Below are 144,179 nucleotides of genomic sequence, written 5' to 3'. Positions count from 1 at the left end.
CACAGGAAAAAAAACAAGGTGCTTGGTGACAGCCAGCATGGCTTCACTAAGGGGAAATCCTGCCTGACCAATTTGGTGGCCTTCTATGATGGGGCTATGGAACTGATGGACAGGGGTAGAGCAGTTGAGATCATCTACCTGGACTTCTGCAAAGCATTCGACACTGTCCCACATGACATCCTTGTCTCTGAGTTGTGGTCAATGGCTCAATGTCCAGCTGGAGACCAGTAACGAGTGGTGTCCCTCAGGGATCGGTGTTGGGACCGGTCTTGTTCAACATCTTTGTCGCTGACATGGACAGTGGGATTGAGTGCGCCCTCAGCAAGTTTGCCGATGACACCAAGCTGTGTGGTTCAGTTGATACACTGGAGGGAAGGAATGCCATCAATGCCATCTAGAGGGACCTTGACATGCTTGTGATGTGGGCTAATGCCAACCTTTTGAAGTTTAACCATGCCAAGTGCAAGGCCCTGCACCTGGGTCAGAGCAATCCCAGGCACAGCTACAGGCTGGGCAGAGAAGAGATTCAGAGCAGCCCTGCAGAGAACAACTTGGGGGTGTTGGTGGATGAAAAATTGAACATGAGCCAGCTTCAGTGTGCGCTTGCGGCCCAGAGAGAAAACCATATCCTGGCTGCATCAAAAGGAGCGTGACCAGCAGGTCGAAGGAGGTGATCCTGCCCCTCTACTCTGCTCTCGTGAGACCTCACCTGGAGTATTGTGTGCAGTTCTGCTGTCCTCAACATGAAAAGGACATGGAACTGTTGGAACAAGTCCAGAGAAAGGCCACGAGGATGATCAGGGGACTGGAGCACCTCCCATATGAAGACAGGCTGAGGAAATTGGGGCTGTTCAGCCTGGAGAAGAGAAGGCTGCATGGAGACCTCATAGCAGCCTTCCAGTATCTGAAGGGGGCCTACAGGGATGCTGAGGGACTCTTCATTAGGGACTGTAGTGATAGGACAAGGGGTAACGGGTTCAAACTTAACCAGGGGAAGTTTAGATTGGATGTAAGGAGGAAATTATTTCCTGTTAGGTTGGTGAGGCACTGGAATGGGTTGCCCAGGGAGGCTGTGAATGCTTCATCCCTGTCAGTGTTCTAGACCATGTTGGATGAGGCCTTGGGTGATATGGTTTACTGTGAGGTGTCCCTGCCCATGGCAGGGGTGTTGGAACTTGATGATCTTAAGGTCCTTTCCAGTCCTAACTATTCTATGATTCTACGACCTCTATCCTCTGTTTATTTAAGTATTACTTGAATAATTTAACAATATTCTGTATTGGCTGTCCTGCTCTCCATCTGGTTCCAGGACTCCTGGTCCTCCATGCATGCCCAGTAACTTAACTCAGTATCAGCATTCTTTATGCATAGCTTTTTACACTTTCAAGTCCATCTTTAAAATCACTGTTGGTTCAGTTCATGCTGTGTACCTATATTTGCCATATTTTGCATTGTCCTGTCAGCATTGCCTTCCCTTGCACATATTTCTAAACCTTTCAGAGTACATTCTGCTTTTGCTTCTATTATCTCACTGTTTATCAGTCACAATCTGACTCTCCCCTTTGATTCAAATGCACAGCAACAGTAACAAGTTGATAAACAGCTACTCATGTTTTGTGGGCCATCTTAGCTTCACACTAATCTGTATGCTTGTTTAAAAAGAAAATCATGAACTTTCTTCCAAAAATTTTTCATTGTGCTTACCTGGTTTCCTTGTGGTCTGGGATCACACCTCAAGTTGTCCTCACTGTAGATCTAAGATGCAGGCTGTTCTGTTGCTTCCAGGTTCTTCAGTTGGATCTATAATAGATGACAACACATTTGCAAAGTTCAGGCATGAAACAGAGCACAATTTTCCCAGCTTTGTGATCACTGTTTAGTTAAACTTCACCCACCTAGCCATGCCTTATTCTCCCAGTGAAGAGCTGGATCATTCTTTTACAACACAGTCCAAAGGTAATTTACCTTTTCTACTTTTTCGCTATTACTGTTGAGAGCATCAGTCAAGGCACTCTTGCTCATCACAATAACAGTGCAACAGCATCACAAAAAATATTGTCCCTTTCACACAAAATACCAATACCCGGTCTGAACATTTCACTGAGCTGCTATTTCTACACAGATTTTTAAGGGTCAACTTAAGCTGCATATGCAATAAAAAAAGATCTAGCATTAAGTCAACACAACTGAACAAAGATACTTTTTTTTTCTTTTTTCCTTAGCGGGTGCATGCTTCAATCTGAAATAATCTTGGTTTTTCATGTCAAAAAGACAACACAAGTATGAGGAGCAAATACTGTAGCTAAGTCTGAACAAATATTTTTTGCAGATTAGTACTGTTTCTTTTTTTCCTTTCCTAATCATTTCTGTTTTCCCATCATTAATTTTCTATCAAAAATTAACTGATATATTTAACATTACTGTTTTTAACATTTACTGACATTTATCTTAATATTCCATCCCACAGACTGAATAATCTGTTATTGGTCAGGTAAAAGAAGACTCTGATTCAGGATAGTACCCCATTTGATTGGTAGATGATAATTCCTACATTAATAACCCATAATCAGAGTCTGCTGAAAATACTGATAAGAGAAAACCTGAAGTCTAGGAAGATTTTTCAAAACCATTTTATTAAACAACCAAAGCTGTTAAGTGGCAACTTCTAACAATAATCAGACAATTAAGAAGTTCTGCTTCTGCAAACATACATGGCATTCAGCTTTGACAGCCATTTCCTGCAAATAATTACTCCAGAAAGACACCTTGATACCATGATGAACTGTCAGCTTTTTGACAGTTTGATCTAATATCTTAATATAACATGCGTTAATGCCAATACCACATGATGAATGGAAAACTAAACCAAAATGGAAAATGAGAAAGAGGGAGAGAGATTGAAAAGATAAGTTATTTTCTTATTTAGACATATGTCCTGGGTTCAGCAGTAGCAGTCATGTTTTTTCCTTTGTGGTAGCTGGTGCAGTGCTGTGTTTTGACTTCCAGCCTGAGAACAGTGTTGGTGAAGCCGATGTTTTCAGTTGTTGCTAAGTGATGTTTACCCTGACCAAGGACTTTGTGAGGCTCATGCTCTGCCAGGGAGGAGGGGAAGCTGTGAGGGAGCAGAGATGAGGCGCCTGACCCGGGCTAGCCAGGGAGGTATTCCATACCACAGCACGTCATGCCCGGGGTGGGGGATAACTGGGAGTTACCCGAAAGGACACGGGCTTCTGGGTGGAACTCATTTTCTTGGCTGGTGGTATCGTATTCTCTTCCCTTGTTATTTTCCCTTATCATTGTTGTGGTTGATAGTAGTGGTGGTGATTTGTTGCTGGACTGTTCTTGTCTCAACCCGTAGGAGTTGCACTCTCTCGATCCTCCTCCCTGTTCCTCCGGGAGCAGGGAAGGGGAGAGCCCCGGTGCGGGGGGGGGACACGGACCTCGATTGTTGTCAGCTCGGCACCACTCACTGGGAGTGAGTGAACAAGTTACCTGCCTGGGTTTAAACCACGACAACATATCATATTAAAAAGCACTACCAGAATGCTGCTTCCTAAACTTAGATGAATTCTGTGCAGGCAGGCAGGTATGAAGCATTCCATTAAGTATCCAGCAAGTCCTTCTCTATACATAGCTTAAAGTATCTTGCAAAAACTGCATGTTGACAGCATTGTCCAATGCAAGAAAACAAAAAGGCTCCTATGAGTATTTTAAATGTTTAAGTATCACCCTGAACAGAGTAGATTCTCTGCTGCATTTCTGTGCTCGTAACATCTGGGACTTTTTTCCAGTCATGAATATTCATTGCTATCATGCCATTGCCTTGAACCCTGGAGATCTCCTGTGTTCTTCCCATGTTGTTTCTAGTGACTCTTGAACTCTTTACCTAACCACGTTTTAATTAGACCTAGAGAGAAAAAACGCCATCACTTATTTCTGACATTGCCTAGGTACATATTGCAACCTGATAAAATGAGCAAGACTAATCTCACATAACTATACTTCATAGAATCATAGAATGGTTTGGGTTGGAAGGGACCTTAAAAATCATCTAGTTCCATGCCCCCTGCTATGGACAGAGACACCTTGCACTAGACCAGGTTGCTGAAAGCCTTGTCCAACCTGACTTTGGATACTGCCAGAGATGGGGCAGCCACCACTTCTCTAAGTAACCTATGGTAGGGCCAAACCACCCTGGCAGTAAAGAATGACTTAATATCTAATCTAAATCTACCCTCTTTCATTTTAAAGCTACTTCCCCTTGTCCTTCTCCAGCTTTCTTGTAGGCCCCCTTTAGATACTGGAAGGCCTCTATCAGGTCTCCACACAGCCTTCTTTTCTCCAGGCTGAACAACCTGTTCACTGAGAACCTCTCTCAGCCTGTCTTTACAGGAGAGGTTCTCCAGCCCCCTGATCATCTTCTTGTCCCTTCTCTGGACATGCTCCAGCAGGTCTAAATCCTTCTTATGTTGGAGGCCACAGAGCCAAACACAGTACTTCACGAGAGTAGAATAGAGGGGAAGAATCACTTTCTTCAACCTGCTCACATTTCTTTGGATGCAGCCCAGGATATCGTTGGCTTTCTGGGCTGCAAATACACACTGCCAGGTAAGGTTGAGCTTCTCATTGAGTAAAACCCGCAAGGAGTCATCAGGACTGCTTTCAATCTAGTCTGAGCTAACTTTCAGGTTCCTTTTGCAATCAGTAGAAATAAGTGGATGTATCTAAGAAAATTCACTGGATGTCTCTTCTAGACATCAGACAGGTCTTTTGGATGTCTGCCTTAAAGCAAGATAAATTGGATCCTACCAGCACCCATTTTTTTTTTTCATTAACCATAAAGAGTATGTACCCAACAAGTTTAGAAGCCAATATCTAAATGTCTACATTTATGTAAAGATTTCCATAACCCCTATGCTTGCGTGGAGAATACTCCAGAATATATAATTAGGGGTAACAATATTAACCTCAGTGATCTGTTAGCTTGAGTTAATCACTATCATAAAATGGGGAGAAAGACTCCTATGACTGCCTTCTACAGACCTCTCTCACCTTTTTCTGAAGTGTATGTCACTGATCAGTGCTAGGAACAAGATACTGGCCAGTGTCAAACTTCGGTCTGATCCAGTCTGACAATTCCTGCGTTAAATCCAAACAATTATAACTAAAAAAGAATAAACAGTTTCCCCTAGGATCCTTTCCAAGGAGAAAGATAGATAAATAAGTCTCAGAAAAGCTGATTCAGTCTCATTGAATCTCATTTTGAATTTATCACTTATTCCAACATTACCACTATGGAAATTTCTGCAAGAGCTGAAAGTGTTTAATTCATTAGCACATAGTTTTGCATTCACCTCCCATGGCCAGGTTTGCACTGAGTATGCAGAAATCAAATGCTCGCAGACTGCCAATTAGAAGGATTTATTGCATGGCTTTCAGGAAGAATGTAGACGTAGCTATTCTCAGGGAAATATTCACAAAGTGGGTGGTAACAGTCTGCAGAGGCTATCTGCTTGATAGTACACAATAGCTGATTAAGAATCTTTTTACTGGTGTTTTGGGCAAAAAAAATCTGTGATTACCTATCTTGCTTCCCTTACCTTTCTTGCTTCCAATATCACTAACAGCAAGATACCACTGTGTGGGTAGAGAGAGATCTTCACAGAATCACAGAACCATTATTGTTGGAAGGGACCTCTGGAGGTCATCCAGTCCAACTCCCCTGGCAAGGCAGGGCCAACTAGAGCAGGTTAAATAGGAAAGCATCCAGGCAGGTTTTGAATGTCCCCAGAGAGGAAAACTCCACAATCCCCCCTGGGCAACCTGTTCCAGTACTCTGCCACCCTATGTGTAGAAGTTCTTTCTCATGTTGAGGTGAAACTTCTTGTGTTTTAGCTTATGGCTGCTGCTCCTCATCCTGTCACTGAGAACCACTGAAAAGAGTCTGGCACCATCTTCCTGGCACGTGCCTTTGAGATATTTATATGCATTAATGAGATCTCCTCTCAGTCTCCTTTTCTCTAGACTAAACCGGCCCAGCTCCCGCAATCTTTCCTCATCAAAGATGCTCCAGACCCTGATCATTCTTGTGGCCCTCTACTGGAAATTTTCCTTTTGGCCTAAGACAGTACTTAGTTCCAGTTAAGTATATTCATTTGGAAAACTGTTCCCTCTCATGAAGAGGAATTAATTTTTTAACATTTCTTTTCAACTGATTTTGAGCAAACCAATTTTTTTTTTTTTAAACAGAACAAAGATACAAAAAAAAAATCTCTACAAATATCAAGAGCTCAGCTTTGTGCTTACTTGCAACTACATACAGAATCACATCCCTGCTCAAAGCAGGTGAGAGGGCAAACAGTTCTCTCAGTGTATGTACTCTCTCTTATTTTTTATAAGTTCTATCCTGTGCATAAGAAATCTTAACAAAAATTTTATAGAATTCAGTCTGTTGTAACAAAAACTATTCAAGCCAGCAGCAACAGTTTACAGCTGATTGCTTTTTTCAGTGAGCTTTCACTATTTCTTTTTTTTTAACTTGATTTATCGTACAACAGATTCAAAGATTCAGCCAAATATATTTTTTCAGGTGGGAGCAACCAAAAGAAGAGAGAGAGACAGAGGTGAGATGAAACCTAAGGAAGGTATGAACCAGATAAAGAAATAGGTACACAGACAGAAAAATGAAAAACCATTGGGATAAGCAAATAAAAGTAACAGGTGCAAGGGCAAGCAGTTGAAGAACACAGACTCCTTCAGAAAGGGCTGCTCATCATGACATATTTTATATGGATTGTACATTGGATAAGCTGTAATAACAATTATCCTGTCCCTGTTTTCAGTGGTGCTGAAATCTGAAGACACATTTCTCTCTTCTTCCAGATATACAGTAAAAATCTGAAATTATAGCTCTTTAAAATGCATCAGGAAGAAAAAAAAAAAAGAAAAAAAAAAAGCCTTGTCATTTATTGCTTTCATTTTCAGCACATCTCTAGCAGATTTGAAAATGTCATAAGCAGCATCTCATTATTTCAGACCTACAAATGGTGGTCATGTCAACTTACAATATTGTTTCTGAAATTTAGTAACACTGCACAGAAGCTGCAAACTAAGGGAGTTTACAACAGAAATATTAGAAATTTTAATTAAAAACTTGCCCCATCGTAAGCCACTGAGCATCACAAAATGTTTAAAAATACAAATGATTGTCATAAAAAAACATTCACATGAATTATATACCCAATCCCTTCAAATCTTTCTGTCCCTGCAGTTTTTTTCTATTTTTTTATTGCTATTTTATCATACTGCCTATAATTGTCTACTGAAAAAGAAACTGGAAATAAAAGCACTGTAATTCACATTGACCCATAATAGCTAAATCTCATGGCTTGAAGTAAAAATGATAAACAAGTAACAATGATGAAACAGAAACATTGGTCACAGGGAAGCTGTTTTTTTCCTGAACTTTTGTGGTTTAAATCCACTCACCTGTTACCCTCAAGTTCTTCTGTATACTGCAATTTCCTCTTCCCACCTCTGTCATTAAGCAACCCCTGACAATGCCCTGGATTCCAGTAACATCTCTGGAGTCCATCCCCTCAGTATCTTTGGGTCTTCCCCATACCCTTAGCTGAGAAGTAAACCCAGTTTGCTGTAGCTTGTCTTTAGATTTTGTGTTTTGACTGGTGCACTGGCCACTCTCACTGATCAAACTAGGCAAGACTCATCAAGAGTTGATTTTTCTGTACCCTTCTCTTTGTAAAGATATCCCTTGTCTTCCTAGCACCTGATTTTCACAAAACTTGTAGGAAGCTACTGTTTTTTAGACTTCTGTTTATTTTATTGAAATTGGATAATAGATTTTGAAGTTATTAAAGGGTCCAGGGAACAGTCAGCCTTATAGTTTAGTCATAAAAAGCTTCTTTCTCTAAGAAGCTAAGCTTCCCCATTTCCTTCACATTCAGAAACACATGAAATGAAATATATAAAATTAATCCACCACATTTAGCTTATGAAATTCCTAAAAAGAGAAAAGAAAGATGTTACATTAAAAGAGTTAAGTTCCAACTCTCCCAGCTTGAATCAGTAACCTCTAGCACAGTTACAGCTATGGTATCATTTTTGAACAGGGAGAGACCTCCCTGTACATAGAGGAGTAACAGAGAATGATAGAGCATACAGGCAGTCAGAGTTCTTCATGTCAGCATTATGAATGTTGAGGAAGAAGTCAGAGTTTCTGCAAGTTAGTTGCACATGAAAGTAAAATATCAAGTTAAACTGGAAAGAATGGAAACCCTGTCTATCACCACATACAGACAGCATGGATGTTCATGGATGGTCCATCCATGTATTAGCAGCTTGCACATTTATCTGTGATTTCTGGCATCACCTACAGTTCTCATTTCCAGCCTATTGCTATTGATGAGGTTGCTGTACCTTCGTGTTTAATCCTATGCAGTTGGGGAAGGAGCCCAGGTTGATTTCTACCCTGTCTTTAATCTTACAGTACACCCTCAGATAAATTATTGAGTTACAATCTTATGGACAAACAGTCCTCCCCATTCTTTTCATGGCAGTATGACTAATAAGAGGAGGACGCTCAGGATACAGCTAATGAGTCAAGAGAGGAAGATAAAGTGCTAACCAGAAAAGGAAAACAGAATGAGAGGAAACCTGTACTATAAAATGAAACATAACTGATCTCAACAAGAATGTCTGAAGAAGTGAGAGAGAAAAGGCATTAACAATCTAAGAGGTAGACAGTCCCCTTTTTCTGCTTTTCAGTTTTGTCATTGCTTTTTTGTTTTTTTATTTTTTCCTCCTTTCAGCTTTTTTAGTTTACCTACTATATTAAAACCGCTTGCTTCCAGGCTGTTGTTCAGATGTAGGGACATAACAATGAAGAGGCCAAATAGACTTTGATTCATAGATGCTTAAAGCTGCAAGAGTTTGTTCACACTATTTATTTTGATGTCTTGTATAACAGAATCACTTGTTTCATGCAGCAATTCCAGCAGTGGAGGAAAAAGAAAAATCCTGTGCATGAATAAAGTGTTCTGAGTTTCCTTATTTACCACACACCCAGATACAAACTCAAATCAGTTATCCAGAATATTTAAAATATTTCAACCATCCAGAAAGGAAAAATAAAAAAATAATATAGAAAGAATTAAAATCAGTGAAGAATTACCAGAAAATGATGCCAGTTGCCCTTCATGCTTTAGATGCCTTCAGCCCAGAGTTAGGGGAGGGATGTTTCAGTGAAAATTACTTTATTACCTACAGATATGAATGTTTGTCACACTCCTGTCTTCAAGGAGCTCTGCCTTTTCGCTGTGAATATTAATTCAAACAACATAACACCAGATGATCTCAAAACTAGGAAAGGTTGCCCTACTCTTATTTCTGAAACTTCTTTCTTTTTCTTCTCAGAAGTCCAGCTCCCACATGGACACCTGCCCATGCAAATCTAGGATATTTTTTGCTTGGTTTCATTAGTGACTGAAAAATTATCTTCTGGAAAAAAAAAAAAGAACCTCTGAAAAAAATAATTGAAGTGAATCTCTAAGTATACATTAAACAAACATAGGCACTGGGTGTCTCTTAGGCATGTTGATAATGAAAACAATGGTAGTTACAACAGAACCATAGTCTCCACTGAAGACAGACATGACATTGTCACTCACACCCAAATCTTCTTCCAAGTGTTTGTCATAATACGTTAGCAAAATATGAGTGGGAGCATAAACATAGAGGCACACAGATGAAAGAATTTGCTTAGAAGAACATGGGAGACCAGGGAAGAATTTGGCATCTAGTCTAAGTGTCAGAACACTTCAGCCATTAGAAACCATCACTGCCATAGTCTGTCATGTTCTACCTCATCCATGAGATTCCCATAGGACTCCGGTCCTCCTGGGAAGAGTTTAAGTTAAGTTTAGACATCTTTTTACATCTGGAAAGGAAGGTAGGTCAATTCCAAAAGTACAAATCCTTATGGGAGATGACTAGGTAATGCTCCCCACATCACAGCTCAATTTGGCCTGAGGGCCTGATTTACAAAGGAAATTTATTTTTTATCTCCTTCCTTCCCTTCAAGTAAACTATTTTTACGTGGCTTGTCTTACACAGAAGAGGAGGGGATGTTTTCTGTGAACTCTGCTGCTTAAGCTGAGTTCATAAAAATCAAAGAAGAAATACAGATGAATGGCAGAAACAGTGAAAATGCTGCTGCAAGGAAGAGAAACAGGATAAGAAGGAGAAATGCTTGGGAGAAGCATTTAAAAGCTGTAAAATAAAGCTATTAGTTTTGCAGCAATGGAAACATCTGAAATGCGAAAGCAATTTTTATTTGGTCTCAAAGCTCCAGCATGATCAAACAAATATGCCTCCAGAAGAAAAAAAAGATCACAACCTTTTCATGTTGTTAAGATCCTCTTCTCCTTTTTTCCCACCTCACTGCAGAATTAGATATGAGGAGCTCACAATATTAAATTTTCTCGCAAGTGTTTAAATGGCAGCCCCAAAAGAGGCTGCCTCTTAGTTTCAAACTGAGGGACCAGTTTCTCACACTTACCTAGCACTCCTGCATGCCTCAACCCTCTCCCAACCTTTTTCAACATACTGCTTTGTTCTTGCATCTGAAGGTCTTCCCCTTCCTCACTGCTTTCCTTTCCCTCCTTTTCAACGTCCATTATTGCTTTTGCTACAGGAACAAAACCAAGCCACTGCTGCAATGGGAAAGGTCATCATTCTAAAAGCAGGCAGCTGAAAATAGTTTAAAGTATAATAGATTCAAATTGCACCTGGTTACATGCATCATTCTATCTTATTAGAAGACATAACTTTTTTCTGTCTGTATTGTTACCACAAACCATTGCTAAAACTAAAAGCAAACTTCTGGCATGGTGAAACCAAAACAAATAGTGAAGCCTCTTTATCAGATTTTCACCAATTATCTATCACAGCAAAATGATGTTCCTAGCACCTGCCTGTAGCTGTTATTTAGAAGACAGCAAAAGGGGATGGGGGGGAAGTATCTTAGTAATTTTACAGTGCTTTGCATAGGGAAAAGAAAACTTCTTTTACTCATTTGGTGATCAGCTAATGCCCTGAGGCATGAACACAGACTAACCCAGTCTAGCAGGTAAAGATAAAAATTTTATGGATAACCATAAAGTTAGCTGGTGCTTTTAAAAAGTCCAGCTACAGTGTTTGATTCTGACCTCTTGCATGATCTAAGTGCTTTGTGAGGAAATACTTCATTTCATTTGCTTAAAATTTACCCGTGATTAGCTTCATGTGACCTCACATCCTTTAATTATGAAAGAGTGTAAAAAGCCCAGGATTGGTTGGAGTTTTTTTATATACCCTTTAAATCTCCAGTGTTTCAATTAAAGCTATGCTAGACTATTTGTAACACTAGGAAATCCTAAATTTTGCAGAATGTCAGGATGCAGTTTATTTGCCATACATCAACATGATGTTTTCCAAAATCCTAACTTGTTTATATGATGAGAATTAGGGCCATACTTCAATATCATGTGAATTCTTACTTTGGAAACATTATTTGATTTTGACTCACATTGACTTCAACAAGAGTCTGGTCTTACTTTATATGATACAATAACGTAAGAGCCTACAAAAAAAAAATCTCCTCTGGGAGAAGCACTTAACTGAATGAGACATTGGAAACTGGAAAATCAGAGCGGACCCTACATCTCCTGAATTCTTTGTGTAATAAATACACTGCAGTTTCTTGCTGATCCCAACACCCAATCTCAGGTATATCTCCCTTAGAAAACACCTGCTAGAGTCTTGATAAATCTTAGTCCTGCTAAAATTATACAAAATTTAACCGCCCTTTTTGAGTCTGAGATTCACGTTCTGCGTAGGAAAAAACTAAGCAAGAGGGTATTACCTTCAAAGCAAAGATTTTGGACCTTATGTAGGATTGTTATGTTCCTTGTATTACAAGAATTTGGCTAGCCCCTTTTACCAGTCAAAATTTCACTCTAGCATTAGACGCATTTAAATCAAACTAGCAGCATATCAATCTACAAAAGACTGTCTGGAGAGAAAAAAAAAAGAAAAAAAAACAAAAACAGAAACAAAAAAACAAACCCCAAAACCAAAACCCAACAGCAACAACAACCCTCCCCCCCAAAAAAAAAAACAACACCAAACTCAATCAAAAAAAAAAACAATAAACCACACACACAAAAAATACCACGTACAACTTTACTGTTATAGACGTATCAAAACCAAACAGAAAATGTACTCATAAGTAAAATTTAATGCCAGCAGTACTAGCATAGAACTCTATCATTTTCATTTGTCATTCTACTATTGCCTATTCTGTTCTCGCTATCTGTCCTTATGATTGTATTTTAGGTTGCAGCACTGTCGTTTCAGATCAGGCAAGAGATGCGTGACTTAAGAAAAAAATCTTCACCAATAATATCTTCTTGATAGTTTCTTGAAGTGCCTCAAATAATAATTTTCAGTATTTTGAAAAAGAATTATATAAGGAGTTGGGAAAAAATAAGATAAAGAACACTGAGGCAAGGAAAACAATATATCAAATTATGTGGTCATTTCACCAGGGTGGTGACAAGTAGAATACACATGTACCAAGATTTACCTGATTTCATATTGCTATCGCAACCAAGCTAGATTCACTGTGGAGCCTACCACCTTGTTCTCTTCACTGTTTACAGCACTTAACTATGTTTTCTGAAGATTTCTCAGATGGAACGTGCTCATGCTTTCCACCTACTTTCTGTGATATGCAATTAAAGTGCAGCTGAGTGGAAAGAGCCCAAGACAATTCCATGGTGCAATAGAACAAGAGGAAAACATCAGTTTTCATGTTGTACAAAATGTGCAAAATGGGTTGCTACTCAATGACACATCAAAAGGTTTTTACAGAAATATACTTGTCAGAATAAAAATGTGCTGTTGACGTAAGGCTTTCTGAGTCCATGGAAAGAAATTGGCTGTAATATGCAAAAGCATTTAGAGAAGAGATTCAGAGCAGCCCTGCGGAGAAGGAATTGGGGGTCTTGGTTGATGAGAAAATGAACATGAGCCGGCAGTGTGCGCTTGCAGCCCAGAAAGCCAACCGTATCCTGGGCTGCATCAAAAGGAATGTGACCAGCAGGTCGAAGGAGGTGATCCTGCCCCTCTACTCTGCTCTTGTGAGACCCCACCTGGAGTATTGTGTGCAGTTCTGGTGTCCTCAACATAAAAAGGACATGGAAATGTTGGAACAAGTCCAGAGAAGGGCCATGAGCATGATCAGGGGACTGGAGCACCTCCTGTATGAAGACAGGCGGAGAAAGTTGGGGCTGTTCAGCCTGGAGAAGAGAAGGCTGCATGGAGAGCTCATAGCAGCCTTCCACTATCTGAAGGGGGCCTATAGGGATGTTGGGGAGGGACTCTTCACTAGAGACTGTAGTGACAGGACAAGGGGTAATGGGTTAAAACTTAAACAGGGGAAGTTTAGGTTGGATATGAGAGGGAAATTCTTCCTGTTAGGGTGGTGAGGCACTGGAATGGGTTGCCCAGGGAGCTTGTGAATGCTCCATGCCTGTCAGTGTTCAAGGTCAGGTTGGACGAGGCCTTGGGTGATACGATTTAGCGTTAGGTGTCCCTGCCCGTGTCAGGGGGGTTGGAACTAGATGATTCTAAGATCCTTTCCAACCCTAACGATTCTATGATTCTATGATAGTAGGCATTTTACTCATTGTAGAATTTGAGGATGTTGCCTTTCAATCAAGAGTTCTTCAATATTAGCTAGAATTTCTTCTGTCTAAGCTATATGTATCAGATCTGATCACATCATCTGGATAGATCTATATAAATTTGGACAAGAAAAGGAGCTGTGCTAATAGCATATCATGTTTAATTCCAAACAGTCTTGAACCCTTAAAGATACGTTTGTGTCTTCTGTTGGGGTTTTTTTCATTTGGTTTTGGTTTTGCTTAAGAAAACCTCTGACAATTAAAATTTTTACTATTTGACAGTCTCTGGAAACATGTTTTAGATGTTTTTCAGTAGTATACAGTGAAGAGCAAGCTTTAAAACTTGGTTATACACCAACAGACAGCATGAAGTTGGATGTGTTTGGGGACAACATTTTGTAAACAAAATTACCAGGTCACCCTAAATATCACCCTAATTATTATAAGCTATTAGGCAAATATCTTTCTAACTCAATAACATCAAATCTATTAGTTCAGAGGCACCCGCAGTTCTTCTAGTGCATTTATTTTAATGTAGGTTTAAGTATTGCTATTAAACTGCTTGGATTGCGGATGGAAAGCAAAAAGTCTATTGAACCTCCTCTATTGTAGTGACCTACCATGTCCATGGGGCAGGGCTTTGCAGGACACTCTGCAAACAGAAACAGCCCTGGTGGGAACTGGTGGCCTTTAGGGGTTGTAGGTAAAAATCAGCTTTTCACCTCCTCTCAGTTTAAACACCAATCTGCTTAATCTGGAGGATTCCTTATATATTTCTGAAAACAGCCTGCCTTCCTTTTTTAAAGTTTTCTGTTTGTCATGACCTACAGAATTAGATCCAAGCCAAGCTTGTGTATTTGTGTCACTCCAAGTATCCACACATGTGGAGTAATGAAAGTAAGGAAAAGAGCAACGTCTTAAGCTGAGAAGGAAATAGCAGCAATTTTTTTAACTCCTGTAAATATCCTACAGTCCTATGATTTTTAAGGCCTGTTAAATAATTTTGGGCATATTTCTCAAGGACCAACCCAGAAAGGAGACATGTTTTAACAAAATCTATTAGTAAACAATAATTCATGCTATCTATCATATTGTACCATTCATTCATGCATCATCTAACAAGATGACATTTAATACAAAATAAGAGTGATGAAGGTCACAGAAATTTACACAATTTATTATTGGTGTCAAGCCAGATTAGTTTAGCCAGTACTTGACTAAAATTTGCCTAGGATGACTCTGAGTAGAAGGTCATTATCCAGTGAATATTTTCTTCTCATGCTCACTCATGTTACACTCTGAGAACTGAACTGACTGTAGGGAGTTCTCTGAATCTCACTCAAAAAGGGTTATTCAGGTCTCATGTCCGAGTTCTGCCTCTGCTTTCACTTACTCTTTCAGATCCCTACAGTTACTATCCTCAACAGATTATAACGAGATGCAGGAGCAGTTCTATGCTGTTGCAAAGTCCTGACAAAAAGCATCCTTTGGAGATGAAGATTTCTGGGGGTAAAATAATACGATATGCACAAGCAATGCCTTTTTTAAGAGTACATTTGAATGGTGATCTGAATAATAAACTGCAGAAATTAATGGCCCCTTTGAATACACACACAAAAAAAGATTCTACGTAATTTTTAAATCATTTGATAGTTCTGGGATGTGCTCTCAAAGAAGCCAAATCATTATACTGCTTTGGTCAAGACAAACATGAAGTTGTAACAAATCCCAGTCTTTGTTAAAATCCGACCCAGAGCAATCACAAACACAGGTCTAAATATAGTAATTTTTCAATACTTTTCAGAAATCCTGTTACAGTATATTTGTTCTATGATTCTTGCGATGATTATTTGGGGCTTGTTTAAATTCTTTTTCAAAACACATCATTTTTACCCCTGTGAATGGTTCAGACACCTCTTTCATTCATTTTTAATGAAGTTATCAGAGTTACATCAGGGTTAATTAAACCCAAGAGCCACGAAACTACAGTATGGTTCGAACAGGATGTTTCATAAGCCTTGGATAGGAGAATGAATAATATTCAAAACTGACAAGCACACACACACACAGAGTATCACAGTATGTTAGAGATTGGAAGGGACCTCGAAAGATCATCTAGTCCAATCCCCCTGCCGGAGCAGGAACACCTAGATAATGTTACACAGGAATGCGTCCAGGCGGGTTTTGAATGTCTCCAGGGAAGGAGACTCCACAACCTCCCTGGGCAGCCTGTTCCAGTGTTCCGTCACCCTCACTGAGAAGAAGTTTCTTCTCAAGTTTAAGTGGAACCTCTTGTGTTCCAGTTTGCACCCATTACCCCTTGTCCTATCATTGTTTGCCACTGAGTAGAGCCTGGCTCCATCCTCGTGACACTCCCCCTTTATATATTTATAGACACTGATAAGGTCACCCCTCAGTCTCCTCTTCTCCAAACTATAGAGACCCAGCTCCCTCAGTCTTTCCTCATAAGGGAGATGCTCCACTCCCTTAATCATCTTCGTTGCCCTGCGCTGGACTCTCTCCAGCAGCTCCCTGTCCTTGAACTGAGGGGCCCAGAACTGGACACAATATCCAGATGCGGTCTCACCAGGGCAGAGTAGAGGGGAAGGAGGACCTCTCTCGACCTACTAACCACCGCCCTTCTAATACACCCCAGGATGCCATTGGCCTTTTTAGCCACAAGGGCACAGTGTTGGCTCATGGTCATCCTGTCGTCCACTAGGACCCCCAGGTCCCTCTCCCCTACACTGCTCTCTAACAGGTCGTTCCCCAACCTATACTGGAACCTGGGGTTGTTCCTGCCCAGATGCAGGACTCTACACTTTCCCTTGTTATATTTCATCAAGTTACTCCCTCTCATTCTCATAGCATTCCTGCACACATTGGTTATTCTAGCAGCCTGACTCCCATTATATGACAAAATTTGTCCTGAAGACTTAAGATCAGTTCCTCCCTCATTTGGAATCACATAAACATCATTTATATTATCTAGTGTTTACTTCAGGGTTAAGCCATATGTCTGGGTAACAAACAAGTCCAAACTGAGTTTCCATGGATTTGTCATGAATTAAGCTGCAAGAAATGTCTTTGAAAAAGGAAAAAAACAAAACAAAAAAAAAAACTCACAAAAAAGCAACCCTTTAGTCTGAGCAATTTTAAGTCCTAATGCGATGCTCCTGCCTGTGAAAGTTGATGTTGTGAGAGCCCAGGAAATAAGGGAAATATAACCCCCATTTTCAAGAAGGGGAAAATGGATAACCTGGGGAATTACAGACCGGTCAGTCTCATCTCCGTGCCTGGCAAAATCTTGGAGCAGATTCTCCTGGATGGCATGCTAAGGCACATGAAAAACAAAGAGTTGCTTGGTGACAGCCAGCATGGCTTCACTAAGGGGAAATCCTGCCTGGCCAGTTTGGTGGCCTTCTATGATGGGGCTACAGAACTGATGGACAGGGGTAGAGCAGTTGACGTCATCTACTTGGACTTGTGCAAAGCATTTGATACTGTCCCACACGACACCCTTGTCTCTAAACTGGAGAGACATCAATTTGATAGATGGACCACTCGGTGGTGTCGTGGTTTAAACCATAGCCAGACAGCTTGTTCACTCACTCCTAGTGAGCGGTGCCAGGCTGGAGGCAATAGAGCCCCCCCCCACCCCAGGGGCTCTCCCTTTCCCTGCTCCCGGAGGGATGGGGAGGAGAATCGAAGGAGTGCAACTCCCATAGGTTGAGACAAGAACAGTCCAGCAACCAATGTACAACACAAATCACCACCGCTACCAACAACGACAACAATGAGAAGAGAAAATAACAAGGGAAGAGAATACAGTACCACCCGCCGGGAAACGAGTCTGACCCAGAAGACCCTGTGTCCTTCTGGGTAACTCCCAGTTACCTCCTCCGGACATGACATGCTGTGGTATGAAATACCTCTTTGGCTAGCTTGGGACAGGAGTCCAGTCTCTACTTCCTCCGGGGTTTCCCCTCCTTCCTGGCAGAGCATGAGCCTCACAAAGTAGTTGGTCAGGGTAAACATTACTTAGCAACAGCTGAAAACTTCGGTATTATCAGCACTGTTCCCAGGCTGAAAGTCAAAACACAGCGCTGCACCAGCTACCAAGAAGGACAAAAATTGACTGCTACTGCTGAACCCAGGACAAGTGGATAAAGAACTGGCTGGATGGCTGCACTCCTGCACTCCTTGTGATCAACAGTTCAATGTCCAGCTGGAGACCAGTAATGAATGGTGTCCCTCAGGGATTGGTGTTGGGACCGGTCTTGTTCAACATCTTTGTCGCTGACATGGACAGTGAGATTGAGTGTGCCCTCAGCAAGTTTGCCGATGACACCAAGCTGTGTGGTTTGGTTGATATGCTGGAGGGAAGGAATGCCATCCAGAGGGACCTTGACACGTTTGTGAGGTGGAACAATGCCAACCTCATGAAGTTTAACCATGCCAAGTGCAAGGTCCTAGACCTGGGTCAGAGCAATCCCAGGCACAGCTACAGGTTGGGCAGAGAAGAGATTCAGAGCAGCCCTGCGCAGAAGGACGTGGGGGTCTTGGTTGATGAGAAAATGAACATGAGCTGGCAGTGTATGCTTGCAGCCCAGAAAGCCAACCATACCCTGGGCTGCATCAAAAGGAATGTGACCAGCAGGTCAAAGGAGGTGATCCTGCCTCTCTACTCCGCTCTTGTGAGACCTCACCTGGAGTATTGTGTGCAGTTCTGCTGTCCTCAACATAAAAAGGACATGGAACTGCTGGAACAAGTCCAGAGAAGGGCCACGAGGATGATCAGAGGACTGGAGCACCTCCCATCCGAAGACAGGCTGAGGAAGTTGGGGCCACTCAGCCTGGGGAAGAGAAGGCTGCGTGGAGACCTCATAGCAGCCTTCCAGTATCTGAAAGGAGATTATAGGGATGCTGGGGATGGACTCTTCATTAGGAACTGTAGTGACAGGACAAGGGGGAATGGGTTAAAATTTAAACAGGGGAAGTTTACATTGGATATAAGGAAGAAGTTCTTTACTGTAAAGGTGGTGAGGTACTGGAATGGGTTGCCCAGGGTGGTTGTGAATGCTCCATCCCTGTCAGTGTTCAAGGCCAGGTTGGACAGAGCCTTGGTTGACCTAGTACAGTGGGTGGTGTCCCGGCCCATGTCAGGGGGGTTGGAACTAGATGATCTTAAGGCCCTTTCCAGCCCTAACTATTCTATAGTTCTATGATTCTATTTCTGCAGAAAAGGAAAGTCATCCATCACTGCAGCTAAATCTGGGAAGGACTTTTCCACTTTAGTCTTCTAACTGAAGTTGTTCAGACAGATAGCAAACAGGTTTTTAACTTAGAATCATAGAATAGAATCATAGAATAGCTACAGTTGGAAAAGACCTTAAGATCGTCTTGTTCCAACCCCCTGCCATGGGCAGGGACACTTCAAGGTCCCATCCAATTCAAACTATTCTATGATTTTGTATTCTGGCATATCTCTGGCTCCACAGGGAAGCCACAAAGCTGTTGGGGAAGTGCAGTGTGAGTCGGTGCAGCAGGGAAAGGGGAGAAAGGCTAATGATCCAGAAGCCATTTGCCCCCATAGCTCAGACAAGCTGCCACAGCCTCAGAGACAGACTTCTCTAGTTTGCTCCTGAGCAGCATCCCATGGCTTCAGCACCCTCTCATGCCCTGCTCATGGTTGTCATAACCTCATAGATGACTAATAGCAAGTCCTTATTTTACCCAGCCATTTATGATAGGACTTTATCAAGACTTCAAAACACCTTAACAACTGCTATTTTTGCTACAGAGAAGGGTTTTGTAATTATTTACTTTTGCTAATGAACCAGGGATCATTATTAACCTGGGCCATTTTTTTACCCTGAGCTGTAGAGGATCCAGGGTACAGTCTCAATCTGAATTACAAGCTTGCTGACAAGGAAATCCTGACCTGCTGTTCCTGTGCCCTGCCTCTTACTCACGTCTGGGAGGAATGTCTCAGTCGTCTCTCGAGGAAGAGAGCGGTGCACAACAGAAACAGGTCAGTAGTGATGGGTTTCATATATGGGTAAAGTCAGGTGCAGAATCCCTTTCCTTAGTGCACCAGAATCATACACAACACTTCTTTTCATACAGTTCTTTTGTATGCAAGAACACTTATTTCGCAATGGAGAGAAACATTGTTTCTGAATATGAAGATTTATGAGTTATGAGCAAGAAGGAGGATATGAATCAGAGCTGCATGCAAACCTGGGCTCCCTGTTCTCTTCAAGAATGAATTACCAGGCTGGTTATTCCTGACCTCCTAAATCTCAGCAGAAATCACACCTTATCAGGGAAATCATCAAGAACAATGGGAAGATTTGGAAGCTTTACCTTCCTTAAAACAAGACAAGAAAGACAAAGTGTTAATAAACAAAAAAATCAGTTTTCAAATGCAGTTGGCTTTCCTCACTCTATTAAAAATGAATGAAGTTCATTTTCAAGGATAAGAGCAATTCTTTGAGCCATATACCTGTAACTGTACTTGAATTTATGTTTACAGTACCTTTGGAGAGTTTCATTACCTTTTATAATATTCTAGCTGCCATTCAAATCTCAAAAAAAGTAACTAATAATGTCAAATCAATTGTGTAGAAGTATGTTTACTTATAAAAATCTATTGAGCCAGGGTAACCTATCTTTTTTTGTTTCTTCACCTCCACATTCCAGTTGTTCAGAAACTTTTTTAATCCTCAGGCTCCCAGGCAGTTTATATCTAGCAATCAACTTACAGACTTCATTTGATCAAACAGACTGATGTGAATGATAAATATTTTAGATTGCTGAAACATCCAATCCTGACAGATTTGAGATCCTCTGAATAGTTTCAGGAGTATCTCTTGGGACTCTAGTGCTTTTTATAGCTTCTTAGGTATGAAAAAGTCATATTCAAAGCACACTGGAGGACAATACAGAGCTCATAGGTGAATTTTACCAGCCCTGTTGACTACAGTTGTAGATTTTCATATTTAAATGCAGCAATACATCTTTAATTACAATCACCTCTAGTGATAAAGAAGCTACAGTGTACATTCCAAGGAACGTTTACATAACTGCTCACCTACCACGAGAATAAAATAGTGTTTCACTTTACGTAAGTGCAGACATTTTCAAATACATTGTATCTTGGTATTGTTATCATGAATTTCTAACTAGAGGGACTTCTGCGTTCCCTTGTGCCTTTTTCACCATTGCAGAAGTCAGGCTGCTTGAAACATTCATCCAGATGCATTGTGAAAACACTTTTGAGCCTGAAAACTGGTAAACGGGGGAAAGTGCAACGCCATTAACTTCAAAGCAGCAAGTCTTTAAAGCCCACCAAGCGAAGAGAAACTAAGTTTTTTTGGTCAAGAACTGTAGACATGTTGGCAAGACACCCCAGAAATATCCCCAGAATTGTTCCTCTAACGATTAGTTTCTATACCAATGAACAGCCAGGCAAAACAGAAATTTGGTTAAAATGTTTGGGGCTTTTGTTTCCTTGCTTATTTTAATCAGTGTTTCAAGTAGTTTCATTTTAGCCTCTTAGAAACACAGTGTATTTTTAATCCTTCCCTGACTACCCCATGGGTCTACAGAACTCATGCACATGCACATAAACCTCCACTCTGAACTGGATCACAGTGAGGTTTTCTCACAGTATCACCGTGTTTTCAATAGAAGGCTAAAAATATAAGAGAAAAGCAGCTTGCTCCTGATGAGTTTGCTGTGCTGGGTCAGCAGCGCTTGTGCACTTTTCTCACAGCATACACTGGTTCCGCCCTCCTTCAGGACCAGAAATGCAAGCTGCCTGCATGATGGATATGAAGGCAACAGACTTCACTACAGACAGCTTAAGGCTGTAGGCTATAACCAGCAAACCCAGAATTCTGGCTTTGTGATGCATAATTCCCCTTTCCAAAACAAAACAATAAACCACAAACAAGACTGAAATAGGATGGCCCACCTACAGTGCTCCTTCTGGCATAACAATCCTTGCTGACACAGCAATGCCAGAGCACACCTAAACTTCCAGCACCTGGAAGACCATGAGCTGGCTCCGTCTTTACCTCCCTGACAGTTCTCTCATGTTACCCAAAGCAGCTCCACTCAGATCTTCACCACTCAACACCACAGTGTGTTGATGTCTCAACACAGGGTGTTGAGACATCTTGAATACAATTCCCAACAGCAAAGCCGAATGCTGTACCCGAGCAAGACAGCTTGATGTCAGCTCACAGCTGACAAAGTTATCATATTTGTCCAAGTGATAATGCAATCATGCACCTGGTATGAAAGAATTATCTACATAATTATCTTGGGCAAATCATACTTCATTTGTTTGTGATTATTAGAGCTGCCGGGACATTTCATGTATAATGACATGGAAAATGTTAAAATGGGGTAAAAATCATCTTTTACATGATGGACAATAAAAAGCTTGTTTTGCCCATGGAAATCAGATCTATATACTGCAAAATAAAAGGTCAACCCCTAATTTTCTTTCAAAACAAAAAAAAAACAACAAACCAACAAACAAAAAAAAAACAAGAAAAAGACCACTCCAAAAAGTAATGAACTGGAAGGTTTTAGTCATTTCTGACCAGCCTTAAGAATTACTTGTTTTGCAAGCTATTGTCTCTAAATTGGAGAGACATCAATTTGATGGATGGAACACTCGGTGGATAAAGAACTGGCTGGATGGCCGCGCGCAAAGAGTTTTGGTCAATGGCTCAATGTCCGGCTGGAGACCAGTTATGAGTGGTGTCCCTCAGGGATCAGCGTTGGGACCGGTCTTGTTTAACATCTTCATCCCTGACATGGACAGTGGGATTGAGTGCGCCCTCAGCAAGTTTGCCAATGACACCAAGCAGTGTGGTTGATACGCTGGAGGGAAGGAATGCCATCCAGAGGGACCTTGACACACTTGTGAGGTGGGCTGATGCTAACCTTTCGAAGTTTAACCATGCCAAGTGCAAGGTCCTACACCTGGGTCGGAGCAATCCCAGCCACAGCTACAGGTTGAGCAGAGAAGAGATTCAGAGCAGCCTGCAGAGAACAACTTGGGGGTGTTGGTTGATGAAAAACTTAACATGAGCCAGCTTCAGTGTGCGCTTGCAGCCCAGAAAGAAAACCATATCCTGGCTGCATCAAAAGGAGCATGACCAGCAGGTAGAAGGAGGTAATCCTGCCCCTCTACTCTGCTCTTGTGAGACCTCACCTGGAGTATTGTGTGCAGTTCTGGTGTCCTCAACATAAAAAGGACATGGAAATGTTGGAACAAGTCCAGAGGAGGGCCACGAGAATGATCAGGGGACTGGAGCACCTCCTGTATGAAGACAGGCTGAGGAAGTTGGGGCTGTTCAGCCTGGAGAAGAGAAGGCTGCATGGAGACCTCATAGCAGCCTTCCACTATCTGAAGGGGGCCTATAGGGATGCTGGGGAGAGACTCTTCATTAGGGACTGTAGGGGTAACAGGTTAAAACTTAACCAGAGGAAGTATAGATTGGATATAAGAAGGAAATTCTTTCCTGTTAGGGTGGTGAGGCACTGGAATCGGTTGCCCAGGGAGCTTGTGAATGCTCCATCCCTGGCAGTGTTCAAGACCATGTTGGACGAGGCCTCGGGTGATGTGGTTTAGTGTGAGGTGTCCCTGCCCGTGTCAGGGGGGTTGGAACTGGATGATCTTAAGGTCCTTTCCAACCCTTATTATTCTATGATTCTATGATTTCAGGTTCTAGACAGAAACATGCTACTTAAGACCCATTTTGTATCTAGTGATTATTTTTGTGAACCATATAATCCTGAACTCATTTTGAAACCTGAGCTTCTAATCTGGTATCATTTGAATTAGTAGCTCATTGGAAGGTGCATCATGAAAAAAAAGAAAAAAAAAAAACACCCCAAAAAGCCCTACAGATTACCTGAAACACAATAAACACATTCACAAATTTAAATCAATAGATTACACTACTTGTTTTTTTTCAGTGACATGTACAAGATGCTTATATCAAGTGCCAAAAAGATTGTCTCACCTGATTAAATTTAAATGAGAAGATTTTCCTGTCTGCAGAAAAAATGAAAACTAAATATAATTTATTTTTCATACTAAGGAGACTACCAGTATCTATAGCCCACCAAATTTATATACTTTGAAGTTTCCTGGAGCTCCCAGTGTAGATTAGCTTCTCCTCATACTGAAAGTCAGGAACAAGTCACTTGCATCCAAAGAAAAAACATTCATAGCCATTAAGATCATTAGATGTAGCTGAACATGTTTTCTTCTAATTACATCCAGGGATCAATAGTAGCAATGCAGTCTCTGATTTGGTATCAAAAAAAGACAAACCCTCAGAAGTGTTTGCACTTTAAGAACAGAAGAGAAAATATTGTTGTTTAAGATGAAATTAAACTGTGTTGATTTAAACTTCCCTCTCAGCACTATTTCAATTTTCTTATTTGATATCATACCAGGGGTTCTTCTGTGGAATGCCAATTCATCTGGAAATTAGAAACAAATGAAAAATGACAAGAAAAATTACACTTCCAGCGAATTCTTCATAGGAAAAAGATCTGGACAGATCTGTTGACTTCTGAACTGAAATCTACCCCAAAAAGAATGTGATATTCAATAGGCAGGCAGCTCTTTCATAGGGAGGAGGATTTTGTTGGTTTGCATTGCAAGATGAAGTTTAATCAATAATACCCTTTAAACGGTACTTTTATGTTAGCATAATCACAAATGACTTTCATGGTTTCCCACTTCATTGTGATATAACACTGGCACTAATTAATACAATTAGTAGTAATTGCCACAGACTAAGCAAGAACTGAATAGGCAAGAGGAGTTACTAACATGGGCCTACTGGAACTACCCAAGATGGAGTGGAGGAGTGAATCACAGTCAAGGAAGAAAATTTTCTTTTGTTGTTTGTTAGGCTGCACATCCCCATTTTACCTATGCAGAAAGCTTGGTATCTATAATCCCAACATTTTTTATTAAACAAAACCAAAAACACCATAAACAAAAAAAACACCAACAATTAAACACTAAACAAACAAACAAACAAACAAAAAAAGAACAACCCACAACCAACCCCTAAATCGTTACAAAAATCTATCCTTTTCCTATAGCCTGGTTGCTCAGAAACGCAGAAAAATACCCGTTTCCTTTAAATAATCTAATGAGAATTTGGTTTGAAGGTTTCAAAGCATTTGAAGTCACAGTGCCAATTCTTGAGATACTAAATAATGCAGTGTAAAAGGAGATTCACCCACACAGCTAAGTAAAAGAAGGAAAGACATTTTGAGCTGAGGGAGGCAATTAAGGCAAGACTGCAAGGAAACCCTCAGGATGATTATTGAATTTTTTCTGCCAAGTCGCTCTCTGACTTTTCAATGACTAAAGGCATTAGAGGAATAGATGTTTACAGCTGTGCATTCTGCCTGCCATTGCCACCCTCCCAGGGAGCAGCAAGCAGGCATGGACTAAGGCTAAGCAGAGCACTCTTTGGAGAAAGGTGTCTGGCTGCAGCTGAGGTGCCAGACACACCTCTATTCTTTGCCATTTCTAAGGCAAGTATGAACATCACAGGGTATGCAGCAACATATTTCAAGAGTGGCTGGCTGGCTACTGTGTGAAATGCCTTCTCTCATAGTGCTGGCACAATGCTGAGGCACTGGCAAGCACAAGATTTTATAGGCAAGAGAAAGAGAAATGACTGGTTTGAAAAGGCCAACATCTGCAATCTTCTTAATCCAATTTTTTTTTCCCTTTCTTTTCCCAAGTCATAATATTGAGAGCCTTAGACTGGTGAGCAGTTTTCAGCATTCATGTAGTCAGAAATTACAAGGTGACCTTGCATCCCCCCCAGTATGCTTTACTCATCTGACTGCATTCTTGGTACATCTCCCACGGACTACCTATGTAAAAGCAATCCTCACATGCTGAGATATCTTACAGCTTTCTATTAATGATACCCACTGGAAATGCCAACATACCAGAAAGTGTGACAATCATCTCTGAATCAGTTTTTATTTTGAGTGCAAGAGCACATTTCTATAGCACTGCCTAAAACATTAATTAAAAAAAGACATACAATGATAAGACTACAGCTCTATTCTCTGGGAGTCAGAATAAATCCATTGCCTCCTGGATTTTCACATACACAGAAGAGAGCAGGACTTTGGTTTAAGATCACTATTTCTGACAGAATCATTGTTCATATAGAGGTGGGCCGAGGTACTACTGGGCCGTAGGACCCAATTTTTATCCTGATTAGCTTGAATCATGAGTATGAATCCATGTCCCAGAGGCACAGAGACCAGAGCTCAGGTTACATTTCCATGTCAGAGCAGCAAAAGGAGAACACTCAGTTTGCAAGCCAGTGTACCAAAGCTCAAAAAGTCATCATACACCCAGTCAAGGAAAGCCTACTCAGTCTGCTTACGTTGTTTGTTTGTCAACATGAATACGGATCGGGAGAAATTCCTCAAGCTGTAGAGCTCAAACTACCCTCTTGTTCCAAGGTAACAATTTACATTAATGATACATTACACAAAGGAAGTGGGGAAGCAGAAGGTGCTGGAAGTGGCCACATTTTTTCTCTTATGGACAGCACATCATTCCCAAGCAATTCTACAGCTTTGATTAGAATATCAGTTTCTGAAACACACAAGAGCATACTGTGAAACCTATATTATCTGATACTTTACTAAGAAAGGCAGTTTTTGCTTCTGAGAAATAAACAGCTCAAGTCCAGCTTTACTTCACCTAGCTCTTTGAGCCATGGAAAAAAAAACAACCAGCCCTTCATTTCCTTTGTAGTGGTGGATTTCAGTCTGTGCTTTATAAAGTAAGAGTTGCTTGCAATACATCTGAAACAAATCAAGAGAAAAACAAAGCAGAAAACTGTAGAACACAAATGAAGATGTGTTTACATAGTTCTGGAAGAAGAGGATTCCAGCTTAGTTTATTCTCTTGTATTTAAACAAGATTCTTGTAAAAGTGGCTTTCTACCAGCATAAGAGCATTCCTATGTCTGAGCCACTAACTAAAGCACTGTCAATACAATATTAATTTAAAACCTGAAGCAAAACCACAGCCTGACCACCCACAGAAGAGATGCCAAAATCCCACAGGGTTTTTTTAACTGCTCCTGTTCCCAATGTCACCCTTGTGATTTAAGATTGTTTTCATCATTTCTAACATATTTTCTAACTTCTACTCTGGCTCAGGGTTGATATTTAATAACTTGAAGAACAAACACAGGTAGGCTGTCAAGCTGCCTCTCAACAGCTTCTGCTGACAAAGGGGAAACTGAAGATAGGCTGGAGCTGACTTTGCAAAGCTTGGCTTCTTTACAACTGTTTCCCTTTTCAATTTGAAAGATGGGCTTGAGTTTCCTCTAGGGAGTGACCATTTGGGGACAACTTCAGAACTCTGGGCAGCCCCAAGCACTGGGCTCCTACCTGCAGACAATGGCTCTGTTTTGTTCACTGCTCTGCTTTTTTCTCCTTCTATTCATTGATCACTATCTTTTTGATGATATCATTGCAGACACCTAAAAAGAATTTTGTTCCCTATCTATTATGTGCAGAAGACGCAAAAAACTCTTCTTTCTGCTTCCACACAACTTCACAAAAGTTAAAGGCTACTCCCAAATTTGTTGCTCTTTTTTCATACCTTTTTGAGGTTTCACACTGCATCACTGAAGCTGCTACCGACTTCACTAGAATCATGTTCCAGGACTTTTTCTCCAAAGTGTCACGATTTCACATATTGAGGCATTTGTTTACAGGTATTTTTTCATAATCTGTACTTATGTCTTATATATTTCCATGCTGAGGCAGAACTAATATTACCTTCCCATCTAGTAATTTCCAGATCCATCTAGATCCCTATTTTTGCTAGCAAGGAAAAAATTAAACACGATCTTTCTTTAAAATCACACACCTCTAGAAGCAAAGCATGATCCAAGTCACAAACAGTGAAGGGAAGAGAGGGATATTTTTTCACATCTTTTCTTACTTCCCAAGCATTTCTGCAAAGTTGAAAGCATTGCTTCCATCCCAAGGTGGTGTTTGGACATGCCAACATAGCTATGCCTTGTTCAGATTTCTCAGCAATGCTATTGTTTGATTTCAAAACCAGAACAAGATCAAAGATGAACTATGAGACACTTAGGGACACTTATGAGAAGGTCAAGTAATTAATTAGGAAAATACTAAACTCCAGATTGAAGCACTTCGGCAAAACTTGGGTAATTTAAGAAAGAATTTTCTCCATTCATCTGGAATCTGTGTTTTATTTTCACGTAGAAGAGCAAAACTAAATTTTAAGTCTTTGCTCAACTGTATTAGTCCCATCCATAAACTCTGTAGACAAGTCTATGAGTGACTAAGAGAACTGAGTATAAATTCTCATAGATCTAAACCCACCATTGATCTAGTATTCCCTCCAAAGTGAATAAGAGTCTTAATGACTGCTGGTATATTCCAGTGATGCACAGCCAACACAGGCAATGTTTTTTGAGTTAGTACCAGGTGGATCTCCTGGTACCCAAGATAAGATTCCTGACTAAGCAGTAATGTCTTTAATTGAGTCTGGTACTCAACATGCCACTGGAGAGTTCATGTCATGGTAACACACCTTCCCAGTATGCTTAATTCTATGTTTAAGTACTGGAAATAATGTACATTAAGGCAGAACCCAAATATTTAGCCAATCTCTGTCTTCAAAACTGCATTAAGGCTTAGGACTGCTACACTTCAAATAGTTACAACCAGGGACATGAGAAGAAAAAAGAAACCAAACAAAAAAATCTGTCTGTAGTCAATTGTACCAACAGAATTCAGTAGCAAATAAAAACAGTAAGCTGAGTAGAAAATTGGTTAGAAATTGGAAATCAAGTTGTAACAGGTAATGGTTTATGAAGGAGGCAAACAGGGGAGAAATAATGCTTCTTGTTCTCTATCTCTATCAATTACAAAAATGAAGGAATAAGAAACTGCAATTCACAAGTTTGCCTAAACATTAATATAAGAAGAGATATCAGGTTCCAACTGCTGTCCCAGCAGCACTTTGTCACATAAGCCCAGCAAATAGAATTTAATACAGATAAGTGGACTTTGCATAATGGAAGTTAAATATTAATTGTAACCACAAAGTAAAGAGCAAATATTGCAGGCAACAGATATTAAAAGAATTAATGAACTGTAATAAATTGTTTCTTTCCAGCTGCACAGTAAGAGCAAGAAAATGGGAGAGTAAGGTGCTTGGCTGACCACAAATCCTAAATTAAGCTACACAAAAAAACAAAATAATAAACAAAATAATCTATACTTACTCTACTAGACTCAGTTTTGGCTCATTATTTATAGGAAAATATTTAGGAAAAAAAAAGAGTGTATTAAAAAGAGCTCAGAAAAAAAGAAGAGCATGTTAATCCTAGTCACTGTCAAATAAGAATTATCATGACATTGTGTTTCCTCCCTGTGTTTCAAAATTAAATGTTTAATAGTGATTAGCAAAAAATATATATTATCAGCTTTATTATTTCCCTCACAGGTGCTTATTTATGAGGGTTCCCTTAGGCTGGACTAAAGCATATTCATTCCTCATATTTCTTCTAAGTAAACATGTTTGTGGCAATTATTGATGGGAAGAATTACGTGACAGCAATGCAGAGCAGGGATCATAAACATTAAGACTCTCCAAGCTATATACAGGCACAAATACAAGTGATGGTGTTGCTGACACCATCATTTGTAAGCATACAAATTTGGTGCTCCTATCGTGTTGTGGGACATTAGGGTCAGGCATATGAAACAGAGAATTGTGTAGCTCATTTAGAATCCCCATACTTTCCCTTTAATGCAGTGTTAAAAGGCTTCTAGCAGAGCCTGGAATACAATATTAATGTGGCAAGCCATTCTCTTCCTAATCGTGCACTGTTATTTTTAATAGGGATAGGACTAAACCCTAGGAAACTTTTCACATTGAGCTATTTCTTTCCTCTCTATCTACCTGTCTATGAATTGTTTTTCTGTTTCTGGATTATTCCTATCTTATTCTCCCTCATTTTTCAAATAGCTCTTCAGACTGGTTTTGAAAAACAATCATTTAAAGAAAGAAAAAAAAAAATCAAATTTCATTGATCAAAAGATGTTACTTCATTAAGTCTACATGGATGTTTGGATTGAAATACAAAATTTGGAAAAGTCCACCATCCCAGTTTACTTTGCTAAAGCTCTAATTTAAAATAAAAAGTATTGCTTGAACAAAAATAAGAGATGTAAGGTACAGTTCTTATGATACTAATTTATGTTCCTATGTTTAGATAGGTAAAAAATTCCTTCCCCACCAGATTCCCAAACTTTCATTTTTTGTTTTAGAGACAGGGACATATCTCTCTAAATCCATGAATGCTACTTATGGATGAGACCCAATTTCAAGATTCAGAAATAAATCAAAATTAGTTTTCCAGATCTCCCACAGATACCCTGAAGAATGGCCTTTTCAAAAAAGCAAAGTGGAGAAAGAATCCCCTCAACAGCTTTGATGAACAGAAACATCACTTTTTTTTCACTGCATCATGTAAACATGTTTCTAAAGTTCTGAAGGATTTTACCTTCAAAAAAGTGAGTGCTTTTCTAGTCAGTTGTCCACTTAACTCTGAAGTAAGGAGCCTGTTAACGTTTTAAGTACCAGCATGGTCATGCTGAACCTCTACCATAATACCACTGCAGGAACCTGGTATAGATGCACGCCTATCAAAAACTTAATAAATATGCAAGACAGCAGAAAATCTAGCAGCATAACATGCTGTATTTTCTATCTCTTTTCATTATGGTTGGATGTTTCATTCTCTCTTCATGGTTTAAGGAGCCATGTTTACAAATATTTTCAAATTTTACAACATTAATACTAATTTGTAATTATAAATAATAATTTATAATGGCAATAAACATTTCTAGAGGTAGTTCCAACCATACAAAAATGAAAAAAATCTGTTTTTCTAGAATATCCTAAAGCATCCCTCTTTGCCAAAAATAGGTACAGATAGAAGGGTACATTATAGCCAAGCAAACTGAAGTTGCAGTTCTCTGAGGGGTCGAGGACTGTTTCTCTCCTTATTTCTGTGCTGTTTGGATATGGTCTTACCATTTGTCTCAAGAGGTGTTAATTCAAGAGCAGAGTTTAAGAAAGAAAATTTGCACACATTGGATCCGAGTACAGTTTTGAGTTGTTCCATGTCTTCTGCTGCAGACACACTACTGGAAGATGAGCCAAGATGCTTGTATCCATTTTAAAAGAAATAAAAATAGCCTTTGAAAAACAAAAAAAAAGCAATAAAATCTGCTGACCAGTTAAAAAATCAATGCCTGTACTTCCTCACAAAACTGGCATAACGGATGGTCCTGTACAGAATTTAGAATGTATGCTTTGTATTTTTGCTAATGAATGACTGAACCAGTAATAGCAACTCTGATAGACAGCAGTGAAAGAGTCCTATTCAACTGCAGATTGTATTTGTAGCCAACACACTGCAGTTTTCATGATATACTATGCCTGGGGTTGCAGTACATCATCTGAACAAAACGAGTATGATTAAAACTCAGAGTCACAGAATGACCCTATGGATCACCCTTCAAATATAAATGTATATTAAAAAATCCATTTCTTTGTATTAGTTGAGCTTCTAGATTTTATCAATAGGTCACTGCCACTGGGCCAGATTGCAGCTGATTTAAATCAGAATAGCCACTGAAGTTCCAAAGACTATCAGAAGACTGTTAGTATCAGTCATAGTGAACTAAAACCAGTAGTCTCTAGTAACGTTCTAGCTGGTCACCAAATTTTCATCCTAATGGGAAGGAAAGAGGATCAGGTGTAATGGAGCATGAAAAAAAGTTGATTAAGCACAGACTATAGAAAACCATTGACCAGGAACATTGGACTACATGACATGGGGGGTTGGATTACATGACCTTTGAAGGTCCCTTCCAAACCAAACCAATCTATGATTAAAATCTAATTAGGAAACATGCTTCCAAAAATTTATTTCACTTTAACAGTCTAAAATATAGGCATCTACTTAAACTAAGCATCTGGATATCCTTTTCTGTCAGAGACTGGTAACAGATCAACAAATCAGCTTCTGAGTGAACCAGTTGCTCTCCAAAGACTATAGGCAATCTTATGCATTTATTTGGGTCAGATGCCTAACTTTCAGTTGTCTAAGCTTTGTCTGATTTTTGCAAGTAATGGACTTGATTACATTTCACTACCACTTCCATACTATACATTGCAATTAAAAACAAAAAACACATAAACAGCACATACTGGATACAGTGCAAATAATTTACTGTACATTGAGAATATTTAGTTTACGGACAGAAATCTGAGAAGGCATCATTCCTAGTATATTATTTAGAATTGAAAAGAAGAAGAAACTGTACATTGCAATAGTAGCACAAATACTTTAAAAAGAAAACAAGCATTTAAATCATCTGTAAAAATATGCGGCGAAGATAGAGCAACCTTCTCATATTAACAAATAACATGGCAAAAATTCTAACACCCAGGAGCCTGAGCTACAGATAACTGATCCTATTTGTATCACTTAAAGCAATTAAATATTTTGGGAATGAGACTGTAAAACAAATTTATCCAAGATATAATTGAACAGGCAGATGGGTCACAGCGTAAGTTCTTGCACAAACAAGATTTTGTGTTCAGAAAAGGAGCAAGACTCCCATGCTATCTTTTGCAAACTCATTCTGATCTCTGTAAACATTTCCTTTACCCAGAACTTTTCTCTACATAAATAATAATTACCCTTTGTTTTTGTAGGAAGGTTCATTCCAATGATTTTCTGTCTATCAAAGATGCAGCAGGTCACAGTTTCTGCTTAGATTCTTTTACTACTGCAGGGAAACAGCAAGGACAACACCAGTGACAAAGTTTATACTCTGATACCAGCACACCTGTGCATGTGTGGTTAAAGAGACATTCTGGAAAGCTATGAGAGAAAACCTTGTCTGAATACAGCAAGCAAAATTTAGTTTATATGCATACTATATACAGAGCGAGTGAGAAGCCATAAAGGAATCTGGCTAAACAGGCAAGACACGTCAGACCCAAATGAATGTTCACAAAACTGTTACTATCTCCTTCTTCCACACGGACTGCCTGAATATAAAGGTTGTGTGGTGCAAGTGCAACCTAACGAAATCTTGTATTGATAAAAAAGCTTGATTTAATAACTATGGCCCATGCCTTCAGAGTCTTCACTTATCTATAAGAATTCCCCCTCACTTATGTCATGATGAATTATAATCAAATGACAATTTTCCTAAACATTTCCTATGCTTTAAGCTCATGTTTTTTTAGGTCCCACATGAATGAAGTAGACATAAAAATTAATTCTGGTTCAGAGATTGGCAAATGTACCCATTTATATAAAATTTGCTCACATGGCTAGATTTGTTTTTGCAAAGGCCTCTCACAGGACATGATTAATCCAGCCCGTCCCTGGCAAACTTCATTACACTCTAACAAACACTGCAAAGCACCCTATCAAAACTCAGAGACAACACCGAGCTGTCGTAGTTTTGGCTCTGTTTTCAGGCTGAGGAGATAAGGGATCAGAAAGCTTCTTAAATCTAAAAATATCGCTCAGTCAAACACTTTTCCCAATTAAAACGAATAAATAAATAAATCCAACACACCCCTAAAGAGATAGTCAGTAAATAGTATGATCTACAAGCAGCAAGCCTTCAAGGTATTCCTCTCTGAAGTACTAGAAATATTCGTATTCTATTAATACCCTAACTCAAGACAAGTAAAGTAAGTTTTATTACCAATTATGTCTGTTCATCTTCTTTTTCTTCTCCCACGTGTCGAAAACACAAACTCAAACAAAAAAAAAAAAAAAAAATCCCTACCTCCTGTGAGGGGAGGAAGAAACAAAACATATTTGTGTAGTCTGGGTTTAATTCTTTTCTTTCAGCAGTCAGCAAGGGCTGACCATGGCCTGAAGGTCAATTTCTCCATCTTTCAAGTGAGAATCAGGCATCAGAGTATCCCATCTGGACAATATTTTGTTCCCCTTCATTAGATGGTTGAATTCACTGTATCTTCTCATATGAGCTTCAACTTCAGATTTGAACAGCTAATGGTGAATGCTCCAACAGGCAATGCCAAAAGTCACCCAGAAAGGATCTCCCAGGATTCAAGAAGTAAGAACTATAGTCAGTGAAAGACACTCTCTCCAGTACTGCAAAATATAAGTGAATTAGAAACATAAAGCTTCCATAATGTTTTCTTTATGGACAGAAATGGTCTAAACTGATTTTCTCTAAAAAACAACCAGACTTTGATAGGAGGTGCAGATTTTAGGACAAGAGAATTCCTGAACAACATGGTCTATAACTCTTACTACATTTCCTTCACTGTCTTCAGTAAAACTCAATCTCCACTTTTATACAGACACTGAAATCTAAATTTAGGACCTCCAGCAGAAAAATCTGCTATGCAGAGGTCTGGCCACTTACATTTAATAGCCCAGGACTTATTATGTATTCACAAAATTGCCTAGTGTTGTCTTTTGGATTTGGACTTTATACAATAAAATAGTTACTATTAAAGTTAAACAAAAAGCAGAAGGATGGATCATCTTTTTGGCAAGGCTTATTTTTTTTTTTTTTTGGCAAGCTTTAGGTAAAATTCATATTTTATCTTAGCTCTAGATGCTCAGCTATCAAAACCCACAAAATTGAATGTGAGCTGAAAGACTAATATCCATTCTCAATGTTGATCTCAATATTTTTAAGCCATTATTATTCTTAATAATAAAATCAAGTTTTGGCATTCCCTAATTACATAAGCAATCATTTACTCTCATCAGCAGCCATTTTGCATCCACTAAACATTGTTTTACCACCAAAATAACTCTACTGCCTTAAGAGGAGCTAATCTACCTAGGCAACACTGTACTATTTATTTAGTAGAACTCCTCTGAGGCACGTAAATCAAAGGTCTTCATTTCAAGATGCTCAGACACTAGGAAATAGAGCACCAAATGCTTTGTAGCCTTGTTCTGTTGTGTTCATGGTAGGTCATCAAAAGTGTGTTATAAGCAGAGCACACAGAACAAGACTTTTGTGAAGATGAGCCCATAGGAACAAAGCTTGGCCCTCTAAACTCAAGTTCCCCTGGAAACAGCTAGAACTTCTGGGTGCCTGAACAGAATTCAAGCACATGGGATTCAGCAGCAAAGGTCTGCCTCAGACGCAGCTGACTATTAACTAGCACACTGCAGCCATAATTTTGGATTCCCTTTTCCTAATTACCCGTGTCTACTGAAGATGACAACACCTGGACCCCTTTGTAAGCCCTCAACTGTCTTAAATTTTAAAGGCAGCTAATTTTCAGAGACAGTCTATCATTCAATAATTAAATGGTATTTCACTCCTTACTGCAAAGACTAAAATTTAATATAATAATCTAAGATAAAGGGCATCATTTGGATTTTATTTGTGTGTATTTATGTCAACAAACCTAGGCGTCTTCATCAAATAGTCTTCCAAGTATTAACTTTGAGAATCTCAGTTGCAAATAGTACCAGGAACTGACTTCAGCCACTTCCTGCCCTAGTGAAATTTCTTGGTTTCCTGAATTATGTAAAGTCACTGTAAATGATGAATTCCAAACATGCCTCCTGGGCAAGGAGAGAAAACAGCAAAAAGATAAACAACTGTAGTTATGCAAATCTTCCCTCGTTTACCTTTTGCCAAGGTTAACAATGATGTAGCTGCACCAAATTTTATACTATGAAGTATAAAAATGGAAATGCCTGTGGTAAGCAACCATGATGAAAGGAGAAAAAAAAAAAAAGCTTTACAACCTTGTTCTTATGTGCGTAAAAGCCTTTAAGACGTTTGTCTTAAAGATATAAATGTCTTTAAGACATTTGATTTCTTTTCCAAAAAGAGCCTATGCAATCATAATCTCAAGTTTTCAAACTTAGTTGTAAGCAACTGCAATACCTGGCTTCTCCAGTTTTCTTCTATCCAAAGCAGCCATTTAAAAGCTCATTTCTGACCTTCATTATTTTTACTAACTCCTGTCAGGTTTTCATGGATAACCAGTTTCACAGGATACACAATCCACTTACCTGGCACACACTAGCAGTGTGTCTTGGTTACAAACTCCATCTCACATGCTTTGAGTTAGTTACCAGAATGCCTGCTCTGAAATACACAAATAAAAAAATGGCAGCTTCTCTTCAATGCTTAATTCTTGCAGTCTGCTTAAAAAAAAGCACCTTACAGGATACATTGACATTTAGTAAGGAGCAAATCTGGTATAAACAGGCGAGACTGCTCCCCTTCCTGACTTTGCTACTCTCTAAGATACCATCATCCAGAAAAGAATGTGAGACAATCTCCACAGTTTTTCTGACATTTTTTTATGCTGCAGCTAATTCAAGAAATTAATTCTCAATTCTGCTGTTTCTCCCCTGCCCACCCACCATCTAGTTCCTAAGTATTTTGCTATGAGATCACTAACCAGGAGCTTTGTAGATATTAATTCCCACCAAAATCACGAATCTACTTCCACAATATGTGGTGGTCCCCAAACTTATTAAGTGTACTGTCTTCCTTTACAAAGAAATTTATGAGTTGGGTTGGTTTGGAGTTTTGTCCCCCTCTTGGGAAAAGAGGCTTCTTCTTTCAGGGCTCCCACATCCTTAGGAAGTTTCAGGCCAAACACATACTTACATGTGTTAGATGAGACAAGGAGGAAAGTAAGAAGAGACAGGCTTTGGCTAGCAAGAACACAAGAAAACCCATTATATTAATAAACTAATTAATACACTCGCATCATAGGACAGATGAGAAAGTCACACTCCAAACATTGCGATACTACTTTGCCCTTAGTCTGTTCATGCAGAGAGCAATGGTTCAGTAGCTTCCAAGTGCTCACATACACAGTAAATCTTATTTCAGAGCAAAAGCACTTACAGCATTATGGAGCTGCTGCCACCAACTGAGAAAAATAATTTATTGAGAAGAATGAAGCAAGCAACACCCCCAGCACACATCAGCAAGACCTCACTTCCTTACATAAGCAGCACCTCCTCCCTCTTGCCCTCCCTATTCCCTTAGTACAGGGACTTAAACAGAGAAAAAGCTGCACCTTTAAAATGGATTTTTAATACTTTCCCATCACCAATAGTATCAAAATCTGAACACTAGCTGGTATAAATCAGTGGTACTGTCATGGCTTTGAAACTCCCCTGAATTATAGTGGTAGAAGATCCAGCAACACATGGTATATTTTCAACTCTTGATATGATCAAGCAAAGAAGGAAAACTTTATTTTCATACTACACCTGAGAACAAGCATGTAAGTAAGCAATCTGCTTAAATTAAAGCTACACACTGCATGTAATATTGTTTACTGATTCAAAGATTAACAAAGTTATATTAAATTTGAGCTCTGCAGATAGGAAAACACATTAAAGTGAGCTCTTTTGTTCCACTGGTGTTCTCTAAGGTACTTTTGAGACAATAAATCAGGTTTGGATTCACACAGAACATTTAGCAGACTTATGCATGATGCAATGAAACAGAAGTAAGATATAATTAAGCAGTGACATGACAGCTAACAAATGTGTTTCTGGGCAGTTACTGCATGCCTCATGTGGCATTATGAGGCATCAAAGCCAAAAGCTCAGAGTACATTAACTACCAGAAAGGGGCCATAATTCTCTCCAACTATGCAACCTTCCACATTTCCTTGCTATTTTGAAATGAAATTTGTAAATTAAAAGAAAGAAATAGAGAAACTAAAAAAAAAAAAAAGGAGTGACAATCAAACCTGTGTATTGTGAATAGTACAGTGAAAAATCAAAGTAGCCTATCAAAAGGTTTCCCAAATTTCACATCTGTCCAAGAATAAACAATATGGTAAACACCAAGGCCACACAATGAGTTTTTATATCCAATGTTAGCTTTCCTTTTATTCAGAGTCTAGTAGAAATGTTAGATTGTAAATAGCAGAGCACAGTACCATAACCTATGGTGGAGTTATTAAAAAAAATAATTAAATATTTATTTTTTTTTAAATCAGCAGTACAGCACTCAGCAGGTCATTCAGAAGGAGTTCTTCAACTAAATTTTCTCATCTGCGAAGGCAGATTAACACTTGAATCATAACTGTGCTGGAAAAAATGCACAATGATGCTGTAGCTCTTTAAAATTTCATTCCTTGGCAGTGTGTAGGTGTGGCACTAGTCACTTATATTCAATACCACCAGCTACTTACATTCAACAGCAACTGTTAATGATTTAGCACCTACCTGCAGTTTGTCCCCCCTAGCCAGTAAACAGGGCTGCAAAGGTCTATAGGCCCCATCATGCTGATTAGCAGTGATTAACAGTGATTAGCCTGTATGATCCAGGATTTATACACAGCACAGGCTGTGCTGGTAATCAATCTCTATATTTGGTATTTAGATCTGAGCTGCTGGGGAAAATGTCCCTGCTTTGCTGGTTGTCAAAAGCAGGCAGCATGCCAAGGAGTGCATGTATAAAAACATTTTCATTCCCAGCACCAGAGCTTGCTGCATCTTCAGTGAGCTACACCCGACAGTACCTCAACATACCCAAGGGTAGAGCTAAATAGGGCAGCGTAAGTCAGCAAAGCAAGTCCTACAAAGGACCTTTTCAGAGCCTGTTCTCTGAGGAATACAGTGTGTAAAGCCATGGGGGGAAAAAGTCCTTACATCATGAATCAGCCTGTCACACAGTGTACTGAGGGCAGTGTTCACACATCTCAGCTATAAGCAATTACATTGGCCAAGCGGGATCACCCCTTCATCTCTCCAGATATGCTCTGGAGTCAATGGAGAAAGGTTACCTACTGCTTTCCTTCCACAGAGATCAGCCTTGTAAATTCACTGCACGAAGTCTTGGCATCCCAAAACACTCCTAACTCCCACACCTCACCCCTTACTGATGTTTTCTCTAAATACTATTTCAAGTAACCTTCAGCTCTTTCAGGGCAGTGCATGAGTGGTGAAGGAACTTTGACTAAGAAATTGATTCCAACCCACACACAAGCCTAGGTGTCTGCTGAGGAACAAGGCTGAGATTTTCCTTACTGGCTTACAAAACCAAACAAACTAATCATGAGAGGCATACGCAGAAGTAGTTTTACTTTTGTTAAACTGACCTCAAAGACTGCCACTACTACCCCCATTAGAAACCAGCAAACCGTTCATTTCATATTGTAACATTTTTAACTTAAGACATTGATTGCTTTGATGCCTTTTTTTTTTTAGAATTCTCTCAGAATATTCTAATATGTCTTTGTATTTGAAAGTTTATGATTCATTAATTAGCAAGAGACAATTTAAGTGTTACTTTTTATATAAATATATTTTTAAACTTTAATTTACAGAAAATTGTAGATTTCAGGCATTTTCAACCCCCAGTTTTTCTCTCCACAGAATCATTCACTCCTCTCCTGTAATGTATTATTCACTGATTGTTTCCACTAAAACAAAAAACAAACCACAACAAAAATCACACACACACAGAAAACCCCCACCACAACTAAAAAGAACGCAACAAAGCAAAACAACAAAGCCCAAAGAAAACAAAAAACAAACAAGAAAACCAAACCTCCATGAAAATCACACACCTTCCCGAAAGCACCCAGCAAAAAACCAAACCCCAAAAAACAAAAAAACAATTAAAATAAAACCAACCAAACAAAAAACCCAAACCACCACACAAAAATGGCCAGATCACCCTGGCTCTGATATTTTAACCCCGTAAAATTTGGTAGAAATTGGGCAAGAAGTTCACAGGTAATTAGGCAGAACTTACAAACTTGCACACACACACAAGCTTAACTTCATTTTCCCCATTACACTGGCTAACAATACTAATAACAATAATAAAGAAAAACAGCCTATACAAAGTTCCTGAATTCTATCAGGCACTGGAATTTTGCTTTCCTACTTCCAGCCAAAAAACTCTTATCACTAGACTACAACATCATGTAAATCATCATATACAACCTCTTCTCTGAAGAGAAGCTGAGAGAGTTGGGCTTGTTCAGCCTGGAAAAGAGAAGGATCAGGGAAGACCTGATAGCAGACTTCCAGTACCTAGAGGGGTCGTACAAAAAAGCTGAAGAGGGACCTTTTCTGAGGTCATGTAGTGATAGAACAATGTGGAAAGGCTTTAAATTGAAAAAAAAAAAAAAACGCAGATTTAGATTAGATATTAGGAAGAAATTCCTTCCTGTGAGGGTGGTGAGGAGCTGCCACATGTTGCCCAGAGAAGCTGTGGATGCCCCATTTCTGGCAGTGTTCAAGGCCAGGTTGGGCAGGGCTTTGAAGCAACCTGGTCTACTGGAAGGTGTCCCTGCCTATGGCAGGGGAGTTGGAACTGGATGACCTTTAAGGTCCCTTCCAGAACAAACAGTTCTGTGATTCTATGATCATAAAAAATTTTCTTCATTTGATGACTTTTACCTGACATGCTATTTAGTAGTTCTCTCCCTGCTTTGTCAGTATTTTTTTTTTTTTTTTTTTTCTGGTATTACACAAGTTTTGGAAGATACCGTCAAGTAGGAGGGAGAAGACTGAAGGAACTAGAAAAGGAGGACAAAAAAGAAAAATAGGTTTTGTCAAACTCCATTGGCTCCAAGCCCCAGAGTGTGTAGGTCCTGGCCACATCAAGCATGACAGAAATCCAGGGCCTGTTCAACAGGTACTTATTCCAGGAAGAAATACAGTATATCCATTCAGGATCTGTATCCTTCTTCAGCTTAGCAAAGCGGTTGCTGAAAGGCCATAGGGAGCTATTCATCTTGAATACTTATATAAGATACATGCATACCAAGGGAACTAATATATGTCTTTTTTATATAAAAGGATTTAGATTTATGAGGAAGCAGCCTGACTGTATGGAAAAGCACACAGCAATACACCACCACAAGCCTGGTAAAGGAGAATATCACACTATGGTAAACACTGGCAAATGAAAGACCTCATCACCCTGTTTTTCTAGGATTAGCCTTTCAGCATAAGGCCAAGGAACATGCCTGTTTAAATGCCTGATGGGTCTCCAGGGATTAGGATTCCAGGAGTCTTTACTTGTAATCTTTCTGCTGCAGTTCAGAAAAATAAATCAATCTGCTGGATTGTCTTAATAAAAAAGGAAAATGAATTAAAAAGCACATGCCATTTTAACTAAGCTCATAATTTCTATCACTAGGTGTAAGAAAGAGACATGATCAGCCAACTAGAAATAATCCAGCTGTCTGGAGCCAAGTGACAAAATGCTCACCCCATTTCTTTATCTAACTACTAAATAATAGAGGAAAAAAAAATTAAAAAAAAGTGCCTCTAGTTCTGAAGAGTTTTACTGAATCCTACAATCCTACTGAAGCCACAGTGGTTGATTTTGGCCTGTAACTGAAGCAAAGATAATCGTTGCCAACAGGGTGGGAGTGCAGGACAGGGAATGATAAAAATAAACTACACTGAAATTTTAAAACTTATATGCCCCTCATTCATATCATATTTCAATCTGTCTCACAACCCTATCACCAGTCCTGCTGAATTCACAACTGCTCAGCCTGTCACTTCTAGCTTGATCGTCAAAGCAGTCAGTTCAGTCCCATGCATTCACTATCTGCATTTTTCCCCAATGCATTGAAGTCCCCAACTTTTCCCTAATGCTCACCTCATTGTCCAAATAATTACTCAACAAGAAATATTCAGGAACCAAAAACATCCAACAATTGTGACAGAGTTAGAGTCCTGCAGGTGCAGAGGATTGTGCCTTTGTTGGTCATTTTCCAAAATACTTCATACTTTCCCACAGTGTTTTGCAAGTACCTACATCAGGTGGAAGCACACTCTCTTTGAAAAAAATGCAATTATTGACTGCCATAACTTCTTCCTGATACTTTTTTATGACTAACAGGCACTCTTACCCCTCTAGTTATCAATTAGAACTGATAGACAGGGGTAGAGCAGTTGACATCATCTACCTGGACTTATGCAAAGAGTTTGACACTGTCCCACATGACATCCTTGTCTCTAAATTGGAGAGACATCAATTTGATAGATGGAACACTTGGTGGATGAAGAACTGGCTGGATGGCCACATGCAGCTGTGGTCAATGGCTCTATGTCCGGCTGGAGACCAGTAACGAGTGATGTCCCTCAGGGATCGGTGTTGGGACCGGTCTTGTTTAACATCTTTGTTGCTGACATGGACAGTGGGATTGAGTGTGCCCTCAGCAAGTTTGCCGATGACACCAAGCTGTGTGGTTCGGTTGATACGCTGGTGGGAAGGAATGCCATCCAGAGGGACCTCAGCCCACTTGTGAGATGGGCTGATGCCAACCTCATGAAGTTCAACCTAGCCAAGTGCAAGGTCCTACACCTGGGTCAGAGCAATCCCAGGCACAGCTACAGGTTGGGCAGAGAAGAGATTCAGAGCAGCCCTACAGAGAAGGACTTGGGGGTGCTGGTTGATGAGAAAATGAACATGAGCTGGCAGTGTGCGCTTGCAGCCCAGAAAGCCAACCGTATCCTGGGCTGCATCAAAAGGAATGTGACCAGCAGGTCAAAGGAGGTGATCCTGCCCCTCTACTCTGCTCTTGTGAGACCTCACCTGGAGTATTGTGTGCAGTTCTGGTGTCCTCAACATAAAAAGGACATGGAACTGTTGGAACAAGTCCAGAGGAGGGCCATAAGGATGATCGGGGACTGGATCATCTCCCGTATGAAGATAGGCTGAGAAAGTTGGGGCTGTTCAGCCTGGAGAAGAGAAGGCTGCGTGGAGACATCATAGCAGCCTTCTGGTATCTGAAGGGGGCCTATAGGGATGCTGGGGAGGGACTCTTCATTAGGGACTGTAGTGATAGCACAAGGGGTAACGGGTTAAAACTTAAACAGGGGAAGTTTAGATTGGATATAAGGAAGAAGTTCTTTCCTGTAAAGGTGGTGAGGCACTGGAATGGGTTGCCCAGGGAAGTTGTGAATGCTCCATCCCTGGCAGTGCTCAAGGCCAGGTTGGACAGAGCCTTGGGTGACATGGTTTAGAGTGAGTTGTACCTGCTCATGTCAGGGGGGTTGGAACTAGATGATCTTAAGGTCCTTTCCAACCCTAACTATTCTATGATTCTATTAGCACCTCCAGTCAAAAAGAGGGGAAAACTGCTCACCAGCTGTATCCGGACTTTGGTCAGGGCTTTAACGCAGTTTCCTTAACATTATAAAGTGTCATATGGGGTGAATATCCTACTGTATCTAAAGTTAAAGTTAACTGCTATTCATTATGATTCTGGGAATCCAAGCAGTATGACTATACCTCAATGCCGGAATGACATTTTGCAATATCATGCTGTTTCAACACTCTTTTACATCCAGAAAGAAATTTCCTTACAAATGAAATGCTTAATATCACTTCATACAAAAAAAGAATTTGCACATTTTAATCCACTGTGTCTTCTGCTTGTATTTTTTAGTTTAAAATAAAAATATTTTTACATTAAGACTAATCTTTTTTCTGTGAGATTTTAGAAATGCCATAAGTAAAAAGAATGAACAAACCGCACAAATATTTTGAGTTGAAACTTCACTGAAATCCATAATAATTGCCATAAATTGATCTCCCACCAGTACATTTAATGTATTCCTTGTAACTCACATCAAAGTACTCTTACGTACAAACATAAACAAACACATAGTACTACTGTCTGTATCAGGAAGACTATTTTAGTGGAGGAGTAAAACTTTGGAGAAACAGCTTCCAGTGCTTTCAACGTCTGCTATTCAAGCACCACATACATTCCCTCTCCAGTTACAGAAACTCCAGATGAAAAATACTTTTGTAAAGAAAAAAAAAATGAAAAAAAAGAAAAGGAAAGTTTTAATAACTTTCATTGGTTGATATATTTCCTCCAAAGTGTTCTACAGAGGACATCTGTGACATTTTATAGTTGGGAAATCAGATTCACAGATGTAACAACTCTAACTCATAAAAGTTAATGAGCAAAAAGCATATGTAATTCAGACCTTTTGTTCCTCTTCTTTTACCTTTCTTTCACTTTAAATGAGGAAGCCCTCCCTTCTGCTAGGTCTGTTAGATGTGTCAGTGTACTCACAGAAATATTAGTCATCTTTTTACAGTATATTAGCACTTAGTCAAAGAGCAAAAGTAAAAGTGGTATGTTGAAAGCAGCTTTACAAGGAACCTAAACGTCTGTGGACCCTCTGTGGAAGGAGGCTTTTTTATAAGAGCAAGTAGTGATATGACAGGAGGGAATGGCTTTAAACTGAAATAGTGTAGATTTATATTAGATACTAGAAAGACAATCTTTATTACCAGGGTGGTGAGGCACTGGCACAGGTTGCTCAGAGAATTTACAGATACCCCATACCCCTAAGTGTTCAAGGACAAGCTGGATGAGGCTTTGAACAATCGGGTCTAGTGTAACATCTCTACAGACCAAAGGACTGGAATCAGTGAGCATGATATAACCCAAACAAATATTTTTCAGAGTGAAAACAGAGGAAAAGGGGACAGCAGTGCTGTCTGACATTATCTCACTCCATAAAGCAGCACAGAGACTCAACCAGCTGCAGCTCTGTTTAGATCAGGGCTCAATATGGCCTTGCCATTTTGGCTTCTCAGATTTGCTGGAGGTTTTAAGCTCTTCAGACCAAACTAGTTGCTTGATAGTGATAAAGCGCCACGATGACTCATTTGCACTAATGGCTAATTACTTAATGTAAAAAAGAATTGATAAAAATTTTAAGAAAAAAGAAAGACTTTTGCCGTTATTTCTTGAAGCAATTTAGAATCAGAGGGTTTTCAGACATCTCTGTTTTCTCCCAGTAAACCAGAGAAAATTCTCTCCATAAATATCAGGTCTTTGTATGTTGATCAGTGACTAAAAATTCCCCTCTCCCTCCACAACTGTCCCATTGTGCTTATTAGCCTTATCACAAGTGTACAACCAGAAGTGAAGTACCAAAAACAAGGACTGATTTGATAACCCTCCCCTCCAAAGACACACATTGTTGTCCGATCACCTGTTTCTGAAATAAATGCTCTTTTGACTTGCAGCTTTGCTCTCCCAAATCTATTTAAAACACTGTTAATTACGTTATTAGAATGTTATGGTTATCCTAATAATTAGATATTCTTTCCTGCTATCCAAAGTGTTTTTGCAGGATCTGTTCAACTAATGTAGGAGGTGATGAACATTTCAGAGCAACATGTTCCTATTTTTCACGAAGCTGACTATATGACAGCGAGGAGATTCCTACAGAGAAAAACAAAATAAAAAGGATAGAAGGATAGAACATAAATGGATAGTGTTTACATTTTAGGCTTCTATCAGCAACAATAGAAGGGTTATAAATGAAGAACGAGATGCTACCAGTTACCATAAAGACTTCTCCAAAATCATTTGTCATCTCTGACCCAGGCTATTGCAGTTAAATATTACCTCTTAGGTTCAGATAACGCTGTTGAATTCAGCATGTCATTGGACCTTAGTAATAAAAATTTTGGTTCCTTTGATAAACCAAACCAACCACAGAAACAAACCGCACCACACACCCCCCCCCCAAAAAAAAAAAAAAAACCAAAAAAAAAATTAAAAAAAAAAAACCAAAAAAAAAAAACAAACAAAAAATAACAAAAAAATAAATAAACACACCAAGACAAACAAATAAAATACCTACTTTTCCACACAAAATACATAAGAAAGAATCCAAGGAAATACATCCAGGTTCTCATAGGTTTTCAGACTGTGTAGTTTCAAGCATCCTTTTGTCCATATAGTTAACTGAACAGCAGATAAGACTTATGTCTCTTGTTCTTGCACTGAGGAACTAACGGGGAGATATGGCACAGGCACACCCAGATTCATGATGCACCGGAGAGACGAAGTACGAGAAACGTTGACTCTTTCCTTCATTCTTAGTATGATAAAGTAAAGCAAAGTAAAAACTCAGCTGTTCCTAGCTTTGGAAATTATTTTGCAAACTTAAAACATTGCATTTGTGGTTTGAGGCCAAGAATGATTTGTATGTTCTTAACAGTACATGCTAATCTATGCAGGTTCACTAGTCTAGGTGTCTCAGTTTAAGTGAAGGCCAGAGCATTCTTCAAAGAGAGTTGCTGTATCTACCTTCTGCAGAAAATTAGCTCATAGGACTAAACATTGGCAAAAGCCTAAAACAATACTTGTCCATAGATGAAATTTATTAAGTGTGAAAGAATTATAGGTGACAACAAAGCAAGGATCAACAGTGCAGTGTGGATTTCTTTCAGATGAATATATATGGAAGTTACATGAGAGAGCTGAAAAAACACTGCAGGAAATGTGAAGAATAGTAGCAATGAAACACTGTAAAGAAGATGTTTACTCCAGGGCATCACGGTTGCTGAAATGATCAAAACAAACAGGTGGAGTCAGATTCTTCTCATGTTTTTCTCAGTTATTATCATATCCCACAGTAAAGCTCCTTCACCCTCAAGAATTAAAAAAAACAAACCTCACAAATAGAAAGAACCAACCCAAACACTGGAAGAAATGGAAAATTTAGAGTAGTTTTATTTTTATTTCTTGATCAATACTGTGATGGTGATGTCCTCTACCAGAGGATGATATCTCTATATAAGTAGAGAAAAATATTTTTCCTTCAAGTTACCCCAGTACAGCATTAATAAACATTTAGAAACATCAAACACAAGTATAAGAGTATAACACAGTGAAGAGAATTCTTCATCCAATTTTTGCCAGGTTTTTAAAGAGTTTGGGAAATAAAATTACAAAAGTCATCTAACCTCAGTCTCAGGACTGTGGATCACTTCTGTCAGTGGGTCAAGATGTTTGCATGCATACTTTACAACGCATCTGTCCATTCTCTACCCTGCTGTGCTGTGTACTTGCAGCTCAGAATGGGTCTTTCTAATTCTAGCCAACTAGAATTCAGGGGTGGTAGCAACGTGAGGAACTACTGTTTTAAGAACATAGAAATTTGTAGAAAATTCCCCCCCTCACACCCTTTCCTTGCACCCCAGCCATTGCTCAGAGACCGGAGGGGCCAAGTGCGACTGGGCTGAAATCCTCATTAAAACCAACTCAAGGGTCATGTTCTGTAAGTAATTCCATGATTATGGATTCATGAATAAAACGGTTTATTAAGGGAACAGAAATACAGATTCGGGATTGCCCTCAATAGATTCACCTACTCCACTAGCACTCACGTCCAAAAGTATTTAACTGATAATTGAGCTCACGCAGAAAAATAACCAATTGGTAATTCATTAAGCTTGGAGCCACCCGGCTATCTCCCAACGCAGTTGGAGGAGCAAATCTCACCCAAAAGGCATCCTTGGCTTTGGTGGGGACAGAAGAGCGAGCCCATCCACTGACCTGCAAGGCGGATTGTGTTGTCATCCTCTGCCATGGATGAGTTCACATGCCACATGTATCCTTTGGAGACAAGGGGCAGTGAGGCTGCTGTCAAATTATTGGTTGTTGTCACCATAGCTGGTGGGGACCAGCACCTGTCACACCGTGGTGAACTTGCTAGATGTAAAAGAGGGATAACGAGAGTTTGGATCACCTTCAGTCAGGCTGCTCAAGGGCTGTGGGTCTTGCGCAAAGGCGGAACAGAACCAGGAAACATACACATCGCTCCCTCTTCCACCAGGATGAGGAAGCTTTAAGGGCCATCAGGCCTCCACCTGGCAGCCTAATCACCCCCATCAGCAGCCCACTGTCGTAGCCCATTGTCCCCATTAGCAGCCTATCAGGGTGTTGAACTGTCTGGTTAATATCAAATCAGACAGGCTTGCTCATTCAACGGGTCTATAAAGGAAAGAGAAAAGGTTAAGCCAGAAGCCTATCAACTCTCGTGCTGATTCATGTCATGCCTTGGGTACCTTCCTAATGGCATGTTTTCCCAAATATGGAGTAACCATTTTTCTTTGCAAAGTTAGATTCAGTGAATGATTAAAATGCTGTCCTTGCATAATTACATTAGTGTTAGCTACCTGATCAGTCTACAAACGTGATGAGAAGTGTTAACAGTAAAACAACTAAATAAATCAAGCTGACATGTTTTCCTGCTTCTGTACTGATTTCAAAGTGATGCTGTCACACATCAAAGTTAAAAAACAAAATCCAAACAAAAAACAATAGTCCTACATCAGTCAAATATTGTAACACAAACTGGAATGAGTCATAGGGTTGAAAGCTAACATCAATCATGAGGACTTTCATTCTGGCCATACAAAAAAAAAAAAAAAAGAAAAAAAAAAAAAGCAACCATATTATTTCTCTCAAAATACAACTGTTATATTTTATTTCCTGGCTTTTAAAATTGTTTTAAATCCCAATCATTATTATTCAAGGCCAGGTTGGACAGAGCCTTGGGTGGCACAGTTTAGTGGGAGGTGTCCCTGCCCATGGCAGGGGGATTGGAACTGGATGATCTTAAGCTCCATTCCAACCCTAACTATTCTATGATTCTATGATTATTTACTGAGAGATTATATATATATGCCGAACAAAATATGTGTTGGTTGATTACTTTCAAAAATAATAAAAATATAATAATATTAATTAAATTAACTATTATATCAATCAATATTTATATAAGCAGTGTGTGTATGTATATATATATAGTGTATATATAGATAAAAGCATCTCCACAACTGAAATCTGGATGTATGGATGTATGGATGTTCTTTTGTCTTTAGAAAATTTTAGAATTTAACTGGCCTACAAAATACTTCTGCCTACTTCTAGTCAGTCTTATGACATAACAGCTATTGCACAACAATAAATAAGATGCAAAATGAGTATTAAGAGTCTATGGTCATAGTCTGTAGGAAACTCAAGAGTTTGAAGAGGTTTGAGCAGATTTTTTTGCCTGAGGATCTATCACACTGTTCTGGACCGATTTGTAAAGTTTTACCTCAAAATTAGCCTATTGTCATAACAGCTTCATTGAATTAATACATTAAACCATCATCCAGTCATATTATTTACTAAATTGAGAATAAAAGAAAACAAATATTCATTCAATGAAGAAATGTTCTGTAAGATGAGTAATAGCCAAGTTTACCACAGATAGCCATTAAATCTAATAATCTGCTAATAATGCCAATTTTGTAAACTGTGGGATATAACCTGAAACACAAGTGAAAAAGAAGCATGATAATTCAGAGAGATGAGCATTTGTTCACAACATTGTGTTACAACTGCACAACAAAGACAACAGAGGGCAACAGTGCTAGGAGGGCTTAAATGACAGAAACAATAAGCATGAAGCTTTCCAGAAATATGAACACATTTGTCATGGAAAAGGGCTGGGGAGATTATTAAACAGAAGGGTGAAAAAAGCCACTTACAGAAAGCACTGGTGTTTACATCAGGCTGAACACAATGCGGGGAAACAAATCAGCCAAAGGAGCAGTAGGGATTAAGTTAGCAGTTAGTTTAATAGCTGTATCAGTGGGACTTGACCAAACATGAATTGAAAGTCATCAATAAAGAGACAGATTTTGGCAGATTTAACTCTGCTGGTTAAATAGTAATCAGATGTGAAAGCAACTCACTGCACTCAGTGACACTACATGTGTATTACATACATATACATATATATGTGTGTATATATATATGACAAATGTTAAGGGACTTTAAGCTGCGTGCAGCTGGAATTCCTTCACTTGCTGGCAGTATCCCAGCAAAGCAGACACAACAGGGTAATGCAAAGAGAATTAAGACCTCTGCTCTCCAGTTTTCACATACCTGCCTCTCCCATCCCTGAAGAGAAAACAGAGTTCTGCTGGTCAGCTAGAGCTGGCTTCAGACCCCTGCAATACTGAGTCACTGACAGTGTTGGCTGGGTACTCTGCTTGGTCCTTGCTCTTCACCCATGTTTAGTTAGTCTTTGGAGGTTCCTGGTTTATTCCCAGAGTAGGAGATAAATTAAGGTGTAATTTTCTGTGTGTGTGTATGCATGTAGAGGAAACATTTTTTAATTTGAAGCCTCAGAAATATGTTTTTAGTGTGAGTGTAGATGTACAGGCATTGTAACTACATGCTTTCATCCCTCAGTAATTGCACTGTATTTTGGCCCCCTTTTCACTGTAAATCCTTTTTAGTTTATCCTGTGTAATCCCACTTGTGGAGTTTTACCCACAGCTGCCAGCAGTGAGCTCCCTAAGGTATAGAGTCCCCTGCATCAGCATTCATCTCTGGTCTTAGGTGCAGTGTAATCATGGCAGGGTGATTCATGGGCCTAAAAGGATAAGCTTTGATGTGTTAATGATACATTATGCATGCGAGTGAGTCCAGAAAAATACACCATGCAAAATTCCAGTTAAATATCCAGAAACAGGCTGGCAGAAACTGGCCAGAGTATATGCACTTTCATTTGTGTGATGAGTAGACCTAGCCCCTTCTCAAAATTTTTGCATCCCAATTTCATTTTTTATCCTAACAACTTTTTATTATTTTCTTTTTTTAGTCATAACAAAATTGTTCCCTCTCTGCCTTTCAAGAAAATGTGTTTTCATAGTTCTTTGGGCAACAATTATTTTTTTTCTTTAAGAACATCAGCAATGAAAAAAAAAAAGACAATGCTACAAATCATCCTAGACTTATAGGCTCATCTCATGGAATCACTGCACTGAAAACATTAAAGGTCATCACAGAATTAATATGGATGGATTAAAATAGGTAATAGCAATGTACAAACGGATAGAGATACTGTAGAGTTGGGCAGGGAGACAGAGGAAAAAATTAAGCTTTTAATTATTTTTCCATTTGAGGAAAAAGGAAGTGCTGGTCATGATGTGTAACAATGTTATTTTTAGAAAGGAGAGAAAGTTGGTTTGGTTTAATAGTTTGAACTGCTTATATATGAAATTATTTTATGAGTATATATAGTGTGTAGACCTTTTAGCCTGGTTTAAGGAATTGGTGTGCATATAATTGCATGTGTTTGGGGGTGGATAGGGGCAGGGACACAGTGCCAGCATTTCCTCATCTCTTCTTTGGGATCTGTTGTACAGTTTTCCACAAGTATGGCAAAAATTAAAGATCTCACGATAACACCTTTCTGAAAGGGCTGTGAAAATGGCCAGGGCAACACAGATGCTCTTGGTGGCCTTGCAGAGAGAAATGCCACCATGCCAGTTCAGCCTTCATCAAGCATCAAGGAGTTCACACTGAAGCCGAGCTTCGAGATTCAGCCTTCTTTGGCTGATCCTATTCCTGGTGCCAGTTGCTACAGCCAAGACTCTTCTTGTGAAATAAATCAATTGGACTAAATCATCATCAGACAAGTGGACTAGTAAGCATTAGTTCATGTAATTTCACCTCAAAATTGCATCTGACACTTCTCATTCATAGGGAGATTAATGAGTGATGAAGAGCTGATTGCATTTTTATCCACTTCTGCTTTTCTTTTCATACTAATATTATGAAGTGAATGTAAGATTTCGTATTAATCACATTTTGCTAAAAAGGTATGACACATCATTGACTTCTAAAATAAAACCAAGACTCCTTTAATCCAAGTACTTCTTTTTAAGTACCACATTATCTGGGAATATTCTTCAAATGTCTTATTTGCAGAGTACATATTAATTCCTAAAACTCCTTAAATTATCCACATTTCTTTCTCTGTAACTATAGAGCAGGCTTGCAATGTAACTTCTACTGTGATGAAATGCCCCAGCCCAGATGAGGGTCCTGCTGAATCGTAGTGAGAATTAATCTCTGCCACATCATGCACTACAGACAGGTAGAGAAAATTGGGCTCATCAGCTGTGATCCTATAATGAGAGTGGCCAAACAGGGAAGAGAGTCAGTGTCCATATGACAAGACAGTCCCGCAGCTGGACCTTATTGCCCATGATAAATTCTAGTTTCACAGCTGCTGATGTTGAAGAGACCAGCAGGCAGAACATAGTGGAAAAAGCCTGTTTGGGCATCTAGGAAAGGCACATCAGGGTACCAGCCTCAGGAAAAGGTTGAAGAATGTTTCTTTTTGTATGGAAAACAAGTTCCATGATAAGAAGGATTTGTCTGTTATCAACATGTACATTGTTGAGATTTGTACCTGTTTGCTAAAATGCAAATATCCTGCATTACAACATCTTTGCCAGCTTTTCAGCCTCAGACTTCCAGACCATGTCGTAGACAAAGCAATAATAAAAAAAATTCTTTTGGCAGAGCTGCCTGATTAGAGAACACCTCTGTGGGTTTTGTTATTTTTTGTTATTTTTTGTTTGTTTTTTTGTTTTTTTGTTTTGTTTTTTTTTAATCCCTTGCTCCAGGTCTCTTAGGAGGGATAACTTTAAATTTAGTACCGGATACCCCTGAGTGTAGACATACATTGTGTGTATTAGAAGTAGCCATCCCAGGCTCTCCCTTAGCTGAATGATATATTGTGGAGTTCAGTGCATAATTTGAACAACTCACATATTACCTTTTTTTTAAAATCCATTTTCTTACTGGTTCCCAGAATGCCATTTGCTTTACAAGTTGTTTGCTTTGGTTTGTTAATTGTTTTTTTCCTTGATAGTGAGACACCAGCCTATATTTGTGTGACTTCTTGGTTGGATTATTGACATTTTTCTTTGCTTGTCTAGTTTTAATTATGTAACCAAGCCACATTCAACCTTTCACTCATTCCAAATTTGCCTGTTGCCATGTTTCCCACATTTTGCATGCATTGTATGGAATTCTATTAAACACTCCATTGATTTTAAAATCCTTACTTTATCATTTTAAAGTTTATGTGCTCTTGCTTGCTGGAATTCAGCAGAATTATAAGACCATGAATTTATTTTTTTTTATTTAATTTTCCTTGTCTTCATTTCAATCTAGAGTCTTTTATGTCAAGTCTAAATCCCTAAGATTTTTATACTAACCTTCAGAGATCATCAAAACCTGATGAGGAAATTGAATTCAGATTAAGGTGAAATTAATTTTTGAATACATATTCTCATATGTATACAAGCTTGTAGGAATGGAAGCTGTCCCAATAAAATCAAAGGAGATGGTTGAGTTCTCTACCAAAATAGATGTCCAAATACCTACAGCACACCACAGTGGAAATTTAAGTGCTACTGAGCCAGACCTAAATAGTTATAAATCATGTTTATTATCTTGGAACTGACAGCCAGGTTCTTTTGCAGTATTTCTACAAAGCAGCAGACTTCATGCATGTACAAGTATAGAAAATCATATGCTTTGTGTCTCACAACATGCCCAGTCCCTCTGCATGATGCCTCAGGCATCAAACATGCAGAAAAGGTGAGTTACCAGTACAGGCGCTAAGGGCCCCTGCTCCGAAGAGCTCTTCAAGGCAGCATACTCCACAGTCACAGCTTTAAATGGTGGTGTTTGGGTTTCAGCTACATTTTTATGCATGTTACATGACCTGCCAATTTTCCATTTCTTTTCCCTTCTCACTACGTGAGGGCAATGCTTAGGGTTCCACAGGTTGGTAGAGAAGAAATTTGGACCTTATTCTGAGAGCATTCACATGTACTCTCTGTTGGTTGGGATAGTGCTCCAGGTGTTCCAGGATAAATTGCATTAGTGATGTGTCCAAAGAAGCTTAAAAACAAGAGGGTGATGAGGAGAACACATGATTATTTTTCTGTTGCTTGCTAGTGTCAATAACTGATGTCATACTGAAGTTATTCATGTGACATAAGAAGTAAAATTAATTTCAAGATTTCAAGATAAGCAAGAAAGCATGTACAAACTGGAAATGAGTAACAAAAGAGAATAATTTGTCCTATAGAAAAAAATATTCTAAATTTATCACAGATAAAAAGAAATACAAAAAAAAACCCAGTTTTCTCAGGAATCAGAGTGTGAAGGTAATAACAGGACAAGTTAAGATAACAAAGATATTCAGAGTTTCCATTTTATAAATAAAGACTATGGACATTTGCTTAAAATTGATATCAGATGCACACAGATGAGAGGTAAAACATTACAAAGGTCATGAATAGCATATTCAGAAGCGTATGAAATGTGCATGTGGAAGCAGGAGGAGCAGAATGAAAACTCTAAGGAGCAATTCTGTAAACTCTCAGGTCCAAGATGAAAGAGATTTCAGTAAGATTCAAACATCCAAAACTTCCCAAATTAGCAGCATCATGGAAAGAAGAGATCAAAGAGATGCTACTTTTCCAAGGTTAAACGTATCACATAATACTGTACCATTGCCATGAGGAAAGATGAACAATCTCATAATAAATCAGGAAATTATTAAGACAATATAAGGCTTCTATTAATGCCATGGCTTGGGAGCCTCAGCCAGCTCAGGGCTGTGTTGAATAGGCAGACATGTAAGCACACAGTTCTGAAGTGTTCTGTGTCAAAATGCAAAATGTAGAAAGTGCTAGAACTCAGGCTAATGAAGAGAATTGGTCATTTCGGCACAAAATGTATATGAACAGTCCGTTATCAAACAGCCATCACATACCATCATTTACCTATCACAGCTGGATGACTAAAAAAGTGTTTTCTCTTGCTAAAAAGTAAGAAAAAAGCTCAACAAAACCAAAAAAGGTAAGGAAAGGACAAAAGGGGAATAAAAGAAATTTTAGTCTAATTTCATTGGAATTTTACTCTAATAAAACCCCCAAAAGCCTCATTTTGTTTCTAGATCTCTTTAAAAAAAAAACCCACAACAACAACAAAAAAAAAAAACACCACAAAACTCTCCCCCCAAAACCTAAACCAAACAAAAAAAAACAAAAATGTCTTCATTAAAAAAAGACACCAAATTAATTTCAGCATTTCAAAGCAAAGTAAAATAGGAAGTCGCATTTGGAAAACATTTAAAAGAAATTTTTCAGCTGCTAATCGTCAGGCTTGTTTTCAGATCAAAATATTTTTGTTAAACATGGCATAAATTAATCAGTTATTGTTCTAAAATATGCATTAAAAGAAAGTTTTGGAAAATAGAATATTAGACCCCCAAATTCTGCCCATGACATGGGACAGCCTGATGACTACATTCAGGCCTATATACAAACACTGACTTCCAGCAGTCTACTGGGCAACCTAATATCAAACAAATTATATTTTTCATGCATTGTAGAGGTAGAGAAGGAAGTGATACATTCAGACTGAGACATAGATCACCAAGGTTCAAGTTATTGGCAGAGTGATGAAGCTGCATACTTTCAAGCTATAGGCAACATATGTTTTCTAAATTCTGGCATTAACTTGATGGCTATACATTCTGTAAACCATGGATGAAATCTTTTTTAAGAGGTAGTGATTAGAATGGTGGGCTCATAAGTTAATTTTATTTTACTAAATGGTATTCTGAAAAAAATAATTTTCTGTTTAAGAACCTTGCCACTTCCAACAGAATCCTAAGTTAAAAAGCTTGCCTTCTTTGTTACTAAGAAGCAAAGTACTTTCAATTTACAAAGATTGGAATGAAAACTCAAAAAATGGAACACAAAATCAAAAAGTACATGATTGTCTCAGGGAAATAAGCATTTTTCATTCAACTCTTGAAAGCATCCAATATTAAAGGAACTATGAAATTAACATACTGTTACATGTCACATCAATGACTGAAAAATTCAGTAAAAGGCCTTGTTCATACAGATTGCATTTGAAAGGCAAAAAAGCCACTGCAAAACTTATTTCTGGTGTTACCATGAACTGTTTTCTAATATGTGACTGGACTAGTAGTACCCAGATAAGGATTAGGCCACCTGGGTGTTTTTTCTCTTCCAGGTTCCCTTCTCTTCTTTATTTTTAATAGGCATTTTAATTCTATTCCAGATAATAAAGTAGTATTTAAAAAAAACAGATACATGTTTGTGTGTATTTCTCCAAAACACAGTTTCAAGAGACCCTGAGGACCACTGCCATTAATAAATATTCTCTGAGTTCCCAACAGACCTGCCTGTCAAACCACGACATTCTGCAGTTATAAACTAAAAGTAGCCTTAAGGATATTATTCCATAAAGTCTGGACACCAAGGAAGGGGAAGCAGAGCTGGATAGGTTACTGCTCACCTCAGTCGGTGTCTTACTTGACAGAAAGCCAGTAAATCCTACAGGACCATGCAAAAACCTTCTAGTGGTAAAAAAAAAGTAGAGTAATGTCTTATATAATCGCAAGAGGCCTACCACCCTCACCCCAGCTCAACTACCAGCACTCCATACACAATCATCCGTAGAACAGAAATCAGAGACACTGACTTTATTATGTATACTAGGATTTCCCTATAGAAAAGCCCACAAAGACATTCTTGCCATCTTGTCCCAGAACTATTGCAGAATAGTTTAAGATTCCTGTTCAACAAAGCACAAGATATCTTCTTGCAGTGAGTAAGGTGGCTAAGAGACTTCTAAGCTTTTCTAGTTAAGGCACAAGACTATCAGCTGTTGAGAGGAGGATGGGTGAGCACCACTGCATGAAGATTTGGGGTAGGGGGGTTACTTGGGTTGTTGGAAAGGCTATGTATCCATTACATGTCTTATCATTAGCTTATGTCTCTTCTGCCCTTGCTGGTGAAAATATGGGATGGGCATGTTCCTTCCTCAAAACTTCAAAATTTCATAAGCTGTTAATAGGCTCAGCAAAAGATCTTGGTACCCAAATCTGCATTCAGTAAAACCCTCATGCTCATGGCTACACAAAGTTCCAAAAGCCATAAGATAGATTTATTAGGGACAGCTTAATTATCTAATTACTACACCCACTAATTGTATATCTTCAGTAGTCAGGAACAATGGAATTTTTTTTCCTGCTCCTCCCTCCCCGATATCTCCAGCACTGCCAAAACCTATGGCATGCATTCAAAAGCTTATTTATTTATGCATATGGCTTGCAAATCTCAAGGCTAGATGCATAAATTTTTAAGAGTTGACATGCTCTTCAGGTGAAAAAAGTTCTCCCTCTGAATTATTCTATTCACTCTGCAGCTATCCACTGCTACTTCTTGTTTATCTGCTCATTACTGTGACTGAAAATGAGTTTGTCAGAAGAAATTTCATTTAAAGAATGAGAACACAGAGAGGTTATCTCAGTAACTCAGCAAGTACAAAAACTTTTTTTTTAAACCCAGAGATAAACCTTTTACTCCTAGTATTCTTTTGAAAAGGAACATTTTTCAAATTTTTGTGGAAAAAAAAACAACACCAAAATCCAGAATTATTTTTATATAAACACTCTGGAAGCTGTTTTGCCTTGCCATAAATGGGCTTTGCCTTCTGTGTAAAGAAAAATATATTGTCAGAATAATCATTTCTGAAGAGTCTCAGTATTTTATAATTTTAACCTGTTCTAACCCCAAAGTGTGGGTCAAATAATCTGTTACTTGGAAGAATGTCTAAGTCCCATCACCAATTCTGATAAATCAAAACCTTTGTAAATCTCCATTTCTCCTGTGGTGGGGAAAGTAGAATGGGACAGCAGATCATGCTCTGAATAAATTTTGCTTCCCAAAGTAACGCCTTAAGAGTTTTTAACAATTTGTGATTTCATTTTTCCTCTTTCCATACCAAAATTGCCCTAGCAAAGCCATCTAGCATAGATTGCTGGCAGTGAGTCTCACCAGCCACCTGCAGTCCTGGCCCTCCCTTTAGGAAAGTGATTACGCACTAAAATGAATGCAAGCAGATAGAGATGTAAGGATCTGCTCCTGTGAGCAGAAGGGAGAGGTGCCCTCATCTTATGCTAGAAGTTTTATCTAAAGCAACAAAAGACCCTTATTAGCTGAAATCCAGGATTTTGATAAAGTTGTTTTCCCTAGGACATGCTGAGGAATAAGGGCTGCACCCTGTGCTTCCATGGAGCTCTGCCTGTCTGCCCCAACAAACAGCTGTAACTTGTTGCTTCTGGTCTTCTAAATTCAGAACCAACAGTAACTGTTGAAACAAGGCAAAAGGGAAGAAGTGTTTTCATACAGCACCAGGATAAACTAAGCCCTAAATTATGCTGAATTGCTCCCAGAAACAAATGGCTGTGCATTTAATCTGTTAATATCTCCCAGCTCCATTAAGGAGTCAAATCCATCACCTTTTTCCTCAGCTGAAATTTGGAAGAGGTCTTCAGACAGACAGGATCCAAAAAATGACCTGTCATTGATTTGCTGACCCACAAGTTAGGAAAGGAGACACTCTATTTGCTCTTGGCTTGTGTTATATTTCTGTTATATTCATATTATGGCAGCACTAGCCCCCTGTCTAGATTAGGTTGTCCCTTTGTTAAAACCAGGATGTCCCCTGGTAAGATGCTGTGCAAATATACTGGTTCTTTCCACTCCAGCTATTTTACAGTAATCCCTGGATACCTGAATTTATTCCAGTAACTCTGGTTTGACATGCAGATTTTGTTACCCTATTGTTAACTGGCCTATGTGTGTCAGCAGCATATGTCTGCTGACACTAGCCTCAGGCTACCAGTTCTGGCAAATGATAGTGTTCCTAACTGGTTTAATAACCTTTCCTAGAGATCTAAGCCAGCTATACCCACTTGCATCACTAGAGAGACGGTATGGATGGATACCATGGAAAAATATATGTGATGCAACTCAAAATTCTGCAGTAACTTTTGTGTGTGAAGCTGTTAAAGACAAGACCTGTTCTTGGGACAGATAAACCCGTATTTGTCAACTAGAGAGATTCTCACCTTTAAACCAGCGGTCTAAGAAATGATACTGGCTAAGATGGACTCATGTCTAATACTGGCTGGTAATTTCTGCTTTCCTAAGTTTACAAGTCCAGAAAAGAGTAACTCCAGCTCTGGACTGGAGTGGAGTGGATGGTGGACCTGACTGTGTCAGCCTGAGTTGGATTTAAGTGCATGAAGTCTGGGGGATTTTTGGTCTTTGTGTTTGTCTTTTGTACATTTCTGATGCTAATTTCATGCCTGAGCAGACAAACCAATAGATGTTTTTGTTGCAAGGTAAGAGAAGTCAATAAATAGATAACAATTTAAGAGGAAAATAGGCTTTAAATGATACTTCCTTTTCCTCTGGCTTCATTATCCTACTCTTCCCCATCGGCTCCCAGATCATGATGTGACTGCAATGCTGCTCATCTCACAAATAGAATGTAAAATCCTCTAGGTTAAGACCCTCTTTCCCGTCATTTCATAAAAAGCATCAACCAGACCAGCAGCACTACATAAATACTATAAAATAATGATGATAATGGATTATAGTAATGATTAAAAAATTATATCCCCTCTAGACATGAGATCAGGAGATATTCACAGCGTCCCATTTTGTCTCAGAAGGGATGAGAAGAAGATGTAGCCATACAGAAAAGCCAGGCAGGGAACCATGATTGAAGAAAAAGCAGCAGCAACAACAAAAAGAAAAACACAGGAGTTCAAGGAATCCCTGGAGTACTCCAGCTTTTGAAGCTCCTTCCATGCATTCACAGCAAGGAGCCTGTGACAGCTGCTGCCGTGTGTTTGATACCCTCCCGGCTCCAGTTCTGTCATTTACCAAGCTATCCTGTCATCAGCCGGCACAGAAATAGAGCGCATGTTACCCCAGGTCCCATCTTCATTCCTCAGAAAGTCAAAGCCTATCCATAGATCAGAGCTGTTTCAAATGCAAGTATGAAGAAGCAGACACACTGTCGAAGTAGTATTCTGTGTTTTTACCATTGCTTTGCTGATGCTGTAAGAATTAGACAAACATTTCCAGACGAAAAATATTTTTAGTTAAAGCAATGAAGAAAGAAACCAAAACTTAAAGTGCAGATTCTACAACTTGGTCATATTAAGTGAATTATTTTATTTTTACTTAGTTGATCAGATTTTAAAAAGGAAAAAAATCTGTAGAAGTGAAAAATCACACTATAAGATTTTGTAGATGTCTTTATGCCTAAGTCTAGTATTGCTGGACTTAGTGGCTGCTAACAGACCCAGAATTATATTTACACTCTAAGTAGTCTTCTCACATCTCACTGCCCCTCTACTCTGCTCTTATGAGACCTCACCTGGAGTATTGTGTGCAGTTCTGGTGTCCTCAACATAAAAAGGACATGGAACTGTTGGAACAAGTCCAGAGAAGGGCCACAAGGATGATCAGGGGACTGGAGCACCTCCCGTATGAAGACAGGCTGAGAAAGTTGGGGCTGTTCAGCCTGGAGAAGAGAAGGCTGCGTGGAGACCTCATAGCAGCCTTCCAGTATCTGAAGGGGGGCTATAGGGATGCTGGGGAGGGACTCTTCATTAGAGACTGTAGTGATAGGACAAGGGGTAACGAGTTAAAACTTAAACAGGGGAAGTTTAGATTGGATATAAGGAAGAAGTTCTTTCCTGTAAGGGTGGTGAGGCACTGGAATAGGTTGCCCAGGGAGGTTGTGAATGCTCCATCCCTGGTGGTGTTCAAGGCCAGGTTGGACAGAGTCTTGGGTGATATGGTTTAGTGTGAGGTGTCCCTGCCCATGTCAGGGGAGTGGGAACTAGACGACCTTAAGGTCCTTTCCATCCCTAACTGTTCTATGATTCTATGATTCTATTTCATGCAGGGATGTGGTTAAAGTTTTCTGACTTACTGGCAATAGCCAGTCCAGATGTACTCCTCTCCCACTGAGCTTTAAAGCTCAGTGATGCCAGCAGGAAGTGGGAGAGATTGTTGGAATGTTTTCTCATTGTTTGTTTTAGATTCATTTTTTTTGTTTGTGTGTTGTGTTTTTTTCTTCACCACCTCCCATCCCCCCACCCCCCACCCCAGGAATTGTCTTATAAGTCAAAAACACCTCCTGGAAGGCAGATGTAAGTTCAAGTATTCTGGAGACAGACAGAACAGTGCATCCTTTTTTCCGTCCGTCAGTGAAATTTTGATCTACAAGCTTCTAACACTGGTACTCTCTTGTACCAGTGCTTTATTGGTGCAGAAATGCACATCATAATTGAGATTTCATTTTTATTACTTTCATATCAAGCTATTTCACATTTAGCAGAAAAATTCTCCAGAAATTCTTAATTTAAGAGAATAATTTCATTTCTAGTCCTGTTAGAATACCGAAGTCAGAGATTCAGGAATTGCAAACAAACCGCAGCCTTATTCCCACTAGAACTTCTGAAAAATATCCCCTGTAAAACCAAGACATTTTCATTGCATTAAAAATGTTAACAAAGCTCTAGCATTTTAAGCCTTTTGTTTGTAGATTGTTAAGAAATATGCTTACATATATAAGCAGACAGTAGTATAAATCAAGTAAGTATAACTTTAACTTAACTGGGAACTTATACTTAACAGTATTTCATTGAGCACACAGGAAAGAACAATTTCCAGGTAAAACAAATAATTTTTTAAAATATTTTTCTGTGTACATCCAAGGAATCATCAGATTAAAAGAAAACAACAGCAGAGTGTCTACGGGGTTTATGTCCCCATAAAAAATATGTTTCAGAGAGTCTTCTGTTATGACTAAAGCAGTTGTTATTAAACAATTGCAGTTTGATATTATGCTTTCAAGAGGAGTATTTATATACAAAGCTAGTGGGCTGCAGAATTCTTCTTGGCTTTACTGAAGTGTGCATGCATAATATATAGTTGCTGGAAGTGAAATAGAACTGCTAAACTAAACAGGTGGGAAAGAGCTGGAAAGAGAGAAGAGGGAGAAAAAGACTAAAGTGTCTTTAAATGTCATCGAAGCTATATCATCCCTCCCAGCCACAACTTTTTTTTTCTAATTTCTTTTTTATTCTTTGGTATGTTTTTTACAAACGTATTAACTCTTACAAGCTCTTGAAGAGCTTCCCTAGCATGTGTTTTTGCATCAGACCATGCTGCACTAAACCTATAGACCTACCAGTCTTGTCCTGCTCTGTACTGCTCTGTTTTTCACCCCTCACCTTCTCTGGGAAGGAAACACCAGTGGACTGGGTACCAAGGGAGCTCATAGAGGATTAGAACCTTGAGAAGGGCAGATTCTCCCCAGGAAAAGAGGAACAGTTGGTATCATTATTGGGACCATCACAGCCACGGAGAATCATTAACAGACATTTTAAAAATATATTTTACCCAGTCTCTTGAGTCTAGGGCACTCACTAGAAATAGGCAGATATAAACATGAGACTGCTGAGAAACAATAAGATATAGACTATTCTGGAATGGACTTTTTCTATTAAAATTGTTCTCCTTTATAAAAACACATGATACAATTTTAATCGGGGGAATTGGGTGGGGGTGGGGGGGATGGAAATGAGTTTTCCCCTTCTAAGATGAGCGATTTTATTGCTTCAAGATATTCATTAGCCATCATCTTCCTTCATGAACTCCAAGGGAGAATGAGATGAATTTTCCCTCCTAACTGCCTTTGGCTGGAAAAGTTTGGTCACTAAAGGAACTTTTAGACTTATTTTAAGCTCTAACCTTTTATGGCTTATTAGATTTTCAGGTACCAGGCATTTACAGACCTCTACTTTTTCTTTTTCTTTTTATTGGGGGGGGGGGGGGGGGGATGCTGTAAAGCAAGTTAAAATCAAGGTAAGAAGAGTAGCACAATATTAGAAGGGTAGAAAATCACAGAAACTTATTCTGAAGCTGGAAAAGAAGGTATGACTGTGGGATTCAGACACCTTGATTTGCTTAACTGATCAGAAGAGTGAAAGGTGATTTGGTTGAAATATTTAAGTATCTTCACAGAGAGGAAGTATGGGGTATAAGGAACACTTTAATCTTTTGGTGAAAGGCATGACCAGAGCCTGGAAACTGAAACCAGATAAGCAATAGTGAGAAATTTGCTACATGCATGCTCGACAATGAGATTGACGAAGAAACTCCTGAGAAAAAGTACAGAGCCTTCATCACTTCTTCAAAGCCACGATGTGATGTCTTTCCTAACCAAATCTTAACTTTGTGCTCTGAAATTGTCTGTTACAAGGAGAACTGGGTGGAATTTAATGCCCTGTGATATAGGAGCCCAGACATATACATCTTAGTACCTTCTAGCCCAGACAAATCTGGGACTCATTTCAAAGAGGAGTAAACTAAGTACTGGAAAATACAATTTCATCCTGCATTATCAATCCTGTAGGTTGGGATAGATGACATTGTGAAGATCAGTTCCACTGCTCAAGGCCTTGGCATTGCAAGAACATGGCTGAAAACACAGCAATTTTACATGTATAGATCACTTTCCATTTCCTGGAATAATCAACCAAAATGACATTTTTTGATTTTTTTTAAACTATTCATACTGATAACTATACATATATAACTATATAACTGTCTATATACATAAATAGTGATAATATAAGAGAGTAGCCTCTCATGTTTTTAGACATAAAACTACATAAAAAATTGGATGGTAAGATTTGCAAGCAATATAAGACACTACTGATTTCCACACACACACAAAAAAAATAATCAGAACTGCTGCACTTCTTCTGAATGACGGTCATATGGCCACCTACATGGTGGAAGGCAGAAACTGTTGAACAACACACATTGAATAAAATTATAAAACAGTTCATGAAAAAATAAATATTACATGTTCAGCTTAAAATGGAGTGGGAATATAGCTAGAGAGAGTGGAGGCACAAATTGGATCAATCTGTTATTAAGAAAGAAGTTGAGAATTTTCAGACTTTTTTTTTTCCTACAGAATAACAGAGATGAAGAAGAATCTAAATTATTTAGATGCCTCCAGGCTACATATGGGGAGAACTATTTTAAAAAGCATGGGTTTGTGCTCTGGGATTTTGTTGAAAGGACAAAATAAAACCCAGTTCTCTGGCTGATAGCTCATTAGCTGCAGTCCAGGATCTGGGCCATTATCTGTGACCTGATGATTTATTAGGGTGCACTATGAAAATGCTGGAGACCTGCCAAGGGTTTACAATATAATGTGGAGCTACCTGCTGTACCCACATCGCTCCCTCTGGGTTCCATCTACCCAAAACCTAATATCGAGCTTTGTATAAAAAATGCTGGGGCTGCAGGGAAAATGACGAGGAGGAGGGCAGCATTCCAGGGGGCCAAATTAATTTCCCTAGGGATCCCTGCTTGTAAAATCCCATAAACAAAATGTCACTTTTCATTCACTAAGCCACTTTGATCGCTAACAGCAAACACATGCCTTACTTTGGCATAAACCTCTGCACCATCAAATTAAATAATGTTGGGTTGTTGGTTTTGGGTTTTGTTTTTCTAACAATCTGTCTCGCACGTTCCTTGGCTGCCTTTAAAAGTCACTTGTAAAGTTTCACACTTGCATTCTGAGAACAGCAAAGCTGGAAAGCTCTGTGTCTCAAAGGATCAATAAGCCTTGAGTTGTTTGGTTCAAATGGGGTGAGACAAGTCCAGCAACTGACAACTACCATCTCATACTGATTGCAGAAAACGAAAAAGAAGGTCTCCTGATGATTCCCAGTTGTTGAGTGGGAGCCTCACATGAAGGCCTGATAAAATTACACATTGGTTACACTTGAAGATATCAGGGATTCAGTAAAAGAAATTGCAGATGAAATACCACAAGGTCATTACTAGTGTAAGAATGAAACTGGATCCTAATGTGCTATAACATCAGAGTGTTCCTTAGTGTCAGCACCCAGCTATTTTCAGAAGTGTATACTAATGCCAGCTGAAATATATCAGGGAGTCAGGCTGACAAAGCCCAAATCTGTACTGAAAACCAGGCCTATAGAGAAAAAAGCACCAAATAGGCAACCTGCCAGGGTGAGTTCCTACCGCAGACAACTGGTCAGGCAAAATAATTCACAAAAAAAATATGTTAAGAATTGTTAGCATGCAAGGCACTGTTGGAAATCAAAAGTGTCTGGGTAAAGAGAACAATTTTTGAAGAGTTTTCCCAAAGTAAAAGAAAAAAAAGTCCTAATAATTTCAGAAGAATACTAAAAATAAAGTGTGTATATTTAGGGAAAAATTAAGATTCCACATCCTTCTGCGGATGTTACAGGAACCATATTCCTGAGACCTCCAGGCCCTAACCATCTCAGAATGGTTTTCTCCAAGAAAGGCCAAAATATCCTGAGCTCCACTGGATTCCTTCCAGGAATCAGCAGTTTCATGTGGAGCAGAAATAAGACTTTTAAACATTTCTAGGAATAATTCTTACATGATCAGAACTAAAATATACCTTCAGACCAACATGGGAAACCCTCACCTCTCCATCAGCCCAAACTGTGTCTCCTTCCCTGCTTCCCTTGAAAAGCAGTGAGTGGGTAAGTCTGCTCTGCACAGTCCCTACCTGAACAGTTGTGGGTCATTGCTGATTTCAGTTCAAATAAAGCACACACCCACTCTACCACATTAACTACACGGTGATCCAATTACCAGTGCTGTCTGCCACACAAATCCATTCATATTATAAAAGCCATTGGCTGATACAAATCTGCAGTGTTCAAAGACACATATACATTTCATGAAGTTTTAGTAGCATTTTCTTCTTTTGTTCTCAACTAAAAAAAAACAAATGTGGTAATAGAAGTTGAACAGAGGTAGGTGTTGGTATTATTATGTGAACACAAATTACATAGAGTGCTGATTCCAATATCTAGCACTAATTACTTCCACTACCTTATCTAGAAATAATTAGTGAACACCCTCCTGAGAGCAGTAGTCAAGATTTTTCTCTTTTGTACAAAAAAATTACTCAGGCTTTACACCAGTGTAACTAAGCAAAGGATTGCCATCATTGCCTACAATTTTATAACTCCTCTAGCCTGCTGACTGAGCATAGGTTTTCAATGTGAGATATCTGGAACTGATTTCCCTGGGAATTACAGAGCATAAAACCTGTAGACAGATACACACTTAGCAATAAGCCCAAGATTACAAGTTTGTACTGATAACAGAGAAGTAATAAAAAGAAGGAAACACTTAGGTCAAACTTCAAGCATATGGAATGAGCGTGCATGTGAAGGGGAAACTCAATTATTTAGTGAAATAGCATTTTCAAAATAGCAAGCTTTTGCTTTTCATGCCCGGATGCTTTTTCCTGCTACTTGTTTCTTTGGTTCATTGTCATCCCCCACCTCCCACCAGAGCAGCAGATAGATGTAGTCAATAAAGGCTTCTGGATCAGCTTAGCAAGCCAGGAAACCTAGGTCCTACCCCTGCTGCAGCTGTCTGCCTCTGCAGTGCTGAACACAAGGAGGCGATTTTGCCAGCCTTTTTCAGTTCTACCTCAGAAAAGTGCACTTAACAAGAAAATACACTTAGATCCATCAAACACCAGCAACATATCCCAATCTGAAAGGGAGATCTGTCAAAACTCTGCCACTTCTGACTCTTGAGACCCTTATCTTTGTACATGTCAAATGCCCCTGATGCTTTTTGTGGCCTTTTGTATTATTGCCAGGAATTGCCAGAGTATTTAGCATGAAAAGCTGCAAAGCTAACCCTATATCTAAACAAAGTTTAGGTTAACTATCTGCAAAGTTAATCTTATATCTAAAACATAAGCTGCCATCTTTGCTTCTCATTCAGCTAACCGGTCTTTGGGAACCACTACAGTCTCTCTTCTCATGTTACAATTTGCTGTTCTGGTCTGGGGTGGAAGAAAAAGGAGATGGTGGTACCTCTCCAGTGATTACATTGGTGCCTAGTGCTGCTGGGCAGAGACGGTGAGCCCCAGACTAACCCATCTTTCACCTGTGTGAGTCTGAACCCATGCATACATGCTTTAACTACTAGGCTAAAATATATTTCAGTTGAGAGTTCTCTTGCCCATGCTTATCAAAGTAATGTTGCTTTGCTTGGAACTACGGAGATGTTAATGAGTAGAAAGAGGGTTCTTTTTTTGCATTAATAAAATGATACCTTAACACTGAATTCCACTTTACTGCTTTGGAAAGGCTGCACCAGCAACTTACTAGTCTCAACAGTGAGCTTTGAAAACTGGGCAAACTTTTTGGATTTCTATTCATGCTGTGTAACAACCTTCTCTCAATCATGACATTTGCATATGAACATACAAAATGTATTCTATATCCTTCCACACCACATATCACAAATCCAAAAAGTTTCTTCTAGTGAGTCATAGATCTACCTGTCTCAGAACATCCTTCTCCAAGGCATATCAAGATCTGACATCTCTCCCTTTTTCAGTAAAAGGTAGCTTGCAAACACTAACCAGGCCACTTTGCTGTGCCTGGATTCAACCCCCTAAATGATTAATTATTCTTAGGTAACTTTACCACTAAACTCTGTCTTATCTCTCATTACAGCAAGGAGAGAAAATTAGGAAACATAAAAGTTATGTGGTCTCCAACATCCACATTGCTTCAGTCTTAGCAAAGGAAATGTAACAGCTCATGAGAGCATCCTGGCCTCTTCCCCTCCTAATTTTCCACTCCCCTCCAAACTATTAATCACAATTTCACATCACCCTTAAAGGACATGGTGACAGGAGAGGTCCAATAACTTCTCTAGCTAGAAAGTAAGAAACTAAATGATGCAAAAAGGTACATGGAATGGGCTCTTTTTTGGCCAGCCTTCTGCAGCTGGACAAATACCAGGGAACAAAATACAACAATCCTGGGGATGGGAAAGAAGATGGCAAACATAGGCACTCTGCTATTTCAGGGATGTATGTGTTACACCAAGATATATTTTTGAAGTATGAGGGAGCAAACTGCAGTTTGTTCAACACTGTCAATAATTCTAGGTCTAAAATGCTCCATGGAAATAAGGCCAGCTGGGAGTTTTTTAACAAAAATGTGTTACATTTTCACTGCTATTTGTAGAAATGGGTTATTCAGGCAGATTTCTCAATCCAAAATTTGTAAATTTCTTCCTCCACTCTTACAACTCTTCTTGACATTTCAAAATGAAGAGGGGAAAACTTTTTGTCTCCACTATGTTTTCAAATGCAGGAGCCAAAAGACAAACACAAAAGGGTAGAAACTGGATGTTTTAGAGAGGTTGGAACAAGCATTTTGTATGTTTGTTTCTAACTGAACATTTTAAAAATCTTAAGTCATGACAAGAAAATTATTTGAGGACTTAAAGATTTTGAGATGGAAAAGCAATTTCCCCTCCTCGCTCCTGCGAGTCCAGTGTTCAGAATACAGCAGCTATTTTGTACTTTTCTATCGCATTCCTCCCACACCCAAACTCAAATAAATAGAATCAACTTCAAATCTTTCCAAGACATCCATGTTTTACTACATATCTTATATAAAAAGTATCTGGGAAGACAGTGTATTGACTTCACTTATCAAGTCAAAATGAAGAATATCACAAATGCCTTTTGCTGAAGTTCTCTGGGTATTGTTGTAGACTCAGCTTTCAATTGCAGTACACAACCTCACAGACTCTAGAAGCATTATACCACTGACAGTCTAGACCTGTTTTTCTTCCCAGTCCCATCACATTTTTTGATGTTGAATCCTCCCTTATCCCCCCCCAACAAGGGAAGAAAGGCACAAAATATCCAAACATTTAAACCACAAAGTAAAAATTCAGGACCTTATCCCAGCAGGCATCAGGATGTAAGATTTATTGTCAAACTGAAAGGATTTTTCAGGCCTAAAAAGATCCAGCTAAACTCAAAAGAGAAAAAATTTTAACTGGCCTTTTTCCTGCCTGACTTAATTTCTCAGCAAGCTTCACCTGCACTTTGAGGACTAAGCCAGAGCAATTAGCTTTTAGACCTATCTTTTATAGCTAATTGCCCTTAAGGCAACTGCAAGGATTCCCCGGTGTCAGCTTTCTGTGGTGTTTGTGCAACTCCCAGACGAGAGCAAGAAAAGACACTAAAATAGAAAAATCCTTCAGCAGATATATGCATAAAATGGAAGCTTAAAAAGCCAACAAGGCACGATGATCATTAATTTTCTATGTATATCACATTTAGTCACAGAATTATACAACTGGATAATATTACAAGCAGAAAAAGCTTCTTAAATAAAAGGATTAGAAAAAACTTCGAATTTCTTCAACCTCACAATAACTCCTAATTGGTACTTGAAATCCTTTAGCCACCAATTAAATTATATTTTTAAAGCCCTTGAGAATGCATTTTTATTTTTTTTTGTTGTTTTTTTTTTTCCTCTCTTGTCATTCATCTAAGAAGCCTATGTGTTTTGTTTGGGGATTTTTTTTTGTCTGAAACAGAGGTTACCAGCCTTTGCAGGAAACACTTTTCTGCTGCTTGGAAGGTGAAAGTTCCCTTTCAAATCACTGCAGGTGAACTCACCTATTTATGCCAGAAGGAAATATGGCCACAAATCTGGTTATCAGCTAACATTTCAATCTGATGATTTGATTTTGAGTTCCCTCCCAGTAGTGTCCCACTGGAGAGTGATGCTGGAGATTTCATATCACCCCAAAGGAGGACTAGCTGAACACTGTAAACCCACACTATGCTGCTTCTGTCACTCAGTAACCTCTAACAAATGTAAGGACATGTCCTTGTCAAGCTTTCACCAAGAACAAAACTTGCATTTCCTATTTTGAGGCACTATAAAATTCTGTTGAGCTAAGAGAAGTTGACTAAAACATCATTTGTTTTTAGAAGCTAAGTTGCTCTGGACAAGTCCAGTATTTCTACGAGAGATGACTTGGAAAACCCTGTTACTGTAGCAAGAGTCACAGGTGTCAGAATTGTGAACACCTCAAAATTTAGGGCTTTGCACCATTATACAATCACCTGCCCTGGAGTTTTCCTCACTGATCTGATTACCACAGCAGACCTCTCTCATTCTGTTATCATCTTGGGAGCAAGACTTTGCAGCTCAATAAAGCCATTCAGTTAAAGCCTAGATCCTATCTGACTTAGAGTGAGATGTCTTTGTAGAGTCAGTCATTACGTTTGTCAATAGCTTCCACAGTTACATGCAGAGATGGCCACACAGCACCTCTGTGCATGACATGAAATCTCCTATTTCCATCGAGGAAAACTTAAGGAAGGGAAAAGTTTCAGCATTTGTGATGGAGTTAAGGTAGGTGTTTGTGCTCAGTAACTAACAAATTTACTCATTTCAGACTAATTAGCAATTTTTGAGCAGCCCTGGTAAGCAGGTGGCATACTGAAATGCATTGTTTTGCTTTGGTGTTCATATTTCACAGTACACTGTTTGTGCCTTTGTATTTATTTTTTTGCTCCCTTGTTTTATTTTATAAGTGTTCAGAGTACTGCACAGTATTATGGTACACTATCATTTTTCAAGCCATTAAATGCTAAGTTCATTTTCTTGTGTGAATTATGCTTTGCTCTTTTAGTTTTGTAATGAAAAATAAGTACAGGTTATGCAAGCAATAACCCCTGTGTAAGCAGCAGCTATCTTTTTAAACGGTTTATTATGCCACAGTCTGGTACTCCATTAAATATAGATTACAGACTGTTGAATAAATGAATATCAACTAAGCAGCCCCATCCTTCTGTACATATCAATGCAAATAATGAATCGTGGCATCTCATGAAAATGTATAACCTAGAAGAGTGGGTCAAGAAGTAATTACACATTTGTCTTATCTCATGCTTCTTGCTCTCAAAACAGCAAAATACACTTGCGATAGTTAGGGGACACTGAGAAAGCTCTTGTGACCTGTTTTTCCTGGAAGGTGGAAAAGCATTCTTTCTCAAAGTTTTATGTAGATGTGTTTAGGTTTCCAGCTGTATTTCTAATAATAGAAATAATTTCATAATTGTGTCTAGTTGAAAAATGTGGGTTCATATCTCAGCTCTTCCACAGACTGACCCTGTTACAAATAAAAGAGTAACCCACAGGCTTAGTTTTGGAAATGTAACTAATTATCAAATTAAATAATTTTGAGGTTTACAATACTCCATAGTGTACAAAATCTCAGTGTACTTGTTTATGCACTTATAGACATAGAAAATAAACCTCTTAGAAATGACCATCAAATCTGGATAGGAACCATGACTATGATACCTTTTAGAAACGGCCAAGATTAAAACCAATACTGATTATAGATAACTGAAATCTGGAGGCTGGAATTCAAATTATGTTGCTCAAAGCTGAAGTAGACTAACCTGTTTCATATGGAACAGATTTAGACCTGGAATGAACTAATCATTAGGCTATTAAAATAATACCACTAATATGAGCTGTATAACAGGAAAAGGTATCTGTAGCTGCGCAGGAGGAGTTATCTGCTGATCCCAGTTTGAATAAGTGGACTCAGAGAAGTAACTGTATCAGTGAAGGGAAAAATAAGCCAAACAACTAAGTTGCTTAAATATCCTGTGCCCATATATTCCAAGGCAAGTTTTCAGCTGCTGACAACTGTCAAAGTTCCCCTGATTTCAGTAATGACATCCCAATTCACCCGTCTTGTTAGTAATAATTAAATCTGCTTGATAAATGAATTTCTTATTAATGTTAAAAATCTATAAGTAGTCATACTCTTCCAGGAATTTCTAACTTTTCTGCCAGAAACCTGGGAAAAAGAGTTCAGCTTTTTAGTATGGGTAGTGAAAGAAACTTGATTTTTTGGCTTGCAAGTACTTTCTTAATATTTTGTTAAAGGAAAAGGCACCAAATTTTTATTAAAAATACACTATTCATGAAAATAAGCTGGATAATTATTGTGTACATGCTTCCTACCCTCCTCCTCCCAGCTAACTATGGCAGTTAATGCTTGGAGCAATGCAAGGCTTTAACAAGTAACGCCTGTGCAGTACAGGTCATATTGTGACCCAGTTAAACCAGCATTGAGCACTTTCCAGATGCTGACTTCTGGAGTATGACTATGCAGGTAGGGAAAAGGGGAGAACAATGCTTGCTGTTAGATGAGATTTACATTTTTATGTTTCTTTGTAGCACCTGGACACCTATCCTGGTGAATAGTTGGAAAAAACTCCAATTATTTCTTTTTTTTTTGCCTGTCAAATCAGAAGTTCCACAAATTGCTCAAAATTGAACACAAAAGCGAAGAATAAAAAAGCAGACTAGGAGAAAATAAAGGATAGGAGCAATTCTATTATCTACTTTTCAACTACTCCTTGTTACACATGGTGAACATACTCTTTTTTAGCCCATACTGATTCATTGTTCTGTGCTGTTCTTAGATACAGTATTTTATCAAGTCACAAATATGGACTGCTAAAACCTCATGAGTTTCATGACAACTTAAGGTTCCAAAACTGAAGCAAAGTTCCTATTTATTAAGAGAACACAAAAGAAGATGACTTTAAATGTCCTCAAAATTAGCTCCAAGGTATAGTTTTTAACAGTTAGATTGTTTGGTTTTGTGGTTTTTTTGTTTGTTTGTCTGGTTTGGTTTGTTTTGTTTTTGTGGGGTTTTGGTTTGAGTTTTCATGTGTGTGTGTGTGTGTGTGTGTGAGAGTGTCTTTCTTGTAGGATCTAAAAATTCACTTCAGATTTGGGGAAATACCAGCACTTCTTTTTGAAAGGCAGAGAAACTGAAGCGCAGAGAAACTGAAGCACAAAGAAGAAGAAAAGACTGAGGTCACTCAGCAACTCCATCATTTGTTTTTTACTATACATTTTTTTCCATGATAAAGCACAATTTTTCAAAACACTGAACACATAGCCATGCACAATCAAGGAGCAAAAATCAGCATCCACGCATCCCATATAAAATCCTAGCAATGCTGTTTCCAGGCGACTTTCTACTGACTACATGTATGTCCAATTAAAGACCATACACTGGTAAATATTACTATTCCAAATTTCTGAGTATAAAAACGGTATCAGAGTGAAGATAAATTGTTCAGGTAGGAAAATAAAGCAAAACTAGACCAGAAAGAAAAAGTATCAATCTAATATTCATGCTTTCTCCATCTTCCCAGTAAACACACATATAGTATATATATAAACCTATATATAGTTGCATTTTCACATATGCTCATATATGCTTATTTTCTAACAAAGCAAAAAGCCACTTCACATTCTTCAGAAACCTTAAAGCTTATTATTTTTAAGTGTTTGAATGTACTGTTTATATTATGTGCTTGCAATTACACTTTCTTGGACCTTCAGTGGTGTTTTGTGTTCAAAGTTACACAGAGCAAAACGTCCACAAAGTGAATTACATACTTGGGTATGTACAGACAGTTAAGTTCCATTTTAAAATTAGGCTATTGAAAATAATTCCAACAAGCTCCACAAAGTACTGCTGCTGTCTGCTTTCCAGATACGCCTGTACTTGAGGCAGTTGCACCTAAGCTGCCCTAGCTGCTGGTTCAGACCTTCTGTTCCTGCTCCACCCTTAATGCCTCATTCAGCCCTCTCAAAAACAATTTTATCTATGTTAAGATCTAAATCTTAAGATTTGAGTTGAGTCGGAAGAGTGTCAGCAGTCTCTCACCCCTCAAGTCTGCAACACAGATTTCAATTGCCCAAAATTCTTCCAGTTTGGCATCTGTTCATAAGAAGAAATATCTGCGCTTCCCTAAGCTCATCATCATGGTGTGGATCACATGTGTAAGACTCATCACCATTTGAGCATGTAAATACTGTGTGACCTGTCTGCTCCAAAGAAGCCCTTTGATAAAAAGAATGAGTGGTAGTGGTCAATACGGTCTTGTCAGTCTGCTCCAATTGCCTTTGGAAATCAATGGGAGGGAAGTCTACATTGTAAATCTGAGCTGTAGCTATTGTGTGTTTGGCTAGACATGATGTCCCTCTGAAGGCCAACCACTTCAGTACTTACAAATTAGGCTGATCATAACATATGCAATATAACAAGTATTTCCCATCTATTTTTTAGTTCCGTATTCCAGAACATATTTCAGATGTTCTATATTTACATGACTGTAGCTCCCAAAGGCACAAATCATCCTTAAGGCTCTATCATGCTCAGAGTAATTCAAACACTCAGAGGGCCTTTTCCCACACACTGTATGAGCCTAGAATACAAGCACTGTGCACAGGCTGGAAAAATATGGTTACGGGCACTTACATAAAGGTTGATATACTGATACTTCATGTTTTATATAAATGATAGAAAAATAAATGTAACTGCCAATAAATTTCATCTGCTATTCATTAAGCTCTCATTTGTTTCACAATTTTATAGCACAGGGCACACTGGAGGAGAGATTTGCATTGAAAAAAATCTCATAGTAGCCTCCTGCGTCAGCTGAGAAAGCTCTCTGATGTGATATGCCAGACAGTACATTACAGGTCAGTAAAATAAGGGCACATAATGCAACATATAAGATTCACTCTGTTCAGCTAGGACTGCTCACCAAGTCCTAATTTCTATCTCTCTTCTACAGTGTTAGAATATTCTTAGGCAATCATTTCTGTACACATGGTTCCACTAATAATACATACCCCACTCCATTTGCAGTCTTTCATTCATATGCCTGAATGATCACAAATTATTTGATAAATATACTCTCAGGTTGCAAAAATGAAAATACTGCTTTCTTTTAATAAAAGTTCGTGATGTGAGAATTGTAATGAAGTTACATCATATGATTTGATAACTCAGGACTAACTAAGCTGTGGCAGCTACCATGCGCATATATATGTCTCGTCTAGAAATAATTTCATTCACCTTAATTTACCCTCACTGAAATCTGAAAGATATTTGCTTAAATTTTATTTGCCACATGTAACACTTCCAAGAACAGCTATTGCCCCTCAGTTGCTGGGCTGGCTACTCACTACAACCTGATGTTGCTCCCCAGCTACCATCCAGATTCAGAAAATCACCTACTCCTTTTTGAAACAGACTGCAGACTGTGTCAATTAAGGAAGAGGGATAAACAATGCCATGACCTGACAGATGGCAGCAGAGGAGTAAGGCAGGAACACCAGTCCTTCAGCTCTGACAACAGGACAATTTCTCTCAACTCCCATAGTCTCCTTTTCACAGCTGCAAGTCCAGACGCAGGCAGGACTCTTACTGACTGAGTCTACTTGAACACACATGGATACCAAAATTGCTGCCCATTCCTGTTCCAGGGTTCCTTTGAATATAATATGTCAGAGTTCAAGTGACTATGAGCCCAAAGTATGAAATTCTTTCTACTACACAGTTGGTAAAAACAGAAACAAATTCTCCCAAGAAACTTCCATAAAGATAGGCCAAAGCTGCTGAAATTTTGTTTGGCACTGGCGGATGGGAGGAAAAAAAAATCCAGTTATAAATTGAATAGTATTTAAACCAATGGACCCAGAAATTATTTTGTTTGCATGAAAGGGAAAGCTGGGATCTTTGAAGAAATTTGGTCTTTGTTCTGAGTATTACATGATTAATCAGAGATAACACATATTTGAAAATGCTTCTTCATTGATTTGCATTTCCCAAGAGTATATTTTTTTAACTAGGTTCTGTGAACAAAGTTTAACCTGGTAAAAAAGACATAAACCCCCTTATATACAAAATTTTCTTTCTTTCTACAGGGGTCCCTTTTTGCACAGTTTGTTCTGGAGGGCTTTTTGGCAGGAGAGAGAGAGTATTTAAAGATGAAAGGTATTTTTCTATTTTACCTGTGATTCATAAATGTCTTATTGCCATGCTTGTTTAAAATGTACAAACAAGACAATTTTTTATTTTTTTTTTAATCTATAATATGTAATTCTCTGCTGAGTTTTCTTCTTATTGTACTGGAGGGTTTCTGTAATCTTCCCAAATTTCTAAGATTCTATTTAGATCCTATAGCATAAACAAAATTCTGCTGCTATTCCAGGAACTGCAGTCAATAGGAATTTTTGTATCTGAGGTGTCAACAACTTAATAAATATGTTTGTTTGTTTACAATTCATGATTTCTGAGTATTCCTGTAACTAATCTTTTTAAATATTAGATCATTTTAAAATATTCTAATGAATGTTTGCTAAGAACTCTGATTCATTGTGTGTCTAGCAATGTTATTTTCTTAGTGCATGACAGCTCAGTGCTTTAATATTTCATAAATAATTAATCTATTTAAAAGAAAAATATAATTACACATGAACTATTTACATAATTTTAAACTAATTATGACACAACTATTAAACGATTTCTACATTATCATAGCCCCCCCAATATAATTCTAGTGTTCAGATAATATTTTAGTATCATAAAATAAATTTCTCAAATAAAATTTAAATTACTGTAGAAGATGCTATGAGGCTGAACACGGTGAATTTGTAATCAAAAGGGAAGGTTAAATCATTTAAACCAATATTTAATGCCAAGCATGTGTTGATTGTAAAGGCAATGTTCCTGGCTATCTAGAGACTCTTGGCCTGAGTTTTAAAGATCTTGAAAGTAGAAATAAGAAACTGTGAGCACTTCAGTTTCACCATGTACTATGCTAACATTAGGAGATCATAGGCTAACTATTGAGATTTTCTAGGGTCTGCTGAGACCCTTCATTAGGAAGTTTTAAATCAGGACAATACCACTGAACAACAGACAGGATGTCTTATGCTGGATATCTTATAGATGACTATTTAAAATTGATCAAAAATAGTTCATTTCATTTGAAAAGCCTAGTTTTTGAGAGAAAGGAATCTCTAAGACTGCTAAAAATATGCCAGAAAGAACATTCACAGTCAGCAAACTGAAATAGCTCTTAAAGGTGGCGTTTTGGATTGTTAAAAAAGTTCCATCTAGTCAAGCAAGCAGTTATGGCTAATAAGTATTTTATTGCAGGTACTTAGAATTGCCTGGAGAGTCCTACAATTGCCAACACCTTTTTTCTTTTTCCTTTTTTCTTTTTTTTTTTTTTTTTCCTTTTCCTAGGCCTTTCAGCCACTTTCCCCCCACTATCTCTCCCACTTCCTAGTTTTCACTGGACAACACATAAGAACATGTGAAAGCCTCAGAGCTCTTTAATAAGTCCATAATTTCCCCTATTTGTCTCCTATCCAGGACAGCCTTCAGGCACTCCCAAAATCTTTTCTGTTAACTAAGAGCCACTTCCGAGGTCTCTAGCAGTGAGCTACCGAGAAATGTCGCCCCCAGTTGACTGTCGCAGCAATCACCACCTGCAGTTGCAGTTTCTCTCTCCGGGTTGGTCCTTCCTGATCCGTGGGGACATAAAGGCATAGTGCTAGTCTTCAGGCTCCGACTGCCATTTCCCAAAGTAACAACTTGATGGATCAATAAAACTGGTCTACACTGCACTGCCAATAGCTGCAGCTCATATTTTTCACACACACAAAGTTTTACAGGTCAATACATTGGTTTTATCTGAAAGGGCAATAAATTGGTTTGTTGCTGTCACACAATCAACCTTACTTGATGACTTTTCTTTTTGTTGTGCCTTAGATTTAGCCTCTCACAACAAGGTAGCAAGTGGCCTTCCTTTCCCAGAGACCTTGCCTAAAAACAGGTAAATAGCAAGTGATTTTTCAACACTTGCTGCACAGCTTTTCCTGGGGGGAAAAAAAAAAAAACCAAACAACCCTGTCCTTCCTTGGTTTTGAAGCAGAGGAAACGGTAATACATGGTTCTCTCTTCCAAGAGATGTCTACTCAGAACTCTTCCAGAAACGCCTTTCAAGAATTAGCAAAAGAGAAAAAATCCTGGCCAGATCATAACCTGACAATGTAACTGGTCTGAAGGATTCACCCTCTTATCTGACATTGTTCCTGTGTCCCTCCTTGACACCGACCTTTTTGGATACCTTCCAGCATCTTTAGCTGCATGCTATGCACAATTCCTGATTTAACACCCAAGATTCAATTAAGAAAAGGGAATCTGCTGCAATCACCTCGACAAAATTCCCCTGACTCTGTTTGGGATTGTGTGGCTCCTACTACTCCCTTTGCAGCCTCAAAAGCCATGACTTCCTTCTCTCTCCATTCTGCCATCTGAATCATTTTCATCAAGAATATTAAAACATTTCTTCACAAACAAGATACCCTCAGTCCCACAAGTACATAGCAAAAAATGGTTTCTTCACAGGATAATCATCACAGGAGGAAAGTGGAGGAGTTGCTCCCAGGTGACTTGAACGACCATAGTGGAATAATAGTATCAAACAATATATTTCTTAGATAAATTACACCCCTGCTTCTCCCATCCTCATTCTTCTCATTCACTGTGGGGAGAAAGTCTATGGGTGACATTTACTGTACTCTGACATGAGTAGCAGATGGGACTTCTTTCACGTAACCTCTGCCACTCTTATATCCATATCCAACTACCATTTGCATATGGTGGCACAAAGACATTCTATTGCACTGAGAAGACCAGGAAGCTTGTAGGTTTCTGTCTTCATTGATTTGGGTTTTGTTTTACCACCAGCCCCAGAAAAAAAAAAACAAAAAAAACACCTGCATACCTGCCTTGTGCATTCAGCTATCTCCCCAGTTAGTCACAACCCCACCAGTCAATTCCAGTTTGATAGAGGGAAGAAAACACAAATTACAGCTCCACTCACACCCACCCTAGTCTGACCCCTTGTCCTCTTCCACCAACTAAAAGAGGACATTGAACTGCTGTGGATCCCTGGAGACCAATCTCTGGCTACACACAAGAGGAGGAAGTCCAAAATGGAAATTGTCACAGCCCTGTCACTTCCCTTATCTGCTCCTGAGCCTTGGAAAAGCACAACCACCACACAGCTGGAGATGTAGAGCAACAAGCCCTCCTAATAGGAACAGGGAATTTTACTTACAAGCCACAATTGTCCCCTCCCCACTACCGTCTCCTACCAGGGCCTGCAGCAAACTGAACTGCTGCATTCAAATCAGGCCTTTGACCATTTGCTTACTTTTTGGCAAAAGCTGCGGAATCAATGGAAAATTCAGCAGTGTCTGTGTTAAACCAGACAGAAAGCATATCTGTACCCTACAGAGTCTGCAGTTTAAGTTCATTTTAATTCTTAAAGCTCTTGCTATCTCCTTACATAAGTGTCATTTCTTGTACGAAGGCAGAGACCAATATTAAAATCCTCAGCTGAAATAATCCTCATAGTTCTGCAGCTTAAGATAAAACTGACAGCTTCTATCAGGTTTTATCCTTTAGGACATAAACTTAGGGTCAAGAAGGCATTCCTTCCCATATGATAACATTGAAAATTCAGTTCCCATGAGAGTTTTTTCTTTGCCCTGATCAATCCTAGTATTGTAGGGCTAGACATGGTACAACAGATCTGTATAAAAATATTTCTGGCCTTGATTCAACTAAAGCAAATAGAAACTTTTCTTGGCCTCCTCCCCTACATTAGTATAGACTCATCCTCCATCCTGGACACCATTCCTAAAAAACAGATGAATGAAAATTCTTCTCTGATACAATCTACTGTAGCTGCTTTCTGCACAGAGCATCAAGTCATCCAACAAAGTCCCACAGGGTGCAGAAGGAACAAACAGGAGCTCTACTGCATTTAACTTTGTTTTCAAGTTGAAATGCACCTATGTGCAAAGGCCATAATTAACATATATTAATAACTTTTTAAAATATTTGATTTACCCAGAGTGAAGAAATTCTGCTTCCTTTCTGTGAGCTGAAAGAATACACTCTCTTCCTGTATAAATATATGATATGTAGATAGGAATCTTGTGCCTTTGAACAGAAATAGACAGTGCTAATTGTAGCAAAATGCTTTAGACTAAAACTAAAATGTTCTGCTGTTTTGGTAAAACAATTCATTTTTTACATACATAAATGTGGTTTAACTTTTTTTTCTGCCTTAGCTATTTTTATATGTTAAAACATTTGAAATAAAAATAGGCTGAAGAAACCCTCCCACAAAGGCAAAATTATAATAACTATTTTGGAGATTGTCAAAGCAAAAAACCAGTGGGTCATGCAATTCTTGTCAAACCTGACCCAGGAATGGAACGACAGATTCCCTGCAGGCATGTATCAGCAGGGTTCAGCTGGCTTCAGCAGAGCTGGTTTTATTTATATCAATTAAAAAAAGGGTCTGAAATTTTTTGAAGGGATAATAATGTCTGCAAAGACTTTTTTCTTTTTTTTTGTTAATCTCATTTTTGTGAGAGAACCTAATTATTACACTCTGCCAGGTGTAGCAAGGTAGGCAGATGTGACCCCAAATTTTAGATGCATAAAAGCTGCATTCAATTATTAAGTATGATTTATGCTCCCCTTATCAGTAGCTCCATCAAGTTATATATTTATACATAAATTTAAAAAGTGGTAGTAGACTCTGAGCCTTTAAGTATACACTTGTGAAGTTTCCATTTTAGTTTCAATACGAAACACAAGAAACACTTTTTCATTCCCTTGCAACTCTGAGAAACTTCTCTTACTGCGTCTTAATTTGAACTTTTTAAAGTTTAAAAATTAATTAGATACAATCAAGAAAATAATTTAATTATGCTGAAAATAATGGATGAACATTTGTCACAGCTGTCAACAGGGAAAGCTTTTTTTTTCTTAAATATCCATGACTTTGCATATGGGAAGTTGCAAAAGTGAGACAAAACTGAGTGGGTGCGGAAGTAGAGGTAGGAAGGATTGAATAACCTTTCTTAGCTTTGAATAGGAGGGTGATACTTAAAAAATGAAGTCTACAGTGGCCAAAACTGAAGAGGAATAGAAAGATTATCTATAACAGAAGGATATTTTCCTACCTAAATACTGAACTACCGGACTTTGGTCAAAAGAAAAAAGGGGGGGGGGCTGTTGGAGGTGAAGTATCACTGGAGACTGCCGTACAATCCAAGATTCAATGAATAGACCATGTCTGAAATGAAGTTACAACACAGATGGCTTGTAGCTACATGATACACTCTGAGTAAAAGTATCTCTACCAGCAGAGTAAATCCCAGATGCCAAAACAATAGCACTAGAATGCCAAAATGATATCATCAGAAAAATATGGGAGCTTTGAAGGCTTCCAAGCAGAATGTTCCCAGTACATTTGGAAGTCTGGAGTCTTTACTGGAATAGAGAAAAATGAAAGTGGTATTTTCCACCCATCTTCCTCAGCTGTGTCTGTAATACATCCAAACCTCTTATTTTTTTCCACACGGTGTGGAGAAGATATTTAATTTTCCAAAACCAGAATACAGACAAAAAGAAACTAACCTTACTTGGAGGCTAAAATTGTTAACTATTTAAAGGTATTAAGGAGTAAGCATCTATTTATTCGAATGAGGGCTTAGCTTCCAAGTACTTCTGAAAATCTAGCCTAAGTGACTACTAGCCTTGAGTCATACAGAGACCGTACTAGGACAGAAAATTAAGCTGGGATTCAGTCATCTGTTTTGTTTTCAGAGCATTTCCCACCTACCCTATCCATATAAGCTTTTAGCCTCCTGAAGCTTCAACATCAAACAATGACTAGAAGAAACATTTTTTCGAAAAAGGATTAGTAATACCAAATTTTCATGCAAATACCCAGATTCATAATTCTCCACTGATGAAGTAAAGAAATTGCTAGAAATTGCTGTAATGCATCAAGGGTTTGGTTTTGCGTGGGTTTTTTGGTTTTTGGTTTGTTTTGGCTTGTTTTTTTTTGGAGTGGGGGTGGTTTTATTTTGTAGAGGAAAAGAGGTGAATTTGGGTCTGAAATAAGTAAGGAGTATTAAGAAGGTTGGTATGACCCACTCCCATTTTTTAAGCTGTCATGTTGTGCTACCAAGTGTGGGATCATGTCAGCTTGTGTCAGTCAAACTGTGTTACAGTGCATAAAGCAACATGATAGATTGCCAGCCAGCTGTCCTTAATGCGTGACCAGCTGAAAGCCGACAAACTGAAACATTACAGGAAGCTTTAAAGGACAGCCACAGTGATTAGTGTGAAGACTTGAGGCAGTTAAATAGCTGTTTACTAATGAGGGATGGAGTATGACAAACTCTTACCCTGGTTGCTTGGCAGAGGCAGGGAAAATAGATAGTTCCCAGGTTGGGTTAGCAAAGGGTGTCCAGACCTCAGCTCAGGGGCTGAGAAGAGTACAAGGAGCTGAGGAATATATGGTTTTCCAGCAGGACCCTGGGCAAAACAGGGACAGTTGCAGTAATCACGGAAGCGGTAGAAAAGGCAACTTTGCAGTTGTTCATCCCATTAATGGCAAAATTACAGGGTGCCTAAATGGAGAACAAAGTATCTACTTCTTAAACATAGATTTAATTAGACATCTTTCTCAGAAGGAGGAAGCACCGGAGAGAAGTCAGCGCTTTAAAAAAATCCTCTGAATACAGTCTGGAGATCTACTCTTTAGCTAGCCTGAAAATAATAAATTATGCTCTGTTTACTTGTTTAATCAGCCAGCATTACCAAATCCAGGCTTTTCATTAAGACCCTTTCAAAAATTCACTTTTCTTAAAACTTCATCTCCTGGAATGCTGTGACAAGTCTGTAAACTTCTGGTCTTTCATTTGAATGATTCACTCACAGAGGAATATAGACGACTGCTTGGACACCTTTGTCCTTTCATATTTTAAGATGGTTTAAATATTTTTAATGTATGTATCCTTGCTGTCTTCAAAAGTCTTTGTGAGTCTAGATGTTAGGGGGTTAAAGAAAAGACTGAAGTTTTAACTAAAGAGGAAAGATTTCAGAATGAAAAGACAACTTAAGCATCAGTCTCTCTTTTGAAAAGTGGGTCTGATTTACAGTTTTCAAAAACTCATGTTGAATGTGCTTATTATATAACTGTTGTATGGTTTAAAAAATTTTAAAGAGAGAGGGAAGTTTGGGGGAGAAATAGGGCAAGATAAGGGTGGCATTATGTGGAAAAGTTTTTCTGGAATATTTCCACGTATTTTAATGGAACTGCTTACACAGTACAGTGATGATTGAGTGTGCTACAGTAAAGTAGCTGTCCCCTGACAGGCTGTCATCAGTTTAGCATTTCTTTAAAATAAAGGACCACATTTATGCAGAGCATCATATGAACAGCTACAGAATGAGAATACAGATGGCTTTGATGGAACAGGTGGATCTGACCACTCTATACATTTTCTAGCTGGCTGCTCAGACAAGATCCATCTCTAGTGCAGAGACTCTGGATGTTAGTGTCACATGCCCTTAAAAGGACTTCTGTCTGGCTACGACCAAAGGAAGCCAAAAGAGTTAAGTTATTCAATATCTGTCAGTAAGAACGTGCTCAGATAATATATCTGAGGTGCTTGTCATCCAAACAGATCAGTAACTCAGTAAAAGACATAAGAAGGAAAATATTGCACAGAGAAGTGCCCAGATCTAAAAAAAAAAAAAAAAAAAGTGAGAAAAAATAGCACATAAAATAGATCTTTGTTATCCTTGTTTTCATCAGTGCTGCCTTCTAAATCTATTACCACCCCTGGCATTTGCTTCATGGAGGTATACACAAGAAAAGTAATGAACTCATGCATGATACCAGTAAAATAAATTCAAGCCACTACTCTTAATTATGTTCTGAAAGACCATGAGGTTTCTCTAAATATTACCAATATTAGCCACTTGTATTAACTAAACTTCTTTAGATGGCTTTTGGCGTCTTCCAGCTCTCCAGGTCTAATGAATACTTTTTCATGTCTTCCATATTCTTCTCTGCAATGTGAGAGTCCTTGACTACTTTCATCCAGAAACTGCTACTGCTTTTCCATCTTGCTGCTCTGCACAGTCTCTCTCTATACAATGGCTGGATTGTTGTATCCTCTCAGAGATGAAATGACAAGTGCTACATCTACACCGGCCAGTGGTGCAGTCCTGTAGTAGCAGGAGTCAAGAGCAATTGAGGAACTAGAATGCATATTATACATATGTGGGAAGAGGTGGGAGTTACTGCAGAAGAGTTCTGTGGCCTAACACCCATTAGCAGCTTGATGATAAATGGCTTAGTGTCGTCCAATAGAAAGTAATTTTCTGTGCTCTGAGACTATCCTGCAAGATAAAGCAGAGTCAGTGGGGATGATCAGGAAGATCAGAAGTGTACTGCTGATAGGAAATAAAATGCTTATGTAGATACAGCCTCAGTTTTCAAATAATGGTCACAAGGTAGAATTATACAGTATTGTAACTGTATTTTCTGCTTTCAGTTCCCAACTTAACAAGCTGATGTTTTCAGAAAAATTAACAATTTCAGGACCTCCTTTCTGAATTGTAAAAGGACATTTATACCTCATTAATGTGTGTGTAGTTAGAGTATTTCACTTTGAGTGCGTAGGCTTTTGCATTTATTTCCGCAGAATATTACACTACTTCTTGTTGTTGCCCAGTCACTATGTGAGATATATCTGCAGTCTTCTTTGATACCTCTTCATTAAAGTGTATCATCATGAATAAATTTGTGCCACTTTTGCTCTATATTTATTAAATTATTTACTACATAATCTAAGAAAATTACAAACATGGGGTTCATTATGGATTATTTTGGCAACCCATGAGACCATCTGTTCAGTGTGAAAACATATTTTTGTGCCCCCACCCTTCCTTATATTTAAAACAGTTATTAAGGCATGACAAAATTTTTATTCCTTTTTATTCCGTATTCATTTATTTGATTTCACAACGGATTAGTTTCATTAAAACCCTATATACTCTTTATATGTATTACTCATTCATTTGCTCTCTTTGAGCAATAAGTTTTGAACTGTTCAAGGAAGAAGATTCCTTCACAAAAATTGCTTTGACTCTTTCCCAGTAAATAATGTTAATCCACATCTCTAATTATTTTATTATTTGCTGTATGTTTTACCACTTAACACGGAAAAAAAGTTCCATTTGTTGATTGGTAATTTTTCTGGAGCATTTTTAAAATTTAGACACCACTTTGCATTCCCACTTACAGTTAGACCACTTTAGTGAGAGCTTACAAACCATAGTTAAGTTCAGAAATCTCACAAGTGAAAAGAACCTTATATTTGCAGTTGTTAATGTTCAACTATTGCAAGACCTCTCCAGATGACAAATCAGTTTTTTAAAAAAGTCGTCCAACTTCTTTTTCCTTTAAATAATGACTCGTTTAAATAATGACTCTTGATAAAATTCAACAAGGGCAAGTGTAGAGTCTTGCATCTGGGGAAGAACAATCTCATGTACCAGTACAGGTTGGGGGCTGACCTGCTGGACAGTAGTGAAGGGGAAAGGGACCTGGGGGTCCTGGTGGATAGGAGGATGACCATGAGCCAGCAATGTGCCCTTGTGGCCAAGAAGGCCAATGGCATCCTAGGGTGCATAGAAAGGGTGTGGTTAGTAGGTCAAGAGAGGTTCTCCTCCCCCTCTGCTCTGCCTTGGTGAGGCCACATCTGGAATATTGTGTCCAGTTCTGGGCCTCTCAGTTCAAGAAGGACAGGGACCTGCTGGAGAGAGTCCAGCGCAGAGCTACAAAGATGATTAAGGGAATGGAACATCTCCCTTATGAGGAGAGGCTGAGGGAGCTGGGACTCTTTAGCTTGGAGAAGAGGAGACTGAGGGGTGACCTCATCAATGTTTATAAATATGTAAAGGGTGAGTGTCAGGATGAAGGAGCTAGGTTTTTTTTCAGTGATGTCCAGTGATAGGACAAGGGGCAATGGGTGTAAACTGGAGCATAGGAGGTTCCATGTGAACATCAGGAAAAATGTCTTTACTGTGAGAGTGACAGAGCACTGGAACAGGTTGCCCAGGGGCGTTGTGGAGTCTCCTACGTTGGAGATATTCAAGGCCCGCCTGGACAAGTTCCTGTGTGATGTACTCTAGGTTACCCTACTTTTGCAGGGGGGTTGGACTAGATGATCTTTTGAGGTCCCTTCCAACCCTTGAGATTCTGTGATTCTGTGATTCTGTTTTGCAGCTATTTTGCATGGTAAACAGCAATGCAACAAATTCTCTTAGCTGCTCAGCTGTAGCCTCATCCTTTCCGATACTTCATTTAACCTTTGAAAATTTTATGGATTTCCCTAAGCTGTGGTAAATGCTTCTGCTTCTTGTGCATTTGGAGAGTTTTTACATCATTTATATGATTTTAAGATTACACAGCTCTTGAAGTTCTTAAACCTTTTTTGTCAATCTCTTATTAATTTTATCTTTAACTCGGTGGAGTTGGTGCTCTTTTAAGGCTGAATGTCTGCAGGTGAAATGAATGAAGATGCCCTGGTCAAATTTTGGAACCAGAATTAATGTTTATCACATAGGAAGCAATTGAGTCACACTTACACAGCATCCTATCCTTAATTCCACTAAAGTTAATTTACAAAACTATAAGAATCTGTTCAAAATATCTCCGTTAGAACATACTCCCCATCATAGCGTAGAATAATTACTTGAATATGCTTTAGGGTTGGAATGCTATGCTGACAAAAACTGAGATATGATTAGTTAGCTCAATTTTAGTGGGGTTTCTGCTATCACTTCTCTTACACTTCCCTTCTGTTCAAAGGTACTGAAGATATGACAAGGCTTAGGTAAGAACTACGGAACCTGGGACACTGAAAATGATCTAAGAACATGCAGCATACAGCAGCATGCATGAACACCACCATTCTTCCAGTAACAAATTCTTTTTGATGAAGATGTATCAGAAAGTATTTCATCCAGACTCTAAAATTTATGAAATCCATTCAAACAAGTTAATCTTAAAAAAAAATAAGTTCAATTAAAATTCGTTTGCATTTGAAATAGCCTCATTCAGCTCCAAACTGAGATGAATCACAGAGGTCTTCTGCATTTTAGAAGGAAGAACATATCTGTGAAAATATCCACCTCAAGAAAGGTGAAAAAAACATTGCATCCTATTATCATTACATCATATGAAGTCAACAGAAATACATGAAGGTGAAATCAGACGTAAACAAAGAAAGAGTCAACACCATTACCTGGAACGCATTCTGAAGAACTTTAAAAAACATTGTCATGCTTGTCTTCTTCTCGTCCTTGAGGATCCCATATAGCCATTGAGAATTAATTATGGATACCTACACTTCACATGTGTTAATTTAACTGTATAACATTCACCCATCTAGGAGCAATTTTATTTAGTCTATGTTTCTCTAGTGTGGATTTTTGGTTGGTTTTCTACAGTTTATTTTGAACTCCTCTTCTAGTAGTGTGACACACATAGCCTTGTCCTGACACACACCTCTGTGCATCACTGGATTTATCATCCCTATTTCTCTGTTCAGGACTGCACAGTGCGTACCAAACCCAACATTATAACATTATAAAGAGGTCACACAGGGGTGACAAAGGTCATAGTGGGGTTAAGCATCAGTATAAAAGCAAACAATACAAGGTGTGCTTTTTATTTCTAGAATAAGTTCCTCATGCAGTGTGCATTATAGCTGGTTATCATCTTCTACCCTGAGTCTTAGGATGCAATGTGCACTTCTGAATCACTTTACTTGTACACTGATCATGCATGCAAGACCCAGCCATTATGTGCTTTAAGTGTTCAGGTCCTCTTGTAATTTTTAAAATGTTGTCATTTCCAAATCTGTATGTTTGCCTTTTAAAGACCAAAAACCCCTTGCATGACTCTTATTAGACCCTTAATTATCTACAGACATTTCACTTCTTCATTTACTATCTTGCCACATTTTGGGCACAGTCACCAGCTTTGCATTATTCCAGCTGCATGGCTACCATAATTAGATTTCATATTTTCCAGGCATTCCTGGGATTGCCAACACACTGCTATGCAGAATAGCTGGCCAAGTCATTCTTTGCTGGTCTTATTCATCCTAATGCTTTCATAGAATATTTCTGGCTTATTGTCTGTTCTATTTGAACTGTAAGCTCTTAAATCCTAGACTTACTAATCTGTAGAAACATTGCCCAGTACATTAAGATTATTAACATCACTGACTACAATATACATTATTAAGCTTAATAATACATACCCAAGACTGTATGACATTTAAAGCAAGATCAGATAGCCCTAGAATATCTATATTATGAAAATTGTCCTCTTATGACTGTCCAATAGAAGATAATAAAGTCCATTAAAGGTGCATATTTCTTTGCTTCTTTTGACACACTGTCATATCACCATTGGCCTACCCTAAATAAAGCTGATGGAAATTTTTCCACTCAGTTCATTTGCCTAATGATGGTGACTGATTTGATCACAGGAACAGACAAAACCCTATTATTTTTTTACCTGGTATTCTGAGCTGTAATATTCACAGAGCAGAGACAGACTTAAATCACTGATACATTATATATATATATGTACATACATACATGCACTCATATATACACACACTAACATGGACAAAGGTGTTCTTTGTTCACAATTGATGCTCTCCCAGTGCCCAAACCAAATTTCAGAAAATAAGAAAAATGCTTTTCAGATACAGAAGTGTTCAAACTTTCATGTTGCTGCTCTGGTATGAAGCAGAGGAAGACTCCAAGAAATCTTCAATAACTAGAAGATACAGCTTCTGCTACAAAACTGAAAAAAAACATAGTGAGGGATTTTCCTATTTCTGTGGAATCATTAACTTTCCAGATAATTTGAAACTTTTTCTCTGAGCCCTACAGTCCTTGATAACTGACTTCATGGCTGAATTATCAAGCATCTCTATAAATCTGCTCACCAATCATATAAGGGGGCAATCCATCTGAGATTTTAGTAGCTTTTCATCTAAGAGGCAGCAGACATATAAAGATATGTGAGACATGAACTGATGAAGTGGGTATTTCTTTGTCATCACTTGTCAGTATTTTCCATTCTTTGCATTGTCCCTTAATGCTACTTGTAGAACAACAAATTATAACCTATTACCATTGGCCCCATCTCTCCTCTTCCACCTGTGCAGAGAGTTCTGCAAGTCACACCAAATGCCTCAAGAATTTTACACCATCCCAGATGCTTATGTTTAAGACATAAGTTTTCTTGGAAACAGTCATCACTCCATCAATAGGATTCTAAGACTGTCTAAAACAGTCTTCTCTCAAATTGTTTAACAGCACGATAAATTACTCAAAATCTCCTATCAGTTTGTAGGATGCTGTCCATAAAGTCTTTCAAAGGTTGAATTTTCCCAGGGCTGCTGGCAGAGCAGTATCTCCTTATTATAAGCTCCACATGGAGGGTAATGGAATACCAGAGAGCAAGCTACCACTTCTTAATCAGTTCTGATTAAAGGGTCAGTGAAGTTCTGATTCCTCATGACCCTTTAAGCAAAAAAACCCATAGCCTTAATCACAGTTGGAGGCCAGCCAAGGTCTCTTATCTGATACGCTTCAAGACACAGGGTTTTAATCACAGAATAGCAGTGATGCTTCATTTTAAAAGAAGATAGAGTCAGAAGGAGAAAAAAAAGCAACCTTTATAACACTGCTAATTGACCTTAATCTAATGTGATGTGCAATACTCTCAGCATGCAACTGTGGCAGGGACACAGCATAAGTGTAAAAAAAAAAAACCTTCTTAAAACTACATTAAATTTAAAATAGAAGATTAGATTATTCCTAATGTCCTCAAACAAACCCCTGCATGTCGAAATTCATCTTGAGATTTCCACTTGCATTAGGAGCCTGCTACACAACAACTGTACTGTACCTCGAATACATCTGAGAAAAGCTAGTTAATCAAGATCACATCTTAAGTATTAGTAGAAAATCTCTTCCAGTCGCAAAAGGCTAGTGTGTTCTATCAGATTGACAAAAATATACTTTTGGTGTGTCTGATGTCTCCTGTTACTTTGTGAACTATACTATTTTTTCATTTTCTGGTGATTTTTTTAGCAACTACTTCTCATTCTAGGAACAGCCCAAACAAATTGCATTTTGACATGGACAAAGAACTGAAATAGCAGAAAGTCCAAGATCTAAGTCTTGTGCAATAATACTAATGCAGTTTAATGGACAGCACTTTGAAGGGAGCAATCAGGAATTTTGGATTCTATTCATAGTATCATAGAATGGTTTGGACCTTAAAGATCATCTAGTTCCAACTCCCTACCATGACAGGGACACCTTTTACTCTCATGAAGTCCTTTATGTCCATATCAGTCTGAATTCCCTCTCACCTTATATCTTCTGTGCCTATTTCAGCTGTAGTTTCTTCTGGCAAAGTTTTGGGATTTGTAACATGTACAAAAAATACTCCACCTGGTCAATCTCTGATTAAGTCTTCTAATTAGTTTTGCAAAAAGCAACCAGATGGGAAACAAATTATTAGCCTGCTTGTAAGTTTATGAGCCTGATGAATATATACTGTGATTTTCATTCTATAAGTAATGCTATACATCACTATTATGTCCAGGTCCAGTAGCTTTTATGTACTATTAAATATATATATGAATATGTATTTACGTTCTTTCCATTTGCGACCATTTTGATACTTCTGCCTGCAGCTTTTCATGATCAGATGTACCTAACTAACCAAATAGTTCTGTATTTCAGTAATGCTCTTAACATTTAACTCAAAGATCTTTATTGTTGTTTAGTTTTAGACATCATAACTGAACTTAGTGACTCTGCAAAGCCTTTTTAATGCTCTTACAATGATCAATAAAGCTTTTATTCTTACTACCATGTTTTTATTCATAGCAAAATACTTAACTTTTACTTGTACAGATATAAAAAGGGGATAAAAGCACTTGGCTGATTTTCGGAACTGCTGAGCAGCCAGGGTTGTCACTGAAGCTTTTCTTTTATAGTAAAGTTAGGTCATCCTGTGCTGGTGGACCAGTGGTGACACAGGGGAGAAAACTGACTAACTGATAAATCCATCATGGATTATGGTGAGGATAGGATTCTTCTTCCTCAGAATTTTGATTCAGGAAAATAATACAACTTTAGTTATAGATGCTTGGTTTATCTGGGATGTATATGATGAAGCATATTTAGCTGCTCTTTGTTGGAGCTATGTAAAATTAGACCAAGATCCAAACAAAGATAATAAAGATACCGTCTAAGCCCATCACCACCATATATTAATCACTTTAAAAGACCTGGATTTGTCCCGTCCTGTGCATTTTAAACATTTGCGCTCTCTTTAAAGTTCAGAGAAGATTATCTAAAAAGGTTTTGTATTCATTTTCTAGAGTCTCCTCTTTGCCTCACTAATGTCTGTCATCTTGTCTCTATGCTATCTTCCATAAATCTACTAAGAGATGAACTTTCCAACAACTTACAACACTGCACACGTATTAAATGGTTTGTTGGAACATGATGTCGTACTCCTAATTTTGCTGCGGACTTCCACTGTAGTAGGTGCTATAAAAATGCAGAATAGAAAGGTAATCTTGACCCCACATAGTTTACAGTGTAAATATAAGAAAGATGGAGATAAAAAAGCAGCAAGTAAATAGTAAAAGAGTACAAAACTTTGCATTAGAGAATAGTCTCACCCCAACTATAACCCTGATGAATTTTTTTTTGCAAGAATTGCAGCAGAGGAGGGCCATGAAAATTCATCTGTGGAAGAATAGCAAAGTAGCTCTCCCATCTCATTGTGTGAAGCAGTATGGCAAAAAGCTCAGGAATTTGTTACATTTGTTTTCTGGGAATTTAACGGTGCACAACTGAGATCAATTTGATGACCTAATAAAAAGAAAGAACTGACATCTCAGTAATAAAGTATGATATGTAAGGATAGGTTGCAGAGAAGCTTTACACTATTCCTGATACATTGCATTCTTCCTCAAATTTTACCCACTGATTTCTTTCAGTTGTAGTTAAGAGAAGGACAGACATTGGTTTAGCACGCTGTTCATGCTCTATAGATGTCCTGCTATAGGTACTCGTTAGCTGTTAAGGTTATTTCTGCTGTAACAAGGTACTTTAATAGAGCCATTAATCTCTTTCTAGAAGAGGAATATTTTTTAGAGAAAATACATTTTGCTCTCCTTCACTGACTTCAGCTGGTTGGTTCACAGGATTCATCTTACATCTCCTCTTCTGCTAATTTACAGATGAGTTTTTCCAAACAAGGTCTACACTACTTCTTCCGGCAGGCTTGGAGAAGACCTAGGCTTTTCTTCTTTTTTCCTTTTTGTTTTTTTTTTCTCCCTGAAGGAGTGCTGATTCCTACCCCCAAGCCAAATCTTTCAATTTGCAAGTAAAATTAATTTTCACACTTGATATGCTAACATGAGAATGACAGAAATGCTTAACATTTTTAAAATCTGTCAGTGGAAAAGAAGAAGACAAACATAACATTAGATTTTCAACAGAGTTTATTGTTTCTAAGCTCTGTTTTCAGTGAAATGTTAACTTGACAAAAATGCTCTGTATCCTATTATATTTGGGAAAGGATATAGAAAAAGTTCATATAGAAAGCACTTGATAATTTGCTTTTGAAAGAAATCTCATAAAAAACTCAGGAAGGGACTCTTGCTGGGCATCTGACTCTTTGCATATCTGCCATCTTACAGCAAGGATTAAAAAGTCTAAATTACAGTTTATGCCCAGGACACAGTCAATAGGGACTAAAAAAAATCCCCAACATTTTGCAGTTCCAAGGGGATGACTGGGATCTAAAGACTTTCTAGTAGAATCTGAAGCCAAGTTTTTGGTAGCAATTTGTACAAATTTACCCACATGGATTCCTTGGCAACAGTTGATAAAGCTGAAGTCATGCCTCAATGTTTTCTTTGCCAGCAGGATTAATAAATATTACCTTTTATTTTCACTCCCTTATTTCCTTAAAATAATGAGGAACTTAGTATTTTTGAGGCCAGACATAGCAATAAAAATTGGTTAACAGCTTTCAAAACATTTCGTGGTAGTAAATGGAAACTAGGAAGCTAGGAAAGATGGACGACTGAAACTGACAACTACCTAAATGACATATTTTTAGGAAACAAAGATCAAATTTCCCTTGCTTCTGATGCAGCATTAGCAACGTCATGATATTTCAAAGTGTAAACATTACTATTATGGTTTGTGGAAAAGAACTTTTCTAACGAGAAAAAAAATGGTTCTTCCTTTCATTATTTTTTGAGATTTATCCGGAGCCACAAAAAAGGCCATTGAATTTTTGGCATAAACTTGTCAGAAACTGCTGAAAAACTCAAAATGAGCACTGGGAAATGGAGCACAGTAACACAGTTTGAGGCAGCATAATGTAGCGGTGTCAAGAATTCAAGCCAGAAAGCTCAAAAAGTGCAGCTCAACACTACCCTGACTTACTGGCTCTCATCTGAATGCAGTGCAGTCATGCTAGCCCAAGGCTGTCTCAAGTCTGCTGCTACGATTTATTAATTTAAAGGCAGCTGCACGCTCCACAGCAAGAGATAGCTTGTACTCTGCATTCAGCTTTCTCCTTCTTCACTGTCTTCTGGAGGTGACGCCAGCAAGAAAAATTTCACTAAGAGATATTAATTGGGGAACAAGAAAAGAGAATTAAAAACAGTAGGAAGAGAGAATCCCCAGTTCAGAAGCAATGCTTTAGTCACACCTGGAAATCCTAGCAAAGTGCTAACAGGAATGTCCATTTACAAGTGCCTGAGTGAGCCAAATAGAAAAAAAGTATCTCCTTTCATATTCAGAACTATACCTAGAGGTATTTTTTTTTTGCATTTAATATAACAGAAATCAGGCTTCCAATCACCTCTGACATCTTCAGCTCCCATTATTTAAGCACAAAATTACAAGATTTCTAAAGTCAGTGCAAAATTTTAGAAATACTTAATTTCTCTGTGAGGTGAAAACTCAACCCTCCTATTACTGAAGACTCCATCAGCAGGAAATCATGTCACACTCACATTATGCAACAGAAAAGGAATATTCTGGTTTTACTCTGAAGTTAATTGCTACTTTCTCCCTAACTAGATGGTAAGTGACCTTTACATGTTGTTACAGCTAAGTAGAAAGAGAGAACAATAATGTTAATTTAATTGATTTGTGAATTATTGAACAGGGTTACAAACACCGACCTCTTTCTGACTGGAAGAATTGATTAGGTACTCTTGTTTACTGTTTAGTATTTTGTATTTTTTGGTCTTGTGCTCCTGTTTGCACACAGTCATTCAAAAGATACCTAGAAACAGGACTGCAACATTACCATTTAGATCAATTCCTGTGAAATGTGAGCTCACTTGTCTCTTCATCCCTTCCTAATAAACAGAAAAGGATTCCTATTCTAACATTTTTGCCTATATAACTGCAGGCAAGCCATTTTCCCTCTCTTTTTGTCATTACTTCTGCCTTTCTTATCCATTTAAATGGTTTTTCAGAGGAGAAATTATCTTTTGCTGTAGCCTGCCAAATGCCAAGTATTACAGCATCCTAACTTCACTTAGGGCTATGGCAAAGTTTCTTCATAAGAACATATCTGTTGCTCACCTCAAAATCTGACCAAAACTGGAATTTCACTGGGGCAAAGCTTGGTTCATTTACATGGTGTAGTCTGCTTACCTTTTCATCCCTTCATACTCACAATCTCACTGCAGTTCAGTGTGAAAGTTTAGGTAATTAAATGCTTTTAAATAACTATGTGTGTGTGTGCTGTCATTTGCTTAGGTACCTGTAACAAAATTTTAGTGTTTAGTGGAAGTAGCGCATCTGTTTTTCAAGACAATTAAGTTATTAGATGCAGATTAATTCAGTAAGCCAGACAGATGATCCGAGAATTCTGAAGTGTAATCAATAATGTGAGAAATGGAAATTGGATTTGGAAGATTAACAAAGCCTGCCATTGAAAGATTCATTTTTGCATAAGTGGTTGGCTTAATCGGAATTCCCAAGGGACCCATGCAAAAGCTAATTAATAATATTGTTTAGCAAGAAATATGAAGAAAAAAGATAAATAGTGAGGAGCAAAGTTTTTATTTTCTATTCCAAGTGCACCAAAAAATGTTGTGTCATTTCATAGGTTTCAGAAAAATAAAAGCAGACGTAACCTACATCTGTGATGTAGGTTACTGTGAATTCTTCAAATTTCTTATAGCCAGAGTTCAAAGTAAGAACTAAAAGCACATATTTGAAGCAAAACAAAACAGTGCTAGTCTGCTAAGGCCTTAGTATCACAAAGCAAAACATGACTCTATTTCTTCATGAAAGATCATGGCAAACCATCATTTTCATCAGCATATCTTTTTATCTTGCCATCTTATGGCCCTTTTACAGGGATTCTTTCCAGTACTAGAGCAGGACCAGCCCACAGATGATTTATGATTAGGGTTGTCAGCCCAAAGTTGTTTATCATCCAAACTGTAGAACTCCTAGAACTATTTATGATGTTACTTCAGAAAACTTAATGTGCCTCTAATGAAACATTTTTAACTGTAGCATGTTTCTTTTACCATACCTTTCTCTATTGAAGCATAAGCTGCTTCTGTGATAAATAATAAATGCAAGCATGACCTGGAAAGCTCCTGGCTGCTGGAATGTGACAGTCTATGCTACTGAAGGGTGAGAATATGCCTGTGCATTTGGATTGCTGTAACTAATACGTACTGCAAACAAGTCCTCAACACAGCCTGGCGGCTCACGTTTTCTGGGTTCTTTAACAGGCAGTCTGTATGAAAATCCCAGTTTTGGAGAACAACATTCTCTGGAACAAGAAACCTTCTCAAAAAACTGAACAATTTATTTAGCACTAGAGACACAGCTGAAAAAGGACCAGGTTACTCAAGGTTGTAGAGTAAACCAGTTTTCATTATTTGATTTCAACCATGGAAGAATTGCTTCAGATAATGAGCAGATTCTCAGGCTTTTTTTTAATTCTGTTTTGAAACATAACTTCTGCCCTCTCACTCCCCTTGCCCCAGTTTTCTTATTCACAATAGCTACTTAAGGAAGGAAAGCCCTCAAAAACCAAGAACTCCATAAAAAGTATGGGTCTTGTTGTTTTTTTCTTGTAAATTGATGAATATGAAGGATCTTTCCTGTAGCCATACAAATACTTTAAAAAAATTATCATCATCTTCAAACAAGACTTTAGGAAAAGACCGAAAACATTATAGTGCAAGTGTAATAGTTCAAGTAGATAATCTGGCTTAAAGAAATATTTTCTCTTTCTTTTTTTTTAAATCTAAGGCAAAAAGAAGTTTTATCCACCAACCCTATAAATAAATAGTCTCCGAGAATTTCTTCTAAAAGCAACCGAATTGCCCTTATTTAGCTGCCATCAGTGTCAATATGCAGAATTATGCATGGAGGCTATAGAATCATAGAACAGTTACGGTTGGAAAGGACCTTAAGAGCATCTATTGTGAGACACCTCACACTAAACCATGTTCCCAAGACTCCATCCAACCTGGCCTTGAACACTGGCAAGGATGGAGCATTCACAGCTTCCTTAGGCAACTTGTTCCACCACCTCACAGTAAAGAATTTTGTCCTTACATCCAACCTAAACTTACCCTGATTAAGTTTAAACTCATTGCCCCTTGTCCTATTGCTATGGTCCCTGATGAAGAGTCCTTCTCTGGCTTCCTTATAGGCCCCCTTCAGATATTATGGTTTTCACTTTTAGTGACCTTATTAAAATAGAGAGAAATCAATATGTAATTCAAAGTACTGAAAAATGCTGTAGAGCTTGGTGATCTCAGAAAGCAGCCAAAGTCATGTCAGTGTTAGGTTTGATTTTGAAGATTAAATGAGCTTATGCTTCAGAAACTTAGGTTTTTCAAAAAAACAAAACAAAACAAACCAAAACAAAAGCAAAACGCCAACCCTGATGGTCTGCATTAAAAATACCTTTGAAAAGCCATTTCTATTTTTCTTTCCTGTTAGCACTGCAGTCCCATTAAATTTGCCATTAACTTTAATTCAATTCTGCAATTGCTTTTGGTTTGTCCCAACAGTGACGTCCAGGAATGAAAATTCAAAGTACTGCAAGAAATATTTCCCTGTTAGAGACAGAACAAACTCTGGGAGTCAACCCTTATCCTGTGTCACAACAGTTAAGTGAAAATGTATTCTGTAAGAATCTTGTTCCATAAGCTACTTTTGTGTCCTTTCAAATCTGTTTTTACCTCCAGACATGCTGCACCAATGACTTCCACAACTGAATTAATCTCTTTGCTTAACCTGGTAACATTATGATTGCAATGGGTCATAGTTATTGTATTGTAAGAAAGTAAATTCTCATTCTGTGTACATCTTTTTCATTATATTTCATTAATTTCTAACATACCCTCTGTAATTCTTCTCTACTTATTCCACTCAATGTTTGTTTGGTCTGTCTACACATGTAAGTCATTCCATCTTTATCTGCCTTTTTGCCATTCTCTGTGCTTTTCCTCATACTGTTAAAGCCTTTGTGGTGAGATGACCAGAACTCTGCTCAGTATTCAAGACATATCATAAACTTAGACAATGGCAGTCTTTGTTTTCTTATCTAATCTTTTGCTAATAACTTGCAATATTTAATTTGACAATTCATTAGCATTTGAGATATGATTTGAGATTCACAGTGAATTATACACAAAAAAGCCAAATATATATTAAAAGAAGCTTTTTCCATATTAAAATAATACTCAGACTGCTATAGCTCAGAGATAAAATTTCACAGCTACCTGTTCAGAATTGCTAATATATCTCAATAAAGCTCAATATCTTTATCCATGGAATAATTTTCAAAACCCCCGTACTGAAATAAGAGAAAGAATAAGATATCTGACTGGATCCAGAGAAGAGAAAGGTGAACTAGAGGTAGAACTCGCAAGAAGGGAAAGATACAGTATTATAGAGGGAAAAAAGGGCTAAGTTATTAAAAAGAGGGGAACATAGGAAATTTGGTAAATAGCTAACTAAAATGCAAAAGATGACTCCTCTTACAAAATGAGGAATAGTTTGAGATGGTCATGATTCTTGGCCACTTGAAACCTTTGCAATTTATTTAAATAATAAATCTCTAGCCTCCAAAGTACAGCTGAACTCAAATTGCTGTCCTTACACTTCTTTTTCTCCAAATGGTTCTCTGGCCAGGAAGTTTAAAAATAAATGTTGCTATAGTATTCCTTTATAACCTTTCATGCAAAACTCTGGCACCATATCATTAGAAAAATTACTGTGGTGTCAGATGCCATAATGGGTTAAATGTATAGACAAAAAAGGTATTTCTTTGTGCAGTTACAGCCCTTTCAGCATTATACTATACTGGGTTTGCGTTTTGGTAGTGGTGGGCTACAGGACCGGCTTCCGTGAGAAACTGATAGAAGTTTCCCCCATGTCTGACACAGCCAATGGCAGCCAGCTCCAAGACGGGCCCTCCGCTGGCCAAGGCTGAGCCCAATGATGATGGCAGCTCCTCTGGGACAACATGGTTAAAAAGCAGGTAAGGGACCCCACACTGGAACAGGGGAAGAGTGTTGAAGGCCAAGTTGGACAGGGTAACCTGATCTAATGGGAGATGTCCCTGCCTGTGGCAGAGCGGTTGAAACTAGATGGTCTTAAGGTCCTTTCCAGCCCAAACCATTCTATGATTCTGTGAGGAGGAAGGAGCAGCAGAAACCACATGGGATGAACTGACCCCAGACCCCATTTCCTGTTCCCCTGTGCTGCTGCGGGAGAGGAGATAAAGAATTGAGGAGTAAAGTTAAACCCAGGAAGAAGGGAGGGGTGGGGGGAAAGTGTTTTAAGATTACCCTACTTCAATTTGATTGGTAATAAATTAAACTAATTTTCCCATGTTAAGTCACTTTTGTCTGTGATACCAACTGGTGAGTGATCTCTCCCTGTGCTTATCTCAACCCACAAGCCTTTTGTTACTTTTTTCTCCCCTGTTGAGCTAAGGGGGAGTAATAGAGCAGCTTGGTGGGCACCTGGTATCCAGCCAAGTCAACCCATTACATAGTCATAATATTGACCTTGCATTCTTTGGTCCCTGTCTAAATCAATAGAGTAGCTTCCTTTGGGCTGAGAAGTTTCCTTTGGGCTGTCATTGTGTTACCAGTTTATTGTGTATTTTCCCAACATGAAATAATGAACTGTTTAAGTAAGCTCTTCTGCCTTAAGAAATACTGCCTTCAGATCAAGCCTTTGCCATATGAGGAGAGTCTTGGTCAACAAGCATTTAAAGAAGAACTTCCCTGAAAGTTTTCATTAAAATTTCACTTCTAACTACAATAAATACCTGAGCTAAAGTCCAGATAAACCAGTGAATTTTGTGGAATTTGGAATTTAGTAACCTTTGGATAAGGCCTCAAATATTAACCATAATTTAATGAAAAGTAGCTCTCTCTGCTTATTTATTTTTTTTCTCATCTAATTTTCTAGCATGTTCTTTGGAAAAAAATAATGAGAGTAATTCAGCATTTAGAGGAAGTTTACACCTCTCCAACTTATATTTATCAATCACAGACTTATTTCATTATTCACCAGAAATAAGCCAATAATTACACAAGGATTCAGAGACCTCATTCCTTTATTCACTTTTTACCAGAGTAAATGCTTTGACTTTGGTAAATCGCAACTGTTCTAAGAAGATATTGCATCTGAAAAGACATCTCCTCTAGAATTATCATCTGTCTGGCTTTTCTCCTCCCCCTTCAACACCATATCTGTACGTCACAGAAGTAGCTGATCAGAGCATTATGGTGCTTTGATTGTACTCTTGAAGATGTGTGGATGGAAGAATCCTCTTGTGGGTAAATCAGCTGTTAGAAGCACTACAGAGAAAAATTCTGATTCCAACATGCAACAATTACAGGCAATATCATAACTCCACCTTAACTTTCCCAACTGCATTAGAAAGTGTCTACCTCAAGGCTTACTGTGAAGATTCATTCATTAATATTGATTGGAAGCTTGTACAAGGTTTATACAAGCAAAAAGCTTTGTCAGAACAGTTATAATTCTTTTGGTAATCATAGAATCATAGAATAGTAATGGTGATATATAGTGAGATATAAGTATATATTCCATAGGCTCAGTTGACTACTAGGGAAACAATGCAAAAATCCTCATGAATTGCATAAAATAGTTTACTTAAATTAAGCTTTTTGCTGAAGTGGTCAGCACTTGGTACCAACTTTATTAACTGTGACAGCTAAACATACGAAGTATTCACACACTGCAACTGATACCCAAAACATCATGTGTCCCAGGCATGGATTGGATGTTTGGTTGGTTTTGCCAAAATACAGTTTTTGCTAGCTGAACTGAGACCTAACTGAAAGAAGTGACTTTCATGTGGACTTTGTAACTTGGAAAGAAGACATCGAAGCAGTGATTTATCCTGTGAAGGACTTGGTCTTCACCCATCTAGTAAACAAAATTAAAATTAAAAATAAAAATGTAAAAATAAAAATGAAGATGGTGTGCCACAGATCTATCAAGGTCTGAGTGTAACAGGCTAAAAAGACAGATGAAATAAACTAAGAAGTGATTGTGTAACTGATATTTCTCACTGCAAGTTTTGCTCTAATAAGGGTTTGCCCCATGAGCAACCACTGGGTGACCAGGTCTTCTAGTGAATATTTAGAAGATGGTAAGAGATGTGTTTCTGTTATTACCAGGTCTCTTTGAAGGTGTAGGCAAGTTAATTTGTCAGTCAAAATAGAAAGTAATGGAGAAGATGATTGTTTTTAACTTGCATATTATGAAAGCATTTATCTACAAAATATTTAATGAACAAAAATAGCACTTACCTTGACATTTGAGAACATATTAAATATTGCATTAATAAATAGCAAGAAATAAACCCAACTTTAAGTGCTACAACTGAAGCATGACATTTTAATTTCATTAAGCCTTAGGTCTTCTAGTCATTTGCATTGATGACACATCAGAACCTCTAGGACTCTCTTCTTGGGTTTGACTTTTCATTGTTATTTTATTTCTGTGAACTAAATTCTATGATTTTTTTTAGAAGTAATTTGCAAAATGGATCCCATCTGAGATTGATTCTTCTCTTGTCAAACAGCAGTACGTTGTAGCACTGCTGCAGAGAGCACTGATTCCTGCAGCAAAAAGGGTGGAAAAGCATATTGCTGAAGTATGAAAGCCTCAGGATTGGGTGCATTTAAAATTCACATATATGAATGTGTTTATATAGTATATTGCATTCTTATATCTTTTTTTCAAATCAGAGCACAGCCTAACAATCTAGGAAAACAGAAAAGCCATCTTCCTTACTTCTAGGAAACATTTAAGTCTCAAGTCAGCACAATCATTTTAGCTGCTAAACTGGGCTCCATGCTTTCCCTCAACATCTTTTTCTATTATGTCTTATTTTGGATCATTTGACACTTCATGGTAGAAAACAGTTTTACTTTAGAATGATTGCATCTTATGTTTCTTTGACTGGTAAAAGAAGAGTGAGGAAATAGACAGGTTCCATATATTTATGATCTTCTTTACATAGAACAGAATTGAGCCATCAGCCTTTGGTAATAAGTAATCAGTTAATAGCCTGGCTAGTTAGTCATTAAGCAGTCATGTACTGCACCAAAAGTTATATACTGCTTCAGGTAATTGAGGAAGATACATACTAAGACACCTTCAAATCACTGATCAAATGCCTTCATTGCAAATCTTGGGGAAATTACATAGATGCTAACATATGGCATTATCTTCAATGTCTAATAAATAGACTTAATGGGATCTTATTTTCTTAGCTCCTGATCAGAATATTTGTATTCTGTAATACTTATGGAAATATGTTCCAATTTCTAACACAATCCTCATAGCTAGGAATTTTTTACTTGAATCTTTTTTTCTGATCAGCTTTTATGAACACATTTCAAGTTCAGAATAATTCCTTCTCCTCGGCATACAAAGGTCCCAGACTCAAACTGGTTTCTACGAGGTTCTCCCCATTTTACTGGGACTCTAGCTGACTTCTTTGCTTATTCAGTCCCAAGACTAATTCTAGGAATGTGATGCATGTCCTTTGTAGGTCCTTTGTGCACCTCAGGGATTTACGTGTGCATAAATGGTGATCAGTAGGGTTGGTGAGGTTACATGCAACATGCTAGAAACTAGCTTGGATGCTGGTGTAAATTCACCTTTCTGACTAATATACCTCTCCCTTTTACTACTGAACACCAGTTTTCTTGGTCAGCTACCATTTTTCTCTTGAAAGATGGCTGTGTTTCATGTTCTCAGTTATACAATACCTCAAGACAAACTGCTTTAAACTGCACAGAATTATTGTTATTAAAATACAGGATTCATTGGTGCATTTACAGATTTTGACCTTTCTTTAGTGCAAATAATGTCATTCGTTGTTTCAAACACTGTTTTCAAGGCTATACCAAAAGTGTTCTGCTTGTTGTCCCTACTCTTAAGGCTCTTTTCTGCTTTTCAGGAGATCAGAACCCCTCAACTAAATTTCCTTCCAGTGATGGAGACCATTAAAAATCCGTTTCCATCGCAAACAAAAGCAACCAACTCTTCCTATCTTTTATAACACTGAAGTTTTATTTCACAAAGTACACATGTTAAATCTATTCATTTTAACATTACAGTCAATGTTAAAGACATCAAAAAATCCTCCCAATAACTTTCTCATGGTCACAGAAGTTGCTCAATATAATCCCAAACAGCTTTTCAGAAGCTTAGATCCCTGCTTATGAATGCTACTGCCTAAAGACCGGGTACAAAATTATAAATCTGATCACCTCTCCTTGCATCTGCCATAACATCCTCCAACCCATGTTTGTACTGATCTGTCATCAAATTCTGGAGGCAGTGTTGAAGCAAATTGATCAACAATTCCTCTGAAAATGCTTTGAATTTCAAAACCACTTCTGGTGAATATTACCAGGCATAAAACAATTCTTGATAGAACTCATTTCAAAACCTCAAAGTATTTTCAATAACAAAAGTCACATTCAGCTGCAGTTTCAAAATGAGGAAAAGCATCAAACCATGGTTTTTTCATCAAAAGTTGAAAATGATTAATCTTTTGACTGCTGATAGTAAAGGCAAGTGGACGGTGATTACTAAATAATCAGAAGGGTCACAGAGTTCCCTCTCTTCTTCTTCACCTTCTCTCCCATTTCATCTTTGTTGCCAAAACTTCTATCCTTATAGTCAATCAGCTGGCTTAAAAAAAAAATAATCCTCACATACAGGAATCTGTGTCAGCATCCTTTGTGCAGCAGCACCACAATTACAGAGATTTGCAGTTTAAGCCACAGCAAAGCACTTGCCTTTCTGTTAAATTTTCTTGCATGGTCTACTCAGAACTATCTAATCAGGAGCTGCAAATTTTAAGTGCATACATATTCTCTGGAGGAAGAGACTGTTCTCATTCTTTTTTGTCTAAAATATGTTGTTTGTTTATTTGTTTTTTCTCTCCCCCCTTAAAATAAACATTTTGCAGGGACTCGGGCTGAAATGTGGACTGTCTTTGGTGATAGCAATCTTCTAGCAGTTATTGAAATTTTCTCAAGGACAAGATTAAAGACATAAGTAATTAGGACACTAACTAGTATACACACACAAATCAACAGCCTCTCTCTACACCACTTCAGTTGTTTTTTCTTTGTTGTGCTTAATTTGGTTACCTGGGTTTTGGTTTGTTTTTTTTTGTCGTCGGTGTTCTTAAATCATCTCCAGGAGTGCACAACTCCTTTAGGATTCTCAAGTGATCCAAGACAGCTGCAGCAATTAGCAGATATCAGCTATGTTCGCCATGAAGCAACTGGGTTTGATATGTAACTGAGTTAGGGCTGCTAGCAAATATGCAGTGAAACCTGGACCTTCACTGTTTTTATGAGAACAAAATCATGATCACTGAAGATAGTTCCAAATCTATTGAGGTTCCAATAATCATCACTAATGTTGTTCTTCACAATATTGTCCTGGCATTATTATTTGAAATCTTTGTCAATATACTCCCTGCCATCCTTTACCAGTATATTATTTGAACTATGCTAGGATTCCTCTTCTCCCTTCTCTGCTTGAATATATAGTGTCCAGCACAGGAGAGTCCAAACAGTTTGGGATATGTGAATTGCTGCTTCATACTTGAAGACAAGCAATAACAGCAGGAACAGCCTAGAGAAAAGCCTGAAGCTAGCAGGCAGGCTCCAACTGGAAAACACCACCTCAACACACTGGGAGGGAGTGAGTCGAGTTACAAACAGTATGGTTTGGGCCTAGCAAAGAAACAATAGATGAGCCTATCTATCATTGAAAGGAAGAAAGAGCAGAAACAAGAGAGAGGAATAGGAAAAAGTGATCAAACCAAGCAATATCTAATGCCAATCCAGCTCACATGTGACAACACGTGTTGAATACATTCAAACTTAAATATTGATGATTCCCAGAACTCCCCCTGAACACTTATGCATTTGTTAATCAGTGCATAATTCTTCGTTGCAACATATTCAGCTTACCATTCCTGCTTTGAACTATATTTGCTTGTTCCTCATATACCTTTCAATTGCGTCAGGCTATTTGCATAGGTACTGCTAAAAATAAACTTTCAAAAGGGTAAAATACTAAAAAAGAACAATAGAATAGGTCAGAAAGCTAGTATTTATACAAACATATGACAACTTTCTGGAAAGCAGTCTCAGCTGTTACATCACCTTTCAGACCTACCCCCATGAAAAATGCCAGAGCCTGAGGCTAACGCAAAATTGTTGGTCTATTTTCTTCAGAACTCCCCCTAGTGAACAATCCCTGTCTTAACATGTCTTTTAAAGAAGGGCTAAAACCCATCCCCGTCTTAAGCCTTTGATGACTGTAGCGTTTAATTAGGTATTTAAAGCCTGTATATATAAGCAAACAATGTACTGTACACACAGATCAGAAGATAAAATACTATCCTTGCAGTCCCTAATTTACATCTTTAGAGGACATTTCTAGAAGTAGGCAGCTCTGATATTTGAGCATTGATTCCTTGAAGGATGCCTGCTTCATAAAGGATTCTTTCTTTTAAAGAGTTTTGGGGGTCATTTGTAGACAGGCTTACGTTTCAAAGAATAATACCTTTATTCTCCATTGACTCAGTTAATATATCAAATCACTGTCAGTAATGTCAGTGGACCCTTATAAGGCCCACAAAGGATTTCCAGTGCTTGCTATAGGCCAAGTTCTGCTCATTCCTTTGTGCTTGTGCAGCATGAAAGGGAAGTGAACCTCATAAGCAGACCACTCCTAGAAACAATATGCTGCCTCTTTTCTTCTACTGGGTCTCTGGGAAGCAATCTTCAGCTGCCTGTGATGATTACTCTTCCCTTTCTAGGGACACAGCAAAGCAAACCTGCACACCATCCGTCCTACACCCAGTCCAGGGATGCTTGTTTTCACCTTTAACCTACACCAAAGACACTGAACAAGTTACAATTCTTCCTCATAGAATCATAGAACATCCAAGGTTGGAAGGGATTTTGGAAGATCATCTGGTCCAGCTTTTGCGTAAAACAGTGCCTGTGTTAGAGCACATAGGGAAATCTTGTTACTGCTTTTGTGTACAAAAGTATACACATGTACGGAAAACACAATTACTGGTATTTATCATTTTAAATCACTCTCATACTGTGGGACAGCCCATGTATTTCAGTTCACCCTCCATTACATCAGATTCCTGTGAAGGTTTCTAGCATTTCCCTGTAGCATGTTGCACTTCAAAACCAGGACATGTGCTAAATGCATCATTTAAAATGAAAACTATTAACATGGATTTTCACACAAAGAAAGAAGTGCAATGTCATTTGGAATTATAATTATGGACTAAAACTAAGTTTGATCAGTTTATGAACAGCACTATATATAATAATAAGAGATTGGACTTGATTACCCAGGAAATATTTTCTAGTCATACATTCCTTTGAGGCTGAGGATGTCTGTTTTGTTAGTATAAATGGAATGTGTAATCCCTCGTGAAGTTTCAAAGTCTCATGCTTCTAGTTTACTTTCTAGACATTTCCAGTTCCTTCAATGTTTTTATTTTACCTGGGGTGAGAATTTTAAATCCTTCTTTTTCTTTGTTTCCTGTATCTGAGGACTTTTCATGGTTCCCTTTACAGCTAAGGTGTAGGAACTATTAATCTGGTCTCCTGAAATGTTATAATAGTTTTCTGCAGGGTTTTTTTGTTTGTTTGTTTGTTTGTTTTATATTGCATGGTTATGGGGCAAACTTGAAGACTTGGTTTGACTAGTGCTGGTTCAGTTACCTATATCTGGGTCTATGGAGAGGTTGATATTGCCAGATTTTTCATTTCTGCTATTAGATTTCCTAAACTGTTTCACACCACCACAGTAGGATTCTAGGTATGGGATAACCTTTGAACACTTTAAGAAGAGCATAGGAGAATGACAAGAGCCTCTGACACAAAACCCTCTGCTTGAGTGAGACATCTACACCAGACCTTGTCAGAGAGCAGGGAGGAAGAAGCTTGTCCAGTAAAAGCTGCATCACTTTATCCCTTTAACAGTTAGGTCCCATAAAGCATATTGCAGCAGCAGTATGGATGCAGCACAGTTGCTCCATCTGGCAAACCAGAAATCCTTTTTCTCCAAACACTCCTAATATCATTACTGATCATTACATCCATCCACTTTACCCTATGCCATTTCTAAGGAAGCGGTACACAAAGTGAGCTGTATGTGAAGTCACTAGGACAAATAAGCCAGTTTGTAGCCAAGAAATGTGTACAGACATTTTCAGTCCTGTGTCAATCAAAATATACGTAAATTGTGCTTATTCACAATACCTCAGCAGCTATTTTGATTCATTATTACTTTTTTTTCTTATATATATATAGGGTGACAGAATACGCATAACAGCTAAAACACAACACTATGTACAGACATGTTTCACACTCTATTCCATCCACCCCATGGAAAGCACACTGCTCTTCATTAATACATAATGTGACATATTCAGTCTTATTGTTCAATGGACTCTCCAGACAGCTGGGCAACCAGGCATACATGCCATGAATAAAGAGGTAATTGTGCTGAACTGCTTATTGATTCACAAAGCCTTCCAAGCAAAAGAAGAAACAAAATGCCCACAACAAACAAAGCAAACCCAGATAGATACTTAGTTTGCAAAAAAGGGGTCTTCAAGCCCATGAAATCAGGTGGCTAGGTGAAGTTAATATGATGTACATAGATCATCATGGCTATAGAAAGCCCTCACTAAGCCAAGATAGCGATTGATGCTCCTTCATAGGTGAGAGGTATGCACTTCATCCCACCTAGTACATTTACTCTCAGATGCCAACAGCCTGGGTGGGAAAGAACTGTAATTAACTTCTACCTTTTTCCTCTAATTCTGAATACTGTGCACTAGTACTTACTTAGGCTTGGGTTTTCTCCTCATTTAAAAGAAGAGATTTATTAAAAAAAAAAATCCTTAAAGGCAAGGGTTCACGCTGCATATTTCCCAGGGTTATTAATCTCCTTACTCAAAACACTGGGGTATTTCATACAATCACTTTAGGGCACAGGAAAAGCCATATCATCCCCTGAAGCCAACATACCAATGAGCTGTGCCATGGTAGTATTTGATATCTCATTATGACTTTCATTCACATTTTCAGAGTAGGGAAGGCTTTTTAGAGAATTTTTTTTTTTTTTTTCTCAGAGAATATCTGACCTGCCATCTTATGAGCACCCTCTGTGGTCCCATCCTGGTTTGTACCACTGTGCAAAGGACTATCAGCCCACAGTACTCATAATTTTCTTGAAGCATCATCTAAGGGGAAAAAAAAAAAAAACAACAAAAAAAATGAAGCCACAGCAAAACAAAAAAAATCTCAAAAAAAACCAATCTCCTATGATGAATTTGGAGTGTAAGAGCAAGTGAGAAGAGTCCAAAATAAGAAGCAATAAGCTCATATTATAGCACGAAGGAATCAGGCTGGTCAGAAAGAGAAACTTCCTGAATTAAAGTAACACAGCACTGAAATCAGTTCCCTGGGAAAGGTGTTGGCAGCTCAGTGACTGAATGCTTTTATGAAGACAGACATAGGTAGAGTTGATCCTGCACTGGGACAAGGTTACAGAAATCACTGCAGTCATACTCCCTATGACTTGGTGGGAAAGGGCTAGAAGACAATACTAATCAAAATGATCAGCAGTCTCCTGTGAGAAAAAAACCCAAACACTTTATCAGACCTTCACCTGGCATTAAAGAGTAACACAATTGCCTGGTCTCTTTAATAGCCTTAGTCATGATTCAATATTAAGACAATATGATGGAATGTGCTAAGTTAAAAAAAACATAGCTATTTCCTGCACACTGTGTTTATGAGCACTTTTGAAATTGTACAGGTTTTCTTTCCCCACAGGGAAGACATGCTGTGATTTATGGACTGCAATACTGAGCTTAATTGGGAAGGAGATATCACTGTTGACAGCTTTGTCTTTGCCTAGTAAATAATGGAATAAGTCTGCAGGGAGCATTTACTCATTCTCTATCAGGGTTTCGGACAGTAGATTTTGGAGGCCAAACAGCAATATATTTGTAGTATAGCTTGGATGCTGAAGCCATTACCATTGCATCTGTGAATGGCTGTCTCTGGAGCCCCTGTTTTATCAGTGAGATAGGAACCGGATAATGGAGGGTAAAAGTGCTGTAGTGTTGTGCAGTTATCCATCTACATTGTGCAATGGAGTGTCACACAGACATCCACAACCACATGAGCCCTGAGTCTACCACAAAGTCCAGAGATCGGCAGATTGATCAGATGGGTCTAAGGCAATCTGGCCCAGGGCTAAACAGCTTGAGGCAAACACTACATGAATGGGGCTTGCCAGAATCTGAAAATGAACAGAACCAGGAGCAGTTAACTTGGCTGCCTATCAACCATTCGCCTTAGTGATTCTAGCTGGGCAGGGGTGTTGTTAAATGGGTCCATCTGGTTTGGCATTTGTTGTTTATTTAGTGACAAAACATTAATTTAGAAGAAGACCATTTAAGCTTTCTCTTGAGCACATTTTCATTGCCATTAGGGTTTCTGCTAGTGTATTTCCTTCTCCTCTTTTCCTCCCCCACGACTATCATCGATTTCAGTCATCCAGGACTAAGTTTACAGAGCCAATGGACCAAAATCAGATGCGTTCATGTTGTAAGAACAGAGGTCAAATGAATGATGCATCATTTTCCCTGTCCAGAGGGCAGCTGGTTCACACCAGGCTGGAGTCTACCAGGGGAGGTAAGGTAATGCACAAGACAGCCGAAATTAGAACTCACAGTTCATAGGCCAGATCCTGAAGATTCATAGGCAAAAATAGGATCCACTGAATTAATGAACAAACTGCATTATGTTTTGCATATTATTTGCATGAAGTCCCATGCTTCTCAGCACATTGCTTCTATTGACAAGTGCCACATAAATAGCGAGGCTGTGGCAGAGACCACCAAATGTCACTATTATTCTGGGCAATCCATTCCTGCCAGTACGGTTTACTATTCTGAGCTGCAGTTCCTCTTCATAGAAGAGATTAAGATCACTACAGGTCCCCCACACTGTGTGCTATTGTTTCTCAGCTGCTAGTTTCCATTTGCTGGCCCGAGATGAATCAGCTTGCTTTGTAAAAGGAGTCAGACTTCCATACTTTCACAGGGCAAATGGAAAAGAGAAGACACAGTTTACAGAAAGGGCTGTAGATGAGCTCTGTGCTCTGCAGTCCTATAGCTGCTCTGCTTCCCACTGCACTGTTCATAAGGAATGTGAACACTTCCCCATATTTGGGCTTTCAGGAATCAGATGCAGGCTTTTCCAGAGAGCAGAATGAATGTATTTCATCTTACTATATTCTGATTCAAAAAACTATCTTATTATGCTTAAACATCACTGATACACATACTTCTGAATGTCACAAACTGCTTGCTTTCCTCATGTAATTTTCACTCTAAGATGATAGCAATTTAGGGCCATTAGCATTTTGTTAAGGTAGCAGCCTTTCCTCTTTAAAACAACAAAAAATTTTTTCGCCTAATGTGGGAAAGCCTAAAAGAGTTTCTACCGTGACTGCCTTTTGTACTACCCTATCCACCTCTGAAAAGCAGGCAGTCTCCCTTCCACTCAATTCAAGATTCCAAGCTGAAATTCCTTACTCCCTGTTGACATGCTAATGCATGTAAAATGGAAGCCCAAATTCACTGATTATTCGTTTGGCCTTGAGTTTAATGATCTATCAATATTATAGTTTTCCTTTCTTTCAGCAGAAACTATATATCAATTAAAGACATGACAGCACAGCATAGAAATAAAGGCATTTCTCTATATTTTAATATTTCCTCCACAGTTTCCCAAGGTTGCTTCACTGTACAATTATAACAAGACAACAACAAAAAAAAATCTCTTCAAACCATTCAGTGCAGCCAGAAGTAATTTCTATGTGAAGATTACTTTCACATCACAAAGCAAGTTGTGGAGCTTGCCAGTAGTTGTTGATAGATTTAAGTGGTTTTCAACAGTTTTTAATTTACAACATCTGTGCAGACTACTTTAATTTTACTGGCAACAGGCTTAGCTTGGTTTGCTACTATTAAGAAACTCATAGAAATAGCCTTTGGGTCCCAGGTAGAAAGTAGTGCCTCACAACAACACTGTATTTCTCATAATACTAAATATGAAATTTGAGATTAGCTGAAAACACAAGATTTTGTGAGGTTGTGAAGGGAAACGGATACATCATCTTGCCCCAGTAAAACAAAATAGAAACATTCATTTTGCCTAAGGTGTGATGCCTAAGTTCAGGTTAAATGAGTCAGGTATGGCACTGTATTTCATAGTGAGGTTTGTGCTAACCAATGATACTTTTCTGAGATCATTCTGACCTCACAAATCTTTGGTTGTGCTCATTGAATCAAATCTCTCACAATTAGTCATTATTACGTAGTACACATGAGTTAGTATCACACATAAACTGAATCCTTCAAGCTTTGAAAGCTACTGCAGAGCATCAAACTACTCAGAGATTAGTGGTAATTGTTAGGCATGCCCTGTATCTGTCAAAGTTACGATCCCAAATCAGGAAACCAAATCTGCCTAATTTTCCATTTTTCAAGTGTAGAAAAGCCCGTGAGAACAGACCTGCTAATGATATTTCATACACCTACTAGAAGTATACAGGCAGAAGGAGCTGCTTATGTCAACTTTCTCTAACTTTTCTTACTGCAGACAATCAGTGATCATTTTACAAACTGGAATTCTGTGAATGGTGTTTCTTTTATGGTATTTTATTATGTTGACCTTGTCTTTTAAGGCAGGTCTTCTTTAGACTATTATGTGGTATGCTGGACGCCATAAAGAATAAGGAATGATGGAATAAATACATTGTTATCTCCTCATCTATTACATCTGCACTGTTCTATTTGCTCCATTCTCAAGTAACAGTGCAGCATTAGAAAAAAAATTGAAAACGAAAGAAAACAGCTGCCTGAGAAGCAACCTTACATGAACAGAGATTTTAAGTGCTGGGGAAGTCTATTCTAAAAAAAGAAACAGATAGACAAGGCGTAATCAAAAAACATGAAAGAATAATCAGTCACCCAGAACTTAGATTTGGAATTCTATTCTCCTTTTCTTATAATATGAAGATAAGTATGATTGTGGCACTTGAAATGCAGTTAAAAATGTCCAAAAGACTGTAAACCTCACTGCCATGGGATATCAGTAGGCAAAAGAGGTTGAAAAGACTTCTAGAGTGACTGCACATTTGTAGAGATATAAGTTTGTAAAACTTCAAATTATTAATGGTGAAAAGGAAAACATCTCAAGAGAGAGAAAAAATCTGACAGAACTAGGCTAAAACTGGTCTTTATTTACCTGGGGACTGGGTGGGATTTTTTTAATAAGCACATATGAGAAATATTAATTACATTAATTCTCGTATCTTTTAAAAATTGTTTTCCCATCACTGTTGGATCCAGAATATAGAATCATAGACTAGTTAGGGTTGGAAAGGACCTTAAGATCATCTCGTTCCAACACCCCTGCTTGGGCAGGGACACCTCACACTAAACCATGTCACCCAAGGCTCTGGCCAACCTGGCCTTGAACACCGCCAGGGATGGAGCATTCACAACTTCCTTGGGCAACCCATTCCAGTGCCTCACCACCCTTACAGTAAAGAATTTCCTCCTTATATCCGATCTAAACTTCCCCTGTTTAAGTTTTAACCCATCACCCCTTGTCCTATCACTACAGTCCCTAGTGAAGAGTCCCTCCCCAGCATCCCTATAGGCCCCCTTTAGATACTGGAAGGCTGCTATGAGGTCTCCATGCAGCCTTCTCTTCTCCAGGCTGAACAGCCCCAACTTTCTCAGGCTGTCTTCATACGGATGCTAGACACTTTGGGTCTGATCTAGTCTGATAGTACCTAACTATATCCACCCCTATAGACACTGCAGAGAATTTGCACATAACTAGCAAACAATGGCAACACCAAAGGGCAAATAAATGACCTCTCTGGTTGCAATATAGATAACTAGTTTCAATAGACAACACAAATTTTTGAAATATGAAATCTTTAGGAAGACATGTATGAAAAGTACCCAAGAAATGCAAATGTGTCCCTATATTGTTTAGTAAAGCTCCTCTCACATCCAGTGAATTTCTGAAACCCAAATACAGACACATAGATTAACTAATCTGATGGTTATAGTGCAACCTTTTTTTCCCTTAGAAGTGAAAAATAATTAAAACCAAAACCTCCAATAAAATCCAGGGAGGCCAAGGCCATTCTATTGCATTTCTACGTCACAGTGAGGAATCAACAAATTTCCTAGTGAAATTATATCAGCACAGTGAAGCCTTCAGCCTTTAGGATTAACAGATATTTCTTCTCTTTTCCACATCCTTCTACAACAAGTTGTTTCTAGAAAATGTACATCTATTGGAAGGTAAACAGGCAGGGATATTAATATTCCTTGCATTCATACCAATAACATGGAAGATCATTAGTGACAATTCAGACCCCACAGCACGTCTTCTCAGAAGAGATTTGCCAGCTTGCACACCTAATTATGTACAGATACTCGTGTTGCAAAAGGGTCAATAATCACTTACTTAATTAGCACCTTTCTTGGGTACACAGAGAATCTTCCCAGACAGAGAGTTGTAATTTTTTCTACTTAGCTGTTTCCTCTGCCCTGTCCCCCCTTTCTACTTCCATCCTTAATCTTCATTTTGGTAACCTTAACTCCTAGAAAGATAAGTGACAGAAGCCAGTGGCAATATTTCTTTCTCCAGTTTCACAACAGGTAAACTCTTACAGTATCAGTTTAGCAACTGGAGGACAATAAAATGTCATCTGAGAAGAGCACGAAGGGGAGATAAAGATGCACAAACAGAATTTATTCTGCACCAGAACTAAAAAGAGGGGGAGTGGGAATCAAGACTTCAAATGTTTCTTAGGGCACTTTCTCCTCTTTTTTTGTGCCTATCAATGCAATGGTATGAATGCCGTATAGAATTACTTTCCTCTCTTAGGCCCTGCAGTTTAAAGTTCAGTAGTGATCTTGTGTTTCAAAAATGAGAGCATCCAGGATGCCTCTAACTCAATATGCTATAGAGAAAACAAGCATATCCTATTTTATTTCAGTAAGATATAGGGCATTGTGTCTGGTGTAGAGCAAAGCACACATGTATATTAGAGGCAGCATTTCCCCAATTCTCTACCTATTATGAAGTGGCAGTGTAAATAGCTGTTATTTGGTTTCTGCCTCTGCTGCTCACCATGTAAAAGTCAGCATTTTGTGGACTAAATAATTGCCCATTACACAGGATATGCCCTTCCATGTGTCTCTGGTAAGTCAGTATGCAAAACTGATTCAGATTTCCATAGGGATAGAGTTCAGCATCCGAATACAGGATAGTTCTTGTGCTTGAACCACAATTTCCAAACAGAGGTTTTCTGTTATGGAGATAATGGATTTGCTTGTCCCATAGGGCATTTAATGGGCTTATAAAATGAAAGAGATCAGTGTGATACTCAGAACTGACCTCTTGCATATCATATAGCAGTTTCTTTCAGCAAATCATTACTAATCCCTGAGCACCCTATCCTCCATAGTGATTTGAAGTGACAGAGAAAGCATATCCAGTGCTAAGCTCTTCAGTTAAAGTTATTTGCAATTTGAATTTCTCCTTGATCTTACTTCTTTGTTATATTGTTATTCTTTTATTCACAAGGTGGACAGATAGAATCATAGAATCATAGAATAGTTAGGGTTGGAAAGGACCTTAAGATCATCCAGTTCCAACTCACCTGCCATGGGCAGGGACACCTCACAGTAAACCATATCACCCAAGGCCTTGTCCAGCCTGGTCTTGAACACTGCCAGGGATGGACCATTCACAACCTCCCTGGGCAACCCATTCCAGTGCCTCACCACCCTAACAGGAAAGAATTTCCTCCTTATATCCAATCTAAACTTCCCCTGGTTAAGTTTTAATCCGTTACCCCTTGTCCTATCACTACAGTCCCTAATGAAGAGTCCCTCCACAGCATCCCTATAGGCCCCCAATACCATAATTCTCCCACAAAAACACTGTAATCAAGTCAGTTAATTTCTCTTATTCCTTAATTTTTTAAATACTAGTATTTGTTGATGTTTCCCCAGTTTAGAGTGTGACAGTGCCTTCATTTAATGGATATTTATTCTAGATTTTTGGGGGTAAATATTAAGTACTGTTCAAATACAAACTTGACCTTGAAAGATCTCTCTCTGAGTCAGAGATCTCAGTGGTTTGACTACAAGAGCAAAAGAAATACATTTGATTACAATCTACAGACTATTTTAACATTTAAAGTAGGCATTCACATCATCTTACTGACTTTCAGACAGAATAGCTATAACTCCACATGCAGATTCCCAGTTAATCAATACACTTTCATTAGATTGTGATACAGTTCCTGCATCCACCCAGCAGGAAGCCTGATTGTGACAGACACCTGTCATATTCTCACTCATCATGAGCTGCTGCTGCTGGCAGAGTGAGCCCTTGCCAGGTTAGAACTCTCCCTGCAAGTTTATTTTGTACTTGCCTGCCTGCCTACCCCCAAGGCCTTCAGCATGTTTCTTATCTGCATTACATCATTCATCCCTGCCATGCCTTTTCTTCTATTTCCTTATCCCCTTCTATACCCTCTTCCAGATAGCCCCTACAGCATTTGCCTTCATCCCCCACTTTCACCCACCCCTATTCTTTCTCTTTAAAGACCCTGCACAATTGTTCTAGTTTAGGCTTGGATAGAGGTAATTTTCTTCCTAGTAGTACAGTGGTGTGTTTGGGATTTAGTATGAGAATAATGTTGATAATTCACCAATGTTTTAGCTGTAGCTAAGTAGTACTTACACTAAATCAAGGACTTTACAGTGTGGGGGGAGTGAGCCAGTAGCTGCATGGTACTTAGTTGTTAGCTGGGGTTAAACCACAACAGTGATACTCCTCTCCTCCTGGAGCATCTTGCAATCAGGCAGCTTCCCTCTTCCTGTGATCCCTGTTGATTTGGACTCCTTCTCCACTCTCAACAGGAATGACTCAAAGTTACCTATCAGCAACACATCTCATTCTTTACCTGCATATTTTCTCAGCTTTTCAGACCTGTCTGCTGGGCAGTTAAGATTTATATATTGTGCCATGTGTTTATTTACACAGTGTACACAATCCTAAAATGGAGAAGATTGTAAACAACATGCAGACAGTTGTCTTAGGATCAGATAAAACTCTTACTTCCCCAGGGCTAACAGAGAAGACTATAGATAGGGAGCTTAAGAACAGAAAATAGCATCCCTCATGCCTTATGATACACCCTACAGTCAGAAATTATTTCACAAAATGAAAACTAATGTAACTATGTCTTTTACAGTACTTATGTAGTCAGAAAAAATAATCTCTAAAATGTGTGCAATAACTCCACCTGGTGATTCTCAACATGATATCATCAGGCTTACAGCTGTCTCTTTTGAGAAATAGGGGAGCATAGGTGTTATACAAAGTAAAAGCTTAATCTGTTAAGTGGGACAGTTTAGCATATAAACTCTACACTTTGTTGTTAGCCTTTCTTTGGCTTGACCTGTAGATAGCATTTCAGACTTAAAACATGTATAAATTGGAATGTAGTGTCTATCCTACCATCAGAATATATATTAAGAAGGGTTTGATACGATAGTAGGAAATATGTATATCCCAGAGGAGATTGTGGAACACTTATTTTAATAATGTCTAAATTTAAATTGTCAGATTCATAGGCAGAATATGAAAAACATCACCACCTCCTTCATAACTCATACTTCATTTTCCAGGAATGGATAATAACAGTGCTGCTGACATTCAAAATGCAAAGCTGAGAAGTAAATAGACCAAAACCCCACACCTTTAAAGCATCAATTCCAAAGGCTGTCCAAGCTTTGGACGGTCCTCCAGAGAAAATTGATTTTTGATACTAGAATCACAGACTATTATGGATTGAAAGGGAGTGTATTGTTATCCTATCGTGGTAACAATAACATTTCCCATGTCTTTCAGACTAAAATGAGAGGTACTGAGCTAGGTTTTCCTGCCTCTCATGCCATATCCTTAATGTAAAAGTTTTCCAAAACCTGCACAGATCCTCTCAGGGCAGACCATTTGAAAAAGATCTAATTCTCTACAGCATATTGTCAAAGTTTCTAGCTTTGATCAGAACTAGCCAAAAACTGCGTGTACACATTGACATAGATGTATTGGAGACTTCATTTGCTACAGGTTCTGCTGGTGAGATTTCTCAGCCTATTGGTAAGTGATACTGCCATACCTTACCAGAAATTATAACAAGGCTTGATATAACATATGAAAAACTCTCAGTTACGAGTATGTCATAAAATAAATACAACAAAGGGAAAACCTGTTTGAATTACAACAGGGTTTTCAAAATATTTCCCTCAGTCCGGACATGTGGGTTTTTTTCTTGAAAAAGAAATATCTGAAAATGTTATCAAAACCCATTGGTTTGCAGTTGAAGGCTTTTTGAGTGGGAAAGTCATCTGAAATTGGAAAAACAGAATCTCACACACCTTTTACTGATTGGATCATACTGCAGAAGCACTGACATAGAACTGAAAATGTAAATCATCACAATAAAAGATCACTGGATGAGTACTCTATCCCTACTGAGACATGAGCTGAACAACACCTGCTTTTGCCTGCTAACTGGAGGCTCACTCACCTTTTCTATGCTGGCTTTCTGGAGTGTAAGATTAGCCTACCTACCAGGGCCACACTTTTTAAAAGGAAGATATCTATAAGAAGACTTAATTTAGTGCAAATATTACAGAATTGTGCACTGGGAAAGAAAAGGGCATGACTTCTGAAGAGTGTCAGACTAAAACTGACAAAGTTACAGAAGGAGCTTCTGCTCAACTCCATGGCTGGGCAAGTAGAAAAATCCAATTGTGCTGCTCTAGATTTACCTTCATTAAGTGAAAGACCTCACCCAGAAACAAGATCTACTGCCTCAGAGGGCTGTTTGAAAGAGCCAGTTTGAAAGTCCATCTGACCTCTGGAAAACAGATCAACACTTTGCAAAACAGTCTTAAAATAAAAGCTTTGCCAGGTCACTGCTTATTTGTGACAGAGTAGCAGGGGGATACCCTGGGGCATCTGAATGTTATAAGGGCACAAGCAGGAACTTAGCATAAATACGGGGAGCTTGAACATAACTGGCTAGGGAAGTGTAAAGCTGGCTATATAGGGAGGAAGAAACAAATATACATAAGGAGGAAGAGATCTTCCATTTCAGCAAATTCAGGTTCCTGTTCTCTTTGTGGTTGATGGTGGTGGTTGACTGAATCTGCACAGGAGTTGAGCTGAATCACAAGGTGATGAAGCTCTGTAGAAAACTCTCCTTTAAGGAAAAAAAAACCAACAAACAACAACTCATCTGACTTGACGCAGGATCCCCAGAAATATTACTAATTTAACATATTTTTGGGGGGAAGGTGGAGGAGGTGAGCAAAGGCTGGCTAAGTTTCTTACTGAAGCATTAAGCAAGCCCATTTAATCTCCTTGTGTTACAGGTGCCAGTCCTTTTCCCCAGATGGTAAAGCTATTTTGGTATTTGCCTAAACTGTATGTTTTTTATGGCAAGGACTCTCTGGGCATATCAGCACAAACAGGTGTAGAAGAGACACCCACTTTGTATTGTATCTACACCAAATTGTTATAGCATGTGCAAACTCTGTCTGGAAAGCTGAACAGTTAGCTTAAACCAAACAGCTAAACTACCTTTTTTCCCCACCCTTATTTGTTTTCTGTTTGGTTGGGGTTTTGTTTGTTTGTTTGTTTAACAAATGTATCTATAGGAAACGCAGAGTACAAATTTCTGGATCAGATGAGCATCCTGTTTTATTTACCCAGTGTCATTAATGGTGCCACAAGTCACCACTGCCTCTGAAACGGATGGAAGTGCAGCAGATGCATGCCTCTTGGAACCATGTGTACACTGCTGTAAAGAAGCCAAAGAAGAATAAAACTAGTTGTGTCATGGGTTCAACAGTAGCAGTCATTTTTCTCCTTCTTAGTAGCTGGTGCAGTGCTGTGTTTTTGACTTTCAGCCCGTGAACAACACTGATAACACCAATGTTTTTAGTTGTTGCTAAGTAATGGTTACTCTGACCAAGGACTTTCTGAGTCTCATGCTCTGCCAGGGAGGAGGGGAAGCTGGGAGGAAGCTGAGACAGGACACCTGACCCAAACTAGACAAAGATGTATTCCATACCACAGCACATCATGCCCACTATATAAACTGGGGGCAGTTACCCAGAAGGGCTAGATCACTGCTCGGGTCGGGCTGGGTATCAGTCGGCGGGTGGTGAGTGGTTGTATTCTCTTCCCTTGTTATTTCCCTTATCATTCTTATTATTGGTAGTAGCAGTAGTGATTTGTGTTATACCTTAGTTACTGGACTGTTCTTATCTCAACCCGTGGGAGTTACATTCTTTCGATTCTCCTCCCCATCCGTTCAGGAGCCGGGGGAAGAAGGGGGGGTAGTGAGCAAGGGCTGTGTGGTTCTGGGTTGCCAGCTGAGCTTAAACCACAAGTTGCAACAGGTTTTTTTTGAAAATTATTTCTTTTGCGAAAGAGCATGGTTCATCCCAAATCACCCAGAAGTCAGAGAAGTAGACAGGAGAGTGCTTTGCAACAGAGAGCTGTGCAGAGGCACTGAGTCATTAATATTTATATGGCAGCACTGCCCTGGCTTCTTCACTAATGTGGTTATACTGTTTCCAAGCTACATGCAACATTTCCCTGTTACTGCACAATGTCATGATCAGACACTAACTCAGGGTGACAATGCACACAGTAATCACTATGCAGGACTCTGAATGGGCACAGCTGTGGGCATACATACCTACAGTTACTCAGTAAATTGTTTATAAATTGACTTCAGAGTACAGGACATTCGGGGTTCAGTAGCTCCTCAGTTGGAAATGCTGCCCAGCTTAGTCTGATGTACTACTTTCCTGCAATGGGTTCTTTGTAACCAATTTCCTTTACTTGTGAATAGCAATGCTCATTTTTATCCCTACCAAAGCCACTTGTTATTGCTTCTGCTCCTTTGCAGGCAGATTTGTCTCAGTTAAGTTTAGCTGTCTAGAAAATGTGTAGCAATTTAATGGTTCACAATCAATGAAAAGAGGTATGAGCCTCCAGAGACCAATTCATGTCAGAAACATATCTTAGGACAGACCAGCTCTGCTTCCTTCTCTCCACCAATGGCACATGAAGATTGATCTGACAGTTTAGACTCCACAGCTATTTGTTAGTTTATAACAGTTCTTCTGCAGATGATCCATGCATTTGAAACAAATAGATTGAAAAAAATACATCATTATTAATAGATATCACAACTTTAGTATGACTGGAGCCATATTTTCACCAAGAAATAGGCAGCTGCTCAGATACTGTCCAATGAGAAGTATGACCCCACTCGTTAACAGTAAATGTGTCCGTTTCATTCACAGAGTATTTCTGAATCATTCCATAAGTTCTGTCCATCAAGAATCACCATATGGTAAAGAATCCAGTAATAACAGTCCTGAGTGACACTTTTCAAGGCTGTAGCTCCTGAAGACATTACCGTAGAAATCTCATATACATATATTAAGGCAGATGTAAGCACATTTGGTTTTTTAACTTGCAACAAGTTCAGAATGAGTTGATAAAAAGATGGAAAATGCATGCAATGTCATTGTATCAAGCATGAAAATTTGACATTTTAAGAAGTTAACAAATTATTCCAAATATTTGCTTATTTTTTTAAAAGTCAGCTAGAAGAACTAAGCTCATGATGTCCTTCAGTAATACAAGGTATAACAGCCCATGGAAAACACTCAGTGGCAAAGTACATGTACTGAAGAACTCAAGTATTCCAGGATGGAGATAGCAACATGTTATATTGTCAGAGATATAAAAGCCTACACACCCATAGATCACATAGTATCATTCCTTTTACAGTTGTCCTTGTCCTGCCCTTATTTGCTCCCACGCTTCAGGGAGCCCAACAGGAGGAAATATTCCCAGTCCCAATGGGGCAGTGTCACTCATCAGTACTAGAAATTGTATTGAATCTGATGTTGTTAGCAATTTGCCATTAACAGCTTTGCAAATGGCTGTGATTTCAGAGGAGCTGCCTAGTAAACATTGCCCAGCTTTTCACAGTGACTAGCACTGGAGGCTTCACAGTAAATTGCAAGAAGCCTTTAAAAATATTGCTAAAAGACAGCTTATTGTCTCAACTACTGCTGGCAAATAAGTTCCTATTCACAGAAGTATAGAAAGTCTAGAAACATATAATTCATTATGGGATAGTTATTACACTTTATAGATTTTATTGATCCTATTTAAAAAAGCAACAACCTGTAGTTCTACTTACTTGGCATTAAGCTGTGTCACTGAAGAAGTGAGTTCCACTAGTGAACTATGCATACTGCGAGAACACATTTCTCTAAGATTTTGAAGGAAAAAAATAAATAAATAAAATTGCAGGAGACAGAAGTTTATAGAATCATAGAATTGGGTTGGAAAGGACCTTAAGATCATCTGTTTCGAGCCCCCTGCCATGGGCAGGGGCATCTCCCACTAAACCATGTCACCCAAGGCTCTGTCCAGCCTGGCCTTGAACACTGCCAGGGACAGCTGCATACAGCTGTACTTGCACAGGTTTTTAACTTTGCAGGGAACAGATGGAAACTGGGAGTCGCAATATGATGTAAAAAAAGCAGCTACAAAATCACAAGAGTGCAAGTTCCGGCCTCCACTGAGTTCTGAAGTCAGAAGGGGGTGGGATCTTTGTCTTCCTTAAGAACCATTTCTTCCTTCTCCTCCCAATTTTACAGCACTTCATTTAACTTTGAAAAAAAAAATAAAATAGTCTGACAGATCAACATAAGTGCTTGCCCATAACTATTTTATATCTATAGTTGAGCTTGAAAATTCACTTTCTTGTTTATTTATATATTATCATAGACATGCTTACGCAAGAAGGAAATCAGAATCACAAGGGCATTTTCTTTATCTGGTGCATTCAGTTATTATTCCATCAAATGGGACTGACACCTAGGTGGCTTCACTTTCAGGAGAGCTGATACTAACCTATATTATAATTTTAATTCCATTTTGGGTTTGATTATTTATAGACAGATATAATGCAGACTCTATGATGCTTTATGAAACCATTAAGAGGAAAAAAGCCAAATTCAGACCTTTCTTACCCTTTATGAAAAAATTTCCCTAGCTTAGCGGAGAAACTCAAATTCATCCCACTGTGTTGAGATTAATGCCCTAACACAAACTTATGTCCTAAAAATATATTATTGATTATCCATATCCTTGAAGAATTATTGTCAGATTCTGTGATCCATATATGTACTTCTGCCAGTTAAAAAAAACATGGCTCAATCCTGTAGCTTGCTTTATGTGAGTAAACCACATGTGCCAGTCACTATAATTAAATTCAGCAGAAACATTCAGATTATGTCAGCTGAGTGAAATCCCACAGCAGATCTGGCTAGAAGAGTAAAATTGAGACAGAGAGCAAGTGTCCTTTCTTTCCACAGCCCTCATGTTGCAGTTGAAGTTCCAAATTGAACTATATTCTTTGCCCAACCCTAGGTATGAATCTCTCCATATCTAACAGCTTACAACCAACATTTCAGGCTTTTCTAAAAGACCCATCAGCTGAATGGTTCAGGACTTTCCAGCTGTGATTCTAGGACCTGGTGAATGATAAAAAGATGATTCGCAGCCTATAGGAGCTCAGTGTGTATGTTATGTTTTCAGCTATGTCAATCATACCATTGAATCACCTGTAAATCCACCAGAAGCATCAAAAGGGCTCTAACAAATGAGTTTTGCAATACTTTTTTCAAGTGGCTTAAAATGTGACCCCATCACCCTCATATTCCTCAGAGAGAAAATTTCAATTCCACAGCAGTGTGCTGAGGGGACCATGCACCTCTGCTTCAGCACTGGGTTCATCGCCCTGTGTGTGTATCACACACAGGATTCACAGCTGGGGCTGGGGCAATCCTTTTTGCTCAGGAAAGCACTGTCAAAGCCATGACTTGTAGGGAATGCTTGAAGACTCAAAGTCAGACAGACAGAGAGGGAAATTAACCAGGAGGAGATAACACTAGTTATCCAGTATTATTTAACTGGGGCAAGTGTCTTCATCAATGGCTATTTGAAGGGAGGACAAAAAGGAGGCTAAACTGGCTGATGCCACCCACAGCTGCTGATTTGTGTTGAGAGATGGAGAAATATCAACTGCACTGTTAATTTCTGTATTATGAAATTAATCCTCTCATTTGCACAGTAGGAAGCCAAATTACACCACCAAATGCACAAATAAATCTGATATTTTGAGAAGCTGACATTGTACCACTGGAGCTGGTTCCAGCAATATTTCCCACCTCACAGATAGAGGATAAAGGTGTCTTCCCTGGACAAAGACACTGGCAGAAAAGCAGCCAGATCCTCAGCCGATGAAGTTTGGCAAAGGTTTTCCAATTTAAAGAGAACAGCTGTGACCTGCCTCCCAGAAATGCAGCAAATAAGGAGTGGGGAGAAGAAACATCTTTCTAAACTAGCAAGAGAAGTTGCCATGGGACCTACTGCAGCTTCACATTCCAGCCTGAGTATATTCCCTGCATATGAGTGCTGCCTGTAGGTACCATATAGAGAACTTCTGCCCTAAAAACAACATCTTGACAGACAACACAAAACTAAAATAGGAGAGGTGAAAAAGATCTACCTGCAGTCATACAGAACTGAGAGCCATATCCACTGGTAAAGCTACATTGTCACTTGACTTGAATGACAACTATAAAATGCCTGAGGAACATTAGGCTTTGTGAGGGAAGTATTTCACTCATTTTTTGTTAGTTTGGTTTTATCTAATTGTTATTCTGTATTAGAGATTCAAAGACTTTCAGGTAGAATCACAGAATCATAGAATAGTTAGGGTTGGAAAGGACCTTAAGATCATCTAGTTGCACCCCCTCCTGCCATGGGCAGGGACACCTCACACTAAACCATGTCACCCAAGGTTCTGTCTAATCTGGCCTTGAACACCGCTAGGGATGGAGCATTCACAACTTCCTTGGGCAACCCATTCCAGTGCCTCACCACCCTTACAGTAAAGAACTTCCTCCTTATATCCAATCTAAACTTCCCCTGTTTCAGCATACTGCTGGCTCATATTAAGTTTCTCATTGACTAACACCCCCAGCTCCTTTTCTGCAGGGCTGCTCTGAATTTCTTCTCTGCCCAACCTGTAGCTGTGCCTGGGATTGCTCCGACCCAGGTGTAGGACCTTGCATTTGTGTCATAGTTCAAACCCAGCCAGACAGCTCATTCACTCACTCCCCCCCCTTCTTGCCCTCCCCCTACTCCCGGAGCAACGGAGAAGAGAATCGAAAAGAATGCAACTCCTACGGGTTGAGATAAGAACAGTTTAGTAACTAAGGTATAACACAAATCACTACTGCTACCACAAATGATAATAATGATAAAAGAAATAACAAGGGAAGAGAATACAACACCTCACCACCAGCCGACCAATAACTTGCCCCCCCACACCCTGACCAAGCACTGACCGATACCTCCTCCAACCCTGCAGTCTCCCAGCCCTTCCGGCTAACTCTCAGTTATATCCTGGGCATGACGTGCTGTGGTATGGAATACCTCTTTGGCTAGCTCGGGTCAAATGTCCTGTCTGCTTCCTCCCGGTTTCCCCTCTTCCCTGGCAGAGCATGAGACTCACAAAGTCCTTGGCCAAACCAAAACACCATTGTTATCAGCTCTGTTCCCAGGCCGAAAGTCAAAACACAACACTGCACCAGCTACCAAGAAGGAGAAAAATGACTGCTACTGCTGAACCCAGGACAATTTGGCATGGTTAAACTTCATAAGGTTGACATCAGCCCACCTCACAAGCGTGTCAAGGTCCCTCTGGATGGCATTCCTTCCCTCCAGGGTATCAACCGAACCACACACCTAGCCAAGTTTAATTCTAACTGGGCCTTAGCTTTCCTAACGGTTCCTAGCTTCCTGGACAACATCCCTGTATTCTTCCCTGGTCGCCTGCCCTTGCTTCCACATTATATAAGCCTCTTTTTTCCCTCTAAGTTTCTTCTGCAGCTCCTTATCCATCCAAGGAGGTCTCCTGGCCCTCCTGCTGCACTTCCTTCTAGTTGGGACTCAACACTCCTGAGCTTGTAGCAGGTGATCCTTGAATATATATTTGAGGATCTCAAATTCAACCATCTCATGATCGCTGCAACCAAGGCTGCCTTGGAGTGCCACATTTCCAGCCAGCCCTTCCCTGTTGGTGAGCACAAGGTCAAGCATGGCACCTCTCCTTGTTGTCTCCTCTATTACTTGCAGAAGGAAGTTGTCTTCCACACAATCGAGGAACCTCCTGGATTGCCTGTGCTGGGCCATACCTTCACTCCAACAGATATCAGGGTGGTTGAAGTTCCCCATGAGGGCAAGGGCCTGCGAGCGTGAGGCTGTTCCTATCCGTGTATAGAGTGCTTCATCCACATAGTTGTCTTGATCAGGCGGTCTGTACCAGATCCCCACAGTAATGTCCCCTATAGCTGTTCTCCCTTTAACCCTGACCCACAGACTCTCTATTAACTGATTCCCTGTCTCCAGACAGAGTTCCCTACTCTCTAACCTATTGCTAACATAAATAGCAACTCCCCCTTCCCATCTGCCAAGGCTCATCTTTCCTAAAGAGCCTGCAACTTCTGTTCCACATAAATCACAGACTCCCTGAAATGTGAGGGATAATCATTTGCCAACTTATTTTCACTCACCTATTTTCCTCTTCTTTGTTGATCGAGTCCTCTCACCGTTTTGATTTCTAAATGTCAACTTTTAAAAATTACTAAAAAGACACATGTAATTTATTAAAAAAACAACCAACCATTAGAACAATCACATTTTTCCCTGAGTCATTGATTAGGGAGAGATGCTGAACCACAATTAGTATGTGGTTCAGCAGCTAGTATAGGCTAACCTGTTGCTGATGAACAGCCTGATTATAAACCCCAACAAATGCTGCTCACATCCAAAGCACTCCAATATATTTCATAAAACTTACATAAACCAATGTCCTGGGTTCAGCAGTAGCAGTCATTTTTCTCCTCCTTGGTAGCTGGTGCAGTGCAGTGTTTTGACTTCACTTCACTTAGGATATGTAATAAAAAAAAGACAGAGATCTTTCACAGCAAGCAGGAACTGCAGCTGCCAATTCAAGCTTAGCAAGGTCTACATTGTATACTTAGAAATTGAAAAGTGTATATTCTCACCTGACTCCAGGTTCTTGGGCCTTAGGAAAATATGCACATATTCTGAAAACAGTAACAAAAAGAGTTAGCAACATCACCTGAAATTCCATTTAAAATGGTTACATAACCACTCCCTCCCACTCCATCTTCTTCCCAAAACAAAACTAGTTAGGTATAACCTTGTTTGTAGTTAGTTCTTTCATACAGCAATATAAGATCTAATCTGCGAGCATGTGCTTTAAATAAAAGGCAGCTGCTCATATGATCTCCTCATTAAGTATTGTATTACAAATGCATACAAAGATGCCGTGGTAATTAACAAGGCACAAAAGCTTTGGGGCAATAGGGGCTAGGTTGAGACTTATCTTTACGTTTACAGGATAATAGTCTATGAATGTAGCCTTCATTTTAAAATCTATTTGCTCTGAGAATGACATTCCAGAATTATTCTCTTTGAAAAGATAAGATTTATTTTCTATTCTTTGAGATCCTAAAAAATAACTTTTAGTGCTTTTAGGATCTATTCCTTCTCCTTTATCTTAAGCTTCAAGGCCTCTTGATAATGTTTCATAGAAGGATTTGAAAATTTTTGAAAGTATGAAGTTTTACCATGTAACAAGTCATTTTTACATCAACCACCACTTCCAAATGTTGGTTTATCACCTTCTGTCCTACTTTTGAGCTTCTTTATTTTTCTACCCTATACTTCAGCCTTAACTTTTCCAAATCTCTATACCCTTATCTTGCATGGAACAAAACTCCTTCCCATTGTTATTTCATTCAAATACTCTCTACTTCCTCTTTGGACAGTGAGGCAAGCATGAAGTTAAAATAGCTGTGATAGCAATCTATTTAGCTCTTTTCTTTTTTCTTTCCTTTTCTTTTTCTCTTCTCTTTCTTTTCTTTTTTTCTCCTTCCTGTAAACGACATTTAGAGAGACCTGGGTTTTTTTAGCCTACAAGATATGCAATCTTCTCCAGTAATGCTAACCAAAAGCCTTAATGAAAGGATGCAAATCATGGGAGGACAATTTAAAAGCCACACCTGCATTAAGAGGAAATAGATCTCTTGCCACAGATGCAATTGCTTCTCCTTTAAAAAGCAAGAGAACAGGATTTCTTATAGACCAATTAATTGGGTGCATTTCACAGGTTTTTTCAGTATCTGTTTCTCATTGTGCCTGAAGCTAAATCCCTAGGGTCCTCCCATATTCTCAGCAGCAGTTTCATCCTTTCCTGTATTTTTCTTATGAAACTGAGCTTTCATAATACAGCTGAAGACTGCATACCTAAACAAAAAGTGCTGGAATAGAAAACTCACAAAGTAATCGTGCTGGCTGGAAAATGTGCTTTCTTTTTTAACAATATAAATTTAAAAGTAAAATCAAAATTCAGCTAAGGTTTAGAATAGGATCTTTTGGGGACATTTTCCTGTTTTGCATGGGCAGAAAATTCTGGCTTTTGCCCACCTACAAGGCTGGCAGCAGAGTACCCCACCACAGCATTTTCAGGAGTATGAGGAAGTAGACTTGGATATTCTCAGCTTCAGAGGAAGATCTTCAACCAGGCCTGGAACAAGGCTTTGTTGAGCATCCAGCTAAAAATTTGTGCCCTTTTTGCAGGTGGTGGAGTAGGTCTGACAAGGGGACACTCTGTAAAATCTCTAATTAAGACTCTTGCTGAGATAAAGAAAATATCTCTAGAATCAGCTCAAAATCACATGAAGCCAGTAGTTAATCATGACTCCTCCACAGTAAAGCAAAGCTGCTTAACTTTATAGTGTACCATGTTTTCTCTTAAACACCCCATCCCAAATGAATCACGCGCTACCTCTGATTTTATCAGAGCATGGTTGACAAAATGCTTAGCCCCAGGCTGGCCAGGATCCCCTCAGCTGACCCCTCTCCTCCTGAGGACTACAAAAAGAACCCAGCTGCACTTCACCCCTGAAGCAGTCCTTGTAGTCAGCTTCCTAAAATTATGAGGGATAAATGTGGGCCTTGAAGTCCTTTTAAAATCCAGCTGTATTCCCATTAGCCAGGAACAGTAATAAACAGCTCCCTTTCTCTGGAGTCAGGAAGGGAGCATCCCATGGAGATGAAGGAATTTTATAACAGGCCTAAACTGCAGGATTTCTTCTTTTTCCCTTAGGGTGCCTGGTCCTGAAGGCCCTTCAAAGACTGAAATACAGTTCACAGATGCTGACTTTGCTAAGTTTTAATCTAGGGGAAAAACAGGGAGAAGAAAAATAAAATACAGTTGTGACTGCTATATAGAGAAATAATAAATACCAGATATAGATTTTTCCTTCAAACAAAACAAAGGGGACTGAAAAAGCATGAGTCTTGTTCTTATTTCTTATCAAAATTGCTAAAAATTAGCTGATGCAAAACAATAATAATAGCAATAGTAATGATCTTGTAAATCTATAGGAATATGCATTATTTTAAGAAAGATTGAGAACAAAGTATATACCTGAACCCGAAAAACGTGAAACATGGGGGAAAAGAAAACAAATGGCCATTTCACAAAGAACAACAAATATAGGAGATAAGTCATCTGAGTGACCTCTGACATAGGGAAAAAAAATGGATTTAAAAAGCAGATGGATTTCCAAGTGAAGGATAGAGAGGCCTGAACAAATCAGCAGACAGAAGGAACAGTGGTGGGGATATGATCATTAAAATATTAGTGTCATTTCTGGAAATGTGAAAAGTTCAGCAATCTGTGATACTGTTTTCTCAATACGTGGCCATTGCTTTGTTCCAGTGCATCGCCCAGGCTCTCACTATCTCGGTTGACTCCCCAGCTGCCTGCAGAGTCCACACAGCATTCGAGGAGCTGTCAGCAGCTCACAGTGGCTGGATGCAGGGGAGGGCAGAGGGCACAGGTTTGTGCTGTCAAACAGTGGGACGCAATGGAATCAGACATATCCAACACCAGTCTCACAGGTATACGTATTTATGCATTAATGCATGATGGTTGAAATGGAGATGCAAACCTCCTGGAACAAAACCTACTTGCCCAGACTTACTTCAGTCAAAAAATGCTTTCTTATTTTTCTAATGCTCGGAGATTGCTGATAGAAGTATCATTGAAATTATCCCATTTCAGCCACACAGTATAAGTGTTCACATTCATCACTACATCTTGGTCTTTACCTCAAGGACTCACCCTCTGCATTATATATGAAGTTTCTCTGTCACAGACCGTACTCCTCTGTGCCAACCACCTTTCATCCCCAGTGGTCTCATTAAAAAGAAAAAAAATAAATAAAAATAAATAAATTATTCCTAAGGAAGGACATTAATAAATGGAAATGTGTGAAAAAAATAACTGAATAATTCAAACCACTCCTTGGCTCTTCATGATGATCTCAATGCATATAACCATATGGTTTACACCATTTTTTAAAGATACATTGATTTTTATTTTTCTTACAACAGTTCCTAGGTAAAGCACACCATTAGATTTCCTATTTTAACAGAATAGATGCCCCAAGGCTTTTTGAATGCTGCTTTCCCTGTGTTGCAAAAGCCTCATCTCCAGGGACTGGAATTTGATTCTGATGCATCAGTTTCTGTGGGCAGTGCAAGCTGCAATGCTGATTTTGACAAAGAGGCATGTCTTTTCTAATTGATAGGAAATAGACTGAAAATGCCCAAGACATCTCTCCAAAGTAACTAAATGCTCAGTAACAAATTTTTGTCTCTTCCAAGTTACAACAGAATCAATGATCTAGAAGAGAAAAGCTCACAAAACCATTATTATTGTTCATCCTTCTTTCACCGCTTTATACTCTCATCATTATGGTCATTCACTTTCTAGCATCCTCTCGAGTCTGGCAGATATTTAAGAGCAGAGAAATCAGAAAAATTCTCATAATAAAGCTGCTGATTGCTAAAGAAATACAATGTTCTGGCTGATGGGAGTCTAAGACATTTCTGCAGCACTGGGTCACCTCCTATTTTGAACTACTTTGTCTCTTGCAGAGAGTAAAATATGACTAAGCTTTCATGAGGTTACTACCCCTATAGTAACAGGCTATTTCTTCTTATGGTCCCATGCTTCATCTTTGCATCAGCAGAAAATCTCATTCCTCAAGTCTATATATCATTCACTTTCATGAACACGCAGATCACACAATCTAAACACGACAGATTTTTTGCTGTTTCTTCAGAATATCCAGTGCTGATGATTTAGTGCTTAGAAACAACTCTGGGAACCTCTCCGAACACCTCCTTGGTAGGCTGAAAAAATATCTGTGAGAAGAGACTTGCAAGGATAAATCAAAGTGTGAGAGACTTTACTAAACTAGAGCAATTTTTATAGCATTTAGATGATACTGCAGTACTGTTAACCAGAGTGTAAATGATTGAACAGGTGATGAATCCCTTAGAGGAAAAAGCCATTAAGAGGTTTTAAATCCACAGAAAAACAGTATTATGTGCTATAAAGAGCAACAAGATGTCCTTTTCTTCCCTTTCTAATGCAGTCTTGATCAGATTGCTCCTATACAGTCTTCTCAAGGCATTTTATCAACACATGCCAAACAACATCGGTATTGAATTTCAGTATGATTTACAAATTAGCATTTGAAGAGAAATGCTGCTGATAGGCTCCATTTTCATCCACATGAGGATCTCATCTTAGCCTACCCAGAGAATGCAGAATGTAGTTACTGACAACTGCATTTGCCGTATCTTTCACTTCCCAACCAACTCTCCAACTAGATTTGATTTCACAATACCAGTGAAATCCTTTTCTCACAAGTTATCTCTCTGTAAATAATGGTGTTTAGGATATTCATTTGCAGTGGACCCACTCCGTCCTTAGGCTACTTAATATGGACAAGAGACTCCAACACAAATTTTGTCTCTCCATCAGAGTATCTGAGTCAACAAGCTTATTAGATCTCCTCAGCTGTGTTCTCTGAAACTGTCCAACTTTGCTTAACTAATTGAATGACCACTGGAGCAGCAACCTGGCTTTCCTTTCTGATGCTTGACTTCCCTAACCTCTTTCTTGTCCAGTGAATGTTTAATTACTGAGGTAAAGTGAAACATATGCAAGAGAAGAGATGAGAAGAGCTTGCCCACAGCATGCATGATAGCCTAGTTATTCAGGCAGTCTGATGAGCAAGTAGGCAAGATAGGTTTAAACATCTACTTCAAGTCTTCTAAACTCAAATGTCACAAAACTTAGGAAGCCATTCTCAGAAGTGCTTTGTGGCTATTTAAGAAGTACAGTTTAGTTACCTTGCACATTTGAAAGTTATTTAAGACTCTAAGTTAATAAATTTCACCATCACATTTCACTCCTGGGATGCCCCCATGCAGTCTTTTATGTATCACCCACAAACTCTATAGATGAACTTTTAGAGTTAGAAGACTGACTTCTTCAGGCCTCTGTGAAAACTGGTAAATCTTTTGTGAGAATCCTTTTCATAGCATAACTGGTATGCAGTCACTAGTACAAAAACTTCTGTCATCTCCTCTGTAAGTAAAAAAAAACAATATACTCAGTAGAGCAGGTACTGAATGAAAATAAAATCAGTGTAGATCTATAAACTATTAGGAAAAGACAGTAATCTTTTAATTTTAGATGGAAAAATGGCCTTTGGTTTCTTCTCACTGACTCTCCAGGTGTTAGGGGATATACTCTTCCACTGCAGGGGCACTTGGAAAGAATTTAGGCCATGAATCAAAACTCCAAGCACAAGAATAAAATCAAAACTCAATCTTGCTCCCTATATCTGAGACAGATTAAAATATAGTGAATGTTGTGAAATTCTAGGACAATTTACACTATATATTTGCTGTTAGCAGTTCCCCATGAGAAATTAACTCATCCTAGGACACAAGTCAGCAGAGGCCAGGGCCCGGAAGAGTATACCGTGAAGCAGAAGGATAGCTTTATTTATGCTTGTGGTCCCTTCGCTCTAGTAAGCATTATTCTACATTGTGGAGTCGAAGAAGTCCTTCCCAACTCAAAGGAGGAATGTACTGACCTCAACCAGCTATAATGAAGTGTAAATTTTGATAAAGTATTACTAGGATACCATAAGACTGAAACCTCTTCAACAGCCCCTTCCAGTGATATTTTCTCCCACATCCTTTCAGTTTTCAGAAGCATCACTATTGAATCACCCTTCTTGAAAGTAAATCCCCTGTGGATGCTTTCCTGTGTTTGCTGCCCACCACACAGGTGAACTCTGAATGAGCACATTGCCACTTTCAAGCTTAAAATTCTACCTCTCCTCTTTCACAGCAACTGCCTCCTCTCTTTTCTCAGTGAAGTAACCAACTGTCTGCAATTTAACTGGGACACTGAGAACTGTCTCTAAGACAACTACTTCAAGCAAGGAAGCAAGCAAGCAAAAACCACCCTTCTTAGTGCCCTGCTGAGGCTGCTGCTTCTTTGACTTAAGGTTTTTGGTTTTTTTTTTCTCCTTAGCCTGCTGCTTCTCAGCAGTTTCTCTCCTGTATGAATTCTGCTTGTGGGTCCTTAACAGTATGGGAGGTGAGCTGAGTTTTTGTTTTCTCCTAAGTCTCACAACTGTTCTCTAAAATAATGTAGGTCAAGGAAATAGAAGCATGCCTATTCTGTAGTTGAATGTGAGAAGCAAAGGCTGTTTTAACCCAGCCTGCCTCTCACAAATGGAAATTGTCATGGATCATTCTAAAGAATAGTAAAACTATACATCAGGTGGATAGTCTCCTTGTCTGTTATCTCAGTTGTCAACAGAAGAAAAAGGACCTAGTAGAAAGATGACAGCAAAATAACAATGTTTTTAATTGCCTGCTGGATTAGGAACAATTTTTGCTATGGAAAGAGAAAACTATTGTTAATGCTAATTATTGTAAGGTTTAAAGGCACTGTTATCTTTCCTCCAAAATATCATGAGACAGGCTTTGTTGCACACTGTCCTTTTGGGATCCTATCCAGCAGAACAGTGAAACAGAAAGCAGGACTGACTTCAGTGATGTCAACAGGACTATTCACACATAGAAATACACACGATTAAGAATTTTGTTGAAAAAGGGTTAAAGGACTTTCATATTCTTTAATGTCACTTACAATAATGTGGCCCACTATTTCCTGCTGTTTCTATTTTCTGATAATAACAGTTCTTCATCTCTGGGTTGCTAGTGTATTGTATTGTTGCATGTTGTAGTTAAGCAAACCTGATGAATTAATTCACTTGGACCTTCTTGTCTTTACCTGATGAAAGAAGCAATAACCCATGCAAATAAATCAGGCTCCCTCTCTCAGTGAAATATTCTGTTTCAGTTTAGTGTATTTTTTTAAACAATTTGTACACAAGCTATATTGATACTAAGCTGGCAGATGAAATCCCATCACATTGACTTCTCATGTTACTATGAGTTGCATATTCACTAAGAAGAAGAGATGTTGCCACCCTATAACAGTAGAAAACCTATTAATCCTGCCATTTCCAAGAACCTGTAAGAAGTGTATAGGCCAGACTAATAAACAGTTAGTACCCACGCCTATTAGTCTGGCCAAACTATTAGGCAATTCCTTCAATAGGTACCTTCTCCCAGCATTGCAAGAAAGAGAAGCTGAAACACATCCCTGGTAAAGGATAGGTTAGGAATTTGCTCTGTGAACCCTTATCCTGAGACTCCCCCATGAGAATTTGCACCAGGCAGCACACACATGCTGTAACAGCGATGACTGAATGTCACTCCCTGTGAAAGAAATGCATTAATCAGAAGCGATGCCTCCAGAACAGAGCTTCCTCCAAAGCCCTTAAAACCCATGCTATACAAGCAGGCAAATTCTAAATAATGATTTCTGTGAGCCTACCCAAGTGTTCTGTGATCCTGAGCTAAGACAGCAGGGACAGAAAGATGTTGGCACTACCATCTCCTCTGATGTCCACTTTACAACAAGATGGAGGAAACAGGAAATCTCTTCAGGGAGCATGCTTAACGGAACAATGAGCTAAATTAGCATCTGACATTCAGAAAGTCTTCATATTTTGAATGACAAACATTTTCAGTTCTCACAAGTATTGCCATCCTTTTCAGACATTTTTGTATGTGTTTGTGTGTTACAATCTCTAGTGCATAGTATAGGATCATGAGGCAATATTATGAGGAGAAATAGTTTCTTCTCATTCAAAAACCTCTATGTGAACACACTGTCCTATATTACATTTGAGGTCAGATCAGGAGTGTAGTGTACTGTGGGCTTAAAATCTTTAGAAGCACCTATTGGATGTTCATTGTTTCCATAGTTCAATTAGATGAAGTGCAGACAGGTAACAGATTGCATCCTATGTAGGCCTGCAGGGAAAAAAAAAGGGGGTTCCCCAGTTCTACACACTAAGCTAATGTTACCTATGGCTTTAATGTGAAATCATTCTTTAACGATGTAAGTACTGATCACCTTTTTATATCTATCACAGTTATGCATTCATTTTACAGGTCAACAAATTGATTGTGAGTGACCAGGCAGCGCAAAGCAGGGCAGAATCATTATGTTCTGCAAGTGTCAGTACCAGAAGCTGCATTTTTGCTTGGAGGGAGACATTAACTTTTCCCTCATCTTGTAAAAATTCCAAACTCCATTTCAGCTTTGCCTAGAGCTTCTAATTATATTTTTTTTATCTATTTTGATGTAAGCTTCCCTGCAAGTTCCACAGTAGGTTTTTTTTTAATTTGCTTATCATTAATTTACATGTCACTCTGGCTTTTTTGTTTCTCTGCTGTTTCTCAGTTTAAAATTTTAACTGAAATGATTGTGTTTAATAACCTTGCTGCAATCTAATAGTCAATTGGAATAAATCTTTAACATTGTATTCTTTAACATTTAGAAGCTCCATCGAGAGCTATCACACACACAAATTAAACTCAAAATAAGGGAAATTGGAAAATCAGAATAATTTTTCTTGTTTTTTTTATTTTTTGGTTATTTGCTTTTGGATGATGTTGTTATTTTTTTCCAAGTCTTTATCTTTGCTCTGTAGGCAAACAGATTTATGAAAGTATTAGAAGTGGCCTTTTGACAGCTAAATGAGATAAAAGCAAAATTTCCATTTTATTCAAGCCTGCCTTCACAAACAGTGTAATTTTCCTTATCCAGCCAGTTTAGATTCAAGTCTTCTCTTGTGATATCACACTCAGTCAGATACGACAAGTTATTTCTATTAAAGTTTGGGGTTGAATGGAGACTAATTGGAATGTCGATTCTATTGTTAATATTACATTCCCTTGGCAGAATATAGTACCTTGTAGGAATTTAAGATTATACAATTTATATTTCTTGAATTGAAAACCTGTTTATATAGTTCAATTTGTTTAAATAAATAAAATAAAATTTCTCACAATGTCCTTAAATGATATTTTCACTGTAATTGCCTTTAATTATTTTTCCTGCATGGCTTTAATAATTTGGCACTGTTATCATTTATTCTTTAAAATATTTTGTTATATCCTTTTATCCTAAGCCATATTTTAAATGATCAATGCTGTTAACTTACCATTTCCTGTTGTCATACTAAAAGAAAACACACTTCATCATTTAAACTCATGGGGAAAATATTGTATATTTAACATCTCCCTGGCATCAGCTGCGCATTAGGACTTGTTTTATTGAACCTAATGTAGTAGAATCTCATTCATTGTTTTTCTATTTCTTTCCTCTTAACTGATAATCCCTGGAAAGATCAGTTTATTAGCAGAGGAGGGATGAGAAAATACCAATTATTGCAGGTCCTTGGTTTTGCTTTTCACCTGTTAATCTTTGTCTGAAGAAAGGCAGTTAACATAACTGACAGCTGAGTGCTTGTGTGAACCAGAAGATATTTAAATGGAGAGGAGTGGACTTACTCTCTAAAAGAACATAGATTTTCTGCAATGAGAATGTAACTTTAAAATATAAAAATGTAACATTATAAAAACAGATGGGGTAGACAGGCAATGTTAATCCAAATCCTACTTACATTCTCATGTATTGTTAATACTTCCCATCCTGGTAGCTAATTAATCAAACATTAATTGGAAAAAAAAAATTTACTGGCATACAGAGGACAACTTAAAACTCTCATGAGACTAATGTCATGTGAGGCTTTTCAGAGACTGTTTTGGGAGGGCACATCTCAGATTTAGAACAATACGGAAACTTGAAAAGTTAAATCAGACTTAACTGTTTCTCATTGATCTCTGCCTATGGATCAATCACTTCCATCAACTTCCTAAATCAAGATTCTTACTGAGTTACATTCATCCAATTGCGTGATGTGTTTTCTGGTTGCTGATAGTTACCATTTGCACCAGTCTTCTGCCTGGGGAAATCTAAAAAAAAAAACCTTTGCAAAGCAGAATACTAAAGGTCTATTTGTAAAAAAAAGTCATGACGTGTACACATGAATTTGAACAGCTAAGTTAGTGTGTGCAGACTCACTGTTCAGGTAAGAATTTACCTGTTGAACTGGTCAGACCTAAATGCACTTTGGGAAAGGTGGAGGTTTGACATTAGTAAGAGTGATTTTGACAACCCAGCTCTTACAGTTCATGTAGTAGTAAGAGTTACTTTTTTCCTTTTTAAAGAAAATTATAAAATGGAAGCTTACATTTTGATCTCAACCAAATGACCATTTTTGTTTTCCTGTTTATAAACTGTAAACAGGTTTCTTGTTTTCTGCATATTTTCACTCCAGACACTATTCTTGGATTTTGTACATTTAGTGACTGATGTGATGCATTATGAATTTTGGTATAGACCTATTTAATTTTCTTACTGCTTTCTCCTTCCATTTTTTGCTGATTTATACAGTATACAGCTAGAGAAGGAACTGCAAATGACAAAATGGAACAGACAACCTAAAACTTGTCTTCAGGGAGTATTCAAACATTTGAGCTTAATGTTTGCTATTCAGGAATATTTTTATCCAGCTATGCTCTGCTGCCCCTGTGTCCCCAGAAAATAAATGTGGTACTATTTAAACATGAGCAACATGAAAAAATATATCATCAACCTATCTTATCAGAATACCTGATCATATTCTGTATTCAAGCATATATTTATGGATTTATTTTTTTCTTATTATTTATTTCCTTAAATAAGTTACCAACCATGAAGTCAGGTCTATGAGCAGTTATCAGGCCCTGAATGTGAAATTTATCCCAGAAAATCTCTAAGCCGCTGATCACCAGAAGATGGGGAGCAGGATAAAACACAGAGGCTACCTAACCAGTGAAATAATCATACTACTCTGCCCATCCTGTACTAGTTTTTCCTTAAACATCCACAACTGACTACATATGGGGAATTTTATTAGGGTAGCAGTACTCTTGTTCTGAGAACAATCATTCTCTGTTCTCATTTTCTTACAGTTATTCAAGGAATCTAATCAATATTGCATCTGAAATGGAACACCTGAAAAGATATTTTATAATAAAATTAGTTTTATTTCTAATTTATTTGCCAGAGTCCAGATCAAACTTTCCAGATCAAACTTTAGGAAAACAGAAATCATCTTCAGAGAATAGTTTTGAACAACACCTGTGAAATGCACCAATATCTTTTGTATGGATGTCTATGAGCATAAAGAGGATTGGTTTTATGGCTTCCTTTTCAGCATGTTTTAGCAGGGTAAATGCGTATGCACCTTTCAAAGCATTTTCAAGATTAAATATGTTTCTCTGTGGTGTCTTTAGGTGTTGGAAGCTGTTTCAAATGAGATTCAGATGATAGTCATGTAATCCCACAGTATGGTTTTAGAGGCTGTCAGCAGTCCCAGGCACAGCTACAGGCTGGGCAGAGAAGAGATTCAGAGTAGCCCAGTGGAGAACAACTTCGGGGTGTTGGTTGATGAGAAAATGAACATGAGCTGGCAGTGTGCACTTGCAGCACAGAAAGCCAAATGTATCCTGGGCTGCATCAAAAGGAGCGTGACCAGCAGATCGAAGGAGGTGATCCTGCCCCTCTACTCTGCTCTTGTGAGACCTCACCTGGAGTATTGTGTGCAGTTCTGCTGTCCTCAACATAAAAAGGACATGGAACTGTTGGAACAAGTCCAGAGAAGGGCCATGAGCATGATCAGGGGACTGGAGCACCTCCTGTATGAAGACAGGCTGAGAAAGTTGGGGCTGTTCAGCCTGGAGAAGAGAAGGCTGCGTGGAGACCTCATAGCAGCCTTCCAGTATCTGAAGGGGGGCTATAGGGATGCTGGGGAGGGACTCTTCCTTAGGGACTGTAGTGACAGGAGAAGGGGTAACAGGTTAAAACTTAAACAGGGGAAGTTCAGATTGGATATAAGGAAGAAATTCTTTCCTGTTAGGGTGGTGAGGCACTGGAATGGGTTGCCCAGGGAGGCTGTGAATGGTCCATCCCTGGCAGTGCTCAAGACCAGGTTGGACGAGGCCTTGGGTGACATGGTCTAGTGCGAGGTGTCCCTGCCCATGTCAGGGGGGTTGGAACTAGATGATCTTAAGGTCCTTTCCAACCCTAACTATTCTATGATTCTATGATTCTATTCTAATCACACATGGCATGCATCTGCAACTACAGTAGGACAGAGATCTTCCTAAATTTTTATTTGTCTGCATTCTGTTTTAATTAAATTTTGGGTAACCACAGTAAGATAAAGGTCAGGACACCTAGGGAATGATACACACCTAAAATTTTTAATAATCATCAGCAGACAGCTACATTGTCATTCATCTGTGTATAGGTGTGGTGGGTCTGGGTATCACATCAGACAAATCACAATGGCCAGTTTGAGACAGGAAATCCCATCAGTTCCTCTTGTCCCAGAATTTTCTAACCTAATTTCATAGCCCTGGAAACACAGCTATCTGTCTAGGTGTATTGACTGGACTGAATTTACACAGGTCATTTGAAAGATAAAGGTCATACACATACCAGGCCTCTGGCCTGCATTTATTAACAGCATCCTCCTGACTTTCAACATCATTAGTGTCATCTAGAACAACACTGGAATAAATGAAATATGGCAGAACAAAAGATTGCTGCCAAGAGTGTAGATGTACATAACTGATATATAGGGAGGTTCAGCCTTATTAGCCCCTGAAAAACCACACTCTTTCACAGAGTCAGTAACCAGCATAGCCTTTGCACAGGAGACTATCCAGCCTGGTGATTTTATAGCACTTTTAATCGAAGAGAGAACAAAAAGGAAACTGCTGACTTGAGGTTTATACAGCAATATTTATACAGAAGGTACAAGTTCTCGATAGGGGCATGTTTATTGCTATTTAATATTCACATTTCAGGTGCATGCAAAACCTAAACTGACAGAGAATCCCAAGTGAAAACTGTTGTCCATGGGATCATTATTACTATTTTTGGAAATTGCTCTGAATAAGTAGTGACTTTCTTACCAAACTCTACACATCTGACTCAGTTGTCAGGGACTGAGGAGCTTACTGCAGGAAATACACAGCACAGTGTAAATGCTTTTCGATTACAAAATTATTGCACTGTCTGTGAGACCTATATTAAATAGTTCCTAGCACAGCTGTTGCTGGCATGGTATTACAGCAATGGTTTCTTTTAAGCTCTTGTCTGGATATGAAGCCAGTCAATAAGAAAGTTTTGCAAAACTCTACCAGTGCTCATAAGAAAACATTTTGGGAGTAATTTTTGTCAACATTCTCTTGTAAGCGGCGAGGAGAAGCAAGATACGCCAACCCAATATGGGTTATAAGCAAACTTCTACTTTATTTGTGGCGCACTTCGCTTATATCCACGTGGTGTTTAGCCACGCCTACTCGTCAGAACAGGATTGGTCAGGTCTACACAGCTTCCTTCACGTTCTCCCACATCCGGTATCCGGTTACCTGTGAGGCCTACCCCTTGCCTGGCTCGCACAAGGCCTCTAAGGCTCCATGGCCTTGCTCTTAGAGCCATTCTGCAACATTCTCTATTTGAAAAAAAAACAAAAAATATCCTTAACTTCCTAGTACCCCTAGGCAAACAGCAAGCCAATTTGCTGTTTAAACTGCACAGAAAAATTCCTTCAGTATGAGCTAACTTGATCTTCATACACCAGGAAGATGTATTATCCAGGTCCTAAGTTTTTCAATCAGAATGTCGCATTGATATAGATCCAACACTTCCAGATACATAACCCCAGTGACATCTCCTTCACCCTACAGCAATCAATGTGCAGCAATGTTTAGTTGCTTTGAGCTCTCATCCTCCCAGTCTTCTCTGTGGGTTTTTATTTCCCATGATTTACCACCATCTTCTCTGTTGCTTGCTTACCATATGTACTCTGAGAATCCTGGCATAACAAACACCATAGAAGGAATGATACAGGTAGGAAGCCGTGGCAACAATGATGAAAGGAAAATGCAGGATACTCAAACTTCCACAAAGTGCTGTCGCAATTCTTTTAAACTAAGGCTTTCAAGAAAAGAGAGGGCTCCAAGAAAAAAAAAAAAATCCTTTAAAGACTTAAAAAAAAAAAAAAGCCAAAGAAAATTTCCCAGAAAAAAATCCTTCATTTCATAAAATAAAATTCTTTCCACCTTTACATTCCAGACACAGAGCACTGAAAAGAAGACCTCCCAGAGAGAATAAACACATGCACACATGCCAGTACAGACAACCATGTCAGGAAGGATTTGATTTGTTACTGAGGCTTCTTCAGATTGCAGGTTTCACAGTACCCATTCAGACATGCACTCTTGCTGAGAGCTTTGTTTAATGCAGGCTTCAAAAAGGACCTTTTAGTGCACTTCTTAAAAATCAGATTCTTTCAGAACTTTGAAAAGCTTATCATTTGGGTGACATGCCACTGGAAGGTATAAAGGTCACTTGTGGATAGATGAGACCCAGAGACTCACTCTTATGCTTTGCCACAGTCCCCATGCATTCACTGTAACTATGTATCACACACAGGGACTGAGGATCACCTCAGATTCATACATGCAATGCTAGAAGATGCTATTCACCCAGAGGTGAGCTGCAGGGAGAAGACATATTCTTCTGCTGTAATTGCACATTTTCTATCATTTCAATAATGCCCTGCTGGAATGAGGAGACAGAGACTACAGGGGAAGTGTACAATGTTGCACCAGAGAAAATTTAGAGAAAAAAATTCAATTTTTGGGAGCTGTCAAATCTTTCCTCTTGTCCCATGGCAGGATGGACTAGTCTTAAACCATTCCTGGCAAAGACTGGTTACATAGATGGAGACTCCAGAGTATCACAAACTAAACAATTGCAGTAGGTCAGCATCTGTTCTTTCATAATTTTGTTTTCCAAATGTCTAAAACAAATCTCCCTTGCTGAAATTTAAATTCAGTATGTCTTTTCTATAGGAGCTGTAGCAAATAAATTATTCTTTCCTCTCTGGCAGCTGTTTCTTACATATTTGAAGACTTTTCTCATGTCTTCCCTCCTCTCCTAGATTAGATATCTCACAAATACATTTGGCTTTTCATAGCATATTGCATTGGGTAGTGAAATCCAGAAATTAATTATATAGATTACAAAGCACTTGAATGACAGCATAACAGGATACAATGACCAGTGCTGTGTCTGAACAAACATCATGTGAATACTTATTTAACATCAGTATTTGCATATGCTGCATTATAGCGTTATATAATTAATTACTTTATGAGGTGCTTGATTATGATATCAGTGTCTTTCCTGTCCACTTATTATGCTGAGATATACATGCATCTGAAAGCTCATTTAGATATTACATACCAAAATGTGGATTCTTATTCTTGGGGTGAGAGTAAGGGTGTCAGAACCTGTTATCCGATTGCCGTGGGTTCAGCAGAAGCAGTCATGTTTCTCCTCCTTGGTAGCTGGTGCAGTGCAGTGTTTTGACTTTCAGCTCGGGAACAGAGCTGATAGCAATGTTTTGGTTTGGCCAAGGACTTTGTGAGCCTCATGCTCTGCCAGGGAGGAGGGGAAGCCAGGAGGAAGCAGAGACAGGACACCTGACCCAAGCTAGCAAAAGAGGTATTCCATACCACAGCATGTCATGACCAGAATGTAACTGGGAGTTAGCCAGAAGGGCTGGGAGACTGCAGGGTTGGAGGAGGTATCGGTCGGTGCTTGGTAGGGCCTGGGGAGTGAGTTATCAGTTGGCTGGTGGTGAGGTGTTGTATTCTCTTCCCTTGTTATTTCCTTTATCATTATTATCATTGGTGGTAGCAGTAGTGATCTCTTTTATACCTTAGTTACTAAACTGTTCTTATCTCAACCCGTGGGAGGTGCATTCTTTTTGACTCTCCTCTCCGTCGCTCCGGGAGCAGGGGGAGGGAAAGAAGGGGGGGAAGTGAGTGAACGAATTGCCTGACTGGGTTTAAACCACGACACCGATGATCACAGCTACTAAATAAGGACTCTTAATACCTCCAGCAGATCAGATTATTCAGAAGTCGAATAAGATGGAAAAAAAAAAAAAAGCAGCCTGAAGTATTTATTCATTTCCCCATTTTTAAGATCCTTCTCATCTCTCTCTGGGTGCCAAGTTTCAAGATGTAATTGGAAATGTTGAATACACTCCTTCAAAAATGCTCTCTGAACAAATTACCAAGTCTCATTCCATGAAATGAAGGGATCACAAAGAGCAACACTTCTTCAAAGGAAAGCAGGCACACTGAAATTCAAGTATTCAGTCTTTTATTGGTTGTCCCTTGCTTCCTCAGAACATTCTTTGGAATGGAATTATTTCTTGATTGTTTCCCAAGCAAGACACTTTATGCAGTTCTCCTAATTTCACTGTCAATTTTAATTGAATGTTTTAATTCATTCCTCTGTAAAGTTTCATTTTAAAGACATTCACATTGGGGAAATGGCTTGGTCTTTGCCAAATATATTCTCATGTCTGCTGTTTTGTGAATGATTATTACATTAGGATTCTTGTTCATTGATCATACATGTATACCACCCTACAGCTTTAAAACATAAAGGCCAGAATAATAACAAAGTATTTAAACTCAAAAAAAACAGATCTAAAAGGCCAGCAGCAACAAAAAGAAGACCTTGTTCAAAGTGAGGTGTATAATTCGCATGCTGTTTCTCAGTCTCCTTAGTCATGTAGCAACAAACTGTTCATGTGTGAGCTGTGTTACAAAGTATTTATACATAAACAGGGATGATGGGCTCAGCAAGGGTCTGAGAAGTGTGTTTCATCCTTATGTACTGAGCCTGTAAGCGTTATCATGGTGCACAGCAGTGCAATGGGACCTGTCTGTTAGGATCAGCATGGGTACAAATATGCTCAGTAACTCAATTTGCTATTATTGTCCTGACAGAGGAGTGAAAATGGCCTTATGAAGCATCCTGGATCTTTCTATCAATTATCAACTTTTTATATCTTATATGTAATATTTTTATAACAAAACTGATGCAGAATCAGAGAAATGAAGCCTTCAATCCACATGCATCTGAAATCTGGGGGGTTCATACAGCAGATTTATGATGCATCCACTGTTACCCAGAGATAACTGGCAACTCCTGAAAGAGATTTGGTTGTGGGATATGAATGGTACAGAGCGACTTCATGAGAATGGCCATTGTGTGTAAAAGGTCATAGCAATTGGACTGTAGAATGCTTTCACTCTCAAAAAGTTTAGAATTGTTGTCATTTGCCCTCTTTACGGGGCACTTTGTGGAGATACGTCCTCTCATGCCAAACCTCAAGGAAACAACTACAATGGGAAGATGCTAAAAGAAGCTTCAGAGAGCTGAGGGTAGCTCCTGAAGGATCCATCTATGAAGTCAGGATACCATTATCTTTTGCAGACTGTGAATCACTCAGAGACACTAGTTCATAACCCTGAGGCCATGCCGAAGTTTGCTCTTGAGGACAGCACTCCCTCTATGATAAAGGAATAGGATTGCTTCAGATGTCTCTGTCCAGCCCAAGTGGCAGAATATTGACTGGCTGATTTAAGTAGAATAAACAGGAATATGTGTACCAAAAATATTCTGTGCAAGGGTCATCCTCCTTCTACTCCTGGTAATAATGCACAAAAATTGCAGGGGAAAATCTCTCAGAACTCTCATATAACCCAGTTACTATGGTGGAATTTCTCATCTCCTAGCAAAGATTATCCTCAGCAGAAAAAAAAAAAAAAAGGTAAAAAAAAAAAGGTACATATTCTGCTATTATTTTATAGATTTTATATAGATTTAATGAATGGTGTGGTTGAGTACAGAAAAATAATTTAATGCTGTAGTAATTATATTGATTAATACAGGGATCATGTCTGACATTTGTAATATAAACTGAAGGACAACCCGCAATATGAATATGTGTGTTTATGACATTTTTTAAAGTGCCTTCAGATTAAAATCACTAGGTAAATGTGACCCACTATGCAGTTATCTTTTGTGTTTTCCCCTTTTAAGATTCTTTTTACAATCACTTGAGAAATACGGAAAAAAGATGATGCTTGGAAGCTTTTACGAAATTTGGGGCTTTTTTAGCTACTTCAACATGTAAGCAAAGAGCATCTGAAGAGACAAACAAAAACATGCCTGATTTTGAAGTTCAGAGAACGCACACAGCCATGGACTGCATTCCTCTGCTGGTGTGCAAGGTGGATACACTGTCATCTTGCAAGTTCAGCCATAGGTGCCAGCTGTCTGTAGCCCAAGGTTGAATTCAGTTCAGCACAGCTGTGTGACCTTCACTAAGCTACACTGAGAAAATTGTCACTAAGGTGTGAGAAAGTCCATAAGCTGAAGTCACACAAGAAAAGCAAAAGCAGAGACAAAATTATAGTGGTTGAGATTATGGTAATTAGGAGCTCAAGGATTCAAGAGGAAAAATACTGACAAGAAAAGCTGAAACTCCTACAGGTAAAAAAAAAAAAAAAACAAAAAAACAGGAAAAAAAATGGAGAAAGGTAAGAATCAGAAGAATCAGAAGATGTTTGACTGGCAAACAGCTCACTCCTA

At 38.6% G+C, this 144,179-nt stretch overlaps 1 long non-coding RNA gene across 1 annotated transcript; it reads left to right on the top strand.

The window, feature by feature from the left end:
- Positions 1-42,280: 42,280 nt before the first annotated feature.
- Positions 42,281-137,719, top strand: LOC130610363 (uncharacterized). The gene is made up of 3 exons (XR_008975036.1): positions 42,281-42,873; positions 48,245-48,281; positions 137,691-137,719. It is a non-coding gene; the product is annotated as an uncharacterized LOC130610363 (long non-coding RNA).
- The last annotated feature ends 6,460 nt before the right edge of the window (positions 137,720-144,179 follow it).

Source organism: Pezoporus wallicus, unplaced genomic scaffold (assembly GCF_028554395.1).
Source record: "Pezoporus wallicus isolate ANWC-B61680 ecotype Strahan unplaced genomic scaffold, APGP_CSIRO_Pwel_v1 contig_5261, whole genome shotgun sequence".
Lineage (NCBI taxonomy): Eukaryota > Metazoa > Chordata > Aves > Psittaciformes > Psittacidae > Pezoporus > Pezoporus wallicus.
The sequence above is the reverse complement of the archived record's forward strand: the minus strand, read 5'-3'. Positions and strand labels throughout refer to the sequence as shown.